General features: G+C 31.6%; 5 protein-coding genes and 1 long non-coding RNA gene across 6 annotated transcripts in view; 3 read left to right on the top strand and 3 right to left on the bottom strand.

Moving 5' to 3' along the window:
• LOC136971931 (uncharacterized) overlaps positions 1 to 4,808 on the bottom strand; it is a 23,804-nt gene extending 18,996 nt beyond the window's left edge. Inside the window, exons 1-3 of the mRNA XM_067266452.1 lie at positions 4,664 to 4,808; positions 4,434 to 4,581; positions 4,128 to 4,360 (exon numbers count right to left, since the gene is read on the bottom strand). Of these exons, the coding sequence (XP_067122553.1) occupies positions 4,128 to 4,360; positions 4,434 to 4,527 (327 nt within the window). The 5' untranslated portion in view covers positions 4,528 to 4,581; positions 4,664 to 4,808. The remainder of the gene's footprint in view (positions 1 to 4,127; positions 4,361 to 4,433; positions 4,582 to 4,663) is intronic.
• Positions 4,809 to 34,804: 29,996 nt separating this feature from the next.
• On the bottom strand, positions 34,805 to 35,551 carry LOC136971909 (protein FAM200C-like). Its single transcript, XM_067266433.1, has one exon. The coding sequence runs from the start codon at positions 35,549 to 35,551 to the stop codon at positions 34,805 to 34,807; it is 747 nt and encodes a 248-aa protein (XP_067122534.1).
• A 2,997-nt stretch (positions 35,552 to 38,548) lies between these two features.
• Positions 38,549 to 57,103, top strand: LOC136971908 (glutamate [NMDA] receptor subunit 1-like). Its single transcript, XM_067266432.1, has 6 exons — positions 38,549 to 38,655; positions 48,439 to 48,523; positions 51,138 to 51,296; positions 51,369 to 51,516; positions 51,612 to 51,841; positions 56,843 to 57,103. Exons 1-6 carry the CDS (start codon positions 38,549 to 38,551, stop codon positions 57,101 to 57,103), a joined length of 990 nt encoding a protein of 329 aa, XP_067122533.1.
• A 9,750-nt stretch (positions 57,104 to 66,853) lies between these two features.
• LOC136971930 (uncharacterized) lies at positions 66,854 to 67,227 on the top strand. The gene is made up of 3 exons (XR_010880242.1): positions 66,854 to 66,870; positions 66,939 to 66,992; positions 67,058 to 67,227. It is a non-coding gene; the product is annotated as an uncharacterized lncRNA (long non-coding RNA).
• A 1,204-nt stretch (positions 67,228 to 68,431) lies between these two features.
• On the bottom strand, positions 68,432 to 69,721 carry LOC136971907 (uncharacterized protein F54H12.2-like). Its single transcript, XM_067266431.1, has one exon. It carries the CDS (start codon positions 69,719 to 69,721, stop codon positions 68,432 to 68,434), a length of 1,290 nt encoding a protein of 429 aa, XP_067122532.1.
• A 23,826-nt stretch (positions 69,722 to 93,547) lies between these two features.
• Positions 93,548 to 110,592, top strand: LOC136971905 (probable glutamate receptor). Its single transcript, XM_067266430.1, has 11 exons — positions 93,548 to 93,586; positions 93,665 to 93,762; positions 94,535 to 94,625; positions 95,206 to 95,358; positions 97,433 to 97,580; positions 97,643 to 97,869; positions 102,478 to 102,737; positions 102,818 to 102,954; positions 109,094 to 109,209; positions 109,654 to 109,787; positions 110,346 to 110,592. Exons 1-11 carry the CDS (start codon positions 93,548 to 93,550, stop codon positions 110,590 to 110,592), a joined length of 1,650 nt encoding a protein of 549 aa, XP_067122531.1.
• The last annotated feature ends 33,587 nt before the right edge of the window (positions 110,593 to 144,179 follow it).

Genomic DNA, 144,179 nt, shown 5'->3' with positions numbered 1-144,179 from the left:
GTCCACACAGCAGAGTGCTAAACTTACTCGGTGAGCATTGGTGTTACAAGGTTACGACATATGGATTGAGTACCAAAAAGGAAAACTATATCGTAATGCGGACACTCGCTCATGTTTAGAGACAGACGGTGAAGATTGGTTAGCGAAAGACCGCATCGCATAGCATCTCTGTGCGTGGAGGGAGCGATTTCTGCCCGGATATTCCGGAGAACAAGTCATGCCGACTGGAATGGACAACTGTGTTTTGTATGGCTGTGACAGCAAAGGGCAGGGTATCAAGCAGGCTCAAGCAAGCGCAGTTTGATCCTCGGCAGGGGAGTGTCGGGTGGGATCGTGGGTGAACATGACTCCCGCTTCTTTGAAACGGGTTACGTTCGCCGCCGAAAGGTACGACCGTTCGGTTCGAATATGTAGACGTTGATTGGTCAACAGCAATACACCGTGCTGGACCTCCAAGAAAGTTTCGTCCAACAATGATTACTGATTGGCTGACAGCCTGCCATTGACAGATATAAAAGACTAATGTTGAGGTGGGAAATTCGAGTTTACTCCAAAGTTTGTCAGAGTTTGCCTCTAGAGTTTTGTCGAGTTTCACATCAGTGTTTACTCCAGCGAGTTCACTCTCGGGACGTCGAGTAACCCTTAGACTTTGTGGTCAAGGAGAGTTAGCCCAAGGACTTTACAATATCTGTACAGTTTGTTAGCAGCAGCAACTAGACATGGGAAGGTAGCTACTAGCCATCAACCATCTAAGTAGTCGCAAGGTTCTTTCCGAAAGAACCAGATCAACACTCAAGAATTGTTTGAACTTTCTGAACTCTATCTAATGTTGTTGACGTACCAAGTCGGTTGCCAATAAAGTGTTTATTGGACATTTTAAACTTCAGTGCAAGTAGTGTTGTCTTGCAATTTCGCCTATCTATCGTATTTTAAGGACCCTCTTTGTATATCTTAAGCAATGTACATTAAAAATCCTAAAAAGTAATCAAATTCGAGCAAGAAAAGTTATTGTGTAATTGTCATTAACTTCACAACATTTTGAGGAAAACACGAAGGGTGTTTAATTAGTGTTAAGTTACCTTATCCAAACCATGTGAATGACAAAATTAATCGTAAACAAGATAGACAAAAAAATTAAGATAACTATTCAAATTTACTACTCATTACATCAAAATTACACCAGAACAAAACCAGGATTTTTCACTAAAAGAATTAACAAAAGGGAGTGACAAAAAGTAATTCCTGAGGAAACAGAGTCAACAAACACAAAAGTATAGAAAGAGGGAATAAGAGAAAAATAAAAGGTGCAAGAACAAAAAATAAAAAAATAAAAAATAAAAAAAAACAGAAGAGAAGACAGAAGCACCAGCTCTTTTCCTGATACATTGTGAGTCGCGATTTTCAGATTATTCTCCCTGATAATCTAGGTTTAGAAGCATGTGAGTAGTCTAAGTGCTGAGGATTAGCTTTGTTCATCCAAATGTAGGTGTAATGTCGCATTTTGTTTTTGCAATGAATTATTCTTTGTTATTTCTACATTGGTACAGTTTAGTTATTTATTTTTTAGTACCTTTTTATATATAACAGAAAAGAAAATGCGGAAATCGGTCAAAAAACGGCCTCAGAATTTTTCCATTTTTAGAGTCAGAGAATCTTGCAACTTCGAAAATGTAAAAATTTCGGAGTTTATTCTGTATGTATGAATGTTAGTATGTGCTTGCATGTTTTACACGATTTTGTTTAGCTTTCTTGAGACTTAACAACTCTTGTGATTTTTGTCAAATACTTCTAAAATTTTGCAGAGAGGTATATGTGTCAGGTGATTAATGCTTTTAAATTTTGATTGTTAAAGGTCAGGTTGGAGCTATAGAGCAGTGATTCTCAACCACTGTGCCACAGAACTTTAGTGTGCCACGAAATTTTTGAAGTGTGCCGCCATTGCGAATACCCATACATAAGCGAAGTCAGACAAGTAGTTCAATCAGTTCTAACTTTCCAGGGCATGTTTGGAAATTGTAACCGATGTTACCAGCGTTTGCTGATAGTTATCAAGGCATTTAGAATACGTGACCTAAATAACCAACTGCGTTTAAAAATCACTATTATGATATCACCGGTTGTCTGAAATACTTACCGAAGTAACCGTGTGTGAAGAAAATTTTTAAATTATTAAAAATATACCGTCATCGTAAAAAAATTGAAAATCACTGCTATAGTGGATGATTGTGTGTCATATATTAAGTAGGAATGGATGACGATTTTACTCGTTATTCGCATTTACTATTTTTGTAAAACTTATTGCTACTCTTCAAAATTAAGCTTTTTATTTTATTATTTTAGATATAAAAACATTTTAGTAATATATATACCAGATGGCGACACACATAGTATTATATGAAATCCGGAAATCTCCTTGAACGTAAAGTTTTACTAAATTATATCCGAATTAATAATTACCCCTTTATATCTGGATATAATCCGAATATAATACTACTTATAATAAAATTGTTCCCTATATCGAATCGAAAATTTTCCTATTATAAACATCCTGCCTAAAAACTGTCCTGGATATAAACATCCTGCCTAAAAACGGTCCTGGACGAGAAAATATGCGTCCCCGGCCGTATAACTGTCAACTATCCATTGTTCTTACGCTGAGTACAGATCATCTTGCAACTTAAGTTTATAGTTAGCGCCCGAATTCGCCGTATTGTTTCCAATCCCGGGAACACCTATGGCCTAAGCACATGCACGTGACCAAATTCCCCAGCAAAAAGCTATATAAGATACTTCCTCCCCCCCTCCTCAGGGGAGTCAATCATCGATTTAGATCGAGTCGCGATTTCGTCCATTTTTGTCCTTTGTGCCTAAGGGAATATTTTACGTTGTGCCTCAAGAGTTACCGATCCTTCCCTTCAAAAGAATTACCGATCCTTGTGACCGACCGAATATTGGAAATACTGCTTGTCTAAGAGGTATGGAACCCACTTATGTGAACTCTCTCTCTCCCTTCGCATGATAGGGATATATAGCTTTTTATATGTCACTCCTTTTATGTCAGATTTTTGTAACGTATATTTTGTTTTCCATTAAATCGTTGTTATCCTGTTAAATGGTGTCTTGTTTGCTCGAATATTCGCTTATCGCCTTACCACGACTCCACCTTTCCTCCTACACTCGACCAGATAAAAAGTAGTCCCGTCCCTACAGGATCCCTACCGTGAAATAAGCCATCTCTGACTCGTGGGCAAGTCCCTCCGACTTGTTAGCCGAAATTAGACAGAGGTCAGACCTCGTCGTCCCTCCTCGGTACCCACATTTTTTGTTTTATTATTTTAGATATAAAACATTTTAGTAATATATATACCAGATGGCGACACACATAGTATTATATTAGATATGTAAAAACATATCTAATATACAATATTAGATATGTAAAAAATTCCAGCGATGATTTGCTTAATTTCTATGGCAACATAATACGTTGCCATAGAAGTTAAGCAAATCGTTGTTGGATGTTTTCTACATATTTCCTCAGAAGATTATTTCTGGACTTTCGAGTGACTTTTACCCCATGCCATGGTATTTCAATCTTATCTAAAATCCAAATCGGAGGTATGTCAGATAATATATAACTACTAGCAAAACTCCTACCAAAAAAGATCGAATTTCGATTTTGACGGCCCGCATTCCTTACAATTATATACAATCTATTCTTTGTTGAAATATTTATATTATGTAATGTAATGATAAGATGCCTTTTCAATTGATGTTAGGTATACCAATGAAATGCTAACACAGTATAGACTATATTAAATTGAATTTATAAGCTGTAGGCTCGCATAAATTTGAAAATGCATTGTCGTCAACATTTGTTAGTTTTTATTAAGTTATAACAATAGAATCCTTGGGCGATCTACCTACGGGTATGCCCTCAGTGAGCTCTTTCTAAGGGTAACTGGCCCGTATTCCGGCATTACAGACGTGGAGAAAACCCGAAAAACTGCACATGGCCAGCCTACCTGCCGAGGCACAAACCCACAGCCGAACTCCTAATGTTCAGGAAACAAAACCGCTTGGCTTCTGTTGGCCCGTCATCAACATTCTATCGTCTTTATCGTTATTACCTTTATAAACGTTCTGGCAGCAACATTTGAGAGTATTCCACATTCGTATTCTCCACTTTTGATAGCAAACGCCAGTTCGTGAAAGGTCTTCGGAATCCATGGTTTTTCAGAAGCAGTCAGGAAAGATACCAAACAACTGCTGAAACAGGACAATAAAACAAAAGCAGCTAATAACCAGCTTCCCACTGTTAATCTATGAGGAAAATGTTGAACTTCATTAAAGGTGTCACTTCCTGCAACAAAATAAAGTAAAACATTTATCTTTTAAAATTCTATTTTTAATATTTTAGAGTAACATTATTTTACCTTGATTACTCAATGTTGAAAAGAGACACCAAATTATATTCCAAAACGACAATCGGCAGTGCTTCCCAATTTTTTTGTAGTGTACTTGGGTCATAACAAACAAGACAAATGCAGAAATTAAAAGAGATGTGAAAATCAGCAGCCATACCTTTAAAGTAATTAGTCATTTGAACATTAGTGTCTATGCTAGATGAATAAACTATTGTTAATTATAAACAATATTTATATACCTGAAAAGAAAAGGGCCGAAATATAGCATGCCAGGTAAACGTTGTTTCTGGAATTATTAGGAGAAATTTTACAGGTGACGTTGTAATTGTAGTAGAAAAATCTACTATTTGTATTCGATCATAGGTAAGAAAGACGGGTATGAGAAAAATGTCTGCTTCCTATAAAGAATAGTTTGTACTGTTTGAAAAGAAAATTTAAAATAAATGCAAGTAAGTAGATAGCTGTGTTATTTGCGATTAATAGGTTTAAAGACTCATTTTCAAGCAGAAATTTGCATAAAACAGAGAGTATCATTATTTATCAACATAACATTTATCCCATATTTTCATAAAAATAAAACAACAAATACGTTATTAATTAAACAATAAGTACCATAATAACGTAACAATCAAAATGAGTTTAAATTTTTCAATAATCTATTTACTCTGTTTTACGTGACGCATAAACTCTTTCACGTAGAGTAGAGTGGGGTAAATGTTTACGGGGATTAAAAGTGAGCAGTGAGAATATAATTAGATGTATCGATGTCAGGATGATATTATTAAGTTAGTTTATAGGTCTTCTTGCTGGGGACTTAATAATAACAGACTTGGCGTGAATAGTTTTGAATTATAAGATAATATTGATTTTTTTTATTTTTCTGATATAATATTTTGATTGTTTACATACTATATTTCATAATTTCAAAAAACCAAAAAACCTACGAATTCCAAAAGGATGTTTCATCCTTTTGGAATTCGTAGGTTTTTTGGTTTTTAAAGTTTACAGAGTTTATTTTATTTAAGTAAGTAAATGTAGAAAAAGTTCTGTTTTAGACCTGTAGGGTTAAAATGATGATAAAAAACTGATATCGAGAATGTTAAAAGCCTAAGCGTCGTCTAATTTCTGCTGTGTGTGTAATATCCATGCTGAGTTAGCTGAAGAGGGGCTGATGCCCGAAACGTTGATGTATGGAAAAAACGTTCTAACTAAATAAAAGATTCAACTAGCCTAGTGTTGAGAAAAATGTCACTTCATTGTGCCTGTACACAAAAAGTTAATATTGTTTAAGAATCAATAAAAGACTATAATTTACGAACAATACTAATTTTGACAGTAATATCAGAAAAATGGATAAGCATATCCCAATGACTTATTGCTTTTTATGTTGTATTTAGCCTGTAGAAGAACTGAATCTCAAATATAGTAATAATAAATTAATGTTCTTTTGTGATAGCATTTTATGTTTTAAATGCTTTTTGCTGCATAAGTCTTTAAATAAAAATATATTAAATTTAAAATATTAACTGTTTTAAAATTTTTAATAAAATTTTAAAATGTATTCAAATTTTTTAAAAAAGAATAAAATTGATTTTAAATAATTCGCCTAATAAAGCATTAAAAAGTCTCGTTGACTGCTGACTACAAAATACCGACTCCTCCTTTCTGACCTAAACATGGCCGGATGCACTTCCATCTGGTGGACACACATCCTGTAAGGGAAAGTAGGCCAGCGCTGCAGCCCTGTGGATTATAATAGGCGTAATGGATTAGACAGAGGTAGTCCAAGTATAGCCAATTTAGCGAATTCCTCACTCATCTAGCAAGATTTTAAAAAATAAAGTAACTTTTTATTTTCTTTATTTTTAAAATTTAAATTTTTTTCGTTATTTCAACTCTGCTGTGGGCACATGTAAATAGTACCGCGGACAGACATGCGCCCGCCGGCACAAGGTAGGGAATCCCTGATCTAGAGAAATAGATGCAGTTTCATCTACTTCTGAACTCATTCGATTTTTCCCAGTATTTTCTTCAATCTGAGCACTCCTAAAAAGATAGTTATGCAACAAAGACAGAAAAAAGGGGAAAATATCATAAATAATAAAAAGCTGGCCATTTAAGAATAATTTACTGTCAAAAACCAAAGATATGAAGAGAAAGATATTAAAGAAGACAGAAACAACAAAACCGAGAAAAGTTACTCATAAATCACTTTACACAGATAATAGCATTTCTGATCCGAAAGAGGCCAGTTCAGACATAAGAGAGTTATCTGCCAAGGATGTCAGGAGAGTGTGGAGAGCCTTCATGTGAGGATTACAGAATGTGCAAAATTGTTTAATTGATAAAAGTAAAAAATTTAATTTAATGAATAATTCTGGCTTTTTAAAATTAAATTCTGTTTACTAATATACACTTTGTATAGCTTTTCATAAACTGTCATGCAAACTTTTGCCCTACTATGTACGAACTTTTGTCCCACTGGTAGAGCAAAGTGCTCTTTTGTAACCTTATAAAAAGTATATTAAATAAGATCTAGTCAAAATATCTATAAAAATCCTACAGAATCCTGAAGAAGACAGTTTGAAAATTATTATGCGTATACTTAAAGATTATCACTTTTTAACAAAGAATTTTTATTGTATAAAATACTAAGTTTGCACTCTTGCCCCACTTTCCTCTATTTTGCTTTACCTGGCGCCTGCAATATTCGCATTTCTCTAAAATTCTCTCATCCTCGGAAACAACCTTTTTATTTTCTCACTAAATCTACAACTTTAACTGCTTTGCTCTCTACTAAAGTAAAAGTAGATAACTATTTCGGGGCTTATTGGAGCTCCCAGTTTCACTACTCTCACGTTCTGGAGCCATATTTTCAGAATAATTAGCGTAAATAAAACAAAAAGAAGCATCGATATTACTTGGATACGACGTATTACAAAAACTCGTGAAAAGACTGATAAAAATCCTAGTGTTTAGTGCAACGTAAATGAATGAGTCAAGGACTCAGGGTAATGCTTCCTTGAACGTGAGTGGATTTGCGTGAATAAGAGATGTTTCATCACTTCACGCTTCTTAAAAAATTCACTAATGTAGCGCACAATTGAAAATGTTTTGTTTTACATATTTTTCATTCATTTCTTTCAATTGCCAAAGAGTAAACTTGAAACTGTGCGTGAAGTTTTTGCTCATGACAGGTATTATTATATTATTGCTCTATTCTAAAGAAAGACAACAACTGTACACAAAGTGCTTAGTCAGCTGAAGAAGGGACAGAAAGAGAAAAGGAAAGAAGGAGGATCCTAAGAGACAAAAAAAAAAAAAAAAAATTTATCTCAGCAATGTACTGTACATAAGATTAAAATTCCCTCTAGATCAATGTTTTCAGGCAGTTTTTAAGCTGCAAAGCCGTGAGTTTTAAAAACATCTGATTTGCACATACACCAATAAGTATTGCAGAGTAAAATTTTAAGCTTAAAACTAAAGTGAAGGCTTAAAACTACTACTAAAATTAATGTAGAAACTATCCCTCGCAAACCGTGTAAGAAGCAGAATATCCTAACTGAAACAACTTGGAGAAACAGTGAATATACTAATAACTTAAAATTAAGTTATAGCTATCTTAACTCTAACTTATTATTAACGTAAAACTAGTTATACTAACTTAAAATTAACTTAATACTAAACAAGAATACTGACAAAAACAACAACCAAATAGAATAGAGCATGCAACAACAAAAACCTATGAGCATAACGCCAATTATTTTAATTTTTTATGTTTATTATTATTTTTTATTATATACAAAAAGACTAAAGACAACGTGAAGAATAATTGAAGATACACAACAGGAAAGAACTAGGTGTACAATTAACCTTAACTGGAACTACACAAAGTGAATGAGGAAACCTGTGTTGTGTGAGAGCCCAAAGTTAATTTTTAATTCAGAAATGTTTGGAAAGAGAAAACAACAAAAAAGCATATAATTATATCTCTTCCCAAGGAATTTCTTTCTCATCAAGAGATGACACATCTCTTGACTGACTGTATCGGGAACATAACACAAAAATTCGTTATTGGTCTAACTCATTGACATCGCCAAAAAACGGCATTGAGAGAAAAGAGGAGGACTCCCAAATAAAAGGAAAAAGAATCGATGACAACAATTCGTTGGTTTGTCATCAAGAGTCAGCCAATATTAACTACTCTGCAGTGATCGACGGATATATCTGTAAAGGGCGATCACGTGGCAGTGGTGAACGACGTCTATATCCGCAAAAAAATTTTGCGAATATCGCCAAAAACTAGACAAAAATTACCGCGAAAAAAATTCACACAGAAAAGGAATTATATGACAATAAAAAAAGTTTTTTCTTTACTAGACATAACTGTTTAAAAAATTTTTTTGAAACAGAAACGAGATAAACGCGTGGAAAAATTCTTAAAAAATTTTTCACGTTTATTCTCCATCACATCGTGGTAGTTCCATATCTGACTAACTCAGTGTAGCAAGGTTAAGGGTTTTCTCCCGTTTGGTTTACCCACCCTGCCTTATCAACCGTCATCACCGCCGATTGCCACCAAGGTCAACATGCCATCTACCTATCTGCCCTCTGAGGATCTCATATCGAAATACGAACTGTCTAACATCCAGATAAATCTAGGGACTGTCTACATTATCAAGGAACAAGGAATCAGTTTATTAAGTATATAACAACTGTGGGTATTTATCCTCGTGCACCTATCTGTAAGATCTCTCTCTCTCTCTCTCGTGCGCTTAAAGACTTCTAAGCTTACACGTAATCTTATATGTAAATAAACGGGTATTTGTTGACGTTAACCCAGTACTTGATTACAGTTTTTTCCCGATTTTTGGGCACGCCGGTTCTCTGATATTATCAATCCAAAATCCGATCGCCTGCACGATAGTTTGGCATAAAAAATGAACTTTGCAGCCATCCAGATTTCTGTGTCTGTCCATAAAACACAGTGGTATTAGTCCTGACGACACAGTCATCTCAAACACGGTGTCGACCCATTGATCAAATGGTGCGGAAGCCTATGGCGCTTCGAGCATTGTCACAGTTCTCTGTATCATCAGGAGAGACACCACAAGGACATTGATATGAGATATGAATAAACGTAACCGACGATATGTTGTACAGTACATATGTGGATGAATTGCTGTGGTGTACATTACCAATTGTATTTCTCTAAGACTGCCACTGTCATTGAGCAATCTCTAATGTTCGTATATTTATCGCAATGGATAATCAAGTGGATAAGCGCTTGGTCTTCATGAAGTTTTCATTCGCAGTTTCGGCTGTCCCCAAGCAGATAAATTCTACTATATTACACTAATTTTGTTTTCACACTGTTAATAACACAACTATTATATTAAAAAAAATTGTATTTAAAAATAAAATATTTATATTAATTTACAAAAAAAATAAAATTTAAAGTTTAACAATAATTAAATTTAATTTAATATCTGACAGTTTTGTGCCATTTGTATACCGATTTAACTACTTGACCGAAAGTTCCAGTAAATTCACCGACTTCATTTTTTCCTATTGCCAATTCTTGTACGGGTTGGGCCACTTCGTAGCTACAAAGAAATAAATTTTATATAATTTATTAATTCAGTGTATAAAAATTTTAAAATATGTTTAGTTTACAATCTTGTAAAAATTTGAACCATTTCATTTCATATTTTTGTGAAGATCGGGATCTTTATATTGTGATCTTTATCATTTTTATGTACTTTTATAATCTTTTAATATCATCTTTATATAATCTTAACCAAAATATTTAACTACATTTTATACAAAAACGGAACGAAGTAGACCAAAAAGGGTTAGTTAATGGGAAATCAACTGATAAAACTTCCTGATAAGATCGGTTTAAACTCGATTCCCACGAGTTGAGTTCCTTGTTAAGATGAGTCAAATTTCTGTGTCACGACTATGCCCCCATCACTTTATTGGTCCAAGAAGATCATCTCCTCTGACGAAATCAAGGAAGGGCCTGCAAACTACCCCTCCATATAAAAAGGGAGTACGATGAGTAAGATAGAGAAGTTGTCACTTGACTGTGTGTGTGTGTCTGTTTGGATTTACCCATCGTCAGGCTCCTCCCTCCACTGTTCCTCCTCCTCGGACTAGCGTACAATTGGATTGAAATTTAGGACAATTGGATTAATCTACATTTAGACTGAAATCTAGGATCGAAGATACTATATCATCTATCAGACGTTCATCGATACGATCAGCATATATCCTAAGGTATTTATCCTACCCGCGAATATCTGTATGCTTTCTCTCTATTCTGTGTGGAATTTACGCGTCGCGGATTGTGAGTTATGTATCTCATCAATCTCACGATAAAGTAACCGTTTGTATCTAATTGGGATCTATGAATAAATAAACGGTTATATTTTTATATATAAAAATCTCCGAGTGTATTCCTTCCGTTATCCTCTCCACTTGTTTCATTCCGAGTCTAACCCCATATGTAATCGCTCGCGAAATTGATTCTTTGTATCAATCTAAAGATGCAGTGGTGTCATCCTAACGTGGTATCAAAGAGATACCGGCCCTATGGCTACATTTTTATCGCACCTATGATTCGGACCGATTGAAATGAGCAGGGAATTTTTCATTACTTATTCTGTGACGAAACTGGGATCCCCTTTCTTTAAATGAATGTATAATAATGACATCTTGCTCATTGTAGCGACTGACAACACCGTCTGCACTGACTTGTAGGGATTCCCCGTATTTTATTTAAAAGGGGGGCGAAACTTTAAGAGGGCGGCTGACACCCACGCTACGCCATCTACCAGTGGGTCTGTTGAGCGCAGTTTTTCGACCGCGGAGCGAATTCATACATTGGCCAGGAACACTCGGTCGGAGGAAAAATTGTCGTCGCTAGCGTTGCGTTGTTGAAAAAGTGCTTTTAAATACGTTGATGGAGTCGACGACCAGCGACTTTTATGATAAAGTAATTAACGACTTTGCGGAAAAAATGGCCGAATAGAATTAATTTATAAAAAATTAAAAAAACAAGTTTTTCTATCAATTTGTGTCGTATCAATTTGTATTATGTGTCGTATCAATTTGTATTATGTATATATTATTTGTATTTTAAAACTAAAATACATAAATTGTTTATTTTTGTCATTTCCAGTATTTGTTTAAAACTTTTACGGAAATGTGATGTACAGTATCGGATAGGTCTAACCCGTCACGAAAGACGCGAAAAAACGGTTAATTTAGAGAAAAATTTATTAGTTAAAAAAAAAAAACATAGGTAAAAGTCGTTCGTAGTCGGACACCCATTGTGTATATCAAACTGCCATGAAGAAACCATAAATCGCGGAAGGAAGTCGTCCTATGATCGGTGGAAGATCGAATTTGTCTTCGATTTTGACTTTTCTCACTCTCCAGGTAAGAGTCTCGTTACGTTTAGTAACCAGGAACCTGGGAAGCGTGATTGAGGGAGAACGACCAATCAAAATGGACGAAAGAAAAAACGGAGATTGATATAATTTCCGACAATCCAGGACACCTGGCACTCGGTTAACGTTCCGAATAATCAAAACGCCGTGTGTCAACGCGCAAAAAAAAAAAAAAAAAAAAAAAACAATTTCTCGTCTATTGTGCCAACCTGTAACCCGTGCCACTTCGGACTTCGACCGTGTCCCCGACTCCAACGGACGGTCTCCCCGTGCCTTACAGACTTGTCAACGCCACTGTTCCGAGGACACCTTTGATCAACCATCGAAGAACCACATCAACGCTCAGGATGTCCGAACAGCTGATTGTCCTAAAGCAAACTATTTTGTACATAGTGTATGTTTATTTTATGTTAAAATAAACGGTTTTTGTCAAATACTTGTCGTCTTTATCTCTACAGCCACCACCCATGTACGATTAGACCCTAGACCATTACTGACGCGCAATTAACTGATTGCCCCTAAAAGTCGGCTTCTTACAGAAACTTAGCTTTCCTATCATCAAATGTCACGGCACGCCACTGAAAAACACGCATTTGAAAATCAATAATAAAATTACTCGCCTTATATTTAGCTTGTTTCGTGCAGCTTTGAGAAATTCATCATACGGCAGCTTTAATTTGTTCATGAAACGATAATAATTTTGCTGAAAAAGAAATTTAATGAAAATGCATTTAATGTAATAGAACAGTTTATTGATTAAAGAAAAAAGAAAAATAACTGAACCTTTGTTACTGCAATTTTCCACACTCCATGATTATGCACTTTTTCCACTAAAATGTTTTAAATAAATTTGATTGATAAATATTACAAAGCATATAATCGTGACGTTTACATAATTAATTGTGTGTTACTCATTTAATTGAACTTATGGAAATGAAAATATATAATAATAATTTATGCTTACTCTGTGATACATTTTAATACCATCTTTTATAAAGAATTTGTTCTCTCATAATAATTTTTCGCCAGTATAACATAGTATGGGGCAAATATTGAGTACAGAATTTTATATTTAAAATTTTATGTATATAGAGTCATTAGATTTTAACGAATTCTTTTCCAGAATAATTCTAATAAAGTGGAAATGCTCTTACCATCAATAAAAGTACTTGAAGTTTAGTTGATGTAGAGAGGGCCTTAAAAACGTGTCATCTAATATTTTCAATGTATCACATATCGATAGCAGTCGTTATCAATATCAATTTATAAATATAACGAGCAATTATTTATTGTGATATGGTCAAAATGCCGAGCTGTAATTTTTAATAATATTTTTAATTAATTTAATTTAAAATATATGCTCTCCATCAGTGGCGTTGCTAGCATGGGTGACACCCGGTGCGGATATCGTGGTGTCACCCTTTTTAACTCTTTTATAAAACACTGTTTAATTGTAATATCTTCGCACTCGAGCAACTTGAATGCTATATTGAATATGCGATGTCACGACGTATGAGTTTAGATTTATAGAATAAATCATAGTAAGATTTTCAGCTGGTGCAAGCAAGAAACTGTGATGGTAAGCGAGTCGTTGACCTTTTTATTTTTTTTTTTAGGTACAGGCTTACCGGGTGTCACCCCTACACGGGCAACACCCGGGGCGGGCCACCCCCACTGCTCACCCCTAGCTACGCCTCTGCTCTCCATCTCAAATTTGTTGTGGCTAGTCCCCATACATCATACTTTTCCTTTAGCAACAGAGTCGTGCTGGTCATCTATCTAACACTATTCAAGGAAAAATTTTGAATTTTTTTTTTTTTTTTTTTTGTAAATTTAGAAACTAACGTTTTCCTGTAAATATAAAATTATAAACCGTAAAATTATTATAAGATAGAATGAATTAAAGAGAAGAAGACAAAAGCTATTGTTTTCATTACAATTACTCCAAATATTTGAGATAGAGTTGAAATTTTGTATTTAAAATATAAGAACAAATCACAAAAGATATTAAATATTTACCTTCATTTTCAAAGGATAGATACGCATTACTTATGACCAGTATGAACAGAATTAATTTGTTTTTATTTTTCATTCGATCTGAAATATACAAATGAATATTCTGTAATAACTAAAGCCGTATTTTAAATTTTAAATTCATAAACCTAAAGTGAAGTTTAATTATTAAATTTAGATTTATGAATTTAAAATTTAAAATACGGCTTTAGTTATTAAAACATTATATAGATATATATAGGTAGTATATATATACCTGTATATAGATATATATATATAGATAGGTTAATAGTAAAACATTAACCTATCTATATATATAATCAAGACGAGTTGATGATGATAAACTCAGCACAGAGCCAAATCGGTTATAAGTTGAAAGTTGAAATTTGGTATACAGTTAGGGTACGTCACGAAAACGCACACTAAGAAAGGATTTTTCGAAATTCCTCCCCACAGGGAGAGGGACAGGATTAAGGCTTAACACTTCCATCAACAATGGAAGTGTTAAGTAACAATGGAAGTGTCAACGATGGAATTGTTAAGAGAAAGCGACGTGCAAGATGCATATGCAGTTTTTTCGTTTTTGCGGGAAATCGAACATATTTTCAGACCCATCTAAAAATTCTGTAATTAGTCTGGAAACAGGGGGGGCCCAATTTTTGCATTCTGTGAAAACGGGTAAGGTTGACTGTAACGTAATAATCTTCATTTTTGCTAAAACGGTTAGGAGTTGAAAGTTGAAATTTGGTACACAGTTAGGGTAGCAAATTTAAGTACCAAAGTGTTAAGTAACAATGAAGAACAAGAGAAAGCGACGTACAAGATTTACAGGCTCTGGAAGAAAATAAAAAAGAAAAGAGTAATATGTTAGAACATACTCGATTTTCAAATTTAAACAGATTAGTTCAATTTTTCTCGACCTTTCTTCTTTAAAACATTCGATGAAAATCGAACGATATAATCAGAACTTGTCGTGAAAATCGAACAATATTAGAATATTCGATTTTCAAATTCGGTCTTTCTTTCAAAATAGTTTGTTGATGAAATTACTCTTTTTTTTGTGACTATAACTTAATAATCTTAATTATCGTTATCGTTACTTTTGCCCGAGCAACGCCAGGCCTAACTGCTAGTATATATATAATCGAGACGAGTTGATAATAATAATAATCAGCGCACAGCCCAAACGGTTAGGAGTTGAAAGTTAAAATTTGGTACACAGTTAGAGTACGTCACGAGAACGCACACAATGAAGGGATTTTTCGAAATTCCTCCCCACGGGGGAAAGGGACAGGATTAAGGCTTAACACTTCCATCAAGAATGGAAGTGTTAAGTAACAATGGAAGTGTTACGCAACAATGGAAGTGTTAAGAGAATAAATGCAAAAACGCAAAAACGAAAAAACTGCATCGTGCAAGACGCAGATGCAGTTTTTTCGTTTTTGCGGGAAATCGAACGTATTTTTAGACCCATCTAAAAATTCTCTAATTAGTCTGGAAACAGGGAGACCCAATTCTTGCATTCTGTGAAAACGGGTAAGGTTGACTATAACGTAATAATCTTAATCTTCGCTATTGTTACTTTTGCCCGAGCAACGCCGGGCCTACCTGCTAGTTCTGTATAATTTCTGAATAACTATTCATAAAAGAGTACTTTATATTATTATTGCGTATCGCGTCAGAAATAAAAATTATTTTCCAATTAGATAAACATTTGTAAATTTTTTATGCAATATGACTTTGTAACAAATAGTAGAGTGAACTAAAAGAACGAAATCAAAGGGTTGAGATGAATAAAGGTCATAGAAAAAGAAATTTAATAATGAGAAAGTACGACAAAACGTACGAAGCTAATATTACTATCATTATTATAAAACAAAAAAGATTCAGATCATATATTCATACCTAAATAATATTCTTAGGAAAACTTTATGATAAAATCACGGTAAATAAAATGAAAAGTGCTTTAATATAAAAAGGGATTAAAAATAAAGATGGAAATAAAACAAACGAATTGCCATAATTTCTGAACACTACAGGTACTCCTCACTTTACGACCTATCTGCTTAACGACCACTCGCACTTACGACCAATCGAGTTTCGACCTGCAATTCGGGGAATCCTCTTAGCTTGAGTGTGGGTCAGTGGCGAATGGTTACATGCGCACTAAGCGTACTATAATGGGCTTACACGTACAATAATAGTCTTTTTATGGATAAATTTGAAGTTTGTTGCATAATTTGTATAATTTTACAGACATCCTATATTCCCGGTGCAAGTTCCTCGCTTATCGACCAATTCGCTTAACGACGTAGTCGTCGGAACGGAACTCCGTCGTAAAATGAGGAGTACCTATATGATAAGTTGGGGAAAAAAGTTGACATTAATTCATATCAAAAAGTAAACTACAATAAAATATGAAGAATATATTTGAAGAAAATTATAAATTAATTTATATTTTACGCATGAAATAAATTTTTACTGAAAAGATTGAATATTTGTTTTTCTCTGAAAATGGTAGAACCTAAATCTTTTTCTCTTGATTACGTACATTACATGAAAGTTCTTCTTTCCTACATTTCAACGTAAATGATTACCTTTTATTCAGATTAAATTATATTTTACTACTTTCTTATCTATTCGATAAACCTAAATATATCTTAAAATGCTTTCAAATTGTAAACAAGAAACGAATTATTTGTTATGAAATATAGAGTTTTTGCGAGCTGATGGCATGCATTACATATAAAAATGGTTTTCCTAACGAGTTTAAAACTTTCCATTTACTTAATTACATATAATTTACATAGAATGTGTAAATTATATTCTTTTTAAACTGAGTAAAAGAAAATTGTAAACCATTTAACGAATTGATTTTCGTGTGTAACGCATGTCACCCAGTCACGAACACCTGACGTTGTGTAAACACGTTTGTTTTGTAGTGGTTATATTAAAATGATATATAAAAATATATGTAAGTAACAAGCGTATAAATATATATTTAAACATTAATCTAAAATTTATTATTTTAAATTAATATTTCAATCTCTCTGCAAAATTATCCAGAAATATGATTTCTATTAAAAACTCTAATACATTGTGATTTGTTAAATGCACAGACGACTCAAATTTATTGTGGTGTTTGTTTTGGAAAGTGTAAATGTTATAACGAGTGTAAAATAAGCAAAATGCTTTGCATTCACGTTTACTTTTCTCGCAAACAATCAAAAAACTGTAAAGATATTTGAAATTTTAGTTATTATTGAAATCCTTTACGTTACATTATAATGTGACGTAAAGGATTTTCAATAATTACTATAATTTCAATTTTTTTTTTAATTTTTAAGTTTGCGTATAATAAAAGTAAACATAGCTTAAAATAATTTCAAATTGTATAGAAAGAATCAATGAAATAGAAGTGTTTCATGTAATATTGAGTTTTCACGAGGAGGTGACATGCATTACATATAAAAATAAATATTCCTGATGAGTTTACACCTTTCCATTTACTTAATTACATATAAATTAAAACGAATGTGTAAATATATTCTTTTTTTAACTCACTATAAGAAAATTCTAAACCTTTTAACAAATTGATTTTCAAGTCTAATGCATGTCACCCACTCACAAACACCTAACATTTGGTAATTTGTTAAATGTACAGATGACTGAAATTCATTGTGGTATTTGTGTATTAGTGGTAAAAGTCAATGTAATATAAAAACTTCAAAACAGAAGTGTTTCGTAGTTTTTATACTAAAATCATATATAGAAATACATGGAAGTAACAAGCGTATAAATATATATTTAAAAATAAATCTAAAATCAATTATTTATATTAAATTAATATTTTAATCTCTCTGCGAAAGTGTCCAGAAATATGATTTCTATTAAAATCTCGTATATATTATAAGTTGTTAAATGCACAAACAACTCAAATTTATTGTGGTATTCGTGTACACATGATAAAAATTATTATATCGCGCTATAATTTTGTGTCCATTTACTTAATTATACATAATTTAAAAAGAACATCTAAATATATTATTTTAAACTGAGTAAAAAAAAATTCTATCCTATTAAGGAATTGATTTCCGTGTGTGTGATGTGCGATGCACCCAGTCACGAATTGGATGATGCATAAATTTTTACTGAAAAATCGAACACTTATTTTTACTCTGAAAATATTAGAACCTAAATCTCTTATTGTTGATTGCGTACTATACATGAAACATTCTTCTTTCTCACATTTCAACATAAGCAATTAACTTCTTTCCAGATTAAATTATATTTTATTCTAATCATTTCCATTCGGTAAACCTAAATATAGCTTAAAATGCTTTCAAACTGTAAAAAAAAACAACGAAATAAAAAAGTGTTTTATGAAATATGAGGATTTCGTGTGCTGGTGACAGTGACATGCATCACTTACGAAAATGAATTTTCCTAAAGCGGTTACAACTTTCCATCAATACATCATAATATCATTTTCTCTGTTTGTTCACATTTTTTAAAAATTTTCTACATGATTTTATATTTTAAACCTATGAGATATTCTTTTTATTACTTCACTTAACATAATTGAAATTGTAGTTTTTCAGAAGCTTGAATTGAATCTCTAATAATTTCAATATATAAGAATGGTGATGTTGATGACCCGAAAAATTATAGTCTTATTTCCTCGGTTCCTGTAATCAGTAAAATATTTACGTCTTTGTTAAATAAAATACTAGAAGAATGGATAGTTAAATATGAGATTTTGTGTCACGAGCAAGCAGGTTTTCGACTTGGCTGATCTTGTGAAGATGAAATATTTATATTAACCCAGTGCGTTTAATATACAGTTAAAATCGCAAAAAGAGAGGAAACTTATATGCTGTTTTTGTGGATTTTCGATCTACTTTTGAAATGGTCAATCATAAAGTTTTATGAGATATATTAGCAAGAATAGAAATAAAGAATTTCTTCGGCTTGTCATTGATATATATTCTAAAACTACTGCTAAAGTGAAACAACTGATTCATTTGATGTAGACTTAGGTGTTTTGCAGGGTAAGTTTTTGAGCTCACTACTTTTTAATTTGTCAATACTCTAATAGTCTGACTTACTAAATCTGGTTTACCAGAAATTTTCTTTAATGATCAAGTTATGATACATGAACTGATGTATGCTGATGACTCTGTAATTTTGGCTGACTTTGCATTAGTGCTGCAAAAGAAAATTGTAATCCTAGAGGAATTTTGTCATGACTATGGGTTAACTATAAATGTTTCAAAAACAGAGATAATGATACTGATGAATGGAATTCGAATGTCACCCAGAGAATGATGGTTTCTTAACAACCAACCTTTACAAGTTGTTTCAAATTGCGTATACTTGAATTTTATTATCATCTTCTGGACAGTTCTTACAGGGCTAAATTCATAGTATACATAAAACTAAAATGGCACTGGGTTCTATGTGGCCTATTTTTTCATGAGCGAAAATGAATTCTGCTACTACTTATATAAAATTACAGTATTTCATTTAATAATTTCATCCGTATTACTCTATCCGCTTTTATATGGGCAATCACTTATTACGATAAACGAAATTGTCTTGCTTTATATTTTAGAAAAATTTTTATGTTATATAATAAAATTTCAGGGAACATGTTCTGATTGCAGTTTGGAATTTTTAAAATATCAATATTTACAATAAAAATAATAATTTAATTTTCGACAAGTCTCTTAAAATTAGACGATAAAAGCAACGTTAAAGTAGCGTATGATAAAATTTATAGATTGTGTTCAATGACAAATAATTACACATATAATTGGGCGTCGGCATTGCAAAATATGTTGGATATCTTGGTTTTTCTTTTCTATGGCTATCTCAGGATCCTCATTTAAACGAATGTTATCAAGCGTTAATTATAAAACTGTGCTGTGTTAAAAGTATACAAAAAGATTAGTCTCTGTTAGAAAAGAATAAGCACTCTCAATTATATTGTAGCATTAAAATGATGTTCGTATCTGAAGATTATTTGCTTACGGATATAAGTTATTATTGCGTATTCTGAAACCGTGTCTTTTTTTATCTGTTTTGCTATCACATTTAGGTGAATAGACAGACACTAAGCATCTTGTTGGCCGGGACGCGTTTCCGAATAAAGATTGATGTCAGAAATGCCCAGTGACTGTCTATGCACCTAGTTGTGACAGTAAAAACACATAAAATATTATGTTAAACGATTAATTCTTCATTTGAGATGCGGTCAAAATTATATCTTAACGTGTAATTGCAGATTAACAATAAATCCTGAAAAGATATATAGTAACGGTTTTATGCTAATATACGAAACCTGGGTAATGTATTTCGTCATTGTGTTAAATGTAAAGTTAGTAGAGACAAACATTTAGTAAGGTTTGAATCTTGGAAAGATATTATTAATATATCGTGCTTTTCAGAATCTAATTATTGCTCTATATTTTATTTTGTGTTATTTTGTACAAAATTATTAACTTGTTAAATATTATCACTAAGTTTTTTTTTCTGGTACCCCCTTGTAACAAACTAAGGTCAATACAATACAGCATTGGTTGATTGAATTCTTGTAAGCGATTGAAATATTATACGAGCTGAATTGTTTTCTACACAATTGTATTGTTTTAGAATGTTATACAAAAATATTTATTGTAGAACAACGGACATTATCATAAAATGGTCTTCGTATGCTGCCTATGAGTATTGACTTATTGCTGATATTGTATCTATTGTTACATGAAAAGCACAAATATAAGCTTAATTTATTGCATTAATTACAGAACTTACCAAAATAACAGACTCCTTCTTTTGTCAAATACTTTCTTTAGATGTTATCTGTATATATGTCTTGAAGCTTGACACTCAAATGTAATTCTGTTGAATTATTTCGCGACTTAAAGTACTCCTAGCTTTCGTGACAAAACAATAACTAAATCACGAAAGGCTCAATTCATATTCGAAATGCAATTGAATAATATATTATTAAAACTTCGAAACGTATGAAATATTCTTTTTATTACTTTATTAGTTCACTTAACATAATTGAAAGTGCCCATTATTTATAGTAAATGATATATATAACTCGGAAAGTAATCCTTCAATTTATTTGCTGAAAAAAATTTAATGTGTTATTTGTTCAATGGAAAATGCTTTCTCTGTTTTTATATTGAAAAATTTGCAACTTTTACCCTAGATTGTTTGAAATTTATAGATAATTATCAATTTTTAAATTTAAGTTTATCTAAATTAGTTGAAAATTTAATTCTCTAAAATTTTGATTTCCTAATCTTTAATATTTTTTTTTTTTCAAAAACATTAAGTATATATATTTATTAAAACGGAAAATAATATTTCCTTATAATTATTTTAATGATGAAAAAGTATTATATGAAACAAAATTACCTTAAAAAGATTATTATTTAATTGGGCCCTGGGAAAAAAAATTTTTTTTTTGGATATATTTCGGGTATTTCGGGTGTATTCTAAGTCTCCAAATTTTTTGAAAAATTTTTACCCACGCAAAAAAATTTTATTGCGATTTTAATTAATCTTTAATGACGCGCGATTAACGCTTAATTGGTTTTTTATGGGATTTTTTATGGAACTTCATTCATCCTTCTAAAGTTCTAGTGCGCGCCGATATTACTTCGGTAAAGTTATTTAAAGCTATTTTCTGATGTCAAAAACAACATCCAATAGTTTTTTATTTTTTTAATTAATAGATTTTATTATATATACGTTTAGTTAAGTCGGGGGGTCGGAAATTTCAATTAAAATCGTAATTTTAAAAAAATATTTAGAAATATACGGCATCTAGTATTCACCCTACTTTTTATCCTTCTCCTCCTGAGACGTTTATGAGAATGTCCCGCGAAAGACGACACCAGCTGTTCTCAAGGTCATCCAGCTGTGTAAACAATTACTCATTGGTGTCAGATTTCGCGCAAAGACCAGACAAAGGAAATTGTATTTAGAAGCTTTTTCTTCAAAATTAACATATTTCTTTAATTTTTTTTCGTTTTTATGTTTAATTATATTAAATTTAATAATTAATTAAAAAAAGTAGGAAAGAAGGGGTTAATGAACTAATTCTCATACTAATGACGATGAATATAATCATGCTTAACTAGTTTGGAAAAAATTTAGATTTGTATTAATATTCTGATACTTTATCATTATCAGATGTATTTACTACTTTTGTAATTTAGCATTAAATTATTATCAGTTAGATTCAGTTCATTTTATTTCGTACCCTCATTTATCATTTTTTGCAAGTTTGTACTGTACGTCTTATAACTCTAAAATAACTCTAACTTTACATTTGTCATTTTAATATAACCAATGTAAAGTTAGCATTATTTCAAGATGTTGACTACTTATTTTGGGAATGAGGTATTCGAAGTGGATTAAGTATTGTAGGTAAACCATATGGAAAAGCAAATACAGTAGAGAGTCATTAATCGGAATCAATTGGGGACTGGGGTTGTTCAGATTAGTGATTTGTTCGGATTACCGATTATGTACGAAAAAATATATTAACCTGTCCGATTTTCAAATTTTTCTCCGTTGCGTGTCGCTTCGTGTTGAATTTTCGTCGATTTTAAGCCTAACGAAAATTTTTATAATAATAATCGAGGCTATCGTATCGTTAAAATTTATTTCTGTATTTTGTACAAACAAAATAAATATATTGAAGAATATAAAAACATAAAAATTATACTTTAGAAGTAAATCTAGTATCAAAAATGTTCGATTCAGCACGACACAGTCCGACTGAAAATCGTTCCGATTACCGGCGATTCCGATTACCGGGGTTCAGATTAACGACTCTCTACTGTAATTCATACATTATTGATACAAATGAGAAATCAAAATAAATTAATTACATTATTTCTATTGATTGTAATAATTTATATAAATATTGTGTGTGATTATATTCAACCGGTAAATTCATATGTTTAACAAATAAAGAAATATCAATGTTTCATATAACTTCAATTCCAATTGATTTTGTGAGAACCGGGGGGAGGGGTAAAAGCTGTGTGCTTTGATCCCACTTATCGGCGCGGATCGGTTAGATCCGTCACTAGGTCAGTGGATGGCTGTAGGAGGGTTGAAGTGAGTGCGGAGGGGGTGAACAAGAACCGATGTCCGGAATAACAGGAGACAGGTTTTAAACACACAATATGATTATTTATTAAGACGCAAATATATACTATATACAAACCAAAAGATAAACAAACGTAGCGATAAACATTAGTCTAGCGGATTATGATCTAAAGTTATACTGTACTTTAAATTAAAATCTAGCGATAATCGTAAAATCTACCGATATAATAATAACCGTGTCTAATCGACGCGTCATGACAATACTAGCGCGGGTCAGCTAATCGTATAATAACGCGCGTTCATTCTATTTTCTATCTTAATTATTCGAGAGAGAGAGTTTACAAATAAGTCGATACCTTTCCTATCGTGAGATGAATCTCTTGGTAGAATGATGAACTGGCCGTAGTTGGACGGTAGCGGGATACCGTAGGCGTAGGATATGGAGAAAGTTCGTAGGCCTTAGGAAGTGTGGCAGAGGCGGATCAATCGTCTATGTCCCCTGCTTAGGCCGCTTCTTGATGTCCGCCCTGAGACCGAGATCAGACCCCTTTTTATATCAGTCTGAACGGATGCTGATTCATACATCAGGTAATGAGTGCACATATGACTAAGGATTGTTAATATCAACTCCCGAATCGAAGTTTCTAGCTTTCCACGACCGGATGGAAGGGTCGGGAGGTTAAGCTTTTTGTTGGAACTTATATGATAACTGTTATTTTTAGGTAAATCATAGACTTAGTCATAAGTGAGAACGTTTAGTTCGAACCTCTTAACAAGGCGACCCTTTAGAGAAAGGGTCGTCTCTCTCCATCAAGGGACTGGGATACGTTATACAACAATTGGCCAAAAAGACGAATGATTCGTATACCTCAAACCTCGGTGGTGTTACGTTAATGTCGCATGCTAGGATATCTATATTCTCAATTAATCTAGTCGTTTAACAACATAACAACTTTATTGTCAACTATAAAGAATTCACCAGTTCTACATGAAAGGTAACAAGCACGCCTCGTGGATCAATGGTACAAAAGCGCCCTCTGAGCGCAGAGATGTGCCCGCCGCCCTCCTATAGCCAAATTATAGCCACGACAGATTCCCTGCCTAATTTGGCCATGGATTGGGTGCGGCGTTCACATATACAAAAAATTGTCTTTGACGAACAGATTTAACTTCGGTCGGCTTAACGGTTTTGTGAAAGCGTCGGCTACGTTTTCTTCGGTCTTTATATGTTTAAGTTGAAATGTTCCTCCTTCTATCTGTTGACTTAGATATGATGCCAGTCTAATTAAATGGTTTGAGTTGTTACTCGTGTAGCCTGACTTTGCTATGGAGATCGCAGATTGGTTGTCACATAGCAATTGGATTATTCCCAATTTCCCAAACAGTTCTTCCAGAAAGAATTTAATCCCAATCCCTTTTTTGGCACAGCTTCCTAAAGCGTATAGTTCGGCGTCGCAAGTCGAAAGAGGGGTAACGGGTTGCTGCTTCGAAGTCCAACTTAATATGTTCTTTCCTATCGAGTATACGTATCCCGTTATACTCTTTTCTGGGGGGGTTCTCCAGCTGGCGTCAGAGAGGCCCTTGACATCTAGTCTGTCTGGTGTGAAGCGCAGTCCCGTCGATTGTGTTCCGTTTAGATATCTGAGTACGCCCTTTAATGCAGTCAGGTGAATGTTTCTTGGATCTTTGGTATATTTTGAGAGCAGGGTTACTGCACACGCTATATCGGGTCTCGTGCGCGTTGCCAGGAACATCAACGAGCCTAGCATTTCTTGATATAACTTCTGATCGCACGGTTTTGAGTCGTTATATTTTTCCAGTTTAACGTCTGGATCAAGTGGGGTACTTCTTGGCTTGCAGTCTTGCATTGAGTATTTCTCTAGTATGCACTTTACGTAATTTTGTTGTTTGATTACTACCTCTCCTTTTCCTTTTATTATTTCCATGCCTAGAATATTCTTCGTGTCTGGACTTTCTTTGACCTTGAATTTTCTTCGTAGTTTTTCCAGTAGTACCTGTAAGATCTTCCTGTCAGTAGATATAGTTATTATATCATCTACATGTATTCCCAGGATAACTTTTCTAGTGCCTAGTTTATAGGTGTACACACACTTGTCAGTTTGGAAGTTCTTTGCGCCGATCTCTATTAGATATTTGTTGAGTGTTTGATACCAGATTCGGCCACTCTGCTTTAATCCATATATGGCTTGATTCAATTTGCATACTTGCCTTTGGATTTTCGTATTTTCTACGTATCCCTTGGGTTGTTCCATATATATTGTTTCGTCTAACCTTCCGTACAGATATGCCGTTTCTATGTCTAGGTGGTTGACGTCATAGTTGTGCATAGCAGCGTATATCAAAAGTCCTCTAAGACTATCCGCTTTCATAACGGGTGAGAACGTCTCGTGGAAGTCAATTCCGTACTTTTGGGAGCATCCCGTGGCTACTAGTCTGGCCTTGTATTTTGTGCATGAGGTCAAGGGGTCGAGCTTGATGTTGTATACCCATTTGCATTTTAACGGTTTTATTCCCTCTGGTAGGGTTACAGTTTCCCATACATTGTGAGCCTTTAATGATTGCATCTCTTTTTGCATGGCTTCAATCCATTTGTCCTTGCTCGGTAGGTTCATTGCTTCCTCGTAACTGTTCGGGATTATGACTTTGCTTTCCGATAACAGGACTCTGTTGTTGGGTCGATATGTTGGATCGTTTGTGTCCTCTGGTATGTCTTCTTCGACATCGGAGTCACTTAGAGGTGGTTCATAGTAAAAATTTAAAGGTGGTCTAGGTCTTTTCCCTTCAATTGGAGAGTGGGTTTCCTCTATAAGTTCATTTTGGTCGTAATCTGTCTCGATTTCGTTATCAGGATTTGCGACTTCTGTATCTTCTATGTCTTGAGCTGTAGAAGTTGAATCGGTGCCCTGTCTCTCTATATCGACTAGGGTATAGTCCTGCGTTGGATTCGCTTGTTTTTGGAGGTCTTTGCCCTTTTGGTTTTCTAGAAATTTTACATCACGTGACTCGATTACGGTCGTAGTGGTAGGGTCGAATATTCGGTAGGCTTTCCTACAGGATGAGTATCCCACAAAGATTCCTAGTTCCGCCTTTGAGTCAAGTTTACTTCTCTTCATCTTGGGAATCCAATAATATGCTTTACAGCCGAATACTTTCAAGTGTCCTACAGTGGGTTTTCTACCAGAGAACAATTCCTCGGGGGTCCTCTTCATGTCGTTCTGGGTGGGTGTCCGGTTGCGTACATAAGTGAAGCAATTCATTGCCTCAGCCCAGAAGTTTTTTGGCAGTTCCGCTTCTATTAGTAGCGCTGTGGTACCCTCGATAAGAGTTCTGTTGGCCTTTTCTGCCACGCCGTTTTGAGCAGGGGAGTAGTAATTAGTCAGTTGGTGGTTAATACCCTTATCCTTTAAAAATGTCCTTAGGTTTTCGTTAAGGAATTCTCCCCCGTTATCAGATCTGATTTGTTTGACCTTTCTCGAAGTTGCGTTTTCGACGTTTTTTATGAAGTCTATGATTTCTTCCGTCGTTTCGGATTTGGCTCTTAAGAATTTGGTGAAAAGTTTTCTTGAGTAATCGTCCACAATGGTGAGTACGTACTTTGCTCCTCCCATTGATTCATCTCTAAAGGGTCCGACTAAGTCAAGATGTAGGAGATCGAGAGGATTTTTTGATTGTTTTGTGATCACTGGCTTAAAGGGCTTCCTGGTGAACTTCGCTCGAATGCAGGTATCGCATACCGGTGTGTTGGATTGTGGTACGAGTGGGAATTTGTGTACCATCTCGTTCTTGGCTAAAATGTTCATGTAATTTCCGTTGATATGGCAGAGACGCTTATGCCAGGTCTCCCAGTCATTATGGTGGGATTTCATACTGTATTCATGGCTGGGGGTCCTGAGTCTAACAATGTATAGGTCTTTCCACTTCTTGCCCAACATGATGACATTTCCTCTTTCGTCAAGTATTTTACAGTTTTCAGCGTCGAAGATTATCTTGATTCCCTCCTTTGCCAGTTTGTTTACAGAAATTAAATTGTTGCTCAGATCTGGGGTGTATAGTACGTCTTCAAGAAGTAATCTATTAGAGTTTTCGTCTCTTATTTCTGCGACTCCTATGCCTTCTGAGTATATGACATTATTATCGGCCATGGTGATTGTTTTTCTGTCTTCACTCATGTTCTCTAACCATTGGCGATTTGGGGTCATGTGACTGGTCGCCCCACTGTCTATGATCCAGCATGTATCTGGCTCACCGTTTGTGTTTAAAGTCATTAATCTCTGTCGGTTGTTATCCTCGTTAGCTGATTTTTCCTTTCTCTGTCGGTTATCGTCCTCTCTAGCTGAGTTTTCCCAAGCTATTTTAGAAGTTTTGAAATTTGATCTTCGGTTATCGAGATCGAAGTAGTTATCTCGTTTGTCTCTATTCCTTGCTTTGTTAATCGGGTTCAACCAACATTCAATTGCCTTGTGATTTGGTTTACGGCAGATGTAGCATAGCACTTCCCTTGTTCGAGATTTTCTTTGTGCATTGTCTTTTGGGGTTTTATAATTCGGTGGGTGATATGCTCTGTAGGCTGCGAGGTTTTCCCTCTGTTCGGGCCCATTTCTTTCTTCATATCTTTCAAAGGTTTTTCTCACATCGGAGATCTTGGGGTCCTTTAAGTTGTCGAATTGCATGGCTATTAGGTTGTACTTTTGCGGTAAACCTTTCAATAGTGCGGTGATAAATTCGTCGTCTTCTATTTGAGCTCCCATTATCCTAGCACTCTCTAGAAGTTTTTCTCCTCTTAATAGATAATCTCTCCATGTCTCGTCACGATTCATTACTAATCTCGCCACATTGTTTCTGGCCTCTATCGCTTGTTTCCTTAGGTCCCCTTCATATCTTTCTCTTAAGTGGGTCCAAATTTGTTTTGCCGTTCTACACGTTAAGATAAGGGCCACTTGTGTGTCATCCATCGCGCATGTTAAAATGCCTCTGGCCTGCGAGTCCTTTTTTTCCATTTCGCCTCTTCGGCGGGATCCGTAGGTGGGTCGTCTATTAACAGATTTCCTAGATCTCTACTTTCTAGGATGGCCATTATACGGTACTTCCAGCTTGTGAAATTGTTACCCGTAAACTTCGGTAACTGACCATGTCCTATTTCGGCCATTCTATTCGTTATAAGGGTTCGGTTTGTAAAGATAGCAAATTTAGGCTTACCGTGGCTGGTCGTTCAATCCAGTTGCATCAACGCTGGAATTTTCTTCCTGGGCCCATAACCCTTTGTTACGTTAATGTCGCATGCTAGGATATCTATATTCTCAATTAATCTAGTCGTTTAACAACATAACAACTTTATTGTCAACTATAAAGAATTCACCAGCTCTACATGAAAGGTAACAAGCACGCCTCGTGGGTCAATGGTACAAAAGCGCCCTCTGAGCGCAGAGATGTGCCCGCCGCCCTCCTATAGCCAAATTATAGCCACGACAGGTGGGAGGGGAGGAATATTCCCGGACACCTGGGACATCCGGTGTAACATGAGAAGGGCACTTCTCGTCATAGAAAAAAGGAAAACAAATGAGTCATCCTCTTGATCTCTCTGAGGAAAACTCGGAGAAAAGAGGAAAATAATTAATATCAAAGCGTAAAAATTCTAGATAGGACAGGGAATTTCACAATTTCAATCTGGGATATATCTTACAAGTAGACTTGGAATACCATCCTGATATTAATGACAATCATAATATTTTAACATTAGTAGTTAAGCATTTAAAAATTAATTATGATATGTTATCTAATTATCAAAAATATATTTTAAAAAGTTTAGATTTGAAATTTGTGAATACAGTAATACAAAAAAATTAATTCTCAATTTATTTAATAAATCCAAATATATTGTACATTATAGAAAATTACAATTTTATTTAAAACATGGGATGATTTTTCTAAATTTATAAAATTTTAGGTTTTAGTCAATCTCAATGGTTAAAATCATTTGTATAATTTAAATACTCCCAACAATAATATTTGTTAATAAAATTTTGTATGAATTTTTCATTATAATTTCTATCGTTTATAGACAAATCACTTATTTTTTCTCTTCTTGTAATTTTATACGAAAAAATATAAACAAAAATGTATTAATATATGATCCTTGATATGTCACTGAATTTCTTTCACATGATGTAGAATTCTGTTAAATTATAAAATAAATTTTGATGATATTGGTAATCCATACGTGTCAAAGTGATAAAATTTCGTATTAATAAAGGGAAAAGCAATGCAATGACTTTCAGGTTTATTATTTGAATCTAAGTTTATAATAAATGAACAAAATTTGTCTTTAGTTTTTGGAAACTTATTTGTTGCATATACACCACCAAATCCTATCCAAATATACTCATCACTGCATGCTAATCTCCGAAGAGTTAAAGTATCCATTTTGTTCTAATGTTACAAGTTTTTTTAATAATCTAAATATATTCCTCTTAATTTATCAATTTCTACTATATTTTTAAATTCTGCTATACAACATAATTTACTGTGTGATTAGGGATTGCAATTGCTGGATCCCTCATCCAGCAATCCAGCTGGATCCAGCGCATTTTTCGGCCTGCTGGATCCAGCACCAGGTGCTGGATCCAGCGCTGCGGATCCGCAAATACTCAATTAACTTTCTAAATAATGGCGCAAAAGTTTACGTTGTCAGCGTTGCCGCTTTGCTAAGTGGCGCTATCGCTCGGCGGCGAGAGCGACGTTGCCATTCAGTGCAGCACGTGCCTCACCTCCTCTCTACACCGCACTGCCCGCCCTTTTACCTCTGCTGATCTAATTGCCAGTTGGCTTTCCACTCTCGCTAAATAAAGGGACTTCGCGCTAAATAAAATAAGTAGCTCCTCTCCTAGTCCAGGTGCATAATTCTAATTTACGGTCGGTTGGGACGTCAATGAATCATGTGATGGAACGCCGCTTCGACTGCGAGACGCCGGCACTTTTTCGACTTTTTTTTCCGAGTAAATTCGGCGCGCAATAAAAACGTTATTTATTGCATTTTTCGCAACTCGAAGAAATTAGAGAACTTGAATTTTTTGAAATTTGTTAAAAAATTCGGAAAAATTGCGACTAAAAAACGCCAGAGGGCGTCTGTGATACGCCACGTGATCTTAAATGAAAATTGAATTATTTACCACGAAAACGGCTTCAACGATTTGGATCAAACTTGGTTAGTTTAGTGCTGCTTCAGCTGCTTGGCGAAAAAATTTATCAGGTATGTAGTATGTATGTTTATAAATCAAAGTTTTTAATTAATTTTTTTCAGATATCAAGCCAGTTCAGTCAGTTTACAGTTACATAATAATAATTTAACTACAATTCGAATTCGTACTGAGTAATGTCTCTTACAAAGCCAAGTCAGCAAGAGAAATGTGGTGAGAATGATGATAAAAAAAACTTGTGGGACTATTTTAAAAAATTGGATGATAGTCGAAGTGCAAAATGCTTATTGTGTTCAAAAATTTTGCTGATTAGTAAGCGTTCAACGACAGGCTTAAAAGGCCATCTATAAAAGATACACTGCGTCAACGTTAATTCTGCAAGCAGCAAATTACCACTTCGTAATACAGATACAGTAGTTCCCACAGCAATAGCAACTACATCAAAATATGTCGATGATCAGGAAGTAGATATTATACCGAACAAAAAGGCTAAGAAGAGTATTGATGCCTATTTTGTAAAAGAAAATTCGATGGAAGCCATGGTTACAAGGATGGTGTGCAAAGATGGTTTTAAACTGAGTTCATTTTGTACATCTTCCGATTTAAGACGTTTGTTTGCAAAAAATGGATTCCAATTGCCAAATTCTCCCAACACCATAAGATCGATGATTACCAATTATGCGAAAACTATCGAAGTAGATTTAATAAAAAAATTCGCAAATTTAAAAGAAAAGGGTCAAAGATTTTCGTTAAGCTTTGATGAGTGGACATCTCAAAAAAATCACAGATACATAAATCTCAACGTGCACCATAAAGAGACTCATTTTAATCTTGGCTTGATCAGAATTCACGGATCCTAGACTGCAGAACATTGCAATGAATTAGTGTCAAAACGGTTGAAAAAATTTGGCTTAAACTTCGAAACCGACACCGTTGGTATCACTACTGATGGCACAAGCTTTATGGTGAAAGTTGGAAGACTCTTGCCTTGCTATCAGCAACTGTGCTTTGCACATGGAATCCAGTTAGCTGTGGTAGACGTTCTGTATAAAAAGAAAGATCAAAAAGAAGTAGAACACACAGAGATAGACGAAAGTGACGAATATGATGACGAAGACACGGAGACCAATGAAGACTTAGTAGTAGTCACTGAACCAACACCGACACCGACTGAACCTGAAGTGATTCCGTGATACAGCGAACTTCTTAAAAAAGTGCGGAAAGTTGTTAAGGCTTTTAAAAAATCACCAACCAAAGATGATATGTTTTTGCAAAAATATGTAAAAGAAGCGAAGGGCAAAGAATTGAGCTTGATTCTTGACTGCTGCACTAGGTGGAACAGTCTCCTCAGCATGCTGGAACGTTTCTACAGTGTAAAAGTTTGCATCGATAAAGCCTTAATAGACATTGGCTCAGACTCTAAATTTTCCAATGACGAGTGGTCACTAATCAATGAGTTGATCACCAGTCTTCAACCGGTTAAACTGGCCGTAGAAGCTCTCTGTAGAAGAGAGTCAAGTTTGATAACTGCTGACACAACCTTGAAATTTGTCTTAGACAAACTAAAAAGCCAAGACACGATCTTGAGTACCGACCTTTCCGAAGCACTACGCAAAAGAATCAGAGAACGGCGTCTTACTGAGGTCACAGGGATGCTAATTTACATACAGAACCCGAAGAAGTATGACCAAAAAGTTAGAAAGCCCGATTCTTTTTTCACAATGCCGAAAAAAAATGTAATGCGCCAGGAGATGAAAAATATTCTGAATCGTGTAAATACACATGTAGTGGAATCAGCAGCAATGGCAGAGAAGATTATGGATGTGGAAAACGATGATCCAGATAACCCATATTCCTTGAATTTCATATTGGAACAAGAATTGGAGATCCAACTAAAGCGTGAGAAAGAAAACTTCATGAAACGGAAAGAAACTAGTACTGAGAAGGATTATGATAAGTTATTAAAAAAGGAAATGGCTGTTTATGAAAGTGAGGGAGTCAGAGGTGAAAACTTATCTTTGATTTATGATTATTTGATGACTCTCAAACCTACTAGCGTAGAGGCTGAAAGGGCCTTCTCTGCAGCAGGGTACATATGCAGTTCACTAAGAAGTAGGTTGGGAGACAACACTATCAATAATATTTGTTTTTTAAGATCTTATTTCCAAAATAACATAACATGTTAAATGACAAAAAATATTTGATGAAAAAACATATTTGATGACAAAAAATAACCTGAAATAAAAAAATAACATGAAAAAAATAAGTGATTGATTTAATTTTATTTAATCCTTTAAAATACTTTATTCAAGACAAGACTAATATTTTATAACTTCTACTCTAATTCTATTAAGAGTTTTTAACTTTTATTTTATAAGTGGTTAGTCGGCTAGGCTAGGCAATTTTATTGTGAAAATTAGTGAGAAACTGAGACTACCTAGTTAGTTAAATAGTTAATTAAATTAATGAGTATCAGTATCTTGGATATATGATGATATGAATGTATGTGATTCATGATTGTGATAATAATAACTAACTACTAGACTACTACTACTTACTTACTCACCACTTTACTAACACTAATACAGTAGAGCGTCGATAAGTGAAACGTCGGTAAGTGGAATGGCCGGAAAGTGGAACGATTTTTAGTCGGACTGTGTCGTGCTGAATCGAATGTTTTTGATACTAAATTTACTTCTAAAGTATAATTTTCATGTTTTTTATATTCTTTAATATATTTATTTTGTTTGTACAAAATGCAGAAATAATTTTTAACGATACGATAGCCTCGATGATTATTATAAAAATTTTTGTTAGGCTTAAAATCGACGAAAATTCAACACGAAGCGACACGCAACGGAGAAAAATTCAACAGGAAGCGATACGCAACGGAGAAAAATTTGAACATCGGACAGGTTAATGTATTTTTTCGTACAAAGTCGGAAACTGGAACAAATCATTAACTGGAAGGACCCCAGTCCACAATTGGTTCCACTTTTCGACGCTCTACTGTAATTAAATTACTTATAAATAACTACAGACTGATATGTAGAGTTTATATAAGAAAACTGGTAAGACTGATAGCCACTTAGCCACTGATTATCCGTCCTTACATTATTATAATATATTAATATAAATTAATCAGTAGCATTACCTTTGCTATTATTTAACTTAAAGATTACATTATAATTATAATCTAACTAAACATTTAAAGTTAATTATCTCTGTCTCAAGTGTTAAACCGAACCAAAGTTAAGTTTACTCCCTAAATGTGTAAGAAGTTTTACTGATTTATAGTGACCAGTCTAAATTACAAAAGTTTCTTAAGTATTTTTTAAGAAATGTTTTATTTCTTTAAAAAAAACAATAAAATGCTGCATAGATAGATAGATAACACTTTACTGCACCAAAAATATATCCGCGCTGGATCCGCGCTGGATCCAGCTGGTTTGATTTCAATCCAGCAAAAATCCAGCTGGATTCAAAATACCGCTGCATTGCAATCCCTATGTGTGATCTAAAACTAGGACCGCCGAGAGGATTGTACTGGAAGAAGACCAAAACAGCCCCTCACCTACACACAGAAACACAAATCAATCTCAAGATTGTACATTTATTAATTACATTCAAACATACTAACAATTATATTTAAAAGAGGACAGGAACTTCCGTAAATGATCACAAAAAGAATAATACACATTAGTTTATAAACAATAATGAAACAATATACATAAGGAATTAAATTAATACTTGATTCATTACAAGGTTATAACAGTTATTATAGTTGAGATATAATGGCATTTATATTCTGCTAAACAAAGGTGTCTTTCTAGTCTTTTTCCTGGCAAAATTGAGAATCAATATCGAAATGGCATTAAAGATCCAAATCAGTGGTTCCCAAACTTATTATACCCATGGACCCCTTCTCATAGCAAAAACCTGACCACGAACCCCAAATGAAATAACTCTACACAACTGCATTATAGCAAAATTTCACATTCAACTTTGATGTCTTAGATGGTAAAAGGTGACGTAAAAATAAAATATAAATAAAACATTTTTATATTTAAAGTAGTATTTATTCAAATTATAAATTTTGTTTTAAAATGCAAAAGCACATTATCTTTTAATGAGATGAGTGATTCTGATGGAATGATATGAGATTATTTATGTTCGGCTCGATGTTTGTGAATAACATTCGTAAGTCTCCGCGAGTACCAATTTGCAGTAGATTTTTTATTTCTTGACGAGGTTCATTACTGCACTAAATCCACGTTCTACTAAATAGAAAGACAGGGAAAGCAATGAACAGCTTCTGTACAGTGGCCCATAATGCAGGATATATAACTGGTATCTGTTTTTGTAACCAGAATTTGTGGTATCCTTGTTCAAACGTTGGTTTCACCTCCTCACGTGTGAATAATTCAATAAGTTCCTCCTGTATTAGTATGGCTTCACCTGAGTTTGTGCGTCTACTTGCAAAAGAGTCCAACACCCAATCGGGGATGTCCAAGTGAAGAATATCTTCAAATCCTTGGCTGAGGTCAGAATGAAGTGCCGTTTAGTGTTGACAATAAACAAGCAAATCATCATCTCGTTTTTGCAATTTTGGAAGATTTGGAAACTGGGAGCACTCTCTTCTCCCAAAGATTTGTTTGTATAAAAAGCGTTTTGCAACAAACGCAGATATTATACTTTTAGTTTCGATTAAATTTAATTGATCACCTTGTAACTTCAAATTAGTTTCGTTAAATTTGGCAAATAAGTCAGTCATATATGCTATGTCATTTTTTGAATTAATTAAATTGAGCCGCAAATCATTGTCTTTGCTGTCCAGGAATTCCAGCACTAAATCAAAGAGTGCATAAAATCGATCCAGATATGCACCTTTAGATAACCAACGAACTTCCGTGTTAAGTAGTAAACAATTATAAACTTCATCATTTTCTAAACAAAGTTGAGCAAATAATCTCTCATTTAAGGCATTTCCTTTGATTTTATTAACTGCCTGAATGACATAATCTAGTGAGCCATGCAAGCGTTCACCAAGGTTTTTGGCGACTAAATGGTGTCGATGAATGAAACAATGTACAGATAATATATTCGGTTTAGCTTGTTTCAAGTATGCCAGAAAGCCTCGGTGTTGTCCTACCATTGCAGAAGCACCGTCAGTAGCAACGGAGAGGATATTAACCAAAAGTATATCTTTTGCATCGAAAAATGTTTTTAATTCATTAAATACTGTTTCACCTTTTATATCAGTTTCCAAACATTTGGCAAAGTAACAATTCTTGGAAAATATTTTCATCTTTTAAAATCTTCCATAAGCAAAAAGTAATGCTTCGTTTCCTGGCAAAGTTGCCTTGTCAAGCTGTATAGAGAATTCAGATGTTTTTAAGTACTCACATAAAGAATTTTCTACGGACTGAGCCATTTTGCCAATCCTTCTTTGCACCGTATTATTACTCAGTGGAATTCTTCTTATAATATCGGAAGCTGGTTTATGCAGCACGGTGCGTATTACCTCACTTACATCTGGTAGGATGAGTTCTTTCCGGTGTGCGGCTTTCCGGACTTTGCAATCAGTAAAGAAACGTTATAAGAAGCACGCAGTCCATCGTCGTCTTGCTCAGATGTTGTCGCAAAGACTTGTTTCAAAGACTGTGTTTTCAAGTATTTTTCTTTGATTGTTTTAAAAAAGTTAAATCTTTATGTTTTTTGTCGCTATGGACTTTTGTCAAATGTTCCTTAAGCTTAGAAGTTTCCATTGATTCGTTTGACAAAGTTTTATTACATAGAAGGCACATAGGTAAAGCACTATTTGTTGGAAACGGAATAAAGCCATATTTTAAATATTTAACACTATGTTGTCTGCATTTTTTCTTCGGCTCACTCATATTATTATCTGTAAGAAAGGGTACAAATTTAAGATACATGAAAATAAAACAAATTATATCTTTGCAAAAAATCACCATTTATTCATGAAAGCTTCTGTTTCTTGTTTTTTGCAAAGAAATAATTTATTTTAATTTGAAAATGGAATAATAATACAAAGTAACACTCGAATCAATTAACTATGTAATATATAAGGATAAAATTTTAAGTAATAATAAATAAATAATAAAATAAAATAATAAAATAAAATATTAGTAAATATTATATAATAAAACTATTAAATAAATTAACTTTAACAAAAGTATTGTCGTCGTAATCTACTCTATTCCATCGACCTGTACGGCTTTCTTCGACTCTGCAGTCTCCTTTTCCCTTTCTCAAGTCCAGTGCACTGCCCTGTCCTTCTGTCCGTTCTGAGATCTTGACCAAGAATGGCTCTTCCGTTGGCAGTTTTGCTTCAGGCTTCCTTCTTTCTTTTGTTTTCTGAAAAATTCAGAGAAACGATAATCCCTTTTGTTCCTATCCTTTTGATCTATCAAGAGTTCTGAGAAGAGATAATCCCTCCTTAAGGCAATAAGAGTTAATAAAGAAGTTTCTAGAAAAAGTTATAACAAAAAGGGCAGAACAGATTATAAAGAAAACATAAAATGTTTACTAAAATACATATAACCATATGGCTGATGGCCACAGTATAATTTTACTTATGAATTTAACATACAAGAAGATATCAAATGTGTTCAAAAATACTTACGTAACATACAATAAAAAGAATTGTACAACTTTCTGTTCAAATTTTGGTAAATTTATTGTATGCACTTCACATCACGCTCAAAACAAAATTAAATTGTTGATTAGATGAACAACTTGTCTAGTGTCATATTTTAGACAAGTTATTGCATGTAGCGGCGAGATTCCGTTCATATTCAAACCTGCATAGATAGGAGGCTGCGGTCGGCTCGATTCTCATCGTGCAATGCTTGTCATTACTTGTATTTTGTATTTTATGTACCTATATACGTATATTTTACTCAGAATGTAAAAATGGCTACCAGTTTATTTATTGCTATTTATTTTTACTATTCTAATAATGAGAATGGGTCACAATTATTTTACTTTATATTAAACTTTTTGCAGACCCCTGACGTTGTCCACGCACCACAAATTAATTTTAATTTGCCACCGACTCCCAAAGTGGTACCAAGGACCCCCGGGGGTCCGTAGGAACCACTTTGGGAATCACTGTTCTAGCGTACTAATAGAGTTTAGGATGGACGGAATCATGGTTTATTATGTTATATCGCAATATTTTCAAGGCAATCTTTCTAAATGTAAAAATGTGACTTTTTAGTTATTCAACCACAAGAGTCTTTATAGTCTTATAATGAAAATATGACTACTTCGTAAATATACAACTCTAAATGCCAAACATAAAAATTGGTTGAAATAAATGGTAACCATTATGCCATTTGTATAATCCATAGTGCTCCACTCATGAACTAAATTTGAATTTAGATATGCAAGTTTATAACATTTGTGTATGAAGCTTTTTGAAATATTTTGCTGTTTACAATAAAATTATATCATACTTTTCAAAATTAGTTTTAGTTCATTTAAATTAGTTAAATTAAATATTTTGGAGAAAAACAATAATTTTATATTTTCTCTCTATTTTTGTGTTGTCAATGAAAAAATTTTAAAATGATTTTTAAGAGAATCACGACAAACTCAAAAAGTAATTAGAGATTAAAATACTAAATAAATATCCATCTCAGCTATAAACGTTTATTAAATCATCAACACACCTTTGTTGCTGAGATATGTTTATCAATCAAAATAATAAAATTTTTTAACATAACACGATATTCAATTTTAGGTGTAACGAAATTTCCAACATATTTTTAAACTTAAAATTTAAAGGACAAAACCTCCAAACATTTTTACGTTTAAACTTAAACAAAAATATCAGATAAATTAAGAAATAAAATAATAAAATAGTAAAACAAAATATATAAAATTAACTAAAACAATAACGATATAAATAATACGTGAGCCCGCGGGCCTGAGCGCGAGCTTTTTTCCCGATTTCGCGCAAATTTACGGAATTTGTAAGTTAATTTCATAACGCGATAGTTAGCAAAAACACGTCTCACTAGAATGGATCAAATGACATTCTCTGTAAACAAGCCGATGAGAATTTTGACAACAGGATATCAAAAGGAAAACATCCGATTGTGAAAGAGGGACAGCTGCAATCAAGCGTCATCGATAGAGACTTACACTCGCACCTGGGAATCAACCTTCAACTTCGTCCACAGTCAATCACATGATCATTTTCCCAGGCAAAGAGCATAAAAGATGGAGACACCGAAGTTCCGGGCATTCGTCCCATGCATAAGTCGGAAGGAAGGCGATGTCTCAGAATATATTAGTTAGTGCCGAGAAGACGACCACGACGATTTCAGCGGACATCCATAAACCAGCGTTTTTCAAAGTGGGCGATAACGCCCCTTGCGGGCGGTGAGTAAATCTAGGGGGCGCTGAACGGTGACCAAAGGCAAAAGTTGGGGTCACTGACAGCCGTTCCCTTTCCTCTGTTAAACAGATAAGAGGAAACATTGCGTTTAAGATTGGTTTCCAGATGTTGAGAACAATGTACTGTACGGCAAGGGAACAAAGTGTGATATTCATAGAAAAGTTTTCCTAAGAATATTTCCAATCCTTTCTCACAAAAGAGAAAATGGGTTAGGGGGCGTTGGGTATAACTTTATGGAACAAAGGGGGCGGTGAATCGAAAAAGTTTGGGAATCACTGTCCATAAACTGACAGCCCCGGCCAATTCGACAAAGGGTAAACTCCCCATAAGCTTGCCAATCCACTTCGAATCCTTCTCCCTCCAATCGAGCAAACGTCATATCCTCGAATAACGAAACCAGAGATATTCGTAGATTATTGGAAACTCTCTCTCTCTGCGAGATTAGCATCAGAGATAGGTCAATAGGTCAAGCATGTGCCTCGGGAGCTGAATAGAAACTATTGTCTCTTCTCTCCATAGGAGTTTATATATAACCGCATTTGAAAGCATTTAATAGTGTATCTGCTGTATGTATTATAGAATTAGTTATATAATAAACTTTTATTTGTTATCCGCTAAAACCCCGCCTTATTCGAGCGAAGGACACCCATCGACTTACTCACCACACATCCCACTAGCCCTCCCACCCATCTAAATTGTTAAGAATCGCGAGTTAGGACGCAAATTCGATTTTTCTGAACTATCCTAACTGATGTCAGTCCTGACAAGACAAGGATTCTGCGATCTTTTCCCTTCCTATCACGAAAAGCCATCCACAGACAACATGAGCAGTCTTTGCCAGACTGTAGCCGATTAAGTGGTGCTTAGGGACACACCTGAAGCGCCCAGTTTCTCAGAAATATAATAAAATAACATAAATAAGTAAAAAATAAAATAAAATACACAAAAATGCATCCAAGTATAAGGGCTGGTGTGGACTAAGAATTTTTATGCTTTAATATTCTTTTATGTAGAATTTCTATGCAGAAGCTAGTCCATCCGCATCCGTGGCATTAGTACATCCATCCTTTAATTTACTTTTATAGATTTCAATTAAAGAATGGTTGTATTATGAAGATGGCCTATCGTATTTAGTTGAAAATGTTAGTGTTTTGATTAATTAATAAACATACCTCAGCAAGAAAGGTGTGTAGATGGTTGATTAAAAATACATTAAAATTATTTCAAAAAATAATGCTTATTAAAATTTTCTAATGTTAGGTATTGTGTATGTGAAATATATGTTCATTCCAGTGTTGTATAAAAAAATTATTTTTGAAGTTTGTTTTTAATATTTGTCTTTACAATAATATTTATTGTATACTTTATATACACTTTTATGTAACAAGTGTTTAGTTATCATTATTAAGCATTATTATTATAATTGCAATATACTTGGCAGTGAAAGAGGAAATTTTTTTAATACACCAAAAGCAAATTAATGTACTCTGTAGAAAAATCGCTTGCTCACTAACTTGATAAATACTATGAAAGATATTTTTATGTTTTAACTCATGCCAATGTACTGTACTGTACTGTACATTAAAATCTTCTTCCATATCCATCATGGGTCCAGTCATGCAAGCAGTGGAAGAAAAGATCTTCGAGATTTGTTCGCCTGGATTAAATTTCGACTGTTTGAAAGCGGTAGGCTTACCCATTAACCAACTCAGCCATTTCCCCATCCAATTTAGTTATCCTCTTTAGTAAACTTCAATATTATAATATGAGATTGTTCAATAATATACTCAATTTTACTCTTTTACATTGAATAATACAATCCATTGTCATTACCTATTGAGTTAGTTCATTCATTTCTTTTCTGCATTGTGACTTTTAAGACTAGCATTAAATTATGCAAATATGTTTGTCATTGCTTCGTTAATTAATCTCAAATATGTAAATATAAATGCACCTCTTTTAACCATTAATTAACTTTTTATTTTTATTCTATAAATATTGTATTACATTTTAATCTCGATTGCGTTTATTCTTATTTTAGAAATAAACATTGGAGATATTTAATATTATTGCTTCAATAAACATAGTTTATAACCATCACAAATTTTGAATTTTTCCAGGGTTATCATAAATGTCCACTCAGTCACAGAAACAGATCCGATAGAACAACGTTCGTGTTTGCAAATAGCTAATTAAAAGATAAATTATTATTTACAAAAATCTAACAATAGAAAATTTCCGGATAGATACGGACATTAAAATCTGAACTGTAATGTTAATTTACCATTAAACCTAAAATAAACTCACGAAATATCTCCCTTTCGTGTCTATGACAGTAATTTGATACGTAATGGTCGAATAGCGTACAATTCCAAAGCAAAATGAATTAAATCAAAAATTAAAGATTCAACCTACAGAAGGATCAATGAGTATCAATCTTATCTGAAAGTGAAGTATTGATTTGTCACTACTTACGTTATTGGATAAATCAATAATGAGAACTTCGTTTGAGAATTAATTCTTCCTTCAAGTTAAAAAAGAAAGCGAAATATTATTACCGTTTCTGAATAGTCTTTTCCAATTCTAATATATTTTATATAATTAAAGTAAAGAATACAATGAATATGGAATGCATTTATATTTAAAATGGTATCGTAAATTAACAATTAAATTTAATTTTGTTTTCAAGCACAAATTTTCAACGAAATTAAAGAACTAAACGCGAAAAATTACTAAATTTTAAGAATTGTTTGAAATTTTTATGCTAAATTGGAAGAATGTGTTAATTCCACACCGTTAAGTAAATAGTGAGGCATTTTGAAGTATTTTTGAGAGAAATTATTAATATGAAAATGAAATTAATTGTTTTTTGTTTTGTAAATAGTAAACTGTACTAAGAAGTGTTTTAAGTTTTAATCTGCCATTTAAGTATTATTATACGTGTTTATTATTTTCATTTGCATATAGTAAGCATACAATACAAAAATATGTGACAGTGTGATAAAATTTTTATGATAAGTTACGTACATTAACCATTTATGAATGACATAACCATAATATATATACATATTTATATATAAATTTTAGCGTAAATGGCACTTAACCAGGTTTACTTTTCTCTTCTCTAGATGCATTTGTAAATACGAAACACCAATTAAATAACTTTTTCTTTACAATCAATTCAATTAGTTAAAAAAATAAGACGTCGGTTAAAAAACTTTCATAGTTAACTGACTTTGAAACTACGGTGCTTATTGTTGTTATTTTACTTTGGGATAACGCATTTTATTGATTAATTATGGAATCGAAAGATCAATTATATCAGTTTTTGTACGCTAAACTATTAACATTTTTAGATAAATTCAGTTTCTGTTTAGTAACTTCATTTAAAATTTTGACATTTGTTTCTATTCTATTTTTATTAAACGTAAGAAATGTTTATACATGAAGTGTGGTGATCAATATTATCAATGGTTTTCTACCTAACTTTCATCAGTGTGTTGCTAACAAAGCGTGTTCTAGATGCGCCACAAAATATGCTAATACCCAATAATTTGCTTTAAATTTAAATATATATTGAGTAATAGATATATCAAATACAAGAAAGTAATGTGCTGAGAGAACGAGCTTTAACAAATGCTAAAAATTTCCTCAGTATATTTTTAATGTCTACGAATTAATGACTCGCCGAAATTCCGCTGTAGTCTTATGAGTAAACTAAAAATTCTATTTTTTTTTTCTTTCTTATCTGAGGAGGAATATGTGCAATTGAAAGTAAACGTGTATATGATATATATCCGTATTTTAATTAATATAATATTAAAATTACTATAAAAATTTTAAAGTAATTAATCCTTGCCAATATGTATTATGATTCTGTTTCTGTAAACTTCGACAAACGAGCATTTTCGCATGTTTTTCTTTAGTTAAGAAATACCAAAGCAATATTATGACTATTAATTTTGAATTTCTTTCAATTAAAGCTGTAATAATTCTAGTAAACTGACAGGCAATTAACGACGGAAGAAACGCAAAGAGATATTTTTAACCAGCATAATTATTTATTACTGTTAAATACGGATATTATTGATATATCTGTTCGCATATATAACAGTCACGAAACGAAACTGGCATTAATTTATAAAACAATCGACATCGTTGGCAGAGATTCCATATTTATTTACAAACAATCATATATAAGTTTAAATCTTTTCGGAAGCTAAAGCGGAGAGGGAGAAGAGATGAGACACTGGATCATTATATTATTATACGTCACATCTATCGTTATTAAATGTCGTAAGTAAAGTATTTATTTTATAATAAACAAAAATATTTTATTTGAAGGACGAAGATATTTATGGAAGTAGAATATTTGTTTATCTTCTTCGATATATAGCAGATTTAAGAAAAAAACATATATTCTAACTGTATACAGATGGAGGAAGTTTAATTACCAAGATTTAACCATTTTGTAATGAATAGACTTAAACGTTATTTAATTTTGTTTATATTATAACGTATTAATGATATTACGTTTTAATTCTTTTTAAATAATTATAATTTTATATTTAATTTAACAATATGCGTCGTCTCAGTTTTGTAATGCCTGTCAAAAAAAAAGTTTTTCGTCATTGAAACACCACATTTAAATTCTGTGTACCGTCCTTGTAACCCAAAAAATGATTCTGGTAGACGATCATACAGCAATGGTTAGGAAAATTTCGTTTATTTAATCAAATGCATTTCGGGTTGGTTTATCTCCTAACCCCTCTTCAGTGCTGTCAAAGAATACAAAATATGGTAAGGTTTCCGACAATATTAAACATCACGTAATACAATAATATAAAACTTACATATCATGTGTTGGTACATTTTTAAAAATATTTTTTTATATTTTAACACAAAGATGTATTACATTCTCTATAACATAAAACTTTTTTTGTGATTTAATACAATTTGATAAAAAATATACAGTTATTCAATTTAGATTATTTATATAAAAACTTACGTTTGCAGTGAATGTGCATTGTTCCTAACGAGGGTGAAGATGAGCAAAAACTAAAAAGGCAGGCGTTTATCCGGTCTTGACCGTGTTACAGTTTACTGACAAGTGCTGTAATGTTATCCAATACATTCTTGGCATTCCGAACATTGGGGTGTGCTTTAAACGATGTTTAGCGTATAGCGATGTCCTCTATTAATTTGTAGCATTGGGGGTTTATTGTCATACCATAGGAAATATTAATAAGATGCTCTTTAGGGTGTTTTTGTAATTTCAATGTGTTCTTTAAATTACCGTTTGTATGGATCTTTCTCAGAATGTAAATTTTGATATTGCTTTTATTAATTTGACAATTATTGTGTGGGTGTACTATGGGGAAGTGTTATGTTTAAGGCGGATAGCGGCTTCATGTTCTTTAATTCTAGTTTCTAATATTCGGCCAGTTTCATCAATGTAAATTTTCGGGTTATGACAGTTGCATTCTAGTCTGTAAACAGTTCCAACACTTTTAAGGATGTTTGTTTTATTGTTGTATTGTTTATTAACGTTATTATGGACAGAGTTGGATATTTTGTTGGTCAAAGATGGTGAAAAACTGATGTTGTCTTTTTTAAAGATTTTATTACAGTTTTCAAAGATGTTTTTATATATGGGAAGGGCTTATATATTTTGTCAGGTTTGTATTTCGTATTATATCTGTGTTTCCAGTATTATTTTTGCCATGCGTTTAATTTCGGTTCGGGATAATCGTTAAGTAAAAATTTAGTTTCTAACTTTCTTAACTTAATTTTCCGACAATTATCATCTGATGTTCTTGTGTAAATGTTTTTTAGTTCCATGACATAAATATTCTTTTTTATATTTTCCGGAAGATATGAGTAGTAGTTAATGGTTTTGTTAACATTACAGGGTTTTTTGTATGTTATGAAGGAAAATTTATTAGGTGTGTTCGTGATTGTTATGTCAAGGTAATTGATTTTGTTATTGTTTGCTTTTTCTATGTCAAATTGAATGATTTCGTTAATATTGTTTGCGATGTTGAGGATAATATTATTGTTTGTTAATTTGTTATTGTATATTAGTAAGTAATCATCTGCATACCTCATTACTAGTTTTATGCCTGGGATATTATTTATTTTTCATCTATGTTTTTCATGACTAATAATTGTCAAATTAATAAAAACAATATCAAAATTTTACATTCTGAGAAAGAACCATATAAACGGAAATTTAAAGAACACATTGAAATTACAAAAACACCCTAAAGAGCATCTTATTAATATTTCCGATGGTATGACAATAAACCCCCAATGGTACAAATTAATAGAGGACACCTCCATACGCTAAACATCGTTTAAAGCACACCCCAATGTTCGGAACGGCAAGAATGTATTGGATAACATTACAGCACTTGTCAGTAAACTGTAACACGGTTAAGACCGAATAAAGGCCTGCCTTTTTAGTCTTTACTCATCTTCACCCTCGTTAGGAACAATGCACATTCACTGCAAATGTAAGTTTTTATATAAATAATCTAAATTGAATAACGGTATATTTTTTATCAAATTGTATTAAATAACAAAAAAATTTTATGTTATAGAGAATGTAATACACCTTTGTGTTAAAATATAAAAAAATATTTTTAAAAATGTACCAACATATATGTAAGTTTTATATTATTGTATTCCAACTTACGTGATGTTTAATATTGTCGGAAACCTTACCATATTTTGTATTCTTTGACAGCACTGAAGAGGGGTTAGGAGATAAACCAACCCGAAATGCATTTGATTAAATAAACGAAAATTTCCTAACCATTGCTGCATGATCGTCTACCAGAATCATTTTTTGGATTACAAGGACGGTACACACAGAATTAGAATACACAGCAACCATACTTACTATGTTAAGACCAAGTTTAAAGTTTAAAGTTTAAATATGACAAAGGAGGAGTATAACATATGCTCCACATCTCTAATATTTACAATAGCACAATTTAAAAATAATTCCATGTATCAATAGAACAGTTAAACAAAAATAGAGAATATACACAAATGCTTGATGAGGCGTACTTTTCATCGGCAGACGTAAATTATTATTATACGCTGGATTAATTCCACTAAAATTTTATCGAAAAATATTTTATTAAAGTAGATAACACGAGTATTTTATTCAGGTATGTTAAACTTGACAGTGCCGATTCCGGTATGTTAGTAAACGGGCTAAAGAGACATATATATATATATTATATATTAACACATTTTGTTGTCCACGTCGCATTGCTGTGACATTGCATGCAATAAGATGTAATACCGAGTTTGAAATATTTTTTAAGTATGATTAGTGACAATTAATTTCTCACCAAACAATACGGCTAAATTTCATTATTTAAAAAACTTATTTCTTTCGATATGAATTTTGCTAATATTTGTGTATATAAAAAGTTTACAATATGATAGAAAAAATGCTTAAATATAAATATAAAGCCAGAAGTTTGAGAATTGAAAAGTAAAAAGTTCCATAGATTAAACGGGTAAAGTTGTTTTATCACTACAAAAATTGAATTTATATTTCTAAACATAACGCATAATCTAACAGATCCATCTGATATTTTCTGACACTTCATCGACGTTTCGAACTATTGTTAAAAAAATATTTACGTCAATCACAGAGTTTTGTGTAATTAACGAAGATAAATATTCTCCGTTATCGTCAGTATTTCTATTGTTTAGGAGGAAAATATTAATCATGACATTTACTGTGATTTTTATTCGTTTCTTACAGTTACACACGTTTTAATTGAATAATTTTACATTATATTAATGTCGAAAATTATTGTTTCAAGAAACTTTCCTGCAAATCTTCAAACCCATTGTTTATCAAGTACTTTCTTTAATAATACCCATTCTATCTGACATTAAGAAAAATATTCGAAATTGTATATAAATTTCAATTTTTATTTTATTTTTCTAATTTGTTCAATTGTTCCTTAATTTCAATATTTATATAAAAAAATAGTGAATAACGTACTTATTACTATTTTCGGACATTAACAATTAATTAACAATGTGATATGTTTAAGAAGTGTCTCGAAAATTTGAATAGTCTTTATATTTTAATATTATTGAATACAATTTACTTAGAAAATAATTAAGTTTCTTGTTTTATCATTTTAAAAATAATACCCATTATAATAATACATAAATAAGTATTTTTTCTTTCAGAATCCGAAAGTCGAGATCGAGTCATTAAGATTGCTAGACCGAAAGTAAGTGAAACCATTTTTATTAAAGTTCAAAATGAGACATCGAATTCATTTACTTTTCAAACTTTGCAGTACTTGAAGTATCCAAATCAGTCCTGCGACGAAATAATAAATTATTCGTCTTGGCCAATTCGTACTTTATACAAAACTGTAAAATTCAAGTAACGTATATTTATTTTGTATTTTATGAATGATTCCGAATTAAATATTTCTTTCTCCATCCTCTCTCTGTTCTGTTCGTCCTGACAATTTTTTTTAAATTTCGTAATTTGCTAAATAAACTTTGAACGTATTCTGCTTATATTATTTACAATGTCGCATATAGCGACATATAAACCTCACGTGCAGATAAGCAATGTTTTGTACATGATTTTTTTCTTTCTAAATATTCATTATTGGCGTAGTTTATCAAATTAGTCAGAACATTTCTTAAACACCTGCGATTACTGCTTATAAACGTGTGTATTCTTAAAATAGATATAAAATACGTAAATAGTAAGCGATTTCTTATCATTTAACGAAAATTAAAAGTTACACACTTATCTTCATTGTATTGAAACTCATCCATTATCCTTCAGATTAGATATTCTAAGCATAATATTTTTTTATTCTAAATTAAAAATAATTAATTAATTAATTTGTTTTCAAACCCTAAACAATGTCTATTTCGATAATGTTGAACATTAAAAACACGTCACTTATGATACAAATGAAACAACTATATGCCGAAGTAACAAAGTAAACTTGAAAGTAAGTAACGTAAATACTGTAGAATAAACTTTCATGTAGTGTACTGTACCTCATTGACTCTGATAGTGTCTCATTTCGTAAGGTTGGCATAGAGCTCACTTTCTTACAAACAATCTTTCTGGAGATGATATCACCAGCCACTAAGTAAGAAAAGTTAATTTATCTCTTCATTAATGTTCGAATTCCCGAATTTCTGAAAGTCGATGTTGTCAAACGTTTATCACATTTTTGCTTCCCTGTTCCTAATGAGCACAAAATCGATTTTGTTATCATAAAGATGGTCGTCAGATCAGCCACGCGTTTTCCGCTTTTATGTTCATTATAAATTCTTTTTCCACTTCAATTGTCAATACTACAATCATCCTCTTGAACGTCATTACTTCCACACTCTTCGTGGATGCCATGGGTAGTAGAAAGGAGTTATATATGTTACCAAACAGAAATAATAATGTGAAGTAAGTAGTAAAACACGCGCGTAACACAGGAGATATTTTCACAGCGAGACGACTGTAGCACAAAAAATACTCTTCGTGCGGAGAGTATTTTTTGCTTCGCTATGTTCAAACTCAGCGCGCAGTTTGAGCATAGGCGCATACTTGGTACTTCGAATAGAATTTCTCTGGAATTTGGTGCTGGAACACTGAAACGTTCGAAGATAGTGTGGTTCGAAACATGAAATAACACTGTATAAATTAAATTTTGGGTGAGAAAAAAATAATTTATAAATGTTAAACGATTGATGTTTTTCAGATGTGAATATGCTCGACCAAACAAGACTGAATTGTTAAAACAATATCCAGATATACACTATTATACTGCTCAAGTATTGAATGGGGTAAGTAGAAACATTTCCACATTTAAATAAAAAACAGTAATAAGTTCCTCCGGTGATAGCTAAATATTCTCTTATTTGAAATAAAAATTCTGTAAGTAGATGTAATTGTGTAATGAATGTTGAATTATCTACATTTATAAACAATATACCATTTATAATTTAAAATAATATAGTGTGCTGATCGAAAATGTTGTTTAATTTAGTTAAATTTGTCAATAGTTTAAGTTTTAGATGTATTATTTACATTTCGAACAATAATTCGGTCATTTCAATAGAGATAACTTTCACTTTACACTGTCTTAAGAGGAAATGCAAATCTAAAGAATAGAGACGATGTCAGTGTAGAGAAGAGAACCTCTCTCTTGTTTGTAATGCCTTGATTCATTGCTGTTTTCACTTATTGGTAATCTGCAATTTTGCAGATTACCAATAAGTCAAAACTGCAAAACTACTATTTCTTAAAACGAAATAATATGAGTTGAATATTAATAGTGTTGTGATAATTTCAATATAAACTTATTAAACATAGAAGTATAGATAAATATTATATTTACGACTTCTACAGATATTACTCGTATGACACAGCACCTCTACAACTCTGTATCGCTCTAACTTGGTTCGAGAATTTGGTAAATTCTCGGTACAAAATTTTACCTTTTAAGTGTAAACTTCGCTATTCTATATTTTTCTATTGAAATAAGCACCATGTCTCAAATTTGTCCACGGATTTTAGAATATCGAAATTTTCAATTTGTTTCGTGCTTTTCATCAGATTTACTTTAACGAAAACTAATAGGGCATTTTTTCTTCCATGTCTTAACTTTTTTATCAACCACGTATCGTTGTTGTTTTCAGACTTTAGTCTTTATCACTGTCACCGTGTGTTGTTTTTACAGACTAATATTCGTATTAGTATACGAGGGATACCTGTATTTCTATAGTTTAGCTACCCTTCTATCGTTATTCGTTACTTTCACAATTTTTACGTCACGCAAGAAGATAGTAGCGAGGTTGAGGCCAAAGTTTTAAACGCAAAAACGTACACGTTTTTCGCGTTTAAAACTACAGCCTCACCGTTGCTAGTATTTTTATTCTGAAAATAATTAAACGCCACTGCTTGCGCTATGGAAGTCAAGTTTGAGGAAAAATAAAAACATTAATTTTAACATAAAATTGAGCAAAACGAGCGCGGATGAAAATATGAGAAATAAAACCGATTATATTAGGGTTGCTGGCCGCGCGTGCTTTGTAAAGGCATTCCATATTAGAAGCCAACAACTGTCCTGTGTAATCACTCTTCTCTAACTGCACTTAAAAACAACCAAACTTCAAAAAAACCTTTTAATATGCAGTCTTTTTATTAAATCGTCTATCGTTTTCCGTCAGATGACTGACTTTCTGCAAGAAAATTGAAAGATTCTGATTTCTACCGAACGGCACAGGAAACAACTGTGGCTATTTTAACTGTCCGTTCCTTTTTTCTGACTAATATTTTAAAATTACACCCGCTCGCCCTTCCTCTGAGACTTTACTCGATTCTCTAATGTTTATCACATCTCCCATTTGGTTAGTCTTGAGTATTTGCCATACTTTCGCAATATTTAACATGTCGCTTGTCCTGACAATTTTATAGTACTTTTGCTCGTTCTCACTACACTATTACCTCTGTTTGCTATAGCATACAGTGACTCGCTGCTCATTCTGTAAGTATCTTTTATAATCTTTAACTCTTTTTTTAACGACCTCCCTGTAGCTCTAGTGTAGTAAAGCTCTTTTTGCAGAATTTGGTCTTGTAAGGGTATTCTTTAAATTTCAGGGAAAAGTTTCTGCTGTGTAGCTTCCTTGTCCGTACGTAGCATCAGGTATAGTGTTGGATTTTTTGAGTGCCATGTATTCCTTCACTTTGTATTCTTCTATTCTCCCCCACTCATTAACTTCGTTGTCACCTTTCTTTCATTAATTAATTTCTTCTAATTTATTGTAGATATGATTTGGATTTGTTTATTCTTCTTTTAAGTATTATAGAACACTCAATTAGAAAACAAATTAACTTTATTTGCTTACAATTAAAATTACAATTAGAATTAAGTTAGTAAATATTTGGATCGATGTGTAAAAACACCAGATAACGTTGGAAAATCGAGCTAAATAAATTCACAAACAGAGAAAATATTAAGAAGCCTGCATTAAAAAATCTGGAATTTAAGAAACTGCATATTTTTTGAACAGATTGTTAGTAAATTAATTAACTTTTTATCATTCGGGGAATGTCAATTTAGCAGTTGTGTATCCAAAGATTAATACTATAAAATGCATTACGCCAGTTACGAATATTTCCATTGACAAAAATATTTTAATTAGTGTATTAAGTCTTTATGCTTATGCAAAGTTCATTGTAATTAAAAATTTAATCAGAAAAGCTAATATTTATTTTATTGTCTTAATACGCTAGGTGGACGTTCGAACGAAAATGTTTATTTTGTATTAAAAATTTTTTTCGTGACCAATATTATTAAAAATATTAATCAAAATATTTCATTTTTGAAATATATTTATTACCTATCTTAAGCTCCATTATGTTTACGTAGTTCCTTTGGTTTTATATTATAAACAGGATGCTGATATTTCAAGTAAACGCGAAAGTATTTCATTTCAATTGTTTAGTAGAATTGATTTTTCTTCACCCGTTGACTCCTTTTCAATTAAATTCGTTATTCAACTAAACCAGAAGAAACTGTCTTGGCTGGCAATAATTAATCCTTTCTCACTTTGGGTATGTATTTGTTTAGCCCAGTCTTATTTGTTGTAATCTTGTTCGGTGTAAGTAGACAAATTTCTTCTTCAGGTATGGCTGGCAATTTGCATAACCACGACGGTTGCTGGAATACTGTTATACAAAATTATAAATTTCAGTTTTTCAGTAAGTAGAAGAGAAAAATTATGGAATTATAAAGATTTATGTTGGTTTCTTTTTGCCTCGTTCGTTAATCAAGGTATTTAATGTCTATAAAATAAATCGTAACATACAAATTAATATGATAAATAAAATTATTACCAAAATATAACTAGATTTGTTTATATTTTCTAGGAGTGAATTTGGCGTCAATTAAAAGAAATTCGTGTAGATTGTCTCTTGGTCTTTGGTTGTTACCTGTCTTAATATTGGTCTGGGGTTACGGTGGCATTTTGACCTCATTTATGACAACTCCGCCGAAAGATATCGTACCGACAACATTTGAAGAGTTGGCATCTGCTGTTGAAAAGGGAGATTTTTCGTGTATAGCACAAAATGATACCACGTTGAAAAGTTTTCTTAACGTAGGTATTCTTTAAACATTTTCTATAATATGAAGTAGACGTTAACGTCACAGAGCATAACTTTAAAGATTTTATTAAATTAGCTTAGACAAAACGTTGTTAAAAGCTCTTTTACTTGTAAGAATTATAGTTTCAGAAGAAATACTGCAGAGCTTCGATAGCACGAGTCTTGTTCTATGTTCCCCATAAGCCAAAGTACACAAACTACTTTTGTGCACTTTATATCATTTATGAGATGACACTAAAATTGTACGCACACCGAAAATTTTAATATCGGCTTTTAGTTCATTGCCTTGTGAGACGATCTAATTGCCAAAAACTTTTAGATATGGTTACCACTTACGTGGTATTGTACAGCACATGATATATTTTATGCGTATTATATTAATTTTCTATAATAAAATTATTGTCGTGTTAATTAACTAATGGTCTGTTTATTATTGTAAGATACATATCACGTTACTTACCGTATTTACTAATTATTGTTTCCAAATCGTATACATTCCATCGATTTAGAGTTTTCCATAGCTGGAGGAGGTCTGATCTTCGATTACCTCGAACTATCGATACTCTTCTGTATTTTCTAGTGTTTTCTAACAAATTATAAAAGATAATATAAAATTTTGTAATTGATGCAACAACTAGTATGTGGATTGAACTGCTAATACGGAATATTAGTTCTTTTTAAACAAAAGAAAGTTTTCTGTTGAATAATTTCCAGTAAATCAATATATTTATGTTCGTTACTAAGAGATTGACAATAATGAAATTTGATGATATCATTTAATGGGTAATATTTTTGGATATTCATAAAATGTTAAAGGAACCTGTCAATATCTACGGTCTTATTTGACTAAAGTGTAATTGACGATCGCATTCGAAACTGACTGTAAATTATTCGTGTCCATCTTGTTCCGTGACAAAACGCGACTTTTTTCAATTTTTAATCCGGGATATACGTCGGCAATTTAACATTTTTAAGGCCGATCAACTTGAAATGGCAGGGCTGTCGATTAACGGTGACAACGATCACCTCGTCGCAGTCACCTTGTTCTCGACTTCGCTAGTAGAGTTACTGCAATGGGCTGTCCAAGTTTACTCTTCTGTTTGTTGGAACGTTTTACAGGAAGTCCATCGATCGGTACAAACTTATAGTGATTGCCACTTAGGTCAATGTTAACAAAACTAATTTATACATAACTTTTTTTATTGTCTTTTTAGTGTTGACAAGCACACGCGTTGATTTTACTAATAGATATTTTTTAGTACAGATTCTAAAAAACTAAAACAGACTATTCAAAAAAGTTTTTCTTAAGTTCATGTTTTATTTGTTGCTTAAACACTATGTAGTGTAGTGAATTCAACACTTGGCATTCTTTCATATTTTATTTTAGTTCAGTTGATACGCGTTTTAAATTACACGTTTCGGACGTAACATTTCCCTCTTCAGCGAACTAAAAAATACGACAAAAATATACACAGTAAATAAAAAGGTAAAAAATACATATAAATGATCAAAATGTTTTTTCCCAAGACATACCTCGGGATTTTTTACGAATTGGGCTCTATTGGATGAGTACACGGCTTACACATTTATTATTGTATATCTATTTGAACAAATATCGTAAATATAATATTAATTACTACAATACGTTGATTTGCACAATACAAGTATCTACACTATTAACGTACTGTACCTTCGTTATTTTACTTTTTGGGCCAATACAATAAAGGGTAAGTATACCGCTAGTACGGAACTTTACGCTCATCTATTTTAGGTTGAAAAAATGCTTAATTTTTTACCTACATGTTACTATATTATCTACACGAATATATTAATAAATAATATACCTGTTTTTGTAATTTTGAAACTTATGTTGTTAGTATTCCTTATTATCCCTGTCTAAGAAACAATATGGTGTTGAATCAAATTTCCATTTCGAATTCTGCCATGTTTTTAAAAAAGGTTCACTATAAGTTATCTCGTTATAGTAACATTTACAGAATAAATACAACGTACCTGTTTATTCTTTATATAAAATTCAATATAACCAATAAAATACAAATAATTGTATCTCTCTTGCTTTGCTTTATATCGTCGTTTTGTTTTTACCACTTTTACTACTCAATATCGTACTACGATATTTCGTAAATAAAGAAGGTTAACGAAGATGCGTTAATTGTGTAGATATATGTATTGTGCAAATCAACGTATTCTAATGAATAATATTATATTTATGATATGTGTTCAAATAGATAAACAGTAATAAATGTGTAAGCTGTACACTCATCCAATAGAGCCCAGTTCGTAAAAAATCCCGAGGTATGTCTTGGAAAAACATCTTAACCATTTATATATATTTTTTACCATTTTATGTACTGTGTGTATTTTTATCATATTTTTTAGTGGTTGAAGAGGGGCATGTTACGCCCGAAACGTGTAATTTAAAACGCGTATCAACTGAACTAAAATAAAAGATGAAAGAATGCCAAGTGTTCGAATTTATATTTCACTACATAGTGTTTAAGCATCAAAGAATTACGACATGGTTTCGGATTATCAAACGTTTATGTTTCATTTAAATAGATAGTTTATCTGTTATATGTAATGTTAAAATTTTTTAATTAACACGTAATTACCAAACACAAAGAAGCAGCAATTCAGAGTATGCGAAGACAAACGGGTTTTTCTAACCAGTAAAAAAAGTTACTTGCTAAATGACATGCGAGCGCAGTTACCTTCTTTTCGCTACGAAAAAATAACTTTTTGTAGTTACTATTCTTTTGTACATTTCTCACTCCGTCATGTCAGAACCATTGCACCTTTCTCTGGTATCTCTTGAGAGACATTTCCTAATCAAGAGCTTTGTTATGATACCTGAACCATGTTTGCACTTCCAGCTCTTCTCTAGAAAGATGCTGGAGAGTAGTTAATGCTTACCGCATTAATATATACATTATAATGTCAAGATTATTGTTATCCGCCGAAAGTGAATAAGATCATCCTGTATTTGTGAATTAACTTTATATAACCACTAAAAATAAAAAAATTATTTTCAGTTAAAAACAAGTAAAAAATGCTCGATCTGTTTTCGACTTTTTAGTTGTTATTGAATATACTGATTTCATTGGTTTTAATTATTGAATTAACTTTGTGTTATTATTTTTGTTGTCTGCTTATTGACCCGTTTTATTCAAACTAAATTAACCTGTTACATTTTTTCTTGTAATTTGACAATAAGTTTTTTTATTTCTGCCACGTTGTGTGAATTATGGGCGCTACAGATACATCGACTGTCACAAATTTTATTCTCTTTGGCTAATTATATATTCTTTTATTAATTTCGTTTAATAAACACTTCATAAATGAGTAAAATAAATCTGATGCTTTAATTTAAAAAATTTGAAAAAATTTAATAATGATCGTGGGCCGAATTAGCCCGTTAGGCCTTCCATAAATACGTGGTAGTCCTCAAATGTTAACTTTATAACAGTTAACACTTTACTATATTTTGGTATTATATAAACATTGTATATTTTAAATTTCTATATTGTTTTTCTGTTTTAAGTTAAGCATTAATTTATGGTTATTAAATTATATTTATAGATATAAATCCACAAAGCAGATTAATAATCAAAGTCAAACGTAAATCTATCCTCTTATAAATCTACAATAAAACTAATTTTAAGAACTAGATAAGAACTAATTTGGCAACAGGTTACGCTGCCTCTCTTGAAATTTTTAATAAATATAATAAATGTGAATTAAATTTAGAATTTTTTTCAAAAATAGTAAATTAACTTTATAAAAGGCCTGATCGTAGTTTGATAATACGGCGGTTTGTTTTTTTTGTATTATTATACATAATTTATGATTTAGTAATAATAAATATAAACCAACTTATAAAACTTATTTTAAAAATTAAGACCTACGTACTGTGCAAATAGACTTGAACACAGTGAAAATTCTTTCAATTTTAATTGAAAAAATGTATTTCCATTCATTTACTGCCAAAAACTGTGAAGCATGTTCCGCACATTGTGTGACATTAGTGATTCTCTCGAAGTGAAAGCTAAAGCGGCTGAGAAAATGAGTTGTCTTCAGAATGATGATTTGAATAAAATTGGGCCGATAATTCTTTAGAATTAAAGTTCGTCAGAAAAACAATTAAATTAATCAACAATTTAAACTGCATCTATTATTATAGAAATAAGTCATAAACTAACATATAAATATTCTTCGAGCTCAGAACGCAAAAGAAATGGTGTCTCGTCGAGATCAATCAAATGACTTAAATTAAGTACTGGACGTTGAATAATTTTGTAATTTATTGCAGTTCGAAGCAACTGTTATTTTATTCAAGACGATGCAAATAACACTATGAAGCTTTTAAAAAATGACTTGGAGCAATTTTTTGTTTACAATATGTGCTGTACATGTCAAATTTTTATGAAACGAAATATCTATGAATATTTGAATAAATTTAAAACTATAATATAAAATTAGAATCATTGTAAGTCTATTTTTATTTTTACTGTACATCGTACGCTAAACACATCTGCAATAGACAATAAAAACTTTCATTCTTGCCGTATTTGAATAATTGGATATAAATTTGATTTGCGGCAAATATGAATTGAAATTTAATTACTTTTTGAGCACATTTAAGCACTTTCTTTTTAATACGTCATCAAGATGCTATAAACCAATTACTCTCTCCGAGTTACAATTGTACAAGAAATGGCACAAAGTCAATTGGTAAGAATAAAAATTCGACACATTTCTATGTTTTTTGTAATTTTTCTAACCTATTTTAAAGATAATAAAAACAAACTAATAAAATGGTCTAGAAAAAAAAGAGGTAATTTAATATTCTCTGATAGGACTGTTGTTTTATCCGGTTTGTTATGTATTATATACGTATATATTTGATATTTTAATTTAGTTTTCTTGACAATGGATGTTTTCTACATTTTCATTATAATTACTTTTCGTTTCAGAATTCAAAACTTTCCTACGTGAATACTTTAATGAATCATCTGGTAGTAAATAATAACTTCGAGTCTTTCTATTTCCGTTTATTTGATCGAATGGCTTCTGGAAAGGTTGCTTACATCGCTACAGAGGACATGATTAAGAATATTATTATGTTCGACTCGTCCACTGAGTATTTCGAATCGACCGATATTCTCTATTCATTTTATACTGCGTTTCTGATGAAGAAAGGATTTCCTTACAAAAATCTTCTTGATAAAATGTGAGTTAAAATATTAAACATTCAGCACGTTGTTTTTTTTTTCTTTTCTTCATGTTTTCGTTTTATTTTTATTATAGCATAATGTCTAGTTTTGAAGCGGGAGGACTCGTTGAAAAAAATGAATTTCCTATTCCGCGTGAAATTGAGAAATCAGTGAAACCGTTGGAAATCGAAAATTTTGCTGGGGCATTTTTAATTTTTATTGCAGGATTCGTGCTGTATTTTATTGTTTTTGTTGTAGAAATAATAAGCTTCAAAATGTAAACTTTGTATTGCGTACGATGTGAAGAGCGACCGTCTCTGCTTGTGATATTGCTTATTCTACTTCAGTGGTTCCCAATTTTTTCTAGAATGCGGAACATTTTTGTGAGCAATTTTCTTTAGCGGAACACTTACTTAAGTTAATATGAAATACATAAGCTTGTCATCAGTTATTTTATTAGAATTGAGCAGTTATAATTCAAAATCTCTACTCATATTATTAACGCCAATTCTAAGACAGGAAAAAATATACCTAAATAACTTTAATGGGAAACTTGTGTGTTTTTACATATTTCATTCAGTTTTTATCATTGCCTTTATCTTATTCGAAACAGTAGTACACTCCATAAGTACGAGTCGTACATATATATTTAAGTTTATGAAAATTTTATGATTTTAATTTTTTGATATTCGGCGGCTCGAACAGACAGAGTTGAATAGTTATAGTTATTTGTTATATTTACCCGCATTGAAGTTTCTCCCATAAAATTTCTGATAAATTGGAAGTTACACATGTTTTAGGGCATATCTTCAACGGTGTCAAATGAAAATACTAGTTAATATGAAACAGAGTGAGAACAAGTATTTTCACGCTGTTTCTTATTAAACAGTATTTTAATTATTATTTAGCAGTATACGCATGCTATTTGTATTTATTTATTATCTGCAATGGCTCCAGTGTAAATTTATTTGTCTTTGTTATCACTCTGTTTGAATAATAACAAGAAAATTGGGGCTTGTATTAACGATGGCAAAGAGACTATAGTTTCAAGCAAAGTTACGTAAGATTAATACTAAGACCAAGAAAGTGTGATAGATAGACCCGGTGATGGGTTTTACACATATTCTGAACATTTCCCAAACATTACGTACAATGGAACTCCTAGAATATTGCTAACATAACAGAAAATGTTATAAATGTATTTTGAAATTTTATTGCATTTTTCACACAAATATCCTTATGTATACAATACAAACGCAGTTGTAACATTGTTTCAACTAAAACTTATTATGTATATAAAGTTACAGATCTGTGATTTTAGCAAAATCACTTTTTGGGTTTATATATATCGAGGATTTTCAAAATGCATATGTATTTCTGTATTATATATTCAATCTTAAATTTCAATAGAAATGTAAATGTAGTCAAGTGCTATTATTAATTGACTAATTATATTTGTATTCTGAATGCAAACAAAATAAATCACTCAAATCTACATGTAGTAAGTAAAATTAAGTATATAATAACAACACGATAAACTCTGCCTTTTCGATAAACAAATAATTATATTGTATGAAATACGCTTGAGATTTCTAAAAGAGAAATTTACGCTATTAATGAAATTACATTGTCTTCATAGAAACATAGAAAGCAAGTTACTCTATTTATTTTTTTCTAGAAAAGACCCAACTTTAACGAGAGCGATTCTTAGGTAAAGGAGGCCCTGGACCCAAAGGGTGTTTCATATTAATTTTTCAAAAACAAGATATTGCGGTACAGAACCTTTCATTCCCGTGTACGAAAACTAACTAGCACTGTGAAACATGATAATAAATATATTGCTAAAAGTGAATTATTATTATTATTATTTTTTGAAATAAGTGTATACGTACGAATTATTTATAGTTGAAATGTTAACAATTTTTCTTTATAAATTTCTGGAAATTTTCGGTGTTTAAAAAAAATAAATAAATAAATGATAACTCTTTATATACGATAAATGAAAAATTGCCATTCTAGAATGTAAGAATGTTTTCCTAGCATGTACAAGCAGATATACGAAAATTGTTCATACTTTAAATAGTGAAGGAAATCATTCCATAGAATTTCACGAGATATTTTGTTTTTGTAAGAAATTACATATAGGTAATTGTTTGTATCTGAAATGTTCCAGAAATATTTCGTCATAAATTTCGCGAAATCTTTTATTTCTTTAAATAGGTTACATAAAAATTGTCTGACCTTTCAAACATAAAAAATTGTCATATATTTACTACAGTAAGAAAAATAAAATCATTTGTGAAATTCTATAAGAATTATTTTTTCAACATTTAAAATATGAAAAAACACAAAAACTTTGTGAAATTATGTAACAACAAATTTTTGCAACATTTCAAAATATACAATTTCTTATATTAGTATCTACAGTTCCATACTGAATGACTGAAGATATACACATTTTATATTTAATGTGCAACATATGAATGCTTTACATTTGAAGTCTCTTACGTAATAATAATTTTATCAACGTATAACTCATCTATTTTATGTTATTTACATATCCGACAGTGACGTCAGTGAGCTGACAGCCGAATAAAAGTAAACTGCCTTCTTTCATTTATAAAATCACCATCATTTACTGCTGTTACAAGAAAATACTGCAACAGTTTCTTTCTGACTTTCATTCTGAAAGCCAATGTGCCCGGCCTTTGTACTTTCTTGTCGACTGTCACCTTTTGATCTAAGTGGATTTGTAGATAATATAAATCATTCGTGGTGATAAGAATCTTACCTTAAAGACTTAATATCACTCAGTGATACTTTACTTACCTCATAGTTTTAGCGTTTCTGCTTCTTTGGATGTCGAAATATAAAGTTCCGTACTGAATATTGGATAACCATGCATAAGAATAAAGAAGTAAGTTACAAAATGAAAACTCGATGTTTCAACACAGTGCACAAAATAGTTATGAAATAAAACAAGCAGAAATAGTGTGAATGCGCTGTATTTTATTTCAGTACTACAATATTTTTATAGCTCATAACACTATTTAATTTTCAGTGTGAAAAACTATAAATTTTTCAAAAATAAAAAAAATGTACTATTCAATAAGTTTTAAATATCTTATATTTGTAAAAAGCAGAATATTCTTGCATTTATGAATATTTTTTGCTGCAATACATTTTTATGTTCCGAAATACATTCCATCCCGTCTGTTTTTGTTCCTTCAAATTATAGATCTGTATAAGTTGTTCCTCAGTTTACAATTTTCTATAATCAAATAAATAATTGCAAGTCTTATAGCCACGATGAAGAATTGGCGGTTTTGATGTTTGCAATGAAAAGTGAAATAGGTATGATAACATGTATGAGTAGCACGAATCACAAAAATTTTAAATCCCATAGGATAACATGTATGAGTAGCACGAATCACAAAACTTTCCCGTACGATAACATGTATGAGTAGCACGAATCACAAAATTTTCTCGTACGATAACATGTATGAGTAGCACGAATCACAAAATTAGTTGATAATAATTTTTCGACGTCGATATAATTTTTAGATCGCTTACCGTTCGATAAAATTTCTGCGCGCGTTATATTACGAAGTGAGTGTGATTTGAAATAATATAACACTGGAATTATTTTGAAAGATTTTTATTTTTACAAAACGTTTACAATTTTTCTTTCAGTTTGTCTAAACAAAGACACATTTCTGACATTAAGTACAAGAATAAATTTTCGCGATTGCTAACAATGTATTCCTTGCGTAAATTTTGATATTTAATAAGATAACACCAAGAAAGTTTAGTTTGGAATTCGTTAATAAATTCTTCGTCAAGGGTTTGATAGCGAGAAACAAAAATCCAATTGAGATGGTTTCGTATTTGACGTAAAGTCGATGTACTTAATTTTTGGTGTTTTAAAATTTTTTTAATATCAAATTTATGTACGAAGGCGATAATAAATTCTTTTGAAAGAGATTGGAATTCGGCGACTTTATTCCAATCAAGATGATTTGAAAAATTTGTAAGGAAAACGTCGTCTAATTGCTGATATTCGCAAATTAAATCCCATTTTGCATAATCAAGATGCGACGTAATAAACGTGGTAGGAAATTTGTAATTTTTCCATATGTGTTCCCAATTTAATCTATCCGCATAATCCGAAATAAACTTATGAGATAGATCGCGTCGTTTGCTGATTGTTCCCCAGTGTACGAAATTTTGAAATTGTGTTATCGTTTTCTCATCGATAGGCGATGATGAGAAAGCTTCCCAGTCGATGGGGGATGGTTCATTAACTACAAAGAAATAAATAAACATTGTTTATTTAATTACATTACTTGAGTACATTAATATAGAGTACATTAATATAGAGTACATGATTTAACCCGATTACAATCTTTGAGAAAAAACAATATCGTCACAATCTTCAAAACTTTGAGAAAAAACAATATCGGTGCATTCTCCAAAGCCTTTTTCATCTCTGTCAGTACCGTTCAATGAATTTGTTTCTAAAAACATAGGATGCAAGATTCTTTCAAAAATTAATTGTGCAATAGCTGCTCCAGGTTCAAACACAATAATTTCTGATCCGAAATTATATAACAGAACTCCGATATTTCCTCGATAGTCGGAATCGATAACTCCACCGTTTACTATAATTTTCTTCAAAGACAAAGAAGATTTTGGAGCAATGCGGCCATAACAGTTTTGTGGCATTTCAACAGCTAGATCGATAAAAACTAATTTTTGTTCATTTGGATTTATTTGAAACCCATCAGCACAGAAAATATCATATCCTGCTGCTCCGCTAGACATCCGTTTTGGAAGTTTTACATTTTTGTTTAGTTTTTTAAAATATATAATTTCTAGAAAAATAAAATATTTATTTAATATTACATTCCATACATTCGCATTTTATAAAATATTTATCGAAAACAGGTAAAGTTATCTTATCGTCTATTACAAAAAATTTACATCTATATGATTTATTATTTAACATTTTCAACGAGGCCGCTTTAATACACGCCTGTTTTAAACAGGAATAAGTTTTACTACTAAAGCGGTGTATTACATAAGTATATTTTCTTTTATATATTATTAAGAACCCATATTGCGGTGATGGTAGATCTGCAAATTAAAAGTAGAAACTATAGTGACCAAATGATAACACGTCTATTCCATTATCTAAAATAAATTTTTTATCGTAAAAGGGGGAAAGGGAAATTTTATTTTGGAGATATGTTGTTACCTCATGATTTTTGCTTTTAATTCCGTATTGCCTGTGTCTTAATAGTTCTGTATTAAATAATACTTCTTTATATTTATCGTGATTAAATGTTTTTATAACAGATTTTTTAATACCTTTAGCAGTTTTTTTATTTTGTTTATCGAAAATATAAGAATACATTTTCGGTTTTAGCGAGCAAAATTCGATTATTGGTTTCGACTGAGTTTCGTCTTTAAAATAACCCAGTTTGTTTTTGTTCGTTTCGTTATATAATTTGTGAGTTTTAGGATAATTACTGAAATCAAAAATATCGGGAAATGATTTGAAATCTTCGTATACGTCGTTTGTAAAAATTTGAAGTGTCAGGGAATCTGTGTCTGTATATAATAAGCGTACGTTTTCGCCATATCTATTTTTAAATATTTTATAAAATGTTTGGTAAATATGCAATTTACTCAACTCTAATACGCAAAAACCTATATAAATTGGTTTATCCAAAATTAAATTAAGTTTTTTCAATTTAAAAATTGTGAGATTGTCATTTATAATTTGAAACTTTTCTACGGACGGCTTAGACAGATATCTACGATATTGATTTAATGTTGTAGCCGCTTTTAAATTAATACGCTTTCTTACATTTTGACAGGTTTTTCCGAAAAAACTATTATTCATTAATTTAAAAAATGATTTGTCGAAATCATTAGTTGATTCTTGTCTTTTTTTATTATTAAAATGAATATATTTTCTAAGCCATGGACTTTGACAAAACGCTAATACTCTATGAATTTTAGTTATTATCAATCCCTCTTCTAGATAAAATTTTAAATTTCTATAATGAACTACATAGTTTGTTTTATCGAAAAGAGTAGGAGTTAATTTTTTATTAGTATTGACATACTTTAAATTTAATTTTTTTAATACTGTTTTTTGATAATTAGATAATAAATCGTACGGGATCGAAATATGCTCTGGGGCAAGCGGTAAGTCATCGTGTCTATCATGAAGAGTTTCGGGATATTTTAAATCGACTTCTAAGATATATCCTATGCTACTTTTATCTGATATATTAGGTATGTCTAAAGCGTCTATTTCGTCTTCGTGTAGCCATCTAAAATTATTTACGGGTAAGTATGCGCTCATCACAAACCCGTAAAGATTATTTGCGTCTATCGACAGAATATAATTATGAGGCAGATTTTTATCGTATGTTTGCGGTATTAGCGGATTATTAGCTCGCGCAAATCTTTTCCCTGCCAAACTAATTCCTCCTCGCATGGCTTGTTCGATAAATTGATACTTTTCGATGTCAGTGAATAATTCTAATTGGATTTTTGTCATTTTTAAACCGCAATTCCATGTTAAATCAGGTGCAGTTATAAAATATACGGGATCTAAATTATAATACATTAAACTTAATTTTCTGAAATTCTGGAATATATCCGCCAATAATATAGTATCGACATATTGGTATAATTTTAAATAGTCTTTAAAAGTTTTACAGTTAAATTTTTCCCAAACTAATTGGGCGTGATCGTAATCTTCGTCGCTAATATTTTCTTGCGATAACTCGTTATAAAAACATTTTTTAGGAGGCAATTGTTTTTCGTCTAATATTCGCTTATTTTTAAAATAGGAATATGGAAAAATTCCCTTTCTTAATAATAATTCTCTATATGTACAGCGACGAAAAAAACGATTAAAAATTGGGAAATTATAATTCGCATTTTTTAAGTTCTCGGTTAAAACAGCGAGGCTAGAATTTAAAAACTGGAAACTGTCAATGAATTTATAATAATCTAATGAAAATGTTGTAAATTTTTCGGAATTTATGGGAATAATTTTAATTTTCGAAAATAATTTGGAAGGAATATTTTTAAAAATTAAATGCGAATCATAACCTGAAAAATTATGAAGTATAATCGGGATAAATGTTTTTAATCGATAATTCAAATTGCATCGATTGTGGGCGTATCCGCGGATATCACCTGTCTGGTGATTGTGATCCAATACGCGCAGATCATCATCATTAAATTTTTCCTTACAAATATGGCATATATCTTTTGAAATATTAGAAATACTATTTAAATTAATTTCGACGTTGCGATTTATTATATCTAATAAATTACTTAGCTGGTTTTGGATATCGATTAGAAAATTATTAACGGCGTTATCACCCAAATAAAAATTGCTATATATTATCTTATCTTCGTTTTCGATAATTATAATAGAATAACATATAGGTTTATGAATTTGGATATTTTTAGTAAAACTAACACTCGGATCTATTTCATCGGAAGAAACCTCTTCCAAAATTGACTCAAAGTCGCAAAAACACGCTATGGGAAAGAATAATTCCTTTTCTATCGACCGGAATTTTACAATCGCATTCTCACCTTTTGGGGTTGATACTTTTTGATATTTATGATTAGAACAAAATTTAACGTGATCATTTAAAGTACACTCTCTTTCGAATCCGTTTAGACATTTTTTACAGTATTTTCTAGGTAAAAATTTATCAGACATTAATCTATTGAAGTTCCTTATCAAGAAATAGTGCGACTTATATAGCAATAAATTTATCTCTTTTTCAAATTGAAATTTGCTTATATAGATAGGATAAATTAATTTCTTTTCGTAGCCATAAACATTAATAGTCAGACAATTATTTTTTTCAAATATAGGAATATTTTTCACGATTACAGGAAATTTTAAACGATTTGTATTTAAATATTTTAAATATTTTCTATATAAATATACAGAATTTCTGTTACTACCGGTTGCGGGATACAAATGTGCAATTATACAATATAGAAAACATTGATTGTCCGAACATTTTATATTTAATACACAACGCTTATTAACTAAAGATTTAGGAAGAATAATATTTCCGCAGCCACCGCTTTCATTTTTATATATGCCAATATTAATATCTATGAATATAATTTCATTTAGTATCCATCCCGATCCATACTTAATAAATTCGTCGATATAATTTAGAATCGTATCGAAAGCATTAGTTAATTTATCGTTAATCATATACGAGGATAAAATATGCTCAACACGGCTGGAAAAATACACATCTTGATATTCTGCAATATCGTCTTCTAAATATTTTAAAAATTTAGTTTTTAAATTTATCAAAAATTTTCTTCTACACACAAAATTATCGCTAGCTAAAATATTATAAACAGTCGGCGTTATTTTTTCAAAAAAGACTGCGGGATCAACATTTTCTGCAATAAACGCTCTATATGTTTTCGCATATCCTCTAAAAGCTTTCTTTCTTAATATAAAATTAAACATTTTCGTCTAAATGTTCGCCCATTGCATCGAAAGCCTTCTTATATAATTTAAAATCCTTAACATTAATATTGTATTTGTTAGACGGATAGTTTCCTTTCGTTCTTGTCAGAGAAACATATGCAGTAGACTGAAATTCCGTAACCTCCATTACTTGATTTTCACATATTTTAATTTTAAATGGCCGAATTTTCAAAGTTTTAGTATTATGTACGCTTAGGTCTAAGTCAAATTTTTGCTTTTTCGACTCCTGTTCTTCAGTAATTTTAGGTTTCGGACCCCTCTTTTTACCGACGCTCTGTTTCACGGTAAAATCAAATTCATTTTCTAAATTTAAAATTACATACTATTTAATAAAAATATTTTTAAAATAATAAAAAATAATAAATTCTTACCAGCATCTGACGACATGTTTTCTTAGTTGTATTGGAGATACTTGTAGTAGACAAGATGTGTCGGACAGTCTCTTGGTCCTAGTATATATAGCAGTTAATCTAACCGGATTGTACCGGTTAGAACTGGAAAGTCGACTGCTGTCTATCAGGAAACTGTGTCGCAGAACTAATTTCGTAAGGCTTTTGTCCTAAAAAAAATCTAATTTAGTAAACCCTTTAGCCCCGGAAAAAGCGAAACTGTGTCGACAAACTAATTTCGTAAGGCTTTTGGCGAATTTTTGTCCCAGAAAAATTTATTTTTGATCGGGAAAAGTGTCGACGAGCTAATTTCGTAATTTATTTTTGACTAGGAAAGGCTTTTGGCGAATTTTTGTCCTAGAAAAATTTATTTTTGATCAGGAAAAGTGTCGACGAGCTAATTTCATAATTTATTTTTGACTAGGAAAGGCTTTTGGCGAATTTTTGTCCCAGAAAAATTTATTTTTGATCGGGAAAAGTGTCGACGAGCTAATTTCGTAATTTATTTTTGACTAGGAAAGGCTTTTGGCGAATTTTTGTCCCAGAAAAATCTAATTTCTGACGCGGAAAAAGTGACAAACTAATTTCGTAATTTATTTTTGACCGGGAAACTGCGTCGTGTCGACAGCGAAAATAATCTAACTGTGCCATTCATAACCCCTTCAGCAACCCGTCGGCATAGATTATAAACCTCTAATTTATTTTCCACGTCTCTAGAAAGTTTAAGGAAAACGATCTCGGTTGCTAGAAAGTTTTTTATACCCTCGAATTTTGTATAAATACCGCTCGGAACTCAGAAGTTTCTATCAAACTCGAAACATCCAGCTAGAAGATGGCTTGTAAGTATATTTTTATATATATATCTACATTTAATTAATATATTTTTTTAAAAAAAGAAATATTTTAGATAATGTAAATTCTGCTATACCTGCAGTCCGCGATGGATCTTGCGATTTTAAATGTGAGTACTAAAATAAAAACAAGGTTTTCTTTATTCTTTATATAATATATATTTATATAAATTAGATTACGACTGGATAGATTCACATCCTGCGTGGATGACTATGCATCCACACCGTTTCTATACGAGGGAGGAGGAGAAATGTAATATAGGAGTAATTATAGATTTTGAGGTATTTACAATCAAGGATATGGGTCTCGCATTCGATACCTTATGTCGTCAGGTCGGGTATGTGGCGTGCAATTGGAACGAATTCGATATAATTAATTTTTATAATGAAAATATTGTTTTCGAGTGGTTAAATTTTTCTAATCAAAAAAATGTAAGATTCGGCAACCATTTACACGGTCTTTATTTAGCATACGAAGAAGGGCCTTTTGGTGAGTGGGAGAAAAGTGAAAATGTTTGTCGAATTTTATATGATTTATTTTTAAAATATAAAATTTTTTATTATAAGGGAGGGAAAATTGAAAAAAATTTTTTAGATTTAACGAGTGAAATTTATAACGTGTATATACCATACTTCGATCTAGAAGATTTCGGCGTGCCGAAATCTTCCGACATAAGGGTTCCATGCCCGAACCATCTAAAAAAATACCCTCACAACTGCCCTCCTCCCAAAAAACGGACGAAAGAAACGGTGTGTAGTATTCACAGGATGGGTTATCCGCACGAATGTCGTCGGCCGCAGGATGGTGCCTCGCTATTAAACATCTGTACGGACCATACCCGTTTTATTGCTCATTGTCCTCTGTGCGATGTTTTTTCGTATAAGACATACATGTTTAAACACAGTAAATATATTTTATTCTTATATAAAAATCGGTAAATAATATTATATTTATTTTTTAATTTCGGGTTTTTTTATTTACAGATATATGGCAATACCCCCACCTGTAATTTATTTTTGAAAAAATAAAGCAATTTTTTTACACTTTAAATGCTTTTATTATTTTTCATTGAATTACAGCATTGGTTATACGTTACAGTAAGTGGGCGCGCTAAATACAAACGGTGTTTAACAAAGTTTTGTACAAATTCGTCGTTATAGACTTTATCCGTTTTACTTAATTCGTTTAAACATTGGTTTCTATTCATTTTATATAGAAAATACAAACAAAAATAGCCGCAATTCGTCGAATATAAACTCTGATGAACGTTATTATTCCAGCAACAAGTTTTAGAATTGCGTGTTATAAAATTTATTATATTCTGTTTCGATGGCTTAATCCCATAACTATCGTAGTAAAAACAGATTTTTCCGTCAAAGAATACCGATATCCAGTGAGTTCCGGGTTTATTTCTTTCGTCTAAGTTAATTATATACGATTTATACTTAGCGATGCAAACAGGTAAATCATCCGATGCAAAAACTCCTCCAAAAGTTTCTCTTATTTTCGGATCGCTGGATGCGAGCCTCCACAGCGTGATGGTGTTCATTAGTAATCGACAAAAACAGTCCTCGAAGCATCGATTTCTAGAGTATTATTGTATTCGAGTAAACAAATAACGTTTACAGTTTCTAGTAATGCCGTTGCGAACTTAAATTCGATTGAGATGTTTCCTATTTGATTTATACTCTTATGTGATTCGGAGGCGGCTCGATCCTGTGTTAAGTCGAAACTGTAGAGAGTATATCCGTCTTTATACTCTTTGTAAGATATGTTAGTATATTTATGGTGATTAATACATCCTATATCTTCGAATAATGATATAAAATTCCTTCCATAGGCGTCTCCTCCATAATTCGGAGAATATGGTTGCGGCGGAAACATTTGGTTGTCTTTTAATAAACATATATAATTTAAATTGTAATTTTTAAAATTGAAAGGATTATATTTTACATTTCCATTAAATGCGGTATTAGAAACTAGTCCGATAGTCATTCTGTAAGGCAGCTGGCCGATTACGGCGTTTGAGATATTAGTAGATTGTATTCCGCTACTTAGGGTAAAAACTTTTACATCCGTTCTTCGAAACGGCATTTTTATGATGCCTGTTTGCAGCGCTTTTTCTATTCCAATTTGAACAGACGAACTAACGTCTACTTTATTAATTTTTAAAGACGCGTTTTTTATAATTATTTTATAATTATTGCTGGTAGACATTAGAGCAAAATCGTCTTTAGATCTTTCTAATTTAATTCTTAAATCAACGTTATTAATTAACAATTTAGGTTGATTAGACAAATCGATATGAAGCCTTCCGATTAAATCTATTAATTTACTTTGTTTAGCAATATTAAATCTTTTAGCCAATCCTTCATTATTATCGTCTAACGAGTCCATATATTGCGCAGTATCTTTATAAAATAATGCGCTCGTTAAAAAAGTTTCCTGCGCATCTTTTGAATAAAATAATAATGCTTCTAAAATAGATCGGTAGCAGTAATTAGTCTGCGAAATTATTTGTTTATCATTTAAAAACACGCTGCATTGAGAAAATAAACTATTTAAAAAATAATTAACAGGTGCGACCTTTTCTTCGGCAGAAACGTCCGTTCCGTCGTTTTTAATAATTTTTGCTTGAACGTGGAGATAAATCGAATGCAAGTCGATATAATTTTCGCCAGAACCGGATATGTAAAATTCTATCGGGGCACGGCTATCCGATATTGTTGCTACGGGATGAACAATAACTTCTGTAGTATTGTCGATGGCCAGTTGCGTCGAAACGGTGCTAAATAAGTCGAGCTCGCTTTTGGTGCAGGGGCAGGAATTCGGGTCCATTTTTCTTATTCCGAAAATATATCGTGTACTTTCCGTCTTTTATTCTGCGTCTGCTTCAGTCTCTTCGGTCGCTTTCGTTTTATACCCGATCCGCCTTGCACTTTTTTAACTACATCATCTTTAATTTCAGAGCCAATATCCTTTAGATGCGATTTTGCCGATTCTTTAAATGATTTCCCCGCAATTAGGTCTGATCCAACACCCGACGCAAAATTTAATGCTTTGCGCCCCAGATACGATCCGATTCGGCCCAGAATCGGTACTGATTTTCTAAAAAGATCACTGAAGAATCCATACCCTCGCTGAATTTGAGGCCCCGCAAAATAACCTCGTCCCGTCAAATGTTGCCTCAAATATAAATCGGGAGTCCATAACGTACCTCCTGCTTGATTACAGTAGTAATTTATACAAGCTTTTGGATCGAGCTTCATTTTGCACTTCTTAAAGACAAACTAATGCTAGATATTAAACTAACAGGTATTTATAACTGTTTAAAAGATAAAATTAATATTGTTTTTCCTCCGAAAAAGACTATCTCTTTTCCGCTCGCAGATCTCAGTTCGATTTCGATTGTTTCGATAAAATTTTTCCTAATAGGAAAATACAAAGGTTTGGAATAAACTTTGACTATCTGATCTTCTTTCGTGCCCATAACGGGTATAACTCTTAATAACGGGGCTGTTATATCTCCTACGTGATGAGAAGAAATAATATTCGAGTAAATAAAAATTTCCGAAATTCCTGCCGACATTTCGATGGGATAGCGACTTATATATTCGCCGGGTGGAAATTTTGTAGCCGTAAATCCGAGAAAATCTTTCAATTCATCTCCAAATTCTACAGAAATATTCCACGGAACTTTTAAAATAATTTTATTATTAGGCAGCAATGCCAGTTTTATATACTTAAAAATGCTAAGAAATTTTTCGGGAGACGAGTATAATCCGATAGGAATAAAGATTTTTTCGTCTTTATAAACTTTCTTAATTACTTCTCTCTTTCTATTTTTCTCCACTAAATTAAAATATTCGTTAGAGTAGTCCTGAGTCGACAGTCGAAAATTATGAGTCGAATTACCCCTTAATACAGTATCTTCGTTAGGTAAGTTTAGCATATAAAGTAATTTCGACGAATCCTTTACGGTGATAAATAACTCGTGCTCGTCTTTTATATTTATATCCACAGTTTGATTATTTTTATCGAAAATAAATTCTGCCAAATTAGAATTTGTTAGACTAACTATGTTCGAATTTATTATATCAAACAATTCAGTTTTATCGCCTTTAATAGAAATTAATGGAATCAAATATGATTTATCCGGCAAAGGTTCGTCTTCTTCTTTCACGCTTTCTTCGATCGTCACAATATACTGATTATTATGATTAGATATATTAAACCAGTTTCTCGGAATAATAGCTTCGGCAAGACCGACGGTCCAATTTCCGTGTAAATTAATAGGAGGACTCATTTTCACTGTGAAATGCGACTGCGTATTCCCCGGAAACAGGTCCATACTTGCATTACTTATCAGCGTCACGAAAAAATCTGATTGCATCATTTTGTTACCTTTTGTAATTCTTCGGTATAAAACCTTCCTTCTAGAATCTCGTTATTCGCATCTTTTAATACGTAAGTCGGAGGATGTGATAGAAATCGGTCGTGAATAACAAATATTTCCTTCGTCCAGCCCGGCAGATATCCGCGACTAAATGTTTTACGTATTTTCGAAATTCGAACTAAATCACCAATATTAAATTTAAATTTACTTTTCCTTTTTATACCGTACAGCCTATCAAAAATCGAACCGTAATGCAAAAGACTAACTTCAGATGGAGCCATCCCGATACTTCTATGAAAACTATTATTATATCCTTTTACAATATCGTTTAATTTATCGATATATTGATAAGAATTACGATAAGTAATTAATCTATATATTTTATTTCGTAAAGTTTTATTTAATCTCTCGACCACCGAAGCCTTAGTATCCGAATGGGTCGAATAGTGATTAATTTTATATTTTTTAAACAAATTTTTTACTAATCTATTATAAAATTCGGTTCCCTTATCGGTTTGCATATTTTTAGGAACATTGCGTTTAAAAATAATTTGAAACGCTTCGGCAACAGACTTAGGTTTTTTATCCTTTATTGGCACAACGTAACAATATTTACTAAATACATCAATTACTGTTAATAAATATTTTATACCGTTATTATATCTAGAAAATTGCTTTAACACAATTAAATCGGCTTGCCATAGATCGTTAGGATAAAAAGCTTTAGTTTTTCTTCGCGAATATTTAACCCTTACAGGTTTATGCAACGAATAAACAGGTTGAGAAGACAGCCATTTTTCGACAGTAGATCTCGGAAATTTAGAAGCTTTAACTAGTTTACTCACTCCTCCAAACGATGCCGAAGATTTGGGGTTATAATATAACCGTCTCAGTAGTTTCTCCATTCCGGACTCTTCTTCCTCTTTTTCGACGACTTTTTCCACTGGTAAAATACTCTCGGAGAAATTGTAGAAAAAATTTCTTCGGGACTTTCGACTTGTATCGGTTGATATCGCGGCTTTTCGCCGATTTCGGGTAGAGTCGACAAACTTTTATTTCCTATCCACTCTCTAGGAAAATTTAGTTTTCTTACAGCTTCCCAAAACACGTTAAAACCGATAGGCGCAATAGATGTTTTTCGATTGCGAAACAAATGAGATAACAGATCAATTATGTGGCTTCGTGGTACTGGAGTGCCGCTAACTGTTAATTCACCTTTTGTATTCCATCCGTAGTCGTTTTGTCTCAGTTTATCGATTAAATGAGGAACGTATTTTTGATATAGCTGGGGTACAGATATAGTTATTTGTTTAATAAACGCATCCTCACCGTTATCGGAGGTAGGTGGTTTTTCTTCAGGTAGCTCCGGCGGTTTTTCATCGGGCACAACGGATACTCTGACAGGCTCCTTCGGCTTATGGACGGTTCTCTGATATCTCGAAATCAACTGACTTAATAATTTAACTTTACTATCGTCGGATAAATCGGTACTCTCGAGTAATTCTTCGATATTACTTCCAATTCTTATTTCGGGATTAATTTGATATCCTGCCAGCAACTCGGGAGGGACCAGAGCCATTTGCTTCGCCATTAGATTCTTTTTCCTATTGCTTTACCGATTAATCCTCCTGCCATAGACAATAACGGCGCCAGTAGAAGAGGAAGGAATCCACCCGATTGATTAATCAAAATTTTTTTTCTTGATATTTAAAGGAACACGTTTTTCACTTAATTTCCTGATTACTTTTTTATATTTTCGTAATTTATGAACGTCAGCAGGTATATTTCCTCTCAGAAAATTATCGCATATTTCGCACAAAACTTTAACTTGGTCGGAAGTAGCCTCTTTCAATATCGCTCTTCGTTGAGAGGGAGTAGTTTTGGCTAAATGCGCCAACATGTGATAATTTTTCTTTACGTTCTTCATTTTATCGGTAAGTATACCCAATAAATACCTTGTTCGTCCGGAAAACACGAATCCCGCACCGAAAGTTTCTTGTCTGTTTTAGGATGAAAATCCAGCAGCAAATAACCAAAATCCTTTTCTGTCGCTTTTTTATATGCATCCATAAAAAAATTACATTTTCCTGCGAAAGCTTGACGTCCCAAACAGCTTACTTGACTTTCGTCTCGATTATTTTTAAACAAAATCAAATAATGCGTATTTAAAGTAATATCTCTCATAATTCTATTTTTCGGAAACAGATTTTGCATTATCAGGATCACGCTTACATTATAATGGTGAGACTCTGTTGTGAACAGAAACGCAGTTTTTGAACTGAGTTCGTGCATCAAATCATCGATTACTACTAAATCCCATCCTTGCACAGATTCAGGTAGGCCGTACATAAATGTAATACCTTTTTCATCTCGAAAAAACGGTAAGTATACAGAATAACACCATAAAACTTTCTTTAACTGTTTTTCATAAATTTTACAACGAATAATTTTTCTTACTAACGTAGTCTTTCCACATTGCGACGGTCCAGCGATTATGCAGTTACTCGGGTGCTTAAAATACATGTCAATCGATTTTACTGACTTTAGCAAATTTATAATGTTTCAATCCGCAATTTATCTCTCTAAATATTAATATATTCTTTTTATTCTTTTCAACGTAAACTTCTCTCATAACATCCGAACAATCTTCGAACGAATAATATAATTTATTACTAACGTCGTTAATTCTTCCGTCTTCATCAACAATTACAAAACCGAACTTTCCATCTTCCTTCCATATATCTCCGTTAACTTTAAAATAACGCAAAACAACGGGAAAATTATCGGGAATATCGAGTGAAAAATTATTTACCGCAGCTATACAGGCGTCCAGAGACTTGTACAACCGAGGAGAAACAGAATAATTTCTGTCGCTGTCGTAGGTAAAAATAAAGCCGTATGCTTCCATGTTCGATCCTGGCATTAAAATAAATTCTAACGTATGTTAAAAATTTATATATGTCGACAATCAACCAATCACATTTTATAGTAAGTATGTCAAAAGGTATTTGTTATTAGAACGCGCGCAGAAATTTTATCGAACGGTAAGCGATCTAAAAATTATATCGACGTCGAAAAATTATTATCAACTAATTTTGTGATTCGTGCTACTCATACATGTTATCGTACGGGAAAATTTTGTGATTCGTGCTACTCATACATGTTATCGTACGGGAAAGTTTTGTGATTCGTGCTACTCATACATGTTATCCTATGGGATTTAAAATTTTTGTGATTCGTGCTACTCATACATGTTATCCTATGGGAATTTTGTGATTCGTGCTACTCATTTGACTACTACTCAAGTCTTATAGCCACGATGAAGAATTGGCGGTTTTGATGTTTGCAATGAAAAGTGAAATAGGTTTAATGTAATTAACATTTACAATTGAGCTAATGTGAATATTCATCACTTTACGAAATGAATGAGTTACAGATTGAAATGAAAAATATCATCTGCAATAACATTCTTCAATATAAAGCTGTCAAATAATTTGTTAATCCCAAAGTTGAATTGACGATCAAATTGCTATAAAGGAATAAACAACAAACACGCAACTTCGAAGGATATGCGTTTTATTCAAAGTTAACTAAAATATTTAATAATTATAATAAATTAAAAGAATATAAATAATTATGAAAAAACTTTTATAGTAATCAGTAATAAATAAATATCTGTATAAATGAAATATATATATATATATATATATATATATATATATAGCCTACAAGGTTCACTTCAACATCAAACTAGTAAAAAAGAGATCTTCCCAGTATTATAGCAAATTTGCACGTGTTAGTTTCTTGTTCCAGCGCTAAATTAACCAATACTTAAACATCTGTCCCGGAACAAAGGACTTAGTGTAATAATTCATGTAGAAATATCGCTGGGTACAGCGTGCTCGATAAATAGACAGCAGCATGACGACTAATTAATAATGAAACATTCTAAACAAAATAGAACGAATAGAATAGAACGAATCTTTATATCTTGTCAAAGCGGAAAATCCGTATAAATATAAATTATCAGCATTTAAAGCACTATCGGCAGAGCAATTTTACATTGTACCAACGTGCAGGACTGTCTCAAGGACATTAATAGAATTAAAAGTTTGCATAGAGTCATACATTATTATGTATGACTTTATGCAAAGTATTCTGTGATTACCGGAAAAGACCACCAGAGAGCTAGAAGCAGTTAGAAATGCTACAAGATAGGTAGTTATTATAAAATAATTTATCATCATCGTTTTATTGTGAAAGCGCCGTAGCCTCTAATAAAATATCCGCGTTTTCATCATTTTTTAACTTTGTGGTAATTTTTTAATAATCTATTTATGTTGTCTTAAAAAGATTTTTTATTTCTTCAAGCTAATTGACTGTTACTTCTGAATTCGTCAGTGAAAAAGGAAAAGAAAGACTCGAAAAATTATACATTTTTATGTAAGTTTCTATAGCTTCAAAAGAATTAAAAGTAATAATATATAAAAAATATAATACGACATTTACAAAGTTAAAAACTTTGTGTCTTGTCCTTCTTTTCGCCGTATTCTTTTTGTAAATAATTTTTACTTAAAAAGAATTAAAAGTGTTGCAACAACTTTGGTTTAGAAAACCGCCACAATTGAAGGACTGATCGAAGGTTACAGAGAAAAATAAAGGCATGAAAGAAAGAATTAACAAATTCGCATACAATAGGCATTTAGCAGGTGTGGTGAATGAGTTAGTTACTTATAAAAGCTCGATAATGGTCTGTAAAAGAGCACAGCTTACTACGGAACGGTAAAGACAGCGTAAAAAAGAAAGAGAAAACTGGGATATATAAAAAACCATTTGAAAATCAACAGTTAGAAATCGAAAAAGATTATGTGGATGTGACTAGTAGAAACCTGGTGGTACGTCTGCGAGAACATACATGCAATGTTGACAAAGGACACAACACAATATTAACGATTATAGCGCAGACTGAAAGAGTGGTTGTAAAATGGGAAGAGGCAAAAGTCATTCAAATGGTGCACTCTCCATCCATTGATTTGGAAATGGAAAAGTTGAACATTTATAAAAGTAAAATGAAAAACCATTGCCTAAATGCTAGGGATGCTAATGCGCTTCCATCAGCGTAGAAATGTATAATCAAAAAAAGGGACTTAAAAACCCTTAAATAATGTTTTTTTTTAGTTAGCTTTGTTAACTATGTTTTATTTGTTTATTTATTTATTATTTTATTTATTTATTTAATGTTCTTTAAATAAATGCTTTATTTTGAATTTTAAAAATATAAAATATTTGAAAACGGTACGTTCCATTTTGGAACATTTATAATATTAAACATGACAATGACCTATAGTAAATAAGTTGAAAACGTTTGTAAAAATAAAGGAATTTTAAGCTCAGCAAAATTAGGTGTTATTGAAACTGAAGTGAATTATCTGCTGAGAAAACGATGGATAGATAATTTTTCATTTTTAAAATTTACACAAATGTATTTATTATTTAATTAATTTTAAATATGTAAATACAAATGTAAAAAAATTTATACATCAACTTGCAATATTTTTTAGAATAAAAATAAAAAAGTTAATGTATAAAATTTTTATTTTAATTTAGAAACAGACAATCCAAATATTTAATAATATTGGCTCAATTTCCACTAATACAAAATTCGAAGTTTTTCCCATGTTATCGTAATTGTCATACCCAGACACGAGACGAAGTTCGTGTTTCCAAATAGCTAATTATAATGTAAATTATTACTTAGCACTTTAGCAGTAAAAAAGTTATCAACATTTTATGGAAATTAAAATAGGAATTATAAATCTAATTTATCAATATACAGAGTAAAGTCACGAAATATCTCCCTATGACAGTCATTTCGTGCATAATGTCTGTATACAATACAATTTAAAAGAAAAATAAATTAAATCATAAACTAATGATTGAAACTGTAAAATCAATGAGTTTTAATCTTGTCTTAAAGTCCTGTTGATTGGGCTGCAGTTTAAAAAATTGTAGACTTATAAATTCTCGTTGTCGTCAGTCCGCTTGTCTGCCCGTCACAATTAACTGCACAAGAATTTTCAATGTAAACAGAAGTCATCTTATTTCAATTCAAATTTTCCCCAGAAAAGTGTTAGATAGATAACCGGCATCACACTATTGTTAAAGGAAAAGTAAGATATAAAGGGGCCCTCCACTACTAATTTGAGGTGGCGAGCATATTTTCTAAATTATTTCGCATTTACATATTATTATAAGTTTTAGATCTTTTGAATTACATTTAATAAATGTTGTGAAGTAAATTATTTTCATATAATATTCAAAACATATATATATATATATATATATACACACACACACACACACACACATATATATATATATATATATATATATATATATATATATATGTCTTTTGAATCTCTATTACCTTTATATATAAAGTTTAGCATAAATGTCACATTACCAGATTTAGTTTTTTACACTCGGAGTATATTTTTGAATACGAAACGTAAATTGAAATCGAATAACGTTTTCTTTACCAATTTAATTGATTAATAAATAAAACACTGTTTTAATTTTTTTCACAGTAAACTGACTTTTAGGCCACACTGCAGATTTGTGTTCTACTTTGAGATAAATTTAATCGATTAACTATAAAGTCGAAAGATCAATTAAATCAGCTTTTGTACGCTGCACTATTAACAAGCTCGGAAAAACTTCAGTTTGTTTGTTTAGTAGCTTTTAAAAATTTGACACTTGTTGTTTTTAATTTTAATTAGACGATGTAAATGTTAACAAAGAAAGATACGCAAAGAAATATTTCTAACTAGCATACTTATTTATTAGTGTTAAATACCGGAAGTATTAGTATATCTGTTCGTCTATATTACAAACACGAAACGAAACTGGCATTAATTCACGAAACAATAGATATCGTTGGCAGAATTTCCATATTTATTTACAATCATATATAAGATTCAATTATTTTGTAGGCTGAAGCTCCGAGGGAAAGGAGATGAAACTCCGTATCATCATATTTATATACGAAGTTTTGTCGTTATTAAATGTCATAAGTAAAATATTTATTTTATACTTAACAGGAATATTTTATCTGGCAGATAAAGATATATATGGAAGTAAAATATTTGTTTATATTTATCGATATATAGCAGATTTAATAAATAAAAAAACATTCTTACTGTACACAGATGAACAAAGTTTAATTACGATTTAACTTTTTCTAACGAATAGTGGTAAACGTTATTTCATTTTTTATATTAGAGCGTATTAATTAAATTATATTTTAACTAGCAGATAGGCCCGGCGTTGCTCGGGCAAAAGTAATGATAGCGAAGATTAAGATTATTACGTTATAGTCACAGAAGAAAAAAAGTAATTTCATCAACAAACTAAATATTTTTAATAAAAGGTCGAATTTGAAAATCAAATATGTTCTAACATATTACTTTTTTTTTTTTTTTTCCTCCAGCGCCCGTAAATCTTGCACGTCGCCTTCTCTTGTTTTCCATTGTTACTTAACACTTCTATTGATACTTAACACTTCCATTGTTGATGGAAGTGTTAAGCCTTAATCCTGTCCCTCTCCCCGTGGGGAGAAATTTCGAAAAATTCCTTCTTAGTGTGCGTTTTTGTGACGTACCATAACTATGTACCAAATTTCAACTTTCTACTCTTAACCGTTTGGGCTCTTAACATTTCCATTGTTACGTAACACTTCCATTGTTAACACTTCCATTGTTGACACTTCCATTATTATTTCATACTTCCATTGTTGCTTCACACTTCCATTGTTACTTAACACTTTCATTGTTGATGGAAGTGTTAAGACTTAATCCTGTCCCTCTCCCCCGTGGGGAGGAATTTCGAAAACTCCCTTCTTAGTGTGCGTTTTCGTGACGTACCCTAACTGCGTATCAAATTTCAACTTTCAACTCCTAACCGTTTAGGCACGTCTCGATAATGTATATAGAAGCTTTAATCTTGTCCCTCTCCCCCGTGGAGAAGAATTTCGAAAAATCCCTTCTTAGTGTGCGTTTTCGTGACGTACCCTAACTGCGTATCAAATTTCAACTTTCAACTCCTAACCGTTTAGGCACGTCTCGATAATGTATATAGAAGCTTTAATCTTGTCCCTCTCCCCCGTTGAGAAGAATTTCGAAAAATCCCTTCTTAGTGTGCGTTTTCGTGACGTACCCTAACTGCGTATCAAATTTCAACTTTCAACTCCTAACCGTTTAGGCACGTCTCGATAATGTATATAGAAGCTTTAATCTTGTCCCTCTCCCCCGTGGAGGAGAATTTCGAAAAATCCCTTCTTAGTGTGCGTTTTCGTGATGTACTCTAACTGTGTACCGAATTTCAACTTTCAACTCCTAACCGTTTAGGCACGTCTCGATAATGTATATAGAAGCTTTAATCCTGTCCCTCTCCCCCGTGGAGAAGAATTTCGAAAAATCCCTTCTTAGTGTGCGTTTTCGTGACGTACCCTAACTGCGTATCAAATTTCAACTTTCAACTCCTAACCGTTTAGGCACGTCTCGATAATGTATATAGAAGCTTTAATCTTGTCCCTCTCTCCCGTGGGGAGGAATTTCGAAAACTCCCTTCTTAGTGTGCGTTTTCGTGACGTACCCTAACTGCGTATCAAATTTCAACTTTCAACTCCTAACCGTTTAGGCACGTCTCGATAATGTATATAGAAGCTTTAATCTTGTCCCTCTCCCCCGTTGAGAAGAATTTCGAAAAATCCCTTCTTAGTGTGCGTTTTCGTGACGTACCCTAACTGCGTATCAAATTTCAACTTTCAACTCCTAACCGTTTAGGCACGTCTCGATAATGTATATAGAAGCTTTAATCTTGTCCCTCTCCCCCGTGGAGGAGAATTTCGAAAAATCCCTTCTTAGTGTGCGTTTTCGTGATGTACTCTAACTGTGTACCGAATTTCAACTTTCAACTCCTAACCGTTTAGGCACGTCTCGATAATGTATATAGAAGCTTTAATCCTGTCCCTCTCCCCCGTGGAGAAGAATTTCGAAAAATCCCTTCTTAGTGTGCGTTTTCGTGATGTACCCTAACTTTGTACCGAATTTCAACTTTCAACTCCTAACCGTTTAGGCACGTCTCGATAATGTATATAGAAGCTTTAATCCTGTCCCTCTCCCCCGTGGAGAAGAATTTCGAAAAATCCCTTCTTAGTGTGCGTTCTCGTGATCGTACCCTAACTGTGTACCAAATTTCAACTTTCAACTCCTAACCGTTTGGGCTCTGCGCTGATTATTATTATTATTATTATCAACTCGTCTCGATTATATATATAGATTATTTAAAATGTTATATTTTTATAGTTAATTTAACGAATTTAGTCGTTTCAATTCTGTAATATCTGCCGAATGTAAAATTTTTCGGTTTGTAAACATCGCATTCCTTATGATAAAGCAGACAAAATTTAAATTACATTAATAATTAATGTTGTACATCATTATTTTATTGATGACACGTTGCACTAAATTTCCAAACAACGGACATAATTTTTAAGCAGAATTTCTGATTTGTAACTGGATTTCTGATTTATTAATAAAATTTTTGAAAATTTAATAATTAAATGCGTTAATAATATTAAACGTTATACAAATAACACAGGTCTGCAAGTAAAAAACTGCATAGGATTTTTATACATTTTCTTATAGATTTCAACTTGGTAAAAACGAAAAAAAATACCTAAAAAAAATTCCATCTCGTCAATTCTTTTTGTTACACTTAAGTGTTTGTTTGTATTTAGCTTAAAATTCCTAGTTAAATTAAAATTTAGTGATTTTTATTTAAAAAAATAGCCTTAAAACGAAGATTTCTCACAATAATTCTAAGTTCAAATAAGTTCAGTATCTCGCTGGCCATTTAATGCCACACTCAGTTTATATCCAGCATTCGAACGCTACTGTGCTTGTATTTTTATTTCTGGAATACGGCTCGCAGAGGTTGTGTAATTTCTCCCGACAGCTCTGTTATGTTTGTGGTGAATACACAGTGAAAAGTCAACAAAGAAACATAAGTAAGTTTGTGAAGAAAGTTTATTTTGCATATTTCAAATTGAAACTTGGAGATTAAGACAAAGCATGGGCTCCGCATAAGGTGTGCAGAAGATGGAGGAAGATTTTTGTTTCTGGTTTAAGGGTAAGAAAAACTCATTTCGTTTTGGCATTTTTATGATATGTCGTAAAAACAGAAAAACACACAACTGACTGCTACTTCTGTTCGGTAGATGTTAAAGGATTTAATACAAAAAATAAAAATAAAATATTTTATCCTAACATTGACTCAGCTATTCGTCCAGTGTCCCATAGTTCTGAAATACCAGTTCCACAGCCACCTTCTAATTTAGATGACACCCTGAGTGAGTCAGAGGAAACTAGCAATAACAAGTAATTTTCAAATGGCATAGTTTCACCTTAAAATCAATACTTGAATTCAAAATGCGGTTATCTGTTGTGATAATAGAAATATTTTACTAAAGAAAGTGACAAATTTTCAAATATTCTTTAACCAATTGACATCTAGATTTTCGAAAAAAAAACGAAAAAAACGACAAGTCCTGAGGTTCGGATTTTTTGTAGAATAAATTAAAATTGCCATATTTTTCTTGAATTTTGCGTTAGAGACGCGCTGTCTTTTTATTTTGTCTATAAACACTTGTGTCTCTCTGATTATCGTATTTGTTTTTATAATGATGAGAAAAAATTTTTAAAAAGACAAAAGTTCGAGGTATTTTCATCAAAAAAAATTAATTTAAAAAATTGTATTGTTTAACATACTCGTTACAAAGTTGAAGTGTTTTTGTGGCTGTCAAAACAAACCGCGTCATTGTAGCTTCAGTAGAACCCGAGATGTTTACGTTCTAATTTGTGATTTATGACAGGGGAGTGTCAAGTTACAATGCTGTCACGGCATCGGCTTCCCGGTGAGATAAGCGATACTTATTTTTTTTTATTATTTCCAAATATTTAAGATTTAATAAATGTTTACAATATAATTACTTGATTACTAGGTTGTCTGACCGTACACTGACAAAAGAGTTCATCTCTATCATAAACATAGTGTGACCAGGGCTATAGTAAGTCTATAGCCCTGGTCACACTATGCAATTTCCAGCCGCGCGGGTAACTGCAACCCCGACGGCTGTTTCCGTTACTTAGTAATTCCCCTCGAAAACTGGCGCGACTGCAACCGCAACTAGAAACAAAAAGTTTGTTATACTCACGCCGATTGCAAACGCGCATCCAATCAGCAAACGCTTTTGTGCCACGTCATACGGTGACAACATTAAAAATAGTTCGTCCTCATGGCGGATAGTTAGAGGATTTATACTTTTACAGAATCGAGATTGTGTATTCTAGCCAGCTATATCAAAATAATTGCCTTTTTTATTTTATTCATCCCAGAAAAGGAACTTCTTACCATTTTAATAAGAAAAATAGCTATAATTCCGTAAATACTATCAAGTAGAACGTAAAATGTCGATAAACTCACGGAAGTAGTCAAAAACAAGCTACTGTAATTTTATTGGTTTATTATAGGGTCACGTGTTCCGAGTTGCAACGTCAACGAACAATGTGTGACCAGGAGTGTGACCAGGAGTGTGACCAGGGCTTTAGAGTTATTTATAGTTCTGTAAACAGTGGTGGCCGATTTAGCGATAATAAATGTAATAAATGAACCGGAATTGCAGTTTACGTTTCACAACGCGATGGGCGACCATAAAATCGGTAAGTGAAATAAAGCAAAAAAAAAAAAAATCATTTAAAAAACAAAACCTTATTTAATTGCTTTTCGGCTTATACTATGTATTAGAATTAGATCATCCAAGAAAATATAGGCAACCTGCGAAATGTATACAGTACTGTACTTCTAAACATGATTATTATAAGCTTATTCGAAAAGCTTCGAACATATTCAAACAAATTGCAAAATGAAGTTATAATTTTGTATTCTTTTATTGGTTTTTAAGTTTCTGTAAAGTACATACGTATTTCTGTGAAACTAATAAGCTATTCAAATTATTATTTTTCGAAAACTAACTTTCAAACATTGTTTTTATAACAAAAGATATGTTACAATGAAACTTACTTATGTGGAATTTAAAATATTTCTATGACACTGCAGATAAATCAGATTAGATGTACAAAACGTTTTAATTTTGTTCAGGTGTTTTTACTTCTATCTGCTAATTACGGATTCACCTTTATTAGTTTCGTAATTAATAACAAATTTAAGAACACTTTAAGTGTTCTTAAATTGTTAAAGAATACGTTGTAAAAAGTGTTCTAAATACGTTTTCAGGATTTGGCGTCTCCGAAGTCAATATTGAAAACTTGTCTTTATGTAGGCATAAAAACGTAACGAAAACCTGAAATCCTTCACGTGGCCAGACCATTGGCAGGGTGAGAACTCAAAAGCAATCACTATCATGCGATGGTTTAATTCACTCGACCACTGATGGGCACTCTTAACAGCTATGGACTTCATTCTGATTACAGATCTGTATGATGTACAGTTTCATTTCACAATATAGTCTGTTAAGAAACAATCAAATTGTATTTTTTCCTAACTATGTGATATTTTCCGACCGAATTTATTTTTGAGAGATATTTGTATATCAGATGAAGAGTGTAAACAGACTCGTCATTTCGTTAGCTTACATTTAAATTAAAACTTTAAAGTATCTGCAATAACTGAACTTTATGTATGGTACCTTATGCAACATGTCTTTCAGGTACGATACTAAATTTAAAACATTCTTTCCTAATAAAGGAAGGTATAAAAATCTTATTGTATGCAGATATACGGGTAAAACACGCGTATTCATTATTCATTTCAATATTCGTATCTATAATGGATAATCAATAGGCTTTTGGTGTTTCAATCAGTTTATTAATCTATGGAATTTATAGAAAATTTAAAAGTTTCATATACATGGTATAATGCATTAATTTTTCAACTAGGTGAATGAAAGACATTATACAAGGTTATTTCGCAACATAACAGAATTCAGTGTTATCCAAAATCGTTGCAGAATTTCAAAAATTCAATTAGTTGCGATTAGGAAAAATAATTATGTGGTTTTAGTAATCAATAATTTTTAGTAAAGCTTTTGTAAACATTAGAGATTAGTCCATTAACGTTTTTCTGTTATAAATTAAACATTAGTAATGTCCTTAACGAGATCTATACTGTACCAATATATTTCCTAGAAGGTATGACAAAGTCTACTATAATTTCAGTTACTTTGATTACGAAAGCCATTTTAAATATGTTGTTCTTTAAAAAATTTTTAAAGTAAATTAATACGCTCGTGACTCAGTTAGAAATATGAGTGTAACTTGAACAGAATTGCAAACCTGATATAACAGTTCGGTAAGATAATCCTGTGTAATGTTTTTAATATTTTACTCTGTAATAGTTAACAAAGTAACGTGTTTCCAGAAGAGGATAACCTCTACAAATCTCACTTTTCATATTATCTTACAATTTCTTAAAAAAATTAATGCGAAACTTGCTGTTAGAGCATCCTTTACACGTTAAGACGGAACTAGGATTTCAATTTTCAAATCTCATTTCTATTTGCAAATCAAAAATATTTTCACACAAGTTATTTTACTACGTGACGTCATAAAAAGAGATTAATATCATAAAACAATGTAATTTTATTATAATAGCACGGAAAATCTCCAAATCTACTTTGCTATGCCAAAGGCTTGTAAACTGTACTTGGTAAACTCGCCAGTTATTACGCATTATCACGCAACTACATTTATAATTATAACTTATGTATGTACATTAAAAAAACTAGTAAATAGTCAGAATGATAGTACATACAAGATGTTTAAAATTTATAAGAAAATTCAGTGAATAATTTTCATAATAAAGATAACAGAAGAAAGCTCAAGGCTTCTTCAATTTCATTCATCCTACAGCATTCTCACGCCTCAAGGACAGTTTTCCAGCAGAGTCAACCTGTTTGGTTCTGAGGTGTGAAAACAATGTACGATAAACGAAAATGAACAAGCTTTGTTCTTTCTTGTATAATCCTATTGTGAAAAATGTTTTTTAAAATTTTATTGTAAATTTTAAGTATATGTAATTTATCTATTTTATTTCGCTTTAATTATTATAAATTTTTATTAATATCGTAAATTGTAAAAATTCAAGTTGTATTTATTTACAGGTAGCACAGCGACCAATTTATATGATTCTATGAAAAACTTTGAAGAAAATATAGGGCTTAAACAAATCCTTTAAGAAATTCACAAAAAAGTTTTCAAACATAAAATTTAAAATATTTATCAAAATAAGTATTTTAATGTCAATTTTTCATTGTACTATTTAATGATATCTCACGAATATAACCTTCAGATAAAGCTGTGGTAAGACTCTTTCGCTACTATTACTACATGTACTTTGAATAACAGCTGAATATATACTGAATTGTTATCTTATTACCATCATGAAACACATAAATAATAGCAATCTTTGTAAAACGTATGGTTGTTATTTCCTGTTATAGCCAAATTGTGTAAACTTTTTGGTCAAGATTTCCTCAACAATACGAAGGGCGACACGATGAAACGTAAATTATATAATATATACAAAATACTGAGTATTATTTACTATGCAGATTGCATTAGAAACTTGTGGTATGCCACAATAGACAATACAAAAAACGAAATACAGTATTGTGTATTTTCCACATTTCCTGGAAATAAATCCGGATTATTTCACGGTTACATCCTTTCGTGTTTTGTAAATTTGTTTGTAACATTTATATACTTTTGCTGTAAAAAGTCTATCACTTTGTTGAATGATTTTTTTGAATTAATAAACCAAATAGCAACAATTTCTAAAAATCGAATTATATGTAAAAATCAAAAGAGATGGATAATTTTTTGTATATTTATTTATATATATTTGGTTTTATTTACCGAATTCAATATTATATACTTTCGATTAATTAAGTTGAATGAAACGTGGAATTACAAAAATACAATATGCCTTGCCCGAATTTCTTTACCAAATCTTCTTAGTCTGGGATTTCTGATATTTCAACCGTTATTCTTTCACACAATATCAAATTCACTACTGAATATTATCTTGTCTTTTAACAACTATCTTCGGAGTATTAAAGTGATAGACCTCAACAAATTAAAATCTCTCCAAGAAGAACAAATAAATTTGTTTAGATTGATAAGATTATTTAATCAAATTGTCGGTTTTCCGTTGTTCATGGTATTTATAACAATTCTTGTGAATGAAACCTTCATTTTATCAATGATATTATTTCATAATATCCCGTTGGAAAGTTATAAAGAAAGTTATTAAGTAAAAGAAAGTTATAAAGGGATATTATTCCATAATATCCCTTTATAACTTTCTTTTGTTTCTATATTCCATTGGATTTGTAAATTTCTGTTTCATCATGTTATTTCCTTTAATATACGTGCCTTTAACATTAGAGGTAGGTAAATTTGTTTATTCATTAAATCATATTTTGGGACTTACTGCGTGTGTATGATTTTAATAAATTATATTCTTTCAGATAAGAAAAACTTATCATTGATTGTACTAAGTTTATTTTGCATCAGTCGATAGTCAATGCTCTCAATTGGTAAGGATTATAATGTATATTTTCCAATATTATCCTATATAAGATTTACTTATATTTTACAGATATACAACATGATTCAATTAAACTGGAATAGAAACAGAGGAATAACGTGTATGGGTTTCCTTGTCGTCGATAAGCAGTTCGTCATCTCCGTAATAAGATTTAGTATCTTGATAAACAAGTATTGGCTTTAAAATTTAAATGTATTATTAATATAATTTCTTTCTAATGTTTTAGATGCCGTCTTTTATTATAACCCAGAGTCTAATTTTAATTCAAATCAGTTATATCTATGGTTTTTGGTAAAAAGTTTTGAATTTGTGATCAAATAATATGACCTATACGATACAGCATAATGAAAGTCGATAATCTGGAATGGATCATTTCAGATCCAAACGTTTAAAGTACAGGAAATTTAATATTTCATTATTTTGTTTGAAAAGATTTTACATTAGAACATTATTACCTTAATTTTTGAATAAGTATTTCGTTGGTTAATTATATATACAATTATACAAGAAAACAGCAGAAATAGAACAAGATTTTCTTTGTAATTAGAAATTTTGATGTCACTTAGAATAAACTCAGAAGAAAAATATTTCAATTATTCTTGTATACATAAAAAAGTTATAATATGCTACAATATTAAATAACTGTCGAATATAAGTGTTGAATTTCATTGAAAATGAAATCAGATTCAACTTTATTTTTATAATTAAATTGATGAATTCAAAATAAAATCATTTTGGAAAATATCAGATTGACAAATCTTACCGAAGACAATTTTTCTACCTACAAGAAATTACTGTAAATATATACTGAAACTACATATAAATAATAACAAATTCAAAATCTGGTAAGCCATCTCAAAAAGTCTTAAATATATCTAAAGAGGCGCAATGTTGCTAAAATGTTCCTCGGAAGTTGCAAAAAACAAAAGTATTTAATTACAAAAGCAGAAATCTAATTTGAGCTTTATCACCGTCCTTGAACTCTTACATTTTAATTAAAACATACTGGGATTGGATCCCCCTCCACAGCCAAAGTTGATATAACCACTAAACATCGATAGTGGCCTTGCTCCTTACCAGCGGGTTGGCTATGTGAAGTTTTCCAGGTTTACTTCACGCACATATCCCGTAAATAATGGCCTGTTTCTCCCCGCAAGGTAATCCACTTGGCAGGTCGCCCAACCATTATTTCCTTATGGAATTAGACAATAAAATTTTAACAAGTATGAAGAATTCGTCGATTTAAATTTGTCTTTGTCGTACATTAGAATACTGAATGTTTTGGAACTTTCAGATTTATATATTATACATATATAAAAATGTATTAAATATTTAAACATTTTCCGAGATTAAAGTTATTTAAATATATATATAAAAGAAGTAACATAAATTGCATCTATTGTTATAAGCAATTGCAAACATTGTAAATATTTTATAAATTATTATAATTAATCATATTGTGAACCATTGTAAATGTTTGAATATTTCGAAAAATCTTCAGACTAATAATTTAATGTTTTATTGTGATTTGTTTTTTAGCATATATTTTGCTCTGGTTTCTACTATATCAAATGTATTCTTCAAGAAAGTAAATATTTGTGAGATAGATATAAAAGACTGAAACGAAAACAATACCAATGTTATGGTTAAAGTTTTTGTTGTTTTTAATGCTTGAATATAGAATATGAAGTTTTCTGAAAAAATTGCAAATGAATAAAGACTATTTTTTTAACTAACGCATATTGCTTATGAAATTGGAATGGGCTCTTCATAAAACAGTCCAATAAACTGATTAATCTGTGCTGTAATATTTCTAAAAAAGAACAAAGTTAAAAACTCGTTTCAGAAAAAATAACTTAAAATTTATATTGAAATAAATTAATTGTTATATTTAAGTTACTAATATTAAATAATCCGTTAAAAAGTTTTAGCAACTCTGCATGTTTACAAAATTATACTTTGGTCTATTTTAAAGAATAGATAATAAGATAGTCAGTGTAAATGAAAATAGCTCAGGAAATTCACATAACTTTTGAAAAAGTTAAAGATGAAATTTTCCTTAAAATTTATTATCCAGGAAATTTCAACATGATTGTATTGAAGTATCCTGCAAAAGTATATGTATAATAGCAGTTGCATGCAACATTATTAATCAAATGTTGGTGATGATGGATTGTTATTGCACTGTGAAACCTTTCACTAAATTTAATTTTCTCGAATGCTTTAAGTAAGGATTCTGAAGACATTTCAAGTGTTAAAAATACTAGTAGCTAACAGTAACTTTCAGAATAAACTGTTCTCAGTCCATGCATGCAAGTTCCTACTGAAAGTTGTGATTAGAAGAGCAAAGTTTAGAGAAAAGAAAAGCTTTAGGAAATTCTTAATGACGTTAAGAACAATTTGGATGGATTTGCAAGAGAAGCTTGTTTTTTGCTAGTTATAAGCTTTTGGTATTGTTTTTAACACATAAACTATAAGCTTAAATAATAAAATAAACTTAAATATAACTTTTTTAAAAATTTGTAATAAAAAACTATATAATGGACAATAAAAGTTTCTTGGATGAATTAGTTGTTGTTTTTGACAATTCTCGGGTAGGGCTTAAGCAACTAGACTATTCGTCCTTAATAAGTTAGTTTGCTCAACAATAACCGCAGCGTCAATCTCTGATTTTATTTTAGGGTAACTTCATAATGAAACCAAAACTTGTATGACTGTTATTGGGTGTGTGTTATTCACGATGTCCAGTACAAAGCGATTGCCACGAGACCGCTATCGTCATCATTAATCCCAAGCTTCGCCAGTCCACAGATTAAGGACAATTCCGGTAGATTCAATGTTATTCGGTCTTAAATCGTAGTGTCTACACCAGTAACAGGCAGAAACAGGCTATTCTATTAGAAGTATCCACTCCTACCACAAAGTTATCAAAATTACCGTTTTATTAACTTTTTAAAAATTAAATTAATATTAAATTAGCATTTAAATTAAACAGTATTAATAGGTAACCGAAGTATTTTAATACTAATAATATTGGCTTTAAGTTTTATAAAACTAAGCATCTTTAATGTTTGTAATGAAATAAAAAAAACAGCGTTATTTTTTTTCTATTTCTTGATATTACTTCTGCCAGGGTGTATTTTTCGAATAATGTAATATTTTCCATTATCAAATAATTATATTGATTGATACATTTTTTCAAGCATACGCTACAGTGCAAACTACATTTTTCGGGTTCAATTCTTTCACGAATTTAATGATTTTAACATTTTAGGTAATTACATTTATTAAACGAAAAACTTTTTAATGAGATATCGGTAATTAATTTTTCTTGAATACATGATTATAGAAATACCCTCATTTTTTCATTTCAAATATTTCAGCAGAAATATATCTGTCAATTACGTTTTTGCGTATAACTAGACAGATTCTTCATCTTTAACATACTGATCAAATTTGAGTTTGCTGGTCATCAGCTGTTCCATTCTAACAGTTGGTGTTTTCAACGTAAAGCTCATTTGTCAAAATTTATCTGATAATATAAATTATATCTGATTAATATTGAAAAATCTTCCACTTTGTTATGTATTTTACTTTTATGTAGGTGTTTTTTGAGCATTTCCGTTTCATGTCAAAACATCGGTTTTCTAGTTACTTATATCAAAATTTGTGTTCAGAAAACCGAATGTAGCTGATTACTTCAGATATTGAAAAAATGGTGTGCCCGTAAAAGTCATTTCTCGTCATTTTTGATTACGTTACTTTCACTATGTGATTACCTACGATTTCCTTTCGTGTAAAATTTTTAATGAAATCTTTAAAAGGGATCCATATTATTCTGTTGCAACGTATAAACGATGTGTTTAATATATTAGTCACCCGAATATGCTACACAGTATACATTGTGAATTTTATTCTAAAACATACAATCTCTACTCTCTTCAGTTAGCAAAACGGTAGGCGCTGATGCCGAAATACTGAGTTTGCTCTGTTTAAGTCTGTATACGTAGACAATGTTAGGGATTTTTTAAACGAATACCATTCACGTCTTATTGAAATACATGTAAATGATTAAAAAATTTGGTTTAAACTAAAATGTTAACTTACGGACAAGAAGCAATTAACATAGTTAAACTACACATTTCACTTCATCCTTTTTAATAATTAATGGTACACATATTACTGTTAAGTTGCATAATCATGTTTCTAATGCACAATTAATCGTTAGTATAGACTACATTTCGTGCATGTTTAAAATATTTGGTAACTTTTTAATACCCTTTGTACAGACTATCCTAATGCATAAAAAAATTCAGTATTGATAAATGCTCTTGGGAAACCTTCCTAAAAATAATGTCCCAAAGTTCCGTCTAAGCTCAAAAATTAATTTGTTTAAAATGTTTTCTAAGTTCCACTCTATACTCCATTATTTTGAAACAATGGTGGTGTATAGAGTGAAAATTTAAAAAAAAAACATCGTAAAGTAAGAATGTGGTGTTAGTTATCATTTTTGCAATACACGCACTCACAACAATCATTTGCTTTATACACTTGTTTGTATCTTTTATGTATCTTGATCACAGAAGTTTTCACTTTGTTTTCAATAAATTGTATTATTTGTCGACAAATGTGCAATACAGATCCGAAAATAATTGGTATTTTTTCTTAATTTAAATTACAATATGTGCAAGTGGGGAATGAACAAAGAATGTCATTTCCTGAATTCAGTAGGGCATGAATGCAGAACGAATTTTTTTAGTGATCTTGGCAATCAGAGTTCCGAAATAAAAGACGAAAATATATATATATATATATCTAATGAACAGTAGAATGAACGCACCACTGAGTTCATTGAGTTTCAACGGCATAACGGTGAATATGAAACTGCAACTGAGAAAAGCCGCAGTTTCATATAATTAAATAATTCTTTCATTACAAAAAATTTAATTATAATGATAAAAGTTCACATAAACAATGTCGTTACTGAAAATAGTAGCGTTAAGTTTACACCACGCTAATATCGATTCACCGAGTTTGAAATGTGTTTTAATTACCTTGAAAAATATAAACTACGTTTACACAATGAAATATGCTCTAAACTAATTATTTAAGTTTATAATATTATTTATAAATTCTTCAAGGAAAGTGAAAAAAAACTTTTATGTTTTATTCATTTTGAAATATTTTATTCAAACATTGAAAGAAGTAAACATTAAATAAATAGGAAGCCCCATTATGGCCCATTAAATCCAAATTTAATGAGATAATCCGAACGTCACAGGCCATGGTAGGTCCATCCACCTTTATTCGCGATATCTCAATATTTCATGTGTATGAATTTGAAAGAAAAAAAAATTAATTTCTAATGTTGTTATACAATATATTACTTTCAAACTTTCAGTCACGAATAGTTTGCTCATTATTAATTTCGACTAGAAAATGACTTTTTTGTTTACAGCCGTTATTGACATTGAATTTAGGTCATGTAATTTTAAGTTGTTTATTATAGCATATATTGTAGATGCTAAAATGACTTTCTACCCTATATATATGCTTGTCTTCTAGTTTGTTCATAAATTTCGTACAGATAGGTAAGTACCTGCAGTTCTTATTTCTTGGACATGATGTACTTTTGTACTTCATAATTTAATATATTATATATAATAAATGCTCATTTTAATGCATTTTTGGTCGGAAACAAAAATTTCGATGTAAATATCATGCAACAGAGCATCCTGTCAATTTCTTTTCACTAAAATCAAAATAATTTACAAAATTTCAATTTTGTCTGTTCTCAGTTAATTTATCTTTGATATGTTTTATCATATTAATAACTCTAAAATTAAGTTTAGATCTTATTGATATAAAGATGGCTTAAGTATCAATATAACCGTGTTGATTTTTTAAATGAATGTATTGTAGATTTAGCAGTTTTAATTATAAACTAAAAACAATACACAACTCTGGATGAAATCGGCACCATGATTCAGAATATTCAGAAATGTTTACTTGAAGGAACCGACAGATTTTATCAAAAAAACTTTTCATTCAAATCATGGAAGATCTTCAGTTTCATATTAGCTTTAAGAAATGAACATTTTTCTATTTTTGATTGTAAAATGCATTTTTCCAGTATATTACGAAAGCTGTGCATATTTTCTGGAATTACCTCATACGAGAAAGATGAAACTTCTGTATGGAAAACAGATGCAAATTTAAGCCTAGTAAAGGCATGACTAAATTATGTATGAAAATAAGTTAGAAGATAATTTCCTCAATTTAATATAAATGATAAACGAACGAATACTTTAATTAGCTAGTTAATATTAGTTATAATTCCGAACACAACAATATAGAACAAACAATAAAAAAATTTCTGCAATAATGAAAAATGAAGTAACTTAAGTTTTCGTCGTTACTGTAAATAATTTGATACGGGTTTTGATAAACCATAAATACCGATTTCTATTAATCGAACTTTTATTTTATACAAAATAAAATTATCAATATAATTTAATTTTTATTATTCACGATACAAATGTTTAAAAAATACACATAAAAATTTTACTTTTCAGAAGACAATGGACAAAACGTATGGTTGGAAAATTTCTGGATTCGACGTAATTAAACTTTAAATTTTAATATAGTAAAATATTTAATTTGAAAATTTTTAATTAATATTTTTCTAAAATATACAGCATCCAGATATGATGAGTTTTACGGAATCAAAAACACAAATAACTGACACTTGGTTTTTTGATGTTATCAAAATTTTACAAGAAAAGTTAAAATTCAGGTAAGTTTGTAATCTTCAATAATATTCCAAATATAAAAAATTTACAGAGTATTAATGCATATATTTACAGTAAATAACATAAAATATACAGTAAATATAAACCGTATTTACTCGCATATAAGACGCCCTCGCATATAGGACGAGGTGTGACTTTAAAGACCAAAATAAAGAAAATTAGATTTATTAAAACTGTTCTAATTATATTTCGTTTAATCACAACATTGTCCAGCAAAATTTACTGACATTTTAAACTTTAAGGAAAAATTTTGTAAAATCGACAACATAATTTGTTCATGTAAAACTAGACAATCGGGACCCTTTTTTGGCCTACTCTGAACACTCGAATTCACTGTACGTCGATTACACTTATGAGTTTCTCCGAATTCTGATTTCCGAATAATCATCTGTTTTTACGTGGGAATGGATTAAAACTTATATCGGGCTCCCGTGAGATTTTGGAATTTCATCCTGGAATTCAATTCAAAAGTTTTGCTTTTCCTATTGCTATTCATCTTTACTCCCGACAATATACAAAAACGATTTAAACGATCCAGATAAAATACTTATGTTTTTAAACACAAGAGGGTAAGCATCCGGTAAAAACTGCGAATACACTGTTTACAAAAATTATTTGCAAAAACGCAAAGAATCTTTCGCTCGCAGGTATAGGACGGACGACCTAGGAATTTGAAGCTGTGATAAATGAATAAAAACCTCGTCTTATACGCGAGTAAATACGGTCTGTCATTGTAATGAAATCATTTTCATGTAGACACGAAGTAGTTCATCCCATACCTTTATCACTCGGCAAAAAGGAATCGAACGGTTCATACTCGGGAATGATTGGTCAAGTCGTGAATAAGGTGAGTTTATTGTTTTTCGTCAGCAGACTTCAATTATTTACAGGTGAATAAAACATAAATATGAAAAATGTAATTATAATATTAAAGAATAAAACTAGAAATGACACTACTAGAATAGAAAGATTTTCGTAAAATACAAGCCTTTGGTGACCTAAACTAATCAGTTGTGGCTTTGAAATATTTTTTAAAAAACCGTAAATGTAAAAAGATTTTAACTAATAATTAGCGTTAAATCTGCTTGAATTTTATTTTTAAAACTATTGTATAGCTTCATTTAATTGTACAGTACAATATGTATCAATATTTGTAATCTATTACATTCTATTATTCAGCTTCGGTGTCTATAACTTTAACATTAAAAATGATTTTCAATTAACGTGTATTATAAATTAATGTAATATCAGATCATTGAACATTTCTGTGAGTTATGATTATTTGAAATTTATTTAATACATAATAGTATTTGGTAAGGGACCAGTTTCCCTTACCAAGTCCTCCAGAGAGGCATCTCTGGCAAATCGCTCTTGTGTTGCATTGCCGTATCCAATAAAAATTGTTCAATTTTTTTAATTATATTCAGGTTGCAGATATGACGGGAATACCATTGGTAATACAAAAGGAAATTCCAGTGGATTATTCGACCATTGTACTTATCGATCCCGTAAGATTCATTGTCATGGAAAGAAAAATGGAGTCAGATTGGAAAACAGTCTCTCGACCCTTCTCTTTTCAGGTATTCTACGTTAATAAATTTGAATTTTATTTTTATTGTTTGCTAATTTTGATAACGATATGCTACTTTTCAGAATATCATAAAAATGTGTAATGTTGTAAAAGTATAACATTTTAATATATATATAATGAAAGTTGTTATTTCTATTTAACGAAGCATATGACTGTTTAAGGAATTAATGTTAATGTGAGATCCGGGAATTAATTTAGAGAACATTCAAAGTATTGACATGTATTTTAGTATTATTTAAAATATTTTTTCATTTTGAAATAATGAAAATGTTTAGCAATATTTCTCATCTTCAACTTCCTCTGAATCAAGACAGAACGAAATACAGTAGTTCCTTTAGGTGTGAAATCTACACTTAATAGTTTCCTATGTAACAGAGTGTAGAAAAGAAACTCTGGACATTTACATTGGTCCCACAATTTCATATATAAAGTGAAGATCACCTTGGACGAATGCTTTTACTCATAGTTTAACAAATTACTGGTTAGGAGGGATAGTGACTCTTAAATATTGGATAAAGTTCCTAATACATGTTTGGTGCTTTCACAGAGCACTATGTTATTTGTCAACTGACTTCTTTCAAATGTTAAAGGTTCTCTCATCTTATCCGTAGTTATACAGGTAACGAATATAATTTAATTTTGTAAGCTTTCGCGCTCGCAAAGATATTCGTATTTCGATTTAGGATTGTTTGGACAGTTGTATATTCAGTTTATTGTACTCTTCCCCCTTTCGTCAACGTCGGATCGGTGAGATCCGCTCACTTTGTCACTGGATGGCATGATCTATTAATTGTCGTCGGGATTGCAAGATCCTTTCGACATCAGGTCCTGACACCAGTTAGGATACTTGAAGGCACGTCCTAACTTTAGAATATTCCAATATATTTAGCAAAACAATGTTCAAATAGGAGGGTGTTCCATAGTTCGGGTAGAAGGGTTAGCGAGGTCGTCAACAAGGTGTCAGTAGGTTTCCGATGTTTGAGAGAGGTGGGTCTTAGGCGCTTCAATTAAATACACTTTAATAAGCTAAAGCAAGGAGTACATAGAAGCTACAGCACTAAGTCTATATACAATTTCCAAGTTCGGTTGCATTGAATAGTACATCTAAGATTGGCACGATGCCAGCGATCTAAGCACTTATACGTTAATTCACCGAGAGAGACTTTACAGTTCTAATTACAGTACCTCGGGGAAATGATCCGTTGGTACCGACCTGGTCCTTATGGATCGTCGGTGGAACGCTCCTTCTGGCCCGGTTGTCAATCCGTGGGAACAAGGATACGATAATTCACACACACGCACACACACACACACAAGGTAAAAGAGGCCGAGAAGGATCGTCTAGAAGATCGGTGCTCTGCTGTTATATCCTCATCAGGTGTAGGAATTTGTAAAGATGATCTAATGTTTGTAGTGATGACACACTCAAAATTTGTCATCGCAGGGCCGGTTAAGGCAGTTATTGTTGTCAGATTTACACAATGAGATTTGTTTACATATCAACGTTCCCACGTATCAACAATAAACACTTAAATGTTAAGATTTTTTTTAATATTAACTCCCCTGGATCTCACAATACTATGTAAAGAATTTGTAAGAGCTGATAGAAATTCGTTTAATCCGGAATATTGGGAGAATTCTAGCTTACTAAACTGTACGGGACATGATTTCTCGAAGTTATTGATTACTGTTCTTGAGTGGATTTACGCATACATGATCTCTTACTTTCATGTTTCTAAAAATTAAAAAAATCTGCGTATATCGATTTCAATTCATTACTTTTTACCACTTTAAAAAGAGATAATAACATATTATAAGTTAAAATAAATTAATTTGGTATTAATAGAATTAATGAAACGATAAAACACAACTTTAATGTGATTTACTGTTTTTATATCATTTTCTTTATACATTCTTATCTTTATGCTAAATAATTATTAAATATTCAGAAAGTTATTATTTTACACAAAGAAAAAATTGAATTTTGTTTTAATAAGAATACTGTTAAAATTTTTTCATATTCAGACATAAATAACGTCTTTGTACATGATTTTGTTTTAAAGCTTTGGATCGCAATTGGCGTTTCGATAGTGCTCCTCGGAATCATCTTACGTCTAATAATAAACTGCGGCAAAAATATAAAGAGATGCAAGAAGTTTTGGTCAGTTGAGAAAACCATTACGTTTCTTCTGGCCACTTTCTCCCTGCAAGGTTTGTACAATTCCAAGAATAAACAATTTTTCGTAAGCATACATGGGTTTTTTCTATTACAGGAAGTAACTTGAATTCCATAAGAGAAAATTCGTCCAGAATATCAATCGGAGTTTGGTTATTATCAATCTCTGTTTTAGGATTTAGTTATGCGGGAATATTAATCTCGTTTCTCACTGCACCTATATACGAGCCGTTGCCAAGAACCATTCATGAGTTGGCCACTGCTGTCAAAAATGGCGAATATTCTTGTGGATCACTTCCAGATGGTGTACCGATGTTCCTACAGGTTAATACAGTTATGTCTTTTAGTATAATATTCGATTTGGTATTATGTTCATTTGAGTTACTGTAAACTCTTTCTCTTTTGTTAGACGTTACCGCAATAAGATAGCTAAGGGATAGATTAAAAAGAAAAATTAGATACTTGTCGGATTCTAAGATCTATTCTTAGAATGTAATCTAATTCAAAGACAAGTATCTAATTCAAAGACTTTATGTAAATAATGTTTAGATTTCTTGCTGTTTGTTGTCTTTGTTAGTAAATTCGTTTGTTTTATTCTAAAAGAAAGAGTCTAGTTTTTATAAGTTCTAGATTCATTGTCGAGCACAAGTATAGTACATACCTCCTATAAATCGGGAAATTTTCGATGAAGTAAATCCGCATCCTTGCCCGGTTAAATTTGACGAACTGGTGTTAGATCTTGATAAAATTCCAACAAAATCGGAATATTCACGTATTTCCGATTTTCTGACATTTTAACGGCCATCCAAAAACGTGTGACAGAGAACACTGGAGCCCGGAAATTCACGTATATATTCATACTCTGAGTTCAAGAGGGCCTTTTTTTTTATCAAGCCCATTATTCGTTTATAAATCATATTGTTGCGGCTGAGGTGTAAGGGTCAGGATCTTATTCATTAGAGATGCATCACATTTAAAAATTCTTGAATTTACTCGAACTGTCCAGATTCGATATACAGACAACAAAACTATTTGGCATCATATTTCTCGAAATCATCTTACCTCTAATAATAAACTGTGGCAAAAATATAAAAAGATGCAAGAAGTTTTGGTCAGTTTTGACTATATATGATATTCTATACAGGTATCCAGTCGTCCACTTAAACATGTATTCAGAGGCTTTTTGCCTCTGAATACATGTTTACAGTTACGATAAAACGATGTTTAAAGCTTTTCACAAGCTTATGAATTTGGCACATGGTCGATTCAGCTCTTAAATAATAGAAGGGGAAGGATTGAAGACAATTTAGAATAGCATACAAATAATTTGTGGTTGTAAACAAAAACAAATTGATAAAAACTGAGCTTATTTTTTACAAAACACGTTCAGGAAAAACATCAAAAGCAATACCAAGAATTAGTATTTTTAGTGTTACATTGTCACAGGCTCCTTCTATGCGTCACTCTAATTCTCCTACATCAGGCGGCGCTACTAGGTACGCATCGCGCACCGATACTTTTAGGTGACCCATGGGAAAAAATCGAAAACAGTCAAGATGATGAACTCTGTGCAATCTGTCTTTTGTTAAACATCTCTGTAAACCATCGACACTTAGGACTGAAGATTGACAAGACTTTAACATGGAAATCGCACATCAGCCATATCAACAACAAGGCAGTTACGATGACCCACTCCCTACGCTGCATCTCCCGGAACACGTAGGGAATAAATTATAAGACCAGCCAGACAATCTATAAATGTGCAATCGAACCGGCCATTACTTATGGGGCAAAGATCTGGCGAGAAGCAGCCAACAAGTAAAACATTAAGAAACGTCTTAACTCTATCCAACAAATGCGTTTAATATCGATAGCTAAAGAATACAGAACAAGCCTGACAAACGCATTACAAGTAATTTCAACATTCTATCACTAAACCTAAAAGTTTTAAAAATATATTGGAAATACCAACTTTTAGGTTAAAGGGCAAAGAGCATTCAAACTACCATTGTTCATGCTTCCATGGAGGAACTTATAAAAGACATCCAGAATTACGACCTGGACTCATAACAAAAGACTAACATAGTTCACCCTGCTGAACCAAACTTGGAAATTACCGAGACACCAGCAGTAAATGACAAAGCGTACAATGTGTTTTCTGAGGGATCAAAATCTGCCGAGGGCGTAAGGTGCGCATTAGTTGTCAATAACACCTCTGGTAGGTCAATTTACTAGGCCTGCTTCAAGCTAGGAATGCAATGTTCAAAAAACCAAGCCGAAAGTTTGGCTATTTTGAGGGCATTGCAAAATATCAGAGACAAGCCAATGTTCAGAAACAAGACAATACACATCAACAGCGATAGCAAAACGGTCCTAGCCCAAAACAGAAAACGACGCACAAAGTTAACTATAGTTCAAGAAACTATCAACTTCTGACGCTACTTAGAGAAAAAGGCGTCTAAAGGTTGACATGCCCATGTTTCTCAACACCCTTCCATCAAGCCTAGTCAAGTCCCAACTAGACAACATCATGACCCAAATCTGGCAATAGAGATGGGAAGCAGAAAAAACAGGCAGACTTGCCTTCCAATTTTTTCCAAGCATTCAGGATAGGAGGCACATGTCTTTTTACCATTTAAACTTCATTACCACCCAAATCGTTATAGGGCACAGGAAATACCTGAAGAGTTTCCTGAACAAAGGGAATGGAAAATGCCCTTGTACCCTAGCTGACGATCAAGATGTGCAGAATATCATCTTGTTGTGCACTAAATACAAACATAAAAGACGAATTTTAGCGAGCACTCTGTATGACCATGGTTTTCACAGACTATTGAAACTTTCATCAGAGCTACAGACATTCTAAAGTTTAACAACTAGGCGAATTATTCAGCGGTTCCCCTCTTGTTAGTGAGGTTTGTACATACATGTTTTGTTTTGGTCTCATGGCAAGTCAGCTGTTGGGGCCCTCTTCTCATGTACTGGCTGTATTGTACATAAGTGATTGTTCTCCTTTTGTTACCTCCTAAGCCATGGAGGACTTTGTCTGTTTTTTCTCTGTTGTTCATACACGCTTTGTGTGTTGAATTCCAAGGCAAGTTAGCTGTTATGGAGCTCCTACTGCTTCAAGTTTAAGAGGCAGTTATTCTGTACACAACTGTATGTTTGTAATTTGTATTCATTGGTGTTATACAATTGGCACACGGTGGCGCTCTGAAGTCTCATGTTTCACACTTTCCTGTCATTCTTTTCTTTTCTTCATTCTTCTCACTTCTGCTATAAACCAACAACTGCCGAATTATCGGGCTAGCAAATGGCTATAGTAATATTAATAATTAAAGTTAATTTGGTACTAGAGTTAGGCGTTAGGCACCATCTCTTGTTAAATTTAATAATTAGAATTTTAATTAAATAATTTAAATAAATTTAGGCTTAACTGGAAGAAAAGAATCGGCCCGAAGCGGGATTCGAACCCGCAACTTCTGCTATCCGTGCAGACACGTTACCAGTTACGCTACCCGGACCTTCGGTCCGATCCTCCCCTTCCAGTTGATATAAGATTACCGTACGACCATCGACGGCTATTACAATGCCGGCTGGGGACACATTAATTGCCCACGTCCTCCCAAAGGCACTCAACCGGCCATCGCAAACCCCGGCAAGGCGTATACATATAAATAAACAACAACTAACCCGTTATATATAAAGACCAACAACTGCCGAATTATCGGGCTAGCAAATGGCTACAGTAATATTAATAATTAAAGTTAATTTGGTACTAGAGTTAGGCGTTAGGCGCCATCTCTTGTTAAATTTAATAATTAGAATTTTGATTAAATAATTTAAATAAATTTAGGCTTAACTGGAAGAAAAGAATCGGCCCGAAGCGGGATTCGAACCCGCAACTTCTGCTATCCGTGCAGACACGTTACCAGTTATGCTAATCTTATATCAACTGGAAGGGGAGGATCGGACCGAAGGTCCGGGTAGCGTAACTGGTAACGTGTCTGCACGGATAGCAGAAGTTGCGGGTTCGAATCCTGCTTCGGGCCGATTCTTTTCTTCCAGTTAGGCCTAAATTTATTTAAATTATTTAATTAAAATTCTAATTATTAAATTTAGCAAGAGATGGCGCCTAACGCCTAACTCTAGTAGCAAATTAACTTTAATTATTAATATTACTATAGCCATTTGCTAGCCCGATAATTCGGCAGTTGTTGAGCCTTGTTATCCTTTCGTAAATGTAAATGTAAAAAATGTAACATCCATCGACCAACATCTGTCTGAGAATGAGATGTCGCACTATCCTTCTGACAGTAAATTTGCTATAGTTGCGCTGACAATATATGAAGACATTCGTCCTCTCCTGTTTATTTATCGATCAGTTTCCGTAGTGTCACTATTTGTGAAGCATGCCTGTGCCCAGCGATATTTCTACTGAATTAGCCATTTTCTCCGAGACAGATATTTAAGTATTGGTTAATTTAGCGCTGGAAAAAGCAGTCTACACGTGAATTTTTCATGCAATGCTGGAAAAAACACTTTTCCCTTGACTGATGTTTATGTGAATACCATTTAGGCTCGATGGAGAGAGATAAATTTTCATTTATATAAGTATTAATTAATGATTGTCGTCAAATTTTTTGACAATTATTCATGTTCTCTTTTAAAACAACAGAATCCGTGTTTTTACTCGCGTTTAATGTTTAAATTAATATTATTTTTAAAACCTAACCAAAAACTATATAATATTTGAAATTTTCAAACCAAAGCATTTTTTGTTCATAACATTCCGCTATAAATTTTCATACTGTTTTTTGAAAAAGTTGATACAAAATGTTACTAAATATATTTAAAAATTGTTAAGTAGATAAGAAAATATTTGTATCCAACTTAAAAACTGATTGATATACGATTTATATTTTATTTCAGGGAAGCGAATCGGCAGAAATAAATATATTAAAAAATTATATCGATGAACACGAAGAGATGATGATGTTAGAGCCTTCTGCTATCGTAGAAAAAATGAAAAACGAACGGTACGCCTTTATTGGACCAGAGATATATATAAGAGGAAGAGTTATGTCTTCGTTTAGAGGGAAAACCTATCTGAGTGAAGAAACATTTGTTACATTTCTTGCCGCGTATTTGCTTAAAAAGGATTTCCCGTATAAAGATGCTATGAATAATATGTAATTATAGAAAATCATTTGTTTTCTTTTCCTTATAATATTTAATAAACTTAATAATTAAATTTTTTATGTATTTTTAGAATTTTTCGTTTAATTGAAACTGGAATCATTAAACGGATAACGGAAAAGGAATATCCTATTATTCCTGAAATTGTGGATAAAGTAAAACCACTAAAATTGGAAGAACTGGCGGGAAGTTTCGTGCTTCTTCTTCTCGGTTATGCGTTGTCTCTGATTTGCTTTTTTGCAGAATTAATGTGTGGAAATTCTTCTAAGTATTTTAAAAATTGTAAAAAGAGAAGATTCCTTTTTGATTTATAAATCCGAAGACAAATTTATTAAATGAATTATATTTTTCAACGTTGATACAATTGAATTACTAATGCGTTAACAGTTATGACAGCATTCCTATTTATGAATAATACTTAATAATATAAAACCCGTAGTCTGTGTGGGTGTGAATTCCTTATAACTGCAAATTTTATCTTAGATGAAATTCCAGTTATAATCATTTTGAGTTCTGACGGAATGTATAGGGTACTTATTTTGCAGAAATATATTAATATATTATTCTGTAGAATTTATATAATAAACGATTTATGGATTTCGGATCCATGATCGCAGTTACATTGCATTGATACCAGTGACCTGATTTTGTTTATGCTTGTAAATAGAATTTCCCTGAAGTTGCATTCTTAATTAAATATTTTGTAAAATGACGTGTCTTAAACTTACTTCATTCAATTTAAAATTTAAACTTTAAAAAAAGATAATCGCATCGTACCGCTTCTACAAAATAAAAAAATTTACTTTTTATAGTAACCACGTGTCGTTCTATTATCCAATCAGAAAAGAACGATCTAACGGGCTTGTTACTTAAAATGTATTATCACGCATTAACTATGCTTTGAAGGCAGTATAAGCTACTCAATTTGTAAAAACATTACATACTTTTTCTGAATTTCTTGAAATCTGTATTCTTCTCAATTCTTCAATATCTATTTTCTCATAGAAAGTTTCTTGTCATGTTTGGCAGAGGAATTTCTAGTAATAATATAAATTAATACCTATTATTTATTATGTTTGTAAAATGTATTAATTGTTCATATTTTACATTAAATTCTTTAATGTTAGTTTACCAAGTAGTATCTTTGTAAACAAATTAAATGAAAAATAAATAAATTTTTTATGTTTTTTGACTTTTTCCTCTTCGCAAAATCTATAATTCGCTTGTACTGTACGTCACACTGCTTCTTCTCAAATTAAATGCGTCATTCTTTACGTCTGCTGCATTTGCCGTTTGTTCCTAAGTCACCTGCACCAATTTCAAGCGTAATACACTGCCTAGCGCGTAGTAATGACGAAAACTGTGTGACTTCCATTCATCAGTTTTTTCTATCTGAAAATGACTTCACTCTTCTATTATACAGTGTGCTTGAAATACATTAGCATTTAATGTAGTCAAATGCACGTGTAGTTTTTCTCTTCTGATTGTTTACGTTAAATTGCAGCTGAACTCCAGCGACAGACGAAGAATTCTACATAGAGTCATGGTTCTAAATAACTATGTTGTAAAGTATAAGATAAAGAAAAATCAATTTAAATTAACTTTACGGCGTTAATACGTGTAACAAAAAAAAAAAGTAAATTACATGCTTTTCATCGATAAAACCGATACTTACTATTCGTATTATTATTTTTATAAATAAATATGATTAATCGTAATTAAATAATACAATGAATTATAAAAAATAAGAAACTCTAAAATTTACTGGGATGATGACCGTTATATGCCCCTGATGTACACAAATAATAAAATGTAAATAATTTGCTGACAACAAAAGAGCAGAGATAGAAAACATAAAAATTTGTTAATATAATACAAAGTGAAAAAAGATTTAAAAAATAAATTCTTCAAAACTTTTATTTATTTTTACTATTAGAGTGTTGTATAGTTCTTTTATTCCACCAATCCGTTCGCCAATAATTTAAATTCAAATTTTTCACCAATAATTATCATTAGTTGTGTAAATAATTAATTCCAAACTTTTTCCAAAACTAGATATATTACTTTTGAGACATTCGTAATTTACTATTGTTTACTTAAACACGTTTTATTACCTTCACAATGAGGGTGGCAGTGAAATAATAAACCAGACTAAAAATATCTAGAGAAAGCCAATAACGAAAATATATCAGTTAACTTGATCCTTCGCAGTTGCGTGTTTGTTGTTTATTTCTTTTTAGCCGTTCGATCATCAATCTAACTCTTGGATTAACAGGCTCTGCTTTATATTCAGCAATTTTTATTGCAAATGATATTTTTCATTTCAATTTGTAACTCATTCCTTTCGTAAAATAATGAAAATTCACAATACCTCAATTGTAAATGTTAATTATATTAACTTTATTTCGTTAAATTTAACTTTTCATTGCAAACACGAGAACCGCCAACTTGTCAAATTCTCTAGAAGATTCACAATTATATATTCAATAAGCGAAAATTGTAGCGAAAACTACGAGCTAAGTGACATACCACTGAGTAATATTATAAATTTTTAAGTAATAGCGTGGTTAAGGCAGAGGTTTTCAACTCGAAACGTGTATGTCGGACGTTCTGCGCCGCCTTCCTGTAAGTCTGGAAGTTTGACACAAGCGTTTGAAACGTCGAGCATAATTTCACTGACGTTCCAAACGCCATTGTGAAACTTCTAGGCTTACAGGGAGGCAGCGCTGAACGTCAGACGTACACGTTTTCGCGTTGAAATCTTCGGCCTCAACCTCGCTAATAATTTTATAAATATGGATGATTTATTTTATCTACAAATCCACTTAGATCAAAAGGTGACAGTCGATAAGAAAGTCAGAAAGAAATGAATAGTCATAGATATAAATGAAAGTCAGAAAGAAACAGTTGCAGTATTTTCAGGTAACAGCAGTGTATGACGCTACTTAGATAAATCTTCTTCTTCTTCTTCTTCTTCTTCCTCAGCTTTTCCCACTCTATGTAGGGTCGCTGTTTCTGATGAGTCGCCTCCACTGCTCCCTGTCTTGGGCTGCCTCCCTCTCAAGTCCTCCGCCACAAGATCCATCCACCGTCTCCGCGGTCGTCCCCGCCTCCTCCTCCCCCTCACTGACATCTGCATAACCCTTCTTCTCACATACTCTTCTTCTCTTCGTACCACATGACCAAACCACTTCAACCTTGCCTCCTGTATCTTTGCTTCTATGTTCGTAACTTTCACAGTCCCCCTCACACATTCATTTCGAATGTGATCCCTTCTCGTAACCCCACACATCCAGCGGAGCATCCTCATCTCCGCCACCTCCATCCTTTTGACATGGGTTTTCCTCAAGCTCACAGTCTCAATAGCATACAGCATAGCTGGTCTCACCACCACCCGATAAACTTTCCCTTTCAACCTTAGATAAATACTGTATAAGAAAAGGCAATTTACGTTTTTTTTCGACTGTCAACTCTATCGGACACTCTAATCACATAACATCTAATCGTCACTATCGGATATGTAAATAACATAAAATAGATAAGTTATACGTTGATAAAAGTATTACATAAAAGACTTCAAATATAACGTATTCGTATGTTGCTTATTAGATTTAAGATGTGTATACCTTCAGTCATTCCGTACGAGACTGTAAACACTAATATAAGAAATTGTATATATTTGAAATGTTGCAAAAAATTGTCATTATATAATTTCACGACGTTTTTGATATGTTTGTAAAGAATTATGTGTTTTTTTTGTATTTTGAATGTTGAAAAAATAATTCTTATCGAATTTCACAAATGATTTTATTTTTTTTACTGTAGTAAATATATGGCAATTTTTCACAATTGAAAGGTCGGACAATTTTCATATAACTACTTATTTAAAAATAAATAAATAAATAAAACATTTTTCAAAATTTTGACGAAATATTTTTGAAACATTTCTGATACAAACAACTAACCTATATCTAATTTCTGGCAAATATAAGATATGTCGTGAAAATTCTATATAGAATGATTTGATTTCCTTTACTATTTAAAGTATGAACAAATTTCATATATCTGCTTGTACATGCTAGGAAAACATTCTTACATTTTAGATGGAGAATTTTTCAATTTATCGTATATATATAGTTGTCATTTATTTATTTATGTTTTTTTAAAAACCAAAAATTTCCAGGAATTTATGAAGGAAAATTGCTAATATTTCAATTATAAATAATTGTTACGAACATACTTATTTCAAAAAAATAAATAATAATAATAATAATAATCCACTTCTAGCAATATATTCTGTATCATGTTTCACAACAGCCCTAGTTAGTTTTCGTACACAGGAATGAAAAGTTCTGTACCGCAATATCTTGTTTTTTAAAAATTACTACAAAACATCCTTTGAGTCGATAGCTCCCTTTACGTGCGAATCCTTCTCGTTAAACTTGGGTCTTTTCTAGGAAAAAGTAAATAGAGTAACTTGCTTTTTATGTTTCTATGAAGACAATGTAATTTCATTAATAGCTTAAATTTTTCTTTTAGAAATGTCAAGCTTATTTCATACAATTAAATTACTTATTATCATAAAGGCAGATTTTTTCGTGTTGTTATTATTTACTTAATGTAGATTAAGGTGATTTTATTTTGTTCGCCTTTAAAATACAAATAGAAAGAGTCAATTGATACTATCACTTTACTACATTTACATTTCTATTAAAAATTAAAATCGAATAGAAGTATAAAAATACATATGCATTTTGAAAATCCTCATTATATATAAACGAAGCTAAATACATAATTAATTACTATGCTTTTGTGTCGTTTCTACCTTAATTTAAAATTTATTTTGTATACTAGTACTTTTTATATATTAACAAAACTTATTATACTGGAAAATATGGATGCAAATATTTAGTTTTATAGATCAAAAATAATGTTTTTTATTTAGTTCACCTGAACACATAACACTTTATACTTGTGTTTCGGACTTGTTCGTCCCTCCTCAGCAGTCCTTTAAACGACACTTTCTACAATTAATAATAAAAATATTTCTTGGTACAATTATAACTATAATTAATTAAAACACAATCATTTCCCGATAATCAATTAAAAATTCTTACAAATTCTGTATTTCCGAACTGCTTTACATTTCCAATTAAACTTACGATCCACAGCAACCATACAATTCTACACATTCCTAATTTTTATACATTAAAAACCAGTTTAAAGCGATAAATTTAATTTTTATTTAAAATATTATTACTTCAATTAACTTGCTTCGTTTTGTTTATTCTTTTCTACTTAATTTCTATTCTAATTCTTTTTTTTTTCGGGTTATAGCTTTATTATTACGCCTTTCCTCCGAAGAGCAGTTATCGATCGCTTTGCGACCGAAGAGCCAGCCGTTTATCCCACAGCCTAAACGTACGCGCGGAAAACCGTACCTTCCGGGAGGACTTTTAATGGGGAACTGGCCTCCTATTCAGTCGTTATTGGCTAGGAGATAATCCGGAAAACTCCTATCTGCCAGCCTGTCCGAGTCGCGGCGCGAACCCACGACCGAACTTCCCAGTATTCAGGGTCTAGTCTTCAGCGATGTGACGGCAACGGAGACCACTCGGCCACTGGTGGGCCTTCTATTCTAATTCGTTTCTATCTCTTCTTTTATAGCTTTTCCTTCCCCCTTTTATAATGCTTATCCATGATTGGTGGATCTCTCTACCATTGTTGTTATTCATTTTATTAGTTTGCCTACTTATATTTAAATGCTCATACAGTTGTCTTTTATAATTGTTTTTTTCCTTTTTCCTGATTTTTTACCGTATTTAGATCAATTGCACAACCTTCTGTATTACAATGGTCAGCTACTGCTAAATTTGCATAGTTTCCTTTGATTGCTCTGATGTTTACTTAATCTTATTTTTAATTTTCTTTTTGTTTCTCCTATATATCTTCTTCACACGGAAACAAAAACAGAAGGACAATTCCGGTAAGTTTTTCTTAAATAAATATAAATTGGTAAAAAATACGATACCCAACCTTAAAAGAAAAAGAAGAATACGAAAGAAAATTAATATTAAACATGACAGATGTAAAGATACCATAACCTGTCAGAAGAACATTAAATCAAGAATTAGACTATAATGGACCAGAAATATTGAAATTAAAGATATCGCAGTCTTTACAAAACATTTATTATGGAAGTTTTTAGAAGAAGAGAGAGAGCAAATAAGAACAGGTATACAAAATATAATTAAAAATAAGAAATTAAATAAAAAAACGAAAAATCAGATTAAAAATTATAAGAGAAATTTAAATAATGTTAAATTGTTTTTAACACATAATAATTTAGAAATACTTCAAGGGGATAGAACCAAACAAATAATAATTATGGAAAAAGAAAAGAAAAATAAAGTCATTAAGAAATTAATCCAAGAAAGAAGTTATAAACAGCTCAACAAAGATTCAGTAAATGGTCTAATAAAATCGTTAGAAAAGGATTAAAAAATTCAAAAATACAACAATATGTAACAGAAGAAGACATCAAATACATAAAAAGAGAAGACAACAGAACACCGAAATTTAACATAAGGATAAAAACACACAAAAATCCAATTAAATATAGACCTTTAATAGATGTTAAAAATTACGTATATTATAATTTAGAAAAATATTTAAAGGATAAATTAAATTTATTAGCTGTTTCTCAGTATAGTATAAAAAATGTGGATGACTTATTAAATAGATTAAAAAATATAACAATTAATGAAAATATGAAGTTAATACACTTGATGTTGTAAACATGTACCCTAGCATAACAATAGAAGATATAGAAAATTCTTTAATAAAAATAAATACACCAAATTGGATAATTAAATTGTGCCTAATTATAATTAAAAATAACTATTCTAGTTTGATAAGAAATTCTACACCCAAACAGAAGGAATACCTATGGGTACATGTATAGGTCCAAAATTGGCCGAAATAACAATGACGCAAATAGATGAAAAGATCAAAAATATAGAAGGTGTTGAATTTTATAGCAGGTATGTGAATGATTGCATAATAATTTTTGATAAAACGAAAACAAATGAAAATATAATTATAAATAAGACCAATAAGATTAAAGAGAAAATCAAATTTGAATTAGAAAAAGAAAAACAGAATAGTATAAATTATTTAGATATAACAATAGAAAGAAAAAATAATAGATTAATTTACAAGAAATATGTTAAATCAATACAAATATCCAAAATAATTAATTATAAATCTGTTATCCCGGTCAGTATGAAATATAATATATTTAAAATGTATATGAATAAAATAAAGCAAAGAACAAGTGAAATAGAAAGACAAAAACAAGAAGAAGAAAAAGAAGAAATAATTAAAATGTTTATTTTAAATGATTACCCAAAATGTATATTTAAAAAATGGCTTGAAAAACTAGATAATGACAAACAACCAAAATCAATAGATAAAGAGAAAAAATTTATTAAATAAAGATATGTTTCAAAATTATTTGAAAGAATTAAAAATGTAATAAAAAATAAAATCAACTTAATACCGGAAAAAATAAATTCAACTAAAAAACATTTATGTTACAGAAAAGAAGAAAAATATGATATAACAGAGGAGAAAGGAATAGTGTGTTCATTTGATTGTAATTGTAATTCAAAGAAAACATATATAGGAGAAACTAAAAGAAAATTAAAAATAAGATTAAGTGAACATATCAGAGCAATCAAAGGAAACTATGCAAATTCAGCAGTAGCTGACCATTGTAATACAGAAGGTTGTGCAATTGATCTAAATACGGTAAAAATCAGAAAAAAGGAAAAAAAACAATTATAAAAGACAACTGTATGAGCATTTAAATATAATTAGGCAAACTAATAAAATGAATAACAACAATCGTCGAGAGATCCACCAATCAAGGATAAGCATTATAAAAGGGGGGAGGAAGAGGTATAAAAGAAGAGATAGGAACGAATTAGAATAAAAGAGTGGATTCCGTCTCCGCTCATAATGGTGGCGACCAGACCCTAAACACCAGAGTTCGATCGGGGATTCGCGCCTCACTCGGACGAGCTGGCAGCGGGAGTTTTTTCCGGGTTTTCCTCCTTGCCAATGACTCCTGAATAGGGGCCAGCTTCCCCTCAAGTCTTCCCGGAAGGCAATTCTATCCCCCTTTCTCGCGGTGGCCGTCTCCGATATGGCCGACTTTGGTCGCATCAGTGACCTCTTCTCCGTCTTCCCGGATTGGATGTCTTCTATAAGGCCGACTCTTCGGTCGCAGTGCGATCATCTGTTTTTTCTGGAGTATAAAGCCACATATGAGCTACAGACTCCTCTCGCATACCAGTGATACCAATTAGAATAGAAATTAAGTAGAAAAGAATAAACAAAAAGAAGCAAGTTAATTGAAGTAATAATATTTTAGATAAAAATTAAATTTATCGCTTTAAACTGGTTTTTAATGTATAAAAATTAGGAATGTGTCGAGGTGTATGGTTGCTGTGGATCGTAAGTTTAATTGGAAATGTAAAGAAGTTCGGAAATACAGAATTTGTAAGAATTTTTAATTTATTGTCAGGAAATGATTGTGTTTTAATTAATTATATTATAATTGTACCAAGAAATGTTTTTATTGTTAATTGTAGAAAGTGTCGTTTAAAGGCCTGCTGAGGAGGGACGAACAAGTCCGAAACACAAGTATAAAATGTATGTGTTCAGATGAACTAAATAAAAAACATTATTTTTGATCTGAAAAACTAAATATCTGCATCCATATTTTCCAGTATAATAAGTTTTGTTAATATATAATAAGTACTAGTATACAAAATAAATTTTAAATTGAGGTCAAATACAATACATCCAAAAAAGTGATTTTATTTAAATCACAGATCTGTTACTTTATATACATAATAAGTTTTAGTTGGGACAATGTTACAATAATATAGAGTTGCAGTATGTATGTACAATACCTCAAGATATTTTATGTGCAAAATGCAGTAAAATTTCAAAATACATTTATAATCTTGTGTATAACATCTCTTTAATCCAAACTTTTGTTCGGTAGATTATCTCGCAGCATCACGGTTAGAAACATCTTTATATTTTTGAAAAATTGGATTACATTGCAACGTATTTCGGGTTTGCTTACATTCCAAACCCCTCCTCAGTGCTATACAAAAAATATAAGAAATATAAGTAAGAACAATATTATCTAGATATCGCGGAAAAGCGAATTTTTGTGATATAGTCATTTTACATACCATAAAAAAACAAAAAATCTTTCACAATAACATCCGTGAACATACATAACATTCAAGAATCCTATATAAAGAGGTTTCTCTTCCTATAACACATTTACAGTAGTTATATAAAAACATAACTTTTATAAAAAGTGTTTTAGCCTTTTAAAGTTTTTTTTTAAAAAACTTACAATTTTATCTGCGTACACCTAAAATGGGTGGATACTAGTTTACTTTAGTGAAACACTATGTATGTTAATATAATGTGACATAAAAGCTGTAATTCAGAAACTAAAATTATTTTACAAATAAATGTTTTTCTATTAACGATATATGAATACCGACCGTACCGACAATATGTATTTCTATTTGAACAACCGTACAATGTATCCTTTGTGGTTTAATTAAGAAACATAATGTTTCGTAGCGCCGTCTATCAAATTACACCACTGAGGATCTATTTGCATACCATTTGAGATATTGACCAAACTTTTCCCAAGATATTTTCGTATTTCAATGTGTTCTTTGAACTTCCGTTTATAAGTGTCTTTTTCTGAGTGTGAAATTTTTATATTGTCTCTGTTAATCTGACAACTATTACCGGTATCCTTTCTATGAGTAAACCATAGGGAACTACTGTATCCCAATCTAATAGCTGCTTCATGTTCTTTACTCTTGACTTCAATGTTCGGCTTATTTCACCTACATACTCTTATGGAATTTGAAAATTACATTGTATCACATACACAACACCTGTTTTTTAAAGGTGATCTATATTATTATTATATTTTTTACTAGAAGTACGATAAATATTATGTAAAATTTCATTGGGCCGAAACAATGTTATCTTTTTTAAGGATTTTAATACAATTATAAAAATATTTCTAACATACTTTGTATTTTTTATCTATTTTATATTTTGTGTTATATCTATTTTTGCTATATTGTGTATGCCAAGAATTTAATTTGTTTCTGGAGTAGTCATTAAGGAAAAACTTTGCGTCTAGTTCTTTTAATTTAATTTCACGGTTAATATTATCAGATATTCTTGTGTATATGTTCTTTAGGTCCATAACATAAATATTCTGTTTCATGGTATCCAGAATGTAAGAGTGATAAATAATTGTTTTGTTAACGTTGCATGGTTTTCATATGTCAAGAATGTGTAGTTTTCTAAGTCATTTCTTATCGTTATATCTAAATAATTTTTGTTTATTTTTTCTTTTATAATATTTTCTGATATGTTAGAAATATTCTGAGTTCCATTGTATATGTTATGGACAAAGTGATTAATACGGGCATTATTCATAATGCCCGGTCATTATGAATAATGACCAACAAAATCGAGCATTGTAATAAATCTCAATAATTTATTAAATTGACCGGTCATTATGAATACGGCAATCATCTAGTCGGGAAAATAATATGTTGAGGAGTGATCATCCGAAATACGCTAGCCAATCAGAAATTGTATCTGAGATGCGTGTGCGTATTGTGTTTAGTAATGAATTTGGCGGTGGTCGCGGCTGTTTGTGTAAGTCCCCAGACGAGTTCGAAAGCGAATAAATCGCGGAATTCTGGCGAAAGAAAAATGATAACGATAAATTGTATACCGATAGAAGAAAAAAACCCGTGATCTAGACAACGCGACACAAAAATGTAAACGAAAGAAAAGAAACCTTTGATCTAAATAACGCGACACAAAAATTAAACAACGAGACTCGGAACTGGTCGAACACGTGTCAAATAATCTGTAAACTGCAGCACAAGCGCTCATAAACAGGTAGATCTTTGACTCGAGTATTTATAAATTTTTGACGGGATAAACTTTCTCGAAAAAAAGGGAAATTTTTGACAGACAAAAAAGATCGTTAAAATTTTAAACGTCAAGAAAAGTACAAATAATGGCCTAAATTATGAGTGCAGGTGTTATAGTATTATAAACGATCACGAGCAGAGTCGACAAAGAGGTATCAGATGTACTGTACACCTCGAATCGGACCTTTCCCGCGACCCGAGATGGTCTCGTTTTGCGCTTGGAAACAAAGGGGAGACCAATCGGGAAGCGAGAAAAGGGACGAGGGACCAATCCGAAATGTGGATAGTGCACGAGAAAAACGTATAAAAACTGGGACTTCAAGGTCGAAAGAGAGTCTCCCCCGACTAAGAACTGTCTTCCTGTGGATTAAACAAAAAGTCGTGCTCATTGAATTGTGTTGTGTCGCCATCGACCAGATAGGACGCCGCAGCTCCTTCGCCGATCATCCGCATCCATCCAATGATCCGATCCTTCTCTTCCGCCCCGGGTGCGACCGACTCCAAGGTTTTTGTCAGGAATAGTGGAATGTCGATCGACGATGTAAGCATTTATGTTACAAATAAACGGCTTTCGTGTGAAAACCGTTTATTTGTAAACCAAAGGTCATCATTTGCCTCCTCTGTCACGACTCACATACGACCTCCTCCCGCGGTTCATTCCTGACGCGAGATCGATTGTTTCCCCCTTTGAGTCGGCGAATCTTACATTTGTGCTCTCGATGGATTCCTCCCGGAGGGAAGCCGCCGATTGTTTAACGTCATTAGTTATTTATTGACAGTAGTTCTTGAACACACGTATCAATAACTAGTATACATGAATATCTAGTGACGTTAAGCAATCGGCGGCCTCCAGGAGGAATCCATCCAGAGCACAAACAGTCGCGACCACCGCCATGATGGTGCACATAGGTAAAATTATACCATTTAATTAATATAGTTATTAGTACTTCGTTTTAAAAAATTACATGTTTTTTTTAAATACTTTGAAATAATTCACAAAAATAAATATTTCTAAATGAAATAAGTTGAGCTTTTTAATCAAATGTCGCATAATTTAAAATTTGGTATTAAACGCGATATGCACTTAACATGATTCAATCGGCAACTCAGAGTGCCGATTGGCGAGCGTATGTTGGATGACCACTCCTCAACGTATTATCATCACTTTGCCTGACTATGTGATAGCTATATTCATAATGACTAGTGATGTAACGAATATTCGGTTACTATCCGGTATTCGGCCTATTCGGCTTATTTTTCGCTATTCGGCCGAATACCGAATATGTAAATCACTGTTCGGCCGAATACCGAATACTTAGAAACAGGAGTAAGAAATTACAAAAACATAGTAAACTAATCATTTTGGTAACTTTTATTAATGCTGAACATTAAATTATAATTATTAAAGTTAATAAGAAATAGCATCTAACTATAGTATTAAATTATTTCGTAATTAAATAATAATATAGCCTTTATCTAGCCCGATATCTTATGGAATTGATGGCGTGTAGGTTAGAATGTATCGGGCATTAATGTTAATGTTTAGTTAATTATGTTATATTCGTATTCGCGTATATTTTTATATTTTTTACGATATTTTAAAATGATTTACGAAACGTTTTATTGAAACTTATCGTATTTAATGAAAGAATTATTTATCTATTTCTAGAAGATGAGTAACTAATATATAATTTATTTTATATATAAAGCAAAGAATGAGCATTTCTCATTATACACAAAAGATAACATTTCAAATCATGTTAATTTTAAAAATATTGACAAAAACAATAGCAAAAAAATATCACAAAACTTTACAAATAGAAACTTCCCAATAATATATTTGAACTGTTCCACAACTGGCGAGAAACTAGACTATCTGTCCCCACTAAAGTATATCCTTAGGGTACTATTCAGTATACAAATACGTAGTAAAAACAAAATTTTAGTGCTTAATTAAAAAGTTAAAAAAATCGATTGCAAATAAAATAACTTAAAAGTTATAACTTACATTTAAATACCAACAACTGCCGAATCATATTGGGCTATTTACGGCTATTACATAAATTATAAACCAATTTGGGACTAGAGGTAGATGTTAGGCTCCATCTCATATTAACTTTAAAAATTATAATTTAATTAATTAATTTAAATAATTTAGACCTACTGGAAGAAAAAGTCGTAGTGACAGCGGGCCAATAGAGAGCAGGGTGCGCGATCCTTCCCATAATGCGGTTTGCGCGCCAATTTTCGTACGTGCGTTAATCAAGCCGAATAGTTTGGCCGAATATTCGGTATTTGGCTGAGGCCGAATATACTATTCGTTACATCACTAATAATGATCAGTCATTTTGATAAATTAATCAATATTTATCACACTGTGCGCTCTTTTTGGTCATTATTTATAATGTCCGGTCATTATGAATAATGCCCAATTAATCACTTTGTCCATTACATATATAATGTTTAGAGAATGTTCAGAATATGGAATATGTGTAACAACCATCACCAGGTGTATCTATCACACTTTCTTTTGGTCGTCGTATTAATCTTACGTAACTTTGCTTAAAACTATAGCCCCTGTGTCATCTTTAATACAAACACCAATTTTCCTGGTATTATTCAAACACAGTGTTAACTAACATAAATAAATTTATACTGGAGCTATTGCAGACAATATATAAAAACAAATAGCATGCAAATACTGCTTAATAAGAAACAGAGAAAAACACGTTGCATTTGTCATTTGAACCGTTAAAACTATGCCATAAAATATGTGTAAATTCAAACTATTATTAGATAAACTTTCAATTTATCAGAAATATTACGAGGGACTGAAATGCGAATAATTTTAACAAATAACTCTACAAATATTCTGCTACGATAGTCTGCGCCTGCAGATAGCACTTCGTATCATCACTGTTAAATAAATACCAATAAATTATAAGCACCGCAGCTTAATTGGTGCGATTTTAATTCTTCATGAAGTAGAGTAAGCAATATCACAAGCAGAGACGGTCGCGCTTCATAGCGTACGCAATACAAGTTTACATTTTGAAGCTTATTATTTCTACAACAAAAACAATAAAATACAACACGAATCCCGCAATAAAAATTAAAAATGCCCCAGTGAAATTTTCGATTTTCAACGGTTTCACTGATTGCTCAATTTCAGGCACATTAGGAAATGCAATTGGTTTAACGAGTCCTCCCGCTTCAAAACTAGTCATTATGCTATAATAAAAATAAAACGAAAACATGAAAAAAAGAAAAAAACAACGTGCTAAATGTTTAATATTTTAACTCACATTTTATCAAGAAGATTTTTGTAAGGAAATCCTTTCTTCATCGGAAACGCAGTATAAAATGAATAGAGAATATCGGTCGATTCGAAATACTCAGTGGACGAGTCGAACATAATAATATTCTTAATCATTCCCTCTGTAGTGATGTAAGCAACCTTTCCAGAAGCCATTCGATCAAATAAAAGGTAATAGAAAGACTGGAAGTTATTATTTGCTACCAGATGATTCCTTAAAGTATTCACGTAGGAAAGTTTTGAATTCTGAAACGAGAAGTAATTATAATGAATATGTAGAAAACATCCATTGTTAAGAAAACTAAATTAAAATATCAAATATATACATATATATTACATAACAAACCGGATAAAACAACAGTTCTATCAGAGAATATTAAATTACCTTTTTTTCGTTCTAGACCATTTTATTAGTATGTTTTTATTATCTTTGAAATATGTTAGAAAAATTACATAAAAGATAGAAATGTTAGACATAATTCAAAACCGTGCCGGTAATTTTTGTTGATTCATAAACTATATAAGGTTTAAATACACGGACACTTGGCAATGAACACTTGGTTTCTATAGTCTAGAGAGAACCAGTACCGACAGGAAGTTTAAAGGTTCACCATGAATTAACGTGCCGAATTAAAACAACGAACGTCCAAGTTTTATACAGTCGTCGGAAAAACCAGACATTACGCAGAACGCCTTTCGAGAATAAAACAGCGCATGATACTCGAACACGAAAAGCCAATCTCTGCAAGAGAAATATCAAGAGGAACGTCTCTAAAATATTCGAATATAAAGTTCGCGAAACCCTACTCGTTTGTTCAAAATATTTTTTACCTCTTGTAAGATAGAGGTCAAAGAAAAATGTTTACATATAGTGTCCGTAGAGCCTTACCAGACATTTCGCAAGAACCGGTAGAGATCACAGTTATGTGATAATGTAAACTGCATTGATTTCCAGGAAAAATTTTTAAAGATCTGAAGTCTTATGTCGGCTGAAGAGGGGGCCTATGCAGCCCAAAACCTACACAAATACAGGTGTACGTACCGACTGAAATAAATTTTCCGATAAACATTGCCAAGTGTTCGTGTATCTAAACCTTATGGAGTTTATGAATAAAAAAAAAAAAAAAAAAAATAGAAATGTGTTGAATTTTCATTCTTACCAATTGACTTTGTGCCATTTCTTGCACAATTGTAACTCGGTGAGAGAAATTCGTTTATACCAACTTGATGACGTATTAAAAAAGTGCTTTAATGTGCTCAAAAAGTAATTAGATTTTAATTCATATTTGCCGTAAATCAAATTTATATCCAATTATTCAAATACGGCAAGTATGAAATTTGTTATTGTGTATTGCAGATGTGTTTATCGTACGATTTACAGTAAAAATAAAAATAGACTGACAATGATTCCAGTTTTATATTATAGTTTTAAATTGATTCAAATAATGATATTTCGTTCCATAAACCAATTTTGTTTTGCAAACAAAAAATTGCTCCAATAAATTTTTTGAAAGCTTCGTAGTGTTATTTGCATCGTCTTGAATATAATAACAATTGCTTCGAACTGCAATAAATTCCAAAATTATTGAACGTACTATAATTGTAATCATTTGATTGATTTCGACGAGACACCATTTCTTAAACACTTAGCGTCTTTTTTCTTGCGTTCTGAGCTCGAAGTATATTTTTATGTTAGTTTAAGACTTATTTATATAATAATAGTTGCAGTTTGAATTGTTGATTGAACTGTTTTTCTGACGAAATTTACTCCTAAAGAATTATCGGCGCAATTTTATTCAAATCATTATTTTGAATCGCTTTAGCATTCAGCTGCGAGAGAATCACTAATGTCACACGAAGTGCAGGAACATGCTTCACAATTCTTGGCAGTAAATGAACGGAAATACATTTATCAATTAAAATTGAAAGAATCTTCACTGTGTTCAAGTCTACTTGCATAGTATATAGGTCTTAATTTTTAAAATGAATTTTATGTATAATAATACAAACAAAAACAAACCGCCGTATTATCAAACAACGATCAGGCCTTTTATAAAGTTAATTTACTATTTTTGAAAGAAATTCTAAATTTAATTCACATTTATTATATTTATTGAAAATTTCAAGAGAGGCAGCGTAACCTGTTGCCAAATTAGTTCTTATCTAGTTCTTAAAATTAGTCTTATTGTAGATTTATAAGAGGATAGATTTACGTTTGACTTTGATTATTTATCAGCTTTGTGGATTTATATCTATAAATATAATTTAATAACCATAAATTAATCTTAATCCTTAACAACTAACTGGATGGAAAATTGAAAAAAGCCTTTTTATGTCACAGAAGAAAATAATAATAATAATAATATCAAAATTTAAAATATGCAATGTTTATAATACTAAAATATAATAAATTATTGACTGCTAAAAAAGTTAACATTCATGGAATATTACGTATTTATGGAAAGCCGAAAAAACTAATTCGGTCCGCATTCGTTATTGAATTTTTCATACTAAAACATCAGATTTATTTTATTCATTTATCTGAAGTTTATTAACCAAAAATAAGAAAATGGAATATATATAATTAGCTGAAAAATATAAAACCTTATACAATTGACAGTGCATAGCGCCCACAATCCACACAACGTGAAAGAAATAAAAAGTATGTGTGAGATCTGGAATTCCCTCAGAATTTAACTTGTAATAATTCGTTTTAGGAATTTTCCCCTAATATAAACATCCTGTCTAAAAACGGCCCTGGACGAGAAAATATGCGTCCCCGGCCATATAACTGTCAACAAACCTGTGTTCTTAAGCTTTAAACGGATCATCTTGCAACCTAAGTTTATACTTAACGTTCGAATTCGTCATATATTTTGAATCCCGGGAACACCTATGACACAAATCGTCATCCACCTACGATCATGTGACCTAATTTCCCAGGCTGAAGCTATAAAAGCCACTCCTTTTACCTCCCTCCAGGGAGTCTCATATCATCTGCCGGACAAACGCCGTCGCTCGTCGTCACCGCTCGGACCTACTGTCCTAACGTCTCCGCGCTCAGTCGCGACATTATAAACTGTGCCTATTTCGAATACTACTCTCGTGGATATCAAAGTGCAAACTCTAAGGAAACTAATTATGAGGTACGAACTGAAACTGTAAGCTCTCTCTCGAACCCTACGCGACTTAGAGAATTTAGTCTGATTTTGTATTGGTGTCTTTTGTTAATTTTAATAAATCTTGTTTTTATTGTTAAATGGTCTCCTCTGTGTCTCGAATATCGCTTCGCCTTATCGTCGACCCCATCTCACCTCCTATCCACTCGCGTAACGCGTAACGTGCCGGCAACGTAACAGCTATCCTGACAAGTGAGACGAAGAAAAGGGAGACACGGCTTCCGCCTACCTCCCCGTTCTCACATATTGGTGTCACTCGAGTGGGGTATCGACCTTTTCGGAACCCTGGTAGGCACCAGAAATCACATATCGGTTAGCACCGATCTCACATATTGGTTTTGCAGAAGTGGGGTTCGACTTTCTCGAGAAACCGATAAAGCGAAAAGAAGGGCTATATTCGAGCAAGAGTCGAATTAGGAACTCTATTAAGCGACTAGATTTTGATAGATAGAAAATAAAGAATGGAGGGCGATCCATGCGATGCGGCTAGAGCAGGCAACCCAACGCTGAATCCAGCGCCGAACCCACTTACATTGGGAGGCCTGGGCGGAATTATACCTATATTACCCGTATTCTCTGGAGAAGCAGGAGGCCTCAGAGTAACAGATTTCTTTGATTCATTGGCAGATGTTACAAAAGTTGCGGCATGGTCGAAGGCACAGATGCTAGCGGTAGCCAAACTTAAGCTGACGGGTATAGCTCGGGAATTTGTTCGAAAGTACAGGCGAATTAAGGAAGTCGAGGAATTTGACGAATTTAAGCGGCTAATGATAGCGCGGTTTGAACGAGAACCATTTTCTTTTAGACTAAGTAAGTTCTATGCCTGCGTACAAAAAAGGGACGAAGATGTTCAAACTTATGCCGCTAGACTTTAAGCGTTAGCGATGGAAATAGAGATTACGCCAGAACCGGGCGAAAATGCCGCGGAAACCGCTATGATTAAAAGGGTCCAAAGCAAAGAACTAGACGAGAGACTCAAGGCACAATTTTTAAACGGGATCGACATCCGGATCCGAAAATGAACTATGAGCAGACAACCTGCCACGTTTGATGAGGCTTTACAAATCGCCATCAGCGAAGAGACCATAGAGGAACTTACGGCGCATCCCCGAGGAATCATGCGAACCGTCCGAGAAAACGAAACCAACTCCCTTCACTCTAGAAGCGACATAGAGCAATTAACTACGGCGATAGAAGAATTACAGTCTCAAATGAACGACTTAATCCGCTACATGCCCCGCCAATGGTCTAGAAACCCGAATGTCCGACGCATCAATCGTGGAAGTTATAATAACAATAATACTTACGAGATTTTGCCGTCCCGACGAAACGAATATCGTATAAACTCTCCTAATCGTCGATCTAACCGACCGGAAGATCACCCTAACTTACCTCAGTACCGGAACTCGCCCGAACGCCGAGATGATAACGAACAATCCCTACGTCAACGAAACGATTCTCCTGAGAGACGTGAAACAGGGAAGGATAGAAATAGAGTCCGATTCCAATCGCAACCGACCACGGATAACCGAAATCGTTGGAAAGGTAATGTAAGAAGCATTGAAAGTCAACGGCCTCAACGTAAACCTATTATATTAGTTTACATGAACAATATGCCGGTGAAAATGCAGATTGACCCTGGAGTGGAGCACACCTTCATATCAAAGGACATAGCAAATAAATTAAAGAATAAGGCACCCGTAAAATTTGGTAGTAAAAAGAAGATAGTTGATTCACTGGGAAACCCCATTCCAACCATAGGATCAGCGACGCCTATCATTAAAATAAGGGGACACAAGTTTCCCCAGTTTTGTAGAATCGTGCGAGCCGATGTTACTTCCCCGTGTGATGGAATAATCGGAGGAGACCTCCTCGAGCAGGAGAATCTAGCCATCGATGAGAACAGGAGGAGAGTTCGCTTGCCCCATGGCAAGGTTGTTCATTTTTGTTCGCCTTCCAGGCCCCTCAACCGGAAGAGAAGAGGACCCAGGAGCCAGGAGAAGCGCCCACCCGAAGTAGGCCAGGTACGGACGATCCGGGGCCCTCCCGCTGGCGACGCTATGGCACATCGAGGGAAAAGGGGACGAGGAAATAGAGCCCCTCGGAAGAGAAAGCGACCGCGAATACAGCGGGATGACACTAACACGATCGAGGATCAAACCGTTCTATCACCGGAACCGGACAAATCGGCGGCGACGTCCCAGCCACTCGATCCTTGGGATTAAACAGTTCTGTCCGCCATCCTCCCACCATTGCCGGAAGACGGGAGCGAGACCGACGAACTCGAGCCGGAAAGTGAAGTTTCCCGAATTGGAAACGGAGGAGGAATCGGAATCTACTCCTCCCTATGCCCTTCGAAGCCGAGGGCCTGTTGCCGAGCAACCATGGGTTATGCCTCCACCCATTCGTAGTCGCACACCACGTTCTATTTCTCCCGCTACCAGTCAGTCGTCCTCCCCCTTAACTCCTCTTTTTCTTGTTTAAAGGGTAAAGTAACAACAATCTTATCAAAATACCCGTTCTCGATTTGTCATCTTTTTTTTCGTAATCTTATTAAGCCCTGTGTGGTTTTATTATTTGAGGGACGAAGATTTGCTGGGTCGCGACACTGTCCGCTTTCCAAGGGAAACACCGCCATCCTATCCGTCACCTGGAAATCAAAAGGGAACTCACCTGAAGTTACGAAGCTCGACGCTCTTCGCGCACTTCGTTGACTTCAATCGCTACTAGCACCGAGCGTCAGTTCCTCCTCGCCTATCTTCCCACACTCTCAGGAGAAAATAGTACTGCCATCCATTCGAGAAGTGGATATAAACTAATATGATACTGAGGGTTCAGACATACTCAGACCTTCCAGACGTGGAACCATAAGTCATGACGTCTCTAGAGAACTGCCCTCTTTGGGAAGACGATTCTTTCCCACCGACATGATGAACATTTCCTGAACAAGTTCAAGTTCACAAGTCAAAGGTCGAGACACATCACTTTATACAACGAGCGGGCCAGCGCCGAACGAAATTCTTAGAAGATACGGTTGCACCTTTTGAAAAAGTCGGCGAATAACTCAACCCGACCCACAAAGACCCAGCTTGACCTATAACGCCCTTGTTTAACCTTTTCGAAAGTCCCTGGGCCACTTATTATATTCATTTTATTTCAAAATAGTTTATTCGTATGCTATGTCTTCCTAAGGGAATATTTTAGACTCGATTAGTCCTAGATTGCGACCTCTATAATCGAATTTATTCCTTATCGTTCATTTTATTTTTGAATATTATCCTTTGGGAGAATTTTTACATTTTGTCATCTTAGATATTACATTTAGCTTTTAGAGAGAGAGCAATTTACTAAATTTTGTAATCCCACATACCTTTATTTCGAACCCAGTGATTGTATTAAATACCGAATTTTTACTAACATTATTTTTGTGAATCAAGAACAATGCCTTCCTGTCACCCTAGCCGGAGAGTGCTGATTTACGCCACCTCCATCTACAATCCATCCACCGAGTACCGTACTGACAAACTAATTTCTGCATCCAGAACAGTTTATATCCACAGATTCCTAAATCCAACGTCGTCCTACGGACATGCCACAAAAGGAAGCTTTTACAACCACCTCGTCGAGACAAAGAACTGTACACCCTCAACTAATGAACTTTGAACTCTGACCTCGTCTCCCAGTCAACGAGTCTACGTCATCCGGGGAGGTAGGCGGAAGCCGTGTCTCCCTTTTCTTCGTCTCACTCATGTATCGGTGTAAAATAAATCTTATAATATTAGTAAAGGCACAGAGACTGTGTGAGATCCTCACACAGTTCCTGTGCCATTACTAATATTATAAGATTTATTTTACACCGATACGTGCTGGGTGGTAATCGAGTTTATAATTAAAACCGTCCACCGTTTACTGGGCTCTGACTGCAAGTCGGCCTCTCTGAGTAGGATGGCTTCCTTAAGATTAATTTATTTGGAATTTGGACAGGAATCTGTGAAAATATCTTGTAAGTGACAGAGACGCTTATGAGCCCCCGTAAATAGTTTTCTCCTGACACCAGTTAACCAATTAAATTTAGTGGGTTAACGCGCTTCAAACCTCGCGGAATAACGAGTGGCAGAGTCGTGAGTAAGTTTGGAAAGGTGCTGGAAGGATTTGAGTCAGGGATGCGTCCATTTAACAAAAATAAAATAAGATTTTAATAAAATTCGAGAATAAAAAACAAAAAAAGACATACAGCAACGATCCCATTAAATCTATCTTAAATTCTATGTTCTAACCGCGTGAGATAACATAATTTGACATAATTTTCCCGAGTATGACATACTACCTTGACACTTGGTAGACTTGAAGTTGACTTGCAATTCAGTCTTCTAGGAAAAAGTTGATTTCTATTCGTTCTTAAAGTTCTCTTCTCTTTCACAAAATATAAGTCTTGACTCTTCTACTTGGCGTATTTCTGCCTTCGGGAGAATAATTTGGTTCGAACTAGGGACGAGGTTTATGGAGCACCTTCACGTCTTTTCTCTTTCTAATTTCTCGGTGGACTCTTAACTATTCATTGGAGAACCCAAATAGACTTTCTCTTGCGATGAAAGTCTTCAGCGAACTCCCCGATTTTGGCACAAAATTCGATATTATCCTTTTGCTTTACCCAATCAAAACAAGGGATTTTTCTTACGTAGATAGGGAAGTTAGGGGTAAAATCTGGGAAACAAAGTCTCGAATGACGTTGAAATCTGGTGATGACGGTGGCGATAAAATCTGTTGGATTTCCGTTTTAACGGAAAATGGGGGTAGTTCTTCCCTTTTACATTCTTAAATAATTTGTTTAAATTAACCATCTATTTATCAAATGAAAACAATCTTCAGTTATTATAATTAAATTCACGCATGATAACATAAATCAAAAGGTATTTCTTAAATAAAATACTTGGTAAACGTAGGTTTAAAGATGGGGGGATAAAATAAATCGAAGGGTGAGTAAGTTCCATTATCATAAACAAGGAAGTTCCAGACAGAAACGTCTTTCTCGCACAAAATTTTAGTTTTAACAAGAAAATAAAATATTATTTTCCAAGTAAAATACAATATTTAATTAATCTTTCTAAATAAAATATAAGGGATAAATCGTATTCTCACAACTGTATTTTACAGAGCTAATTTTCCTATTAATATTCATATTTAATACAAGGTAGCTTAAAATAAACGAATAAAAACTAATAATACGTAGAATGCATAAAAGTTAATTTTACATTAACTTTTGCTTTATATAGTAAAGATTATATTTAAAAAGCGACGGACAAATTCAGTTTATCTGAATAATTTTGAATCTAACGAAATTTTTGTTACTTTATATGTCAGTCAAGTAAATAATACGCATTAAAAACATATAGTTATTTATTCAATAAATTACTTTTAAAGATTTTTAAATTATTAAGATCGAATTGATTTCAAGTCATTTAATAAATAAAAAAGTTCAGACGTTTAAAAGTTTTGCCATCTTTTATCATCATCATCGTCATTGTCTAGTTGTTACAAATTACACTCAAGCTATATAAAGTTTATTATTGTACAGTAAATTTTTAATATCCAGAAAAATTTTGAAACATCTTAAGCATTGATATGTATACATAACATTTCATTGGATATGAATTGATAATTATTAAAAAATATATTCTTTTTATGGTGAGATTTAACATTTCGGTTTCTTTAAACAAACTGCATCAGATGTGATGAAGATAAATAAGGTCATTTTTCGTCTCTAATTTGATAAACATTTTTAAAGCTGAAGTGAAAAATCGAATTAAAACAAATTTAAGGCTATACATGGCTTACATGTATTTTGCATAAACTTCATTAAACTTAATCAACATTCATTAAAAAATTTTAGTATAATCTGTATTATGATTAACATCTTTAAAATTGTATAAGTATATAAAAAACAACGTTTAACAAATTACTTTGCTTTTCGTTTATTCTTCCGTCGTTCGCTACCAGTTGACAGTCGACTGGTCAACTGGTAGCGAACGACGGAAGAATAAACGAAAAGCAAAGTAATTTGTTAAACGTTGTTTTTTATATACTTATACAATGTATTACCGTCGGCCATGTATTATATTTTATATTTATCTTTAAAATTATTTACATTTTTGTAATATAATTTATTTTTTTCACAGAAAACTTTGTAAAACATTAAATATTAAAATCCTTTTACATTTATGAATTTCTACACATTTATTGACATTTTAAAAATCTAATAAAAATAAACAATAAACAAATAATTTACTAAAATCGAAAAAACTGATCAAAGACGTGACTTTTTCTTACTGTTTTTCTTATGCCAAACTTAAAATTTTTTAGAATTATTCGATTTTGTTTTACTGATAAACTGTTTACTTATTTCACATGTAAAAAATGTATACGTTAATGTGTGTTTGTATACGTCGTCGTACGTCTGTCACTGTCATTACAAGTACCTGTCAGTCGAACATTGCTTTCGACATATTTAGGGAAAGTGAACCTAATACATTAAAAACAAAAACAAAAAGAAAAAAAAATCGAATTTATAACATGCGCATTCGTTACTGTAAAACGAATTCTACAGTGGATCAAGTTGTTTTTTCTTGGAGACAACTGCAGTTTTTTCTCTTCGATCGTCGCTTCTGGAGCACTTTAATGTTCAGATGGACATTGGGGTGTTTAGATGAAAAAGTGTGCGAAGTCGGTGCCCATCAATCGTGTGCAATCTGCACTAATTACCCATCGATTGAGTGATCGAATGATTTTATTAACAATTGATCTGCAAAACGCTCGTTACATATACAAGCCTTTTCGGTGAATTTCTTATCTTTACGTGGAACGAATCTTCTCCAGTGTTCCAAACGATTTTCTAACACTTTTAAAAAACGACTTTTATAGTCTTTTTCACTAGGCTATACGGCATTACACCCGGAATAAAGACACTTTGGGATATATGCTAATGACTAAATAAGTAAAATCTAAATGACTAAGTAACTAAATGTATTAATTAATAAAAGATAGTAACTAAATAACTGAAAATCAAAAGATTAAACGAATGAAAAATAAAATGTTTTCTCCTGCTTTCACATTGTAGCGTATCCTAAACGTTTGAAGCGCCGCTAGCGGTCAATTCAGTCATTTTCACTACTTTTGTGCTTTCAGTCTGGGACCAGATAATCCATTGACTCTGCCGGTTATCGAGAGCCTAGCCATTTGAAGTTTATCGGCCTTAAAACTGCTAAATTGCTGCCCTATAACCCGGATGAAAAATTGAACGAAGCGTTGTTGTGTCACGGAACGTGGTAGACGCTAGAAAATGTAGACCGACCCAGATACTTGCCGTATAGAAAAGTTTTATGAAGAATGGCAAGTTTAGAACCTGCTCGTCAATTATATTTTAGTCAAAGAAGGCCGTAGATATTGACAGGTTGCTCTTGCTCTTTATAAATATACCAGAATATTACGCATTAAATTATATTAACAAAGGAACATTCCAAAACAAAGGAAATTTCATTATTGTCAATCTCTTAGTAACGAACATAAATGTATTGATTTAGTGGAAATTATTCAACAGAAAAATTTCTTATGTTTAAAAAGAACTAATATTCCTTATTAGCAGTTTAATCCACAAGCTAGTTGTTGCAACAATTTCAAAATTTTATATTATCTTTTATAATTTGTTAGAAAACACTAGAAAATACAGAAGAGTATCGATAGTTCGAGTTAATCGAAGATCAGACGTCCTCCAGCTATGGAAAACTCTAAATCGATGGAATGTATACGATTTGGAAACAATAATTAGTAAATACGCTAAGTAACGTGATATGTATCTTACAATAATAAATAGACCATTAGTTAATTAACACTACAATAATTTTATTATATAAAATTAATATAATACGCATAAAATATGTCATATGCTGTACAATACCAGGCAAGTGGCAACCATATCTAAAAGTATCTGGCAACCAGACCGTTTCACAAGGCAATGAACTGAAATCCGATATCAGAATTTTTCGGTGTACTTACAATTTTAATGTATGAGGTCTCCTCTAATAACTGAAGAGAATTACCCCACATAAGCCAGAGTACCTGTACTTTGGCTTATGAGGAACCTAACACTAACAAGACTCGAGCTATCGAAAGTCTGCAGTATTTTTTCTGAAACTATAATTCTTACCAGTGAAAGAGCGCTTAACAACGTTTGTCTAGGCAAATTTAATAAAATCTTCAAAGTTTTACTCTGCGACGTTAACGTCTACTTCATATTATAGAAAATACTTAAAGAATACCTACGTTAAGAAAATCTTTTAACTTGGGATCATTGCGTGCTATACACGAAAAATCTCCCTTTTCAACAGCAGATGCCAACTCCTCAAATGTTCTCGGTACGATATCTTTCGGCGGAGTTGTCATAAATGCTGTCAAAATGCCACCGTAACCCCAGACCAATATTAAGACAGGTAACAACCAGAGGCCGAGAGTCAATCTACACGAATTTCTTTTGATTGACGCCAAATTCACTCCTAGAAAATAAAAACAAATCTAGTTACGTTTTGGTAATAATTTTATTTATCATATTAATTTGTAAGTTACGATTTATTTTATGGACATTAAATACCTTGATTAACGAACGAGGCAAAAAGAAACCAACATAAATCTTTATAATTCCATATTTTTTCTCTTCTACTTACTGAAAAACTGAAATTTATAATTGTGTATAACAGTATTCCAGCAACTGTCGTGGTTATGCAAATTGCCAGCCATACCTGAAGAAGAAATTTGTCTACTTACACCGAACAAGATTACAACAAATAACACTGGGCTAAACAAATACATACCCAAAGTGAGAAGGGATTAATTATTGCCAGCCACGACAGTTTCTTCTGGTTTAGTTGAATAATGAATTTAATTGAATGAGAGTCAACGGGTGGAGAAAAATCAATTTTACTAAACAATTGAAATGAAATACTTTCAGGTTTACTTGAAATATCAGCGTCCTGTTTATAATATAAAAAGAAAATTATTTTATAAATATAAAACTAAGGAAACCACACAAACATAATGGAGCTTAAGATGTGAATAATGTGAAATTCGAGACTATCTAGTTTTCCGAATTAATTTGGAAAACTAAACAAAAATTAAATTAAATTTTTGAAAGCAAACAACAGAATTCGTGGGAAATTTTATACTATGTAACATCGTAAATTGTACACTAAACATCCGAATTTATCATTTTGTTCTGTCTGACAGCGATCTTCTGACTTAGTTTCCATGGTGAATCTATAAAAACCCGTGTTCTTCCCCTTCGGAGGAGCCTCTTTTCATCGGACAAGCGAGCGTGTTGTGGTCGAACTGCTAATTATTTGTTCTACACCGTCGTGACAATTTTGACTTAGTGTTTAATTGGACCAATTGACCTAACACCTATCTGGATTATTCGACCTAGAGTTTTATTTGAAATTTCCGACGTGTGCGGAACTTGAAAAGAGGTATGAAATGATTTATGTAAAACTCTCGAGCTTCCCCATGCATAACTGAGAGTTAGAATTGTAACGTAAATTTTTACTTTAATAAATCATTGTTTTGTTGTTTAAAAATGGCGTCTTTACTCGACGACTGTCACCTTATCGTCGATTCCATCTCACCTCCCCTCCACTCGCGTAAGGCGTAACAACACATGTAACAGCCATCCTTGACAAGTGAGTAGGTCAACGACCTGTTGAAGGGAAGGAGCAGTCGGACTTCCTCCGACCCTTCTGCGGCTCACAGGTAATATAGGCTTATATATTTCTTTAACTGAAATATTTCGATTATTTTTAAAAATATTGGTCACGAAAAAAATGTTTTAATACAAAATAAACATTTTCGTTCGAACGCCCACCTAGCGTATTAACACAATAAAATAAATATTAGCTTTTCTGATCTATTTTATTTAATTAGAATGAAATTTGCATAAGCATAAAGACTTAATACACTAAAATATTTTTGTCAATGAAAATATTCGTAACTGGCATAATGCATTTTAAATTATTAATCTTTGGATACACAACTGCTAAATTGACATTCCCAGAATGAGCAAAAATTAATTAATTTTCTAAAGCGATACACCAACCAAAGCCGAATTTTTAATTAATTTACTTGTAATCTGTTGAAAAATATGCAGTTTATTTAAGTCCAGATTTTTTTAATGCAGAATTCTGAATATTTTATCTATTCGTGAATTTATTTTCTTGACTTTCCAACATTATCTGATTTTTTTACAAATCGGTTTCAAATATTTTCCTGTTTATAAAATTTTTTACTACTTCAAACTTTACTATTTTAATGCAATTCTAACTGTAAGCAAATGAAATTTACTTGTCTCCTAATTGAGTATCATGTAATACTTAAACGAAGAATAAACAAATCCAGATCATATCTATAATAAAGTGGAGGAAATTAGTTAATGTAAATGTTTAAAGATTTCCTATTAGAATTTTTACAAGAATTAGCTTCAAAAAGAACATTTATTAAACTATACATTCGAAATACTTTAGTAATTACTCAGTGGCAGTTGTTGGCTTTTAATATGGGATGCAGTCACAGAACGCGCGTGTCAAGAAATTCTAATATAAACCTGGTTGATAGAGAAGTTAAGGCACGAAAAGAAAAAAATGCCCTATTAGTTTTCATTAAAGTAAATCTGACAATAGGTATAAAATAAATTGAAAGTTTGATATTCTAAAATCCGTGCTCAAATTTCAGATTATGCTACTTCTTCAATAAAAAAAAATATCCAGTAGTGAAGTTTATTCTTAAAAAGTGTGAATTTTTGTACAGAGAACTTCCCAAATTGTCGAATCGAGTTAGAGCGAAACCCTATTGTAGAAGTGCTGTGTCATACGTGTAATACCTGTAGAAATTGTGAACATTATATTTATCCAGTCTCCTAAGGTTAAACTTAAGCTTATATTGCAATGAGTATAGGAGTACTATTCAACTCATATCATTTTGTTTCAAGAAATAGTCATATCATAAATGTGGATTAAGTGGCTAGTCGCTAGTTTGCAGATTACTAATTAGTCAAAACTGCAATGAAAGAAGACATTATACACGAGAGAAAGGTTTTCAACTCTACACTAACATTGTCTCTATTCTTTAGATTTGTATTTCCTCTTAAGACAGTGGAAAGTAAATGTTATCTCGAATGAAATAAATTAAATATTGCTCAAAATGTAAACTTAAACTATTGACAAATTTAGGTAAATTAAATAACATTTTCGATTAGCACATTATATTATTTTAAAGTATAAATGGTATATTGTTTATAAATGTAGATAATTCAACATTCAATACAAAATATATCTACTTATAGAATTTTTATTTCAAATTAGAGAATTATTAGCTATCACCCGACAAATTTATTACTGTTTTTTATTTAAATGCGAACATGTTTCTACTTACCCCATTATATACTTGAGCTGTTTCATAGTCCATATATGGATATTGTTTTAACAGTTGAGTGTCGTTTGGTTGAGCATATTCACATCTGAAAAAAAATAATCTTTAAACATTTATAAATTAGTTTTTTACTCACCCAAAATTTAATGTGGACAGTGTTACTTCGTATTTCGAACCACTCTAACTTCGAACATTTCAGAATTCTACCGTCAAATTTTAGAGAAGTACGACTGTATTCAGATTTACGAATCTATCCAGTAAACTCGAAGGTTTTATACAATTGATTTTTCTAGTTTCAATATAAGAATCCACAAAGGAAATTTCCTTGTGGGAAGCAGTCAAAAAACTGCCTTGTTGCAGGGTTTATTTTGTTTCGAAAATAATGCTTAACACATAAAGTACTGTTTTATAAAATATTAATTAACATCAAAATATTACAATAATATTTTCCTCAATGTGTGAAATCCGAAATTTTATCCATTTTTCTAAATCATTTCCACTAATGATTAGGGAAACAAACAACGGAATTCCTGGGAATTTTTATAACCCCTTTATATTAAAAGCAATCGTTTTCACGCGATTACGACGTGAAGTTACAATTAACGTCCGGATTCGTCATTTGTTTCAGTTTAGACGACAATTTTTACATCTAAATAATCGGTCCAGTGATGTATTTTCCCACCGCGATGCTATAAAAGCAGCTTCTTTCCCCCTTCCGGGGGAGTCGCTGATCGTCAGACAATCGAACGTACAGTACATCGCCGAGCCTCGGAATATTCATCCTCGAGTCGCGAAAATTTCACCTAATGCAACCTGTGATATTTAGTGCCTCAACCTAAGACAACTTCGGACATTCTTCCTCGAAAACGCTCTTCCGAACATAGCCTCTGAGATCTTCTAAGTGGTATGATAATTGATTACTGTAAACTCTCTCTCGGTTCCCCTACGTGTATTTGAGAGCTAGATACCTCGGTAGAAGCTATCGTAGTTAGTACTGTAACCGTCTATTTGTTGATTCAATAAAATCTTGTTTCAGTGTTTAAAGATGTCTTTACTTGACTGTCGCCTACTCCTCCTTATCGTCTGCTCAACTGACCTTTCTCCACTCGCGTGACTGATAAAAAGAACCCTAGCCATCCTTGACAAGTGAATAGGTCATCGACCTGTCGCCGGAAGGGCAGTACTCAAAAATGTATTTAAGTAATTAACCATGAAATGAAAAATATTTTATTAAGAATGTTTAATTTCAAAGATATTAGATGAATTTCAATACAAAGATGATTTATAACTTTTAATTTTCATTAAATGATAATAAATTGCTTACTATTTACATATTTAATATCTATTTTACTAACACACACACACACACACACACACACACACACACACACACACATTTATAGATAGAAATCGCAGGTTTTTTAGAAATGTTCTGACCAATTTGATGAACTAAGCTAATAATGAATATTAAAAAAAAATCATGCACAAAACATTGCTTATCTGCACGTGAGGTTTATATGTCGCTATATGCGACATTGTAAATAATATAAGCAGAATACGTTCAAAGTTTATTTAGCAAATTACGAAACTTAAAAAAATGTCAGGACGAACAGGACAGAGAGAGGATGGAGAAAGAAATATTTAATTCGGAATCATTTATAAAATACAAAATAAATATACGTTACTTGAATTTTACAGTTTTGTATAAAGTACGAAATGCCCAAGACGAAAATTTTATTATTCCGTCGCAAGATTTCTTTGGATACTTCATGTACTGCAAATTTTGAAAAGTAAATGAATTCGATATCTCATTTTGAACTTTAATAAAACTGGTTTTACTTACTTTCCATCTAGATACCTTAATGACTCGATCTTGACTTTCGGATCCTGAAAGGAAAAATATTTATTTATATATTATTATGGTGTAAATTATAAATGTCCGAAAATAGTATTAAGTGCGTTATTCATATTTTATGTAAATATTGAAATTAGGGAACAATTGAACAGAATTAGAAAAAAAAAAACTTGAAATTTATATACAATTTCGAATATTTTTTCTTAAATATCAAAAACGAAGTGAATTATTAGAGAAAGTATTTGGTAAACAATAGATTTAAAGATTTGTAGGAAAGTTTCTTGAAACTATAACTTTTGTCACTAATATACTTTAAAATTTTTCAATTAAAATAGATGTAACTGTAAGGAATAAATAAAAATTATAGTATATATATCATTATTAATATTTTTTTTCTTAAACAAATATTGACAATAATGAAAAATATTTATCTTTGTTAATTACACAAAACTCTGTAATACACGTAAATATTTTTTAACAATACTTCGAAACGCCAGTGAAGTGTCAGAAAATATCGGATAGACCTGTTCAATGGAACATTACGTTTAGAAATATAAATTCAATTTTTGTAGTGATAAAGCATCTTTTACGTTTTTAATTAATCTATGAATCTTTATATTTTTAGATTCTCAAACTTCTGGCTTTATACTTTTGTTTAAGCATATTTTCTATTATAGTGTAAACTTTTTATATACATAAATATTAGCAAATTTCAATTTGAAGTAAATAGTTTCTTTAAATATTATAATTTTCCGTATTGTTTGGAGAGAAATTAACTGTCACTAATGGTTTTTAAAAGTATCTCGAACTTGCTGTCTTATTGCATGCAATGTCCCGGCATTGCGTCTTTGACATAATATGTGTTTAATTAATATATAATATATGTTGAAGAGAATACAAATATGTATTCTCTTCAACACCTCTAGTAACATTCCGAATCTGCACTGTCAAGGTTAACTTACCGTCACTCGTGTTATCTACTTTGATAAAATATTTTTCAATAACAATTTTAGTAGAATTAATCCAGCTTATAATAATAATTTATGTCTGCTGATAAAAAGTACATACTCTCAAGCATTTGTGTATATTTTCCATTTTCATTTGACTGTCATACATGGAATTCTTTTTAAATTGTGCTACGTAAATGATAGAGATGTGGAATGTTTGTTAACTTCTCGTTTATCTATTTAAACTTTGCCATGAAATATATTTATTAAATTATTTACTTGTAATTTTGTTGTATTTCACTAGAGCGTGTTTATTTTTGTTTCGTGTGAGCCATTCGTCTCTAGACTATGAAATTTTACAATAATGCCTTAATATAAATAAAAAAAAAATATTGAATTTTGAACTTAATGTACGTTTATCTATAAGCAAAAAGAATTTCTATGACATTTTTACAAAAAAAAAAAAAAAAAAAACATGAACAATCATTTTTGTGGGTGAAAATAATGAAATATTTAAAGAAGTAGCAGACAAGTTAGTTTTATTGCTTATTATTCGAATATAGTTACGTTCATTACTAAATCATTTAATTTTTAAATTATTCAAAATTTTAGCAATAGTAGTAGTGGTTTGGGAAGCTTTGATCACAAAATTAATTTTCTAATTACAAATTTGAATTAAATTAATTTTATTTTAACAATATTAAGATGATTTGATCACAAAATTAATTTTTAAGATTTATTTTAATATTATTATAGAATTTAGTTGCAGTGATAATTTAAAATTTGTCGAGTAAATTAAATTAAGATTACAAATAATTTTTAAAATAAAAATTTGTCGAATAAATTAAGATTACAAATAAAAACTTGTTGAATAAAATTATTTCAATCACAAAATTAATTTTTCAGTTCAAAAATTTGTCAAGTAAATTAAATTAAGATTACAAATGAAAATTTCTCGAGTAATAGTTTTATTATCAATACCGGAATTAATTTTATGAAATTACGTTTTTAAATTAATTATTTTCTCAATTGATATTTATTATAAATATCTATTGAGTATATTAAATTAAGGTTACAAATAAAAATTTGTCGAATAGATCAATTCAATTCATTGCTTCAGTTTTCATATTTAGAAAACTTTTCAGTTCATTTCTTTAGTTTTTATAAAACATCTTGTAACAGTAAAGCAAAGTTTAATTAATATATTCTTTCTAATTATTAAATTTATTATTATAAAATTAATTTGCATTAATAATTTTTACAGTTTATTCTAATATAAAGAGTAAATTAAAACACGACCACTTTAAATAACATTTTAACAATAAGACAAAGTAAAATACAGAAATAGTTCAATATAATAAGTATCTAAATTATATTTCTTACTTATTAATTAAATACCTATACAATATATTCATTTTGAAAATATCTGTTTTTGTTTAATTAAGAATTGTTCGTAAGATAGAATATCACAAAAAGAACATTCCTTTAAAAAATATTTGTGGTAATAATAATTTTTTAAATATTATCCAATCTTAGACACCTAAGAAGTTCGATGTCTAAATAATTGTAGTTCCATTAATAAAATAAAAATTTCTATCTGTCCAATTTTTGAGGATTTAGGTACTCCCAACTTTTCAATGTCAAATGATGGAATTTTTATGTTATATATTGCTTCGGTTAAGTTTAAAAAATTAAATTCAATTTGCCCTCCCTTGTAATAAATTATATTGTACTTTTTTATATAAATTAAATAAAATTTCATATACCCTACTATGAATTCCTAACATCCAAAATTATGATTTTTATATGATAAATACATCTCTTGTAAGAAATTTCCAAATTTAACAGATTTTTTATCTCGTGGTGATAAATTATCAAATGTAATGAATTGATTAACAGTAGTAAAATTTCCTGATGGCGAGGGAAGTACATTTATACATTATTAGAATACAAATTATTAAAAAAATTAACAGAACAATAGTTGTAATGCTTGTTTCATAATCAATTACATTTCAGTTTTACTTTGATGTATTTAACAATAAGTTAAATTACAATTCACTTTTTATATTAAAATAATAGTAATACAACGGTATATATATAATAACCATTAGTTTTTCCAATTTAATTTGATAAAGAAATGTAATGAATTTATTACAAAAATCTATCATTCCAAAATTGTTTGCATGTCTTGCTACAAACCCAATTTGTTTACATGAGGTGTTGAATGAAAGATTTTCGTCGCAAATTGTGAGAGCTTCAAAGTCATAGATAACTCTTATATCAGAAACTATTACTCCATGAATGTTTTTTTTTTTGGTAGTAAAATTAACTTGCCATTGATCTTTCGCTGATAATTGATAGTTTTTAACAGAATCCATATAAAGGTCTATTACAGCTTCTATAGGAGTGTCTAATGTTTTTATGGCCAACAGTCGATAAGTTGAAATGCTTAAAAATATATTAACATCGCATTCTGTAATTTTATATAAATAAAAATTAGGATTACTATTATTTTATATTAAATAAGAAAATAACGAAAAGATTTCATACATAAACATTTCTTACCGACCATATAGAATGTTCATTGATGTACCAAATGTTGTCTCGTCTTCCTATTTTTGATATTATATCACGATTATATTCAATTATTTCATCCATTTTATCAAATTGTTAATATGAAATCTATAAAAATATAATTTTTAAAATTTATATTGTAATTGAATTGAAATGAAACTTGTTTTTAAAATTTACAAAATTTAGTTACTATAATGAAATGAAAGTAAAAGATATATTACAAGAATTTTACTCGAATTGTACAGTAGCAATAATGATAATAATAATATTACAAAATGGTCTTTCTTCAAATTAAATTTATACTGTATGATCCAACTTATTAAACTTTGAATTACTATACGGTTTATACTAAACCATAATTTCTTTGAAATAATATTTATTTAACTGATAAACTCTAATTAAAGATATTAAACTTATAAAATGAAACTGTGATTATATACATTTTTTTTATTATAAACTCATTTCACCTCAATGAAAATTATTATATATCAACGAACTTTAAGAATAAATTTTACAACAATAAGGTGGTTTATTTTAAAAACAACTTATTTAATTAAGCTAACTAAAAACATAATAAAATTGTAACACTATCTGTATTAGTTATATATTATAGTACGTACAATTAGATTAGTTTTAAATATATTTAAAAATTTATATATAATATGATTACATTTATTTATTTAATATTAACTTATTATCGATAATATTATCATTTTAATTAATTTCTATACATTTAAATTTATATTACTGAGTATTTATTTAAATATAATTAAGAAAGAGTTTAAAGAATATTAAACTCCAAGAAAACGAACCTCTGATTGTAATTCCTAAAAATTTGTTTTTCACATGATAGATATAAACCCTACAAATAATTGCTGAATTCTTATGTCTAACTGTTAACTTTTTAAAAATAATAGATTCGTTATAATAATGAATTTTGCTGAACTTTTCCCTTCAGTTTATCTAAAACATGACATATTTCTTCAAGTAAATGAAGTAATTAATTTACATAAAGTCGGCGAAAATTTTTCGTATTTCAGAAATAAGTTATATAGTACTTTTAAACTCTACCACTTCGCGCCTACTCCCTAAAATTTTGTTTCTCATATGATACATATAAACCGTGCAAATAATCTACAGATGAAAAGAAGGAATTATAAGTCATTTGAACAGTTTATAATAAATTTTATTTTAACAATAAGTTTAATATATTGTGTTTAGCTATCAAATTTATCTTAATGTCAGAGTAAATTAAAACATGACAACTTCAAATAATATAACACCGAAATTTCTTTAGCTATACTAATCATAAATCTTATTGTTAAAATAAAATTATTTTAATTAAGGCAAAGTTTAATATATTTAGTTTAATTGTGCTGATTTGCAACAATAATAATAATTTTGAAAACAGCAATTTAAAATAATATAACATTAATGTTTTGTTGATTGTAACAAAAAATTACAGCTCTATTTATACTTAAATTCAAAGGATATTGACAGGTTTTTTACTACAACAGTTATAGAATGAAGCTGATAAAATTTATAAAGCAAAATTTCAAAAATTGGAATCGTTTGCTGTAGTGTTGCGACGAATTGCGTATTGGAATAATTGCTGTTTTATTTCGTTACGATATTTCATTCTCGCACAATTTATTATCGGTAAACGTATAGTTTATTTGCAATTGTTCGATAATGAGTAGTTTTGCAGATTTGAGTTGCAACGACGAATTTTGGTCGAAATGCACCACCCGTGATTTCTCCATGTTAATTGAAGACGACTTTTTGGAACCAGGTTTGCCTCCCAGTATCGATAACGCATTGAAATTTGCTGTAAAATTAGGCATACAGCCGACCGAGTCCGTTTGCATTCATTGCGATTCTTTATGCAAATTAAACTATCGGAGTAATAGAGAAAGCTGTTTCTTGCGATGTAGTAAGTGCGGAACGAAGACCTCTGCCTTTCATGGAACATTTAAAAGTAAATTTGGCCACATTCTGTCGTTTATATGGCACTAACTATGTCTGGAATGTACGGCGACGACCTCGGCGATTGCGGCGGGCAAATCCAGAAAAACGGAAGTCGATTGGTCCAATCACATACGGTTGGTATTGCTTATAGCTTTGAGTAATTTGACATCGTTTAAAAAAGGAGTGCCGAATAAAACGGTGGAAATCGACGAGACCTTAATATGTAAAAGAAAGTACGAGAAAGGGCGTATATTTAAAAATACGTTCGGAAAGGAAAAAAAGATAGGAAGAAGCAGGCAACCACCATCGAAAAGTGAGTAAAAAAATTCTTTTTTTATTGTTTATTTCGGTTAATATCCGCGGAGTGTGCAGAGAAATTCAAGATGGCGGCCGGAAACGCAGCCATCTTGAATCGAGGGAAAATTTTTTTCCCCATCGAGTCTCCAACGTAGGGAAAAATTTCCCCCGCCGCCATTTTGGATCCTAGGGTAACATTAACCCTAAAAAGTACGAAATGGGTTGTAGGGGGAATATGTCGAGAAGACGAGAGCTGTTTTATCTGTCAAGAAAACGATCGTTCCGAAATCACGCTAAAAAAAGAACCCGAGACAGTCCCTGCAGCCCCAGTTTCTAATATTCAGAAAAAAGTAAAAAAGGTGGTCGAAGAAAACGTGAAGAAAAGAAAGGAATGCAATATTACTGATGATGATAACGATAAAAGTAGGAACGAAAGAAAGAAGAACAGAAAGACGAGTAGTCAAACGGTATCAATTCCTGTCCAAACCAAGCGTCGGAAAAAAAGAGAGGAACAGCAGCATGCACAATGACGTAAGTAATAACATTATATAATTATCATTTATTACTAACAATATCTAAGTGAAGGTAAAGGAAAAAGCAATAATATAAAAAATAATAATATGCAAAGATCTCCAGTCAAGCGTGGAAGACCTCCACGGACCAGAACGAGAACAGAGAACAAACAAGCTCAACCAAGCACTTCAAACTTCAAACTCATTACGGATTATGGAACACAACCGAAAAGTGATTTACAAGAAGGAACAAAAGAATTCTCGAATCAAAATATGGAACCTGGTCAGCAGAATTCATTAGGCTCAACAGGTGAGTCACCTAATATTAATTCAAGTCTTCTTACTAATTCGGCAAGTCAACTTGACACCTCATCCGCACTTCTATGGACTAAAATATCGGATTTAATAAATGTCTCAAATGATAAATTGTTGGAACAAATGGCCTATATAAAAGAAGACGTAGAACGAATACGTCAAGACATACGTGAGACTAAGTATTACTTCATTTACTTGCAGAATTATGTCATGTTTTAGATAAACTGAAGGGAAAAGTTCAGCAAAATTCATTATTATAACGAATCTATTATTTTTAAAAAGTTAACAGTTACACATAAGAATTCAGCAATTATTTGTAGGGTTTATATCTATCATGTGAAAAACAAATTTTTAGGAATTACAATCAGAGGTTCGTTTTCTTGGAGTTTAATATTCTTTAAATTCTTTCTTAATTATATTTAAATAAATACTCAGTAATATAAATTTAAATGTATAGAAATTAATTAAAATGATAATATTATCGATAATAAGTTAATATTAAATAAATAAATGTAATCATATTATATATAAATTTTTAAATATATTTAAAACTAATCTAATTGTACGTACTATAATATATAACTAATACAGATAGTGTTACAATTTTATTATGTTTTTAGTTAGCCTAATTAAATAAGTTGTTTTTAAAATAAACCACCTTATTGTTGTAAAATTTATTCTTAAAGTTCGTTGATATATAATAATTTTCATTGAGGTGAAATGAGTTTATAATAAAAAAAATGTATATAATCACAGTTTCATTTTATAAGTTTAATATCTTTAATTAGAGTTTATCAGTTAAATAAATATTATTTCAAAGAAATTATGGTTTAGTATAAACCGTATAGTAATTCAAAGTTTAATAAGTTGGATCATACAGTATAAATTTAATTTGAAGAAAGACCATTTTGTAATATTATTATTATCATTATTGCTACTGTACAATTCGAGTAAAATTCTTGTAATATATCTTTTACTTTCATTTCATTATAGTAACTAAATTTTGTAAATTTTAAAAACAAGTTTCATTTTAATTCAATTACAATATAAATTTTAAAAATTATATTTTTATAGATTTCATATTAACAATTTGATAAAATGGATGAAATAATTGAATATAATCGTGATATAATATCAAAAATAGGAAGACGAGACAACATTTGGTACATCAATAAACATTCTATATGTTTGGTAAGAAATGTTTATGTATGAAATCTTTTCGTTATTTTCTTATTTAATATAAAATAATAGTAATCCTAATTTTTATTTATATAAAATTACAGAATGCGATGTTAATATATTTTTAAGCATTTCAACTTATCGACTGTTGGCCATAAAAACATTAGACACTCCTATAGAAGCTGTAATAGACCTTTATATGGATTCTGTTAAAAACTATCAATTATCAGCGAAAGATCAATGGCAAGTTAATTTTACTACCAAAAAAAAACATTCATGGAGTAATAGTTTCTGATATAAGAGTTATCTATGACTTTGAAGCTCTCACAATTTGCGACGAAAATCTTTCATTCAACACCTCATGTAAACAAATTGGGTTTGTAGCAAGACATGCAAACAATTTTGGAATGATAGATTTTTGTAATAAATTCATTACATTTCTTTATCAAATTAAATTGGAAAAAATAATGGTTATTATATATATACCGTTGTATTACTATTATTTTAATATAAAAAGTGAATTGTAATTTAACTTATTGTTAAATACATCAAAGTAAAACTGAAATGTAATTGATTATGAAACAAGCATTACAACTATTGTTCTGTTAATTTTTTTAATAATTTGTATTCTAATAATGTATAAATGTACTTCCCTCGCCATCGGGAAATTTTACTACTGTTAATCAATTCATTACATTTGATAATTTATCACCACGAGATAAAAAATCTGTTAAATTTGGAAATTTCTTACAAGAGATGTATTTATCATATAAAAATCATAATTTTGGATGTTAGGAATTTATAGTAGGGTATATGAAATTTTATTTAATTTATATAAAAAAGTACAATATAATTTATTACAAGGGAGGGCAAATTGAATTTAATTTTTTAAACTTAACCGAAGCAATATATAACATAAAAATTCCATCATTTGACATTGAAAAGTTGGGAGTACCTAAATCCTCAAAAATTGGACAGATAGAAATTTTTATTTTATTAATGGAACTACAATTATTTAGACATCGAACTTCTTAAATGTCTAAGATTGGATAATATTTAAAAAATTATTATTACCACATATATTTTTTAAAGGAATGTTCTTTTTGTGATATTCTATCTTAGGAACAATTCTTAAACAAAAACAGATATTTTCAAAATGAATATATTGTATAGGTATTTAATTAATAAGTAAGAAATATAATTTAGATACTTATTATATTGAACTATTTCTGTATTTTACTTTGTCTTATTGTTAAAATGTTATTTAAAGTTGTCGTGTTTTAATTTACTCTTTATATTAGAATAAACTGTAAAAATTATTAATGCAAATTAATTTTATAATAATAAATTTAATAATTAGAAAGAATATTGTAAAGGTCGCTTTTAGCGTCCTAAGTCGAAAAGCCACGCGACAGAGATTATTGGACCCACCTGGCGTTGGGGCCATAAACGGTCGGAAAGATCAAAGGAGTAGCGGTTTCGTTTAGGGGTCAATGTGTGTGCTACGTGTCGGCCGGCTGGGAAAAAAATGTAAACAGGGGACGGACGCGAATGTGAGCTACGTCGGCGGGAAATAGGGCAGACGTCTTTGGAAGCTCTCAAAAAAAAAAAAAGAAAAAAAAGAAGGAACTGATTGGTCGCAGGTGGTCGCAGCAGGATCCCTTAAATTGGAAGGGTGGCGGAAAAACGAGGAGAAAGGGCGAGAGACCGGATACGTGGTGGTCTCTGACACTAGGTAAGCCTTTGAGGTGTATAGAGAGAGCGTTCTCCTCTTGGAAAGTCCTCCGGAAAAAGGTTAGTGCAGAGACAGACGGCCACGCGGTTGAGCCATCTCCGGAAAAGCGACTTGAGTTCCCCGAAGCTTAACAGTCCCCAATAGACAAGCCGACTAGCGATACTACATCTTTGTAGCATAGTGTATGTATTGGTGTCGAACATTGTACATCTTGTAAATATTTGTTGTGTAAATAAACTGTATATATTTACTTGTTGAGTGTGGAGGTGTAGCTTTCCTCGAACCATCTTACGGACATTCTCGAGTCGCAAAACCCAACTCGAGACGGAACATCGTAAAGATCGCAACGGAGTAATAAGGATCTTCACTAAATATATTAATTAAACTTTGCTTTACTGTTACAAGATGTTTTATAAAAACTAAAGAAATGAACTGAAAAGTTTTCTAAATATGAAAACTGAAGCAATGAATTGAATTGATCTATTCGACAAATTTTTATTTTAAAAATTATTTGTAATCTTAATTTAATTTACTCGACAAATTTTAAATTATCACTGCAACTTAATTCTATAATAATATTAAAATAAATCTTAAAAATTAATTTTGTGATCAAATCATCTTAATATTGTTAAAATAAAATTAATTTAATTCAAATTTGTAATTAGAAAATTAATTTTGTGATCAAAGCTTCCCAAACCACTACTACTAACAATAACTCAGAAATCCGGTTACAAATGAAAAATACTCTATTAAAATTATGAAGTCGTCGTTTGGAAATTTAGTGAACTTGACATCAACAAAAAGAAATAATACGTATTATTAATGAAATTTTTCTGTTATTATAAAAAATGTGGTGTTTCTATACCGAAATGTTCGTCATTTGACAAGAATTTCAGAATTTAAACGACTTATATTGTTAAATTAGCTATAAATATATCATTTTAGATGATTATAATATAATATAAACAAAATTAAATAACGTTTAAGTCTAATCATTACAAAATGGTTAAATTTTAACTTCGTAAT

This window comes from Centruroides vittatus, unplaced genomic scaffold (assembly GCF_030686945.1).
Source record: "Centruroides vittatus isolate TY-2023 unplaced genomic scaffold, ASM3068694v2 contig_273, whole genome shotgun sequence".
Classification (NCBI taxonomy): Eukaryota; Metazoa; Arthropoda; class Arachnida; order Scorpiones; family Buthidae; genus Centruroides; species Centruroides vittatus.
This window is presented reverse-complemented; position numbering and strand designations above follow the sequence as displayed.

Coding starts and splice junctions, on each gene's coding strand:
- LOC136971909 (XM_067266433.1), bottom strand. CDS start 35,551: ATGAAAATATTTTCCAAGAATTGTTACTTTGCCAAATGTTTGGAAACT.
- LOC136971908 (XM_067266432.1), top strand. CDS start 38,549: ATGTCTCAGAATATATTAGTTAGTGCCGAGAAGACGACCACGACGATT. Junction 51,297..51,368: donor TTAATCCTTTCTCACTTTGG/GTATGTATTTGT, acceptor TTTCTTCTTCAG/GTATGGCTGGCAATTTGCAT. Junction 51,842..56,842: donor CGTTGAAAAGTTTTCTTAAC/GTAGGTATTCTT, acceptor TTTTCGTTTCAG/AATTCAAAACTTTCCTACGT.
- LOC136971907 (XM_067266431.1), bottom strand. CDS start 69,721: ATGGACCCGAATTCCTGCCCCTGCACCAAAAGCGAGCTCGACTTATTT.
- LOC136971905 (XM_067266430.1), top strand. CDS start 93,548: ATGGACAAAACGTATGGTTGGAAAATTTCTGGATTCGAC. Junction 93,587..93,664: donor GGAAAATTTCTGGATTCGAC/GTAATTAAACTT, acceptor TAAAATATACAG/CATCCAGATATGATGAGTTT. Junction 95,359..97,432: donor CTCGACCCTTCTCTTTTCAG/GTATTCTACGTT, acceptor TTTGTTTTAAAG/CTTTGGATCGCAATTGGCGT.